This window comes from Sander lucioperca, chromosome 1 (genome assembly GCF_008315115.2).
Source record: "Sander lucioperca isolate FBNREF2018 chromosome 1, SLUC_FBN_1.2, whole genome shotgun sequence".
NCBI lineage: Eukaryota > Metazoa > Chordata > Actinopteri > Perciformes > Percidae > Sander > Sander lucioperca.
Genome location: NC_050173.1, coordinates 30,193,100 through 30,313,280, shown reverse-complemented (window position 1 = coordinate 30,313,280; position 120,181 = coordinate 30,193,100). Strand labels below are relative to the sequence as shown.

Genomic DNA, 120,181 nt, shown 5'->3' with positions numbered 1-120,181 from the left:
TATTTAAAGACGTTTGTGGTTTGAAGTCAGTTGGCAGGCGTTATTCTTTTCTGAAGTCAGTGACCCGCCCACATCAACTTGTTGTATTCCCTGGTGGTGTTTTTTGTACTACAAAGTCCACATAAGATGAGAAGCAGAAGTTATGATAATTGAGAAGTTGTAACTTGAAAAAAATCAATGATCAATGAGTTGAATTTCAAAATAGTTGCATTTTATGTTGATCATTAATCAATTAATCGTGTCAGCTCTACTACAATGTAATGGAATTTTTAAATGTTTTTGTTGCCTTGCATGCAGAATACGTTTTTAAATTTTTAAATTTTGTAGTATAACCAGTGTGGAGTGACCCACATGGATTTCCTTATCTCAGTGTAACATTTAAGCCTTCAATGCATGTTAGACAAACGATTCCTTTTTATTTATTTCTTTTAAACGGATTGGTTTGTATAGTTGCCCAGAGGAAAAAAATTGGAGGAAGCCCCACTGTTAAAGACCCACCCACACATATGCACACTCCCCCTTGGTGCTACCCACTGGCCATGTAAATTTAATAACATGGCCCAGAGCTGTCTGGGACACCTGGGGTTATCGCATTAGGCCAACAACCCGGAGCGGAGCTCGCAGCACTCTGGAACTAAAGGGCCAGTGTTCACCCATCAGCCCCACCCTTATCTGTTGTCGTCTCTGCCAACAGGGGCTCACTTCAGTGTAATCCCTCAGCGAATGAAGTCGCCCAGTCAAAGGGTGAAGGTCTGGTGTGGTTAAATCTAATTAGACTGGAATGCCCATCTCTTCACAGCCTTGTGGATGCCACCTCATGTCTGAAGAGGTTAGAGGAAGTGGAGGGATACCACCCCAACTAATTAAGAAGAACCTTAATGGAAGTTTTTTTTTGTTGGCTTATATGACATTGCTATGGACTACGATGAAGCTGTTTTTGTTTGTTGTTTTAGGTGCACCTCCGCCTTATCCTGGTCAGTGGGAAAACGCAAGACTTCACTTTCTCCCCAAACGACTCGGCCACAGACATCGCCAAGCATGTATTTGACAACTGGCCTGCAGGTACGTTTTTATAGGATTCAGTTTGCAGTATTGTTTTTAGTTTTATGTATTTCATAGATTGGATTTTTTTGCACTAAGTCCTTTGGATTCCGTCACAATCTTTGCTGACACATTTATTGTCAGTTTTTGCAAAAAAAATTATAATAATTATATATGATATTGATATAAAAATAATTAACTGGTTTGGGTTAATTGTTCCATTTCCTTTTGCTATGTCAGTTTTTTCTACTCAATGCCTGTAATGAAAACCTGTTTATATAAAGTCAAAATGAACACAGGCTAAATTTACCACACAATATTTACTTGTTACAGTTAAATTGGCATTGATGTACATATTTGCTAATAAGTAACAAGAAACTGTAGCACCAAGATCCCAAACTAATTTTAAGATCATTTAGAAACAATGCCATGATACAGTTGATTTAAGGTGAATTTTTAACAAAAATATTTCCTTAGTATATATCTTGGTCACACACTTATTTATGTTATGTGGTGTGTATATATATGTATATATGTGTGTGTGTGTGTATATGTGTATCAGTATTGGCCTCAAAGATCCAGTATCTGTTGGGCCATAGTAAGTGATGCACTTGTTTCGCTGCTCTCTGGCAGGATGGGAGGAGGAGAGGGTGAGCAGTCCCAGTATACTGCGCCTCATCTTCCAGGGACGCTTCCTTCATGGCAACGTTACCCTGGGAGGTAAGAGCACCTCTGAACAAGGACACCTTTATCTGTCTATCTTACTAAAAACACTCCAGGCAACCGAATGGTAGTATTGGGTCAGTTAGGTGTGTTTTATTCATGCTAAACAATAGAGCCACGGGTAAAATTATTAGTGCTGTCAGTTAAACGCCTTATTAACGCCGTTAAAATGCAAACCCATTTTAACGGCGTTAATAAGGCTTACATTTTTTTATCGCAAGATTAACGTTCTTTTTGGCCTACCAAACTTTGTAGTTTTTTTCACATGCTGTTGCAACTAGTAACGTTAGAAAAACTACAACACCACACCGGATCTAGCTAGACCGGAAACTAAACAACAGGCACGCTTCACACACTTGTTTGGGCTTGCGAGCCGGCCAAACAGAAGTAGGCTAACGTTACGTTTTGAGTGGACGGCGAGCACGAGACGCCGAAATGGATGCCAATAAGATTCTGAATGGAAAGTTTACTTTTAAAAAGTTGCCAAATGGTTCCATTGACAAGACCAAAGTGATCTGTGTGTTTTGTCATTGTGAACTGAGCTATCATCGTAGCACGTCCAGTCTGAAATACCACTTGATGGCCAAGCACACAGCTTATGCGAATTCTCCGCCCCCTCGTCAAAGCCAGGCGACAAAAGCACAAAGCAAGCTGATCCACTTTTCCATGTTGATAAAAGCATTAAAATGAGAAAAAATAATGGGACAAAAATAAATCAAGGGGCATTTAGAATAGATAAAAATGTGCGATTAATTGCGAGTTAACTATGACGTTAACGCGATTAATTGCGATTAAATATTTTAATCATTTGACAGCACTAAAAATAATACAATCAATAAATGGTCAAGAATTATAAAGTTGATTTCACATTTGATGAATACATGCAATGGTGCACTAACCTCAAACACTGTAGTATGGCCTAATTCAGTATCACAGATGCAGGAAATGAACAATCTGTTAATCTGTTGTCATAGTGACAGGTCAAGTAATTTCCTTTAACCACGATTGTTATTTGAAAACTACACATGACTCTTTGATCATATAATTAATATGGTTTTCCACCATAGCATCATACTATAAAATGTAGCTAATGAATCATGAGGTGTATTTCTTTGTTCAAAGCTCTGAAGCTGCCTCCGGGCCGAACAACCGTCATGCACTTGGTTGCCAGAGAGACTCTTCCAGAGCCCAACTCTCATGGTGAGGATCTTTGTCTCCTTTTTTAGTAGAATTGCTAGCAGAATTATCAGATTATAAAACTCCAGTGGCGTTAAAAAAGGTGACAGTTTTGAGAACAGAATTTCGCTTTACCGCGGGGCCTAAAAAAAAATTAAAGTCGTTAAACCCACTTTGTACAAGGTTACGTTACTGAAGCTCAATTAAACAGCAACATTTCAAGTAAACATGAGGTCAACCAGGGTCCTGCCTGTAGCCCCCACCGCTGCTACTAGCGTTAGCATTAGCATGCCTTATAAACGCAGGTGGAAAATCAACGTACATAAACAAGATTTAATGCTCTTCAGTGGCAGTAAATGCAACAAATGAGCCCACCGATAACTGCTGTTATAACAAGATATTTAGGACTGACAAACGGCCATGACAAACAGCAGGGCTACAGCTATTTACTGTACATCGCTCCATCGCTCCTCTGTTGCATTTTTTTAATATGCTGGGAGAGGGTTTTAGCAGGATTTAAGGGTGTTGTTAAAGTGCCCATATTATGAAAAAAATCACTTTTTCTGGGATTTGGGGTGTTATGTTGTCTCTGGTGCTTCCACACACATACAAACTTTGAAAAAAATCCACCCATGCTGTTTAGAGTGAGATACGGTTTCTGAATGTGTCCTGCCTTCAGTCTCTGGGTGAGCTGGTCAAAATCAGCACGGCTTGTGACATCACAAGCCGAAACAAGCAGGCTAACCGCAACCATTAGCTCGTAGCGTTAGCATGCTAACGCTAGCATGCTACCTCGTTCTCAATAGCAAAGCACTGCTACAACACACACAAGTTCACCATAATCTACAAAAGAACTACTTACATGTGCGCCCTCATTTAGAAGTCTCCCAGCTAATCCTGCCTTGTAACTGACTGAAGTTGTAGAAACAGGCTCTTTTACTGTCTATGGAGCTAGCTAGCTGACATGATCTACATCTGAGCTACTGCGCAGATAGTACAGAAGAAGAAGAAGAAAAGAGGTCTCACTCTGTAGCTAAAACAGAGACCAGGTGAAAAGAGGGTCTGCAGCAGTGAGAGAGAGCACTGCAGTACAACAAAAATATGGTGTTTTTTGAAAATTAAACCATGTAAACCTATTCTGGTACAACCTTAAAATACAATTATGAACCTGAAAATGAGCATAATATGGCTGCTTTAACCTTTTGAAGTGCAATGTGTCTGCCCAGGCGGTGCAGTTGATGATAAGTTGCTTGTTCAGGGGCCATTTTGTTTGACCTTTCACATACATCATGCAGTAGGCATTTATTGCTACTGCTGGTAACCTCAACCTCATCCCACGCAGAAAGTCTGTAGAGCGATACATGCTTTCTTCTAGTTTCAGCTGGTTGTTTTTATCTCACCTAATGTCTCTGCTGTTCTGTCTTTGTAGGTCAAAGGAACAGAGAGAAAACCACAGAGAGCAACTGCTGTCTCCTCTTGTAAAGCCACAAAAACAACTCCCAACCCCACATGCACACACACACACACACATACACATACACATATACACACAAATTACACAAACATAACACACATATAAACATACATACACCCTGTTCTCTCCTGCCTGTCATCCTATCAGCTGTGGATTTGGATTAAATCACAGGAAGTCAGGTTGGGGCTGTCACCTGCTTTGGTTGAACGCTTGTCCAATCTGAGGCTTTTTTTGTGCCAATATATTCACTTTTTGTTCCCAAAACTTTTACTGTGTCGCCAGAATTTGCTGTTATTCCTTTTTATTTGAAGATCATGACATTAAACGATACCCTATGCTCCCTCGCGGACCTGTTCGCTGCTGTACGAGTTTTAAAGAGCTGTCGTACATTGTGGAAAAGACCCGGGAAGTTTTTGCTCTTCGTGGACACAGAGTTGCTATAAAGGATGTGTGGGCTGTTACCCTTCCCTACTAGTCACTTGGATGTTTCCCCAGGTCTTACTGATAGGTGTTAACCATCTCATTGCACTTAACCAGTTTGTTAATTCAGAAATGTTTATCGTGTTTCATCATCATATTTTCCCAAATGCTTTTTTTTTTTTGGGGGGGGGGGGTCAGAGGAACGGACCTTAAATTCCCACGTGGTAGAAAATGCGCCATTCTCCTCATGAGATATTTCTCACTAACTGCACCGGTCGGTCTGCATCAGCACCTGTGATGTTTGTGCTATTACCCTACACGTTTGTTCCTGGAAATGGACCAATGGAGAAAAGACTTTTATTAGGAAGAGTAAACACCTGAGGGGACGTTCAGGTCCATGAGAAACGGGAACAAATTAGAGGCTTGTAAAAGATGGAGTTGGGGGATTCGGTGGGTTGCTTGTGTGCCATCAGGTGTCGTGTTCGCACCTCTGGCTTTGACTTTATTGACTAGGCTGTCGATGTTCCCTCAAAACGGGAGCCGACGCGGCGGGCCAGTTAAACGCAGACAGAAGAAGCGGTTGAAGAACGGGAGGGAGGAGTGTCGTCGGTGTGAGAGCACCCTCTACTGGACACTGAGAACGAGGCAGGGGGAGAGTTTCTCCCACTTTGGGAGGAGAAGAGGGAAAAGGTAAATGTTTGGTGGTGTTTCACCTCCTTTTCATTTGGATGCTGTCTTCACTTCTTGTTTGCCTTTTATTGTGGAATTCAGTAATATCATTAATATTGAAATTTAAATATATCGATTTTTATCTTGTGCATAGGTATTTGTTCCATTTTAGTGTGGATGAGTTTGTGTATGAGTGTGTCTGAGGGTGTGTGATGCACGTGGCATACTGTATGAGGACTAGTGAGGGTATGTGGTCTTAAAAAAAGGTGCCGCACTGGGAGTGTTGATGGGCTGCGGTTTCTTCAGAAACAGTCGGAAACCTTTTGATTCCTTCCATTGAGTGTCCTTTGGTTTGTGTTTTTGTCGATCAATGTCACTGCTGTGAAGTTTAGCTCAGTATGAATAAATGTAAAAACTAAAATGCAATGTGGTCTACATAAAAGCTTGTATTATAAATTAATAAATCTTTAAATAAGGCAACTTCTCTTGATTCCTTTTTACTTTTTCTCAAAAGGCAACTAAAAGACTGGCTACAATAAGTTTCATTATCGATCAATTTGTTAATCTTTTAGTCTTTAAAATGTCTGTGAAAGTGGACATTTTTCAGTATCCCCAGAGTCAAAGGTAACATTTTCAAATGCCTTTGTTCTCTTTGAACAACAGTACATTAAATACCTTTGGGTTTTGGACTGTCATAGAAGATTAAAAACAAGCAAACATTCACATTAATAAGACTGAGACTGTCACATTACAGCAAGTGGTCATATAATAGGGGGGGGGGGAGGGGGGGGGGGGGTGTATTTGTCATACTGTTTAACTTTAATGACCAAACCACATGTATTTTTATTTATATACCTCTAGGTGGCGGTGTCTCTCTTAAAGTCTAATGAGTCATGGGCTGATGGAAGTATACAACTTTTTAGTTTTGCCGTAGGCTACCTAATGCACTGAAATAAGTTAAAGTACCAATAAGTAACTAATTTGTTGATTTCTGTTTCAAAATGGGGCACTTGGTATTTATAATTTGAGTTTTTATTAAGCCGCCTCCCTGAAACGACTTTAGAAGCTGCACAAGCTTTAAGGAGTCAAAATATATTTGTGGACAGTTTACTGATACATGATGTGAAGTCAGTGGACTTCTGTTGTTTTAATTGGGTCATAACTTTCTGATTTTCGGCAGCTTTCTTCCTGTCTGCCTCAGGAATCTGCTCCTGACGTGTAGCTGCAAGAAGTCCAGGTTTCCAGTTGATACTGGCAGTGTACCTTAGGAAAAGTGCAGTCAACCCACATCTTTCTCAACATACTGTGATTCCAAAACCTGCTTTGTGTTAAAAGGACTTGTCATTCTACGTCTCTTCGCATTTTCCACTTGCTCTTATCCGAACTGCTTTTTTACCACCAGAAGGGGTTTGACAGAGTTCATTGGAAGGTCTAAACAGGAGCGTCCAGGGGACCACAGAGGAGGTGATCAGCAGTGTTTAAATGAGTCCAGGGAGGCAATCTGTTGAGATCTCTGCTACTTTAGTCCACCACATTCAGTGCTCCTGCAGGATGAATTGCTTTCTGCGGTCGACATGACTCAAAGCACGCGTGCAGCCAGTTTCTTGGGTGTGCTGCGGTGGGCTGCGGTCCAACCAATACTCACTGTCTGTCCCTGGAGAGCTGTCTGCACTCTCAGCTGCCTCCCTATAGTCCTGATATGGAGTGCTTAACTCCCACTTTGGCAGCAGTACGTCCCACAGTTTAAGAGTCCTGCTCAAGTAGAAGTATTGTGAGTACAAGAGTTAAACAGCACTTAAGATTGCTTGTGTTGAAAACAATTCAAAAGTATGATACAAAAGTAGCTCTTCTGAAGACTGATCTGAGGAGGGGTTAATTAGTTATCAATTGTTTACTTAAGTAAAAGTAATAATACACATTGTTAAAAGCCATAACTAGTAAAATTCTTTCATTTAACAAAAAAAAGTATCTGCTGCAAAATGTTACTTGATTATTCATATAAAGTCCTTTTTAAGAGTGTCATAAATTATTGTTAAATTGACCTGCATGAAAGTGCTTTACTTCTGTACTATAGGCTAAGTAAATATTTAGCAATACATAATATCTGAATTTAGCATGTAACCTGAGAAAGTTACAGTAGCTATTAATAAATGTAGCCTACTGGATTAACAAAAATACAATATTTCCTTCAATGTAGCCTATTACAAGGGGAGCGATGAAGTTCATGTGATTATGATCAAATGCTCCAGAACAGCTACTAAATGAACATTCAGGTAAGATAGTTTGATTATCAACTGCTGTTTCCTAGACCAAAAATGAACTTTGAAGCTCAAAGTTAAAGAATAGTTAATAGAATAACACGTTACTGCAAAGCTACAGCCAGCAGACTGCTGTTAGCTTAGCTTAGCATGATAACTGGAAGCAGAGGGAAACGGCTAGTCTGGGACACACCATTGAGAGCATGTTAATTTGTGGGCTTAAGAAGTGCTGGTATGCTTATTTGTGAACTTTAGACAGAGCCAGCCTAGCTGTTTCACCTGATTTCAGTCTTTATGCTAAGCTACGCTAATAGCCAGCGGCTGTAGCTTTATACAGTGTTTACCGTACAGACATGAGACGAGACTAATATCGATCTTCTCTTCTAATTCTCTGCAAGAAAGCAAATAGGTGTTTTTGATCAATAGAAACCAGTTAATGGATACAACGGTAGAAACAATCTGATTTGTAGTTAAGGAGCCAAACTTCCGTGTCATCTTTTAATTTAAAATCTTATTTTGTTGGTATATTCAAAGCTCCTCTGCTCTTGGGAGGTAAGAATAGACGATTAAAGAAATGTAAATGCCTGAGTCAACTGGGGGTTGTGATATGTTATTTTCTGTTCAGGATTTTATCTCTAAATCCTTTTTTCCCTTCACTGCTTCTGACCATTTCATATCTGCCAGTTCTTCCTATTAAAACAAGCTGTGAAAACACACACACACAAACACACACACAGTGCATTTCACTATCTTTATGGGGACCCGCCATTGACATAATGCATTCCCTAGCCCCTTACTACGGTGGCCCTGAAGTGCAAATCACCACAGCAATTAGAGAAACGCAACAACAAATCATAAAACACAACGGCAAATAGGAAAACACGACAGCAAATATGAAAACAAAACGGCAAATAAGAAAACACGACGGCAAATAGGAAAACACGACGGCAAATATGAAAACACGACGGCAAATAGGAAAACACGACGGCAAATAGGAAAACACGACGGCAAATATGAAAACACGACAGCAAATATGAAAAAACTTCAACAAATCACAAAACACAACGGCATTAACTTCTACCGGAAAAGGTAGGGCCTATCTAGTAGAGGACGGACCCTCCTGATTGGACAGTCTGTCTTTTGACAGGAAGGAGAGGTGAAAAAATAAAAGTGCCTCACTGTCTATGCTTTTAACAGACGGACTAGCCGTTTCTCATTTCAAAACACTGGACGAAATGGATGTGGAACTATGAACTGTGCTGTTGGTGAATCGGCGTCAGTCTGCTTGCAGGAGGAGAATATTCTGTCAGGAACTTTGCTCGCAACGTGCAAAGGTAGGTAACGTTACCGACACCGATAGGCTTTAATGTAAGCAATAGTCGTTTTGTCTTATTTATCCCATGTCAATAAATTAAAAACTCGTGGGAGTTCATGTTTGTACAGTAGTCATAACACTTACCGGTAAGGAGAATTGCAGTAGCTAACCGTTTACATTAGCTTGTAGTTTACTGCATGTATGCAACATTAGCTCATTGTCCAGTAGCTTCTAGCTTTCAGACAAATGCAGTGCAAAATATGATCAGCAACTACAAGATAAACGCTACCAGCTAATGAGGTACCACAGGCAGTATGATATGCATTAAACTGCAAGTGAGAAAGGGTAAATAGTACTGTAAACACACAAGCTACAACCAACATATGAAAAGTCATAATACCTCCATTGATAAACACCCACTAACACAGTAAAGGTAGGTGTAAGTGTGTTAAATGGTCAACAGTTGTCAGTTAAGACCATGATGAAGAAACTACACCACTACACAGTTACATGAAGTACCTTCATGTTTCAGTATGCTTAAATATACTTGTGATACAATTCTAATCTTACCAGGACAGGTTGGATAACTACTGGACTAACCTAATCTTACCAGGACAGGTTGGATAACTACTGGACTAACCTAATCTTTCTCCTTCTGTCTGCAGTCCGGAAGCAACACCATCATCGGGAGCTGAGTCTGATCGCCGCTTGAATATACTTGTGTACAGTATATAGTAATGTTTGAATAAATGTTATAATAAAGATACACGTTTCATTAATGTCTTTTTAGAGCTTGTATACCTAACTAGTTATTAAAACAGGTAGCATCTGAATATAATTACTCAGTTAGAAGTTTCCTATGTCCAGGTCATAATTTGATGGAAAAATAAACATTGAAAAACAGTTTATATTATATACACACCCAAAAACTTAAAAGACACAGACAAACTAGTTAATTTAATGCATTTATTTTTTGAATGGCAATCTCTAATATAGCAAATAATCTATTCAACATCTCTTTTTGGCCTCTGTCTCCCTGCTTGTCTTTTGCTTTCCCTCTCCTCCTCATCTCTCCCTTCTGGTGACGCTAGTGCAGCCACGACGCTGAAGTTGGCATCCGATTCGCAGCTTCTGATTTGGCAGTTAAGGGGAACTTAAAACTGTTTTTTTAACCTCTTACTGTATTGAATGAGTGTTAGTCATTAAGGTAAATTTATAATTATGTCTAAAACACACTTTTAGATTTGTGTCTTTATGAGAAAATAAGTTTTTTTTTCACATATAAACCACATTAGACTAGGTCTAGATCCACCTAGACTTGTCAAATCTGGACTACATTATCCCAGAGAGGCTAAGGAGTCTTAAAAACACAGTTTGGGATTTGTGAAAGCTTTATTCTATTTGTGAAAATGCCATAAAGGGAGATTTACTGTTTTTTGCATATGTAGACCACATTGGACCAAGTCCACATCCAAAACCACAATACCTAAACTTGTCAAAACTGGACAAGAATTAACTCACTCTCTCCATGTCATCATCATCATCATCATCTTCTTCCGCTTATCCGGTAACGGGTCGCGGGGGTAGCAGCTCCAGCAGGGGACCCCAAACTTCCCCTTCCCGAGCCACATTAACCAGCTCCGACTGGGGGATCCCGAGGTGTTCCCAGGCCAGGTTGGAGATATAATCCCTCCACCTAGTCCTGGGTCTTCCCCGAGGCCTCCTCCCAGCTGGACGTGCCTGGAAAACCTCCCTAGGGAGGCGCCCAGGGGGCATCCTTACCAGATGCCCGAACCACCTCAACTGGCTCCTTTCGACGCGAAGGAGCAGCGGCTCTACTCCGAGCTCCTCACGGATGACTGAGCTTCTCACCCTATCTCTAAGGGAGACGCCAGCCACCCTCCTGAGGAAACCCATTTCGGCCGCTTGTACCCTGGATCTCGTTCTTTCGGTCATGACCCAGCCTTCATGACCATAGGTGAGGGTAGGAACGAAAACTGACCGGTAGATTGAGAGCTTTGCCTTCTGGCTCAGCTCTCTTTTCGTCACAACGGTGCGATAAATTGAGTGTAATACCGCACCCGCTGCGCCGATTCTCCGACCAATCTCCCGCTCCATTGTTCCCTCACTCGCGAACAAGACTCCAAGGTACTTGAACTCCTTCACTTGGGGTAAAGACTCATTCCCTACCTGGAGAAGGCACTCCATCGGTTTCCTGCTGAGAACCATGGCCTCAGATTTAGAGGTGCTGATCCTCATCCCAGCCGCTTCACACTCGGCTGCGAACCGATCCAGTGAGTGCTGAAGGTCACAGGCCGACAATGCCATCAGGACCACATCATCTGCAAAAAGCAGCGATGAGATCCCCAGCTCACCAAACTGCAACCCCTCTCCACCCCGACTACGCCTCGATATCCTGTCCATAAATACTACAAACAGGATTGGTGACAAAGCGCAGCCCTGGCGGAGGCCAACTCTCACCTGAAACGAGTCCGACTTACTGCCGAGAACCCAGACACAGCTCTCGCTTTGGTCGTACAGAGATTGGATGGCCCTGAGAAGGGACCCCCTCACCCCATACTCCCGCAGCACCTCCCACAGTGTCTCCCGGGGGACCCGGTCATACGCCTTCTCCAGATCCACAAAGCACATGTAGACCGGTTGGGCATACTCCCAGGCTCCCTCCAGGATCCTTGCGAGAGTAAAGATCTGGTCCGTTGTTCCACGACCAGGACGGAATCCGCATTGTTCCTCTTCAACCTGAGGTTCGACTATCGACCGAACCCTCCTTTCCAGCACCTTGGAGAAGACTTTACCAGGGAGGCTGAGAAGTGTGATACCCCTGTAATTGGCACACACCCTCTGGTCCCCCTTTTTGAAAAGGGGAACCACCACCCCGGTCTGCCACTCCTTAGGCACCGTCCCCGACTTCCACGCAATGTTGAAGAGGCGTGTCAACCAAGACAACCCCTCCACACCCAGAGCTTTAAGCATTTCTGGACGGATCTCATCAATCCCTGGGGCTTTGCCACTGTGGAGTTGTTTAACTACCTCAGCAACTTCCACCAGGGAAATTGACGACAATCCCCCATCATCCTCCAGCTCTGCCTCTACCATAGAGGGCGTATTAGTCGGATTTAGGAGTTCCTCAAAGTGCTCCTTCCACCGCCCTATTACCTCCTCAGTTGAGGTCAGCAGCGTCCCATCCTTACTGTACACAGCTTGGATGGTTCCCCGCTTCCCCCTCCTGAGGTGGCGAACGGTTTTCCAGAAGCACCTTGGTGCCGACCGAAAGTCCTTCTCCATGTCTTCTCCGAACTTTTCCCACACCCGCTGCTTTGCCTCTTTCACGGCAGAGGCTGCAGCCCTTCGGGCCCTTCGGTACCTTGCAACTGCCTCCGGAGTCCCCTGGGATAACATATCCCAGAAAGACTCCTTCTTCAGTCGGACGGCTTCCCTGACCACCGGTGTCCACCACGGTGTTCGTGGGTTGCCGCCCCTTGAGGCACCTAAGACCCTAAGACCACAGCTCCCCGCCGCAGCTTCAGCAATGGAAACTTTGAACATTGTCCACTCGGGTTCAATGCCCCCAGCCTCCACAGGGATGCACGAAAAGCTCCGCCGGAGGTGTGAGTTGAAAGTCTGTCGGACAGGGGCCTCCTCCAGACGTTCCCAGTTCACCCGCACTACCCGTTTGGGTTTACCAGGTCTGTCCAGAGTCTTCCCCCACCCTCTGACCCAACTCACCACCAGATGGTGATCAGTTGACAGCTCTGCCCCTCTCTTCACCCGAGTGTCCAAAACATACGGCCTCAGATCAGATGAAACGATTATAAAATCGATCATTGACCTTTGGCCTAGGGTGCTCTGGTACCAAGTACACTTATGAGCATCCCTATGTTCGAACATGGTGTTCGTTATAGACAATCCATGACTAGCACAGAAGTCCAACAACAAACAACCACTCTGGTTTAGATCAGGGAGGCCGTTCCTCCCAATCACGCCTCTCCATGTGTCTCCATCATTGCCCACGTGCGCGTTGAAGTCCCCCAGCAGAACTATGGAGTCCCCTACTGGAGCCCCATACAGGACTCCATTCAAGGTCTCCAAGAAGGCTGAATACTCCGAGCTCTTGTTTGGTGCATACGCACAAACAACAGTCAGAGTTTTCCCCCCCACAACCCGCAGGCGTAGGGAGGCGACCCTCTCGTCCACCGGGGTAAACTCCAACGTAGCGGCGCTCAGCCGGGGGCTTGTGAGTATCCCCACACCCGCCCGGCGCCTCACACCCTGGGCAACTCCGGAGAAGAAAAGAGTCCAACCCCTATCCAGGAGTATGGTTCCAGAACCGAGACTGTGCGTAGAGGTAAGCCCCACCAGATCCAACTGGTAGCGCTCCACCTCCCGCACAAGTTCCGGTTCCTTCCCCCACAGAGAGGTGACGTTCCACGTCCCCAGAGCCAGCGTCTGCTGCCCGGGTCTGGTCCGTCGAGGCCCCTGACCTTCACTGCCACCCATGTGGCAGCGCACCCGACCCCAGCGGTTCCTCCCACAGGTGGTGGGCCCATGGGTTGGAGAGAGAGGTGCCACGTAGCTTTTTCGGGCTGTGCCCGGCCGGGCTCCGTGGCAAACCCGGCCACCAGGCGCTCGCTGACGGGCCCTCCATCTGGGCCTGGCTCCAGACGGGGGCCCCGGGCTTCCTCCGGGCAGGGTCACATCATCTCTACCTCGTTTTTTCATAGGGTTTTTGAACCATTCTTTGTCTGGCCCCTCACCTGAGACCACTTTGCCTTGGGAGACCCTACCAGGAGCACAAAGCTCCAGACAACACAGCCCTCAGGTTCATAGGGACACACAAACCTCTCCACCACGATAAGGTGATGGTTCCCGGAGAAGTCATTTACGGTGTCATTTATTATATCCATGAGCAGGTCTTCCCCTGTACTTGTGTAAACACGGTAACGCAAACTTGGTAATCTACAGTGGGCAATACAGCACCGTAAAGAAAAGACCTTTACGACAGCAGGTGTGGTGAAAATACTACCACTTTTGTCCAAAGTGGCCGCTAGAATTAACACAAACTGAAAGTTACATATAGCCACTTTGAGTCATAGAAAAAAATGTCTTCATGAATATAATGTGGAACTGCTGTGGACCTATCTCTAACAGCAACACATTTAGGATGTATTTGATCCTGTCAGAAGACACCATGGTGCACACTTTATCAGAGAGTGTGTCACAGCTGTCAAGGAAGTTTGACAGGTATTTCACAATCATGTCCAGCTGGGTTTCATCATCAAAGAAGATCGGGACCCAGCGTTCCCCAGAAGTGGGGTTGCTCCTCACCTGAGACAATGGCCTATGAAGTATGAATTAAAAAAAATCTTAATAAATACTCAGTCCTGCCTCTTTTTCTGAGGAAAGGTGCGAAAACAACACTTATGTTGAAGGAGAAGGATTTGAAGAGTAAATTAAACCACTGGCAAATCTATGACGATATTTGGATTGATTTCCAAAAGGTAAAAATAACTTTTTCTACTTTTCTTTTGAAGTGAGAAGGAAGACCTGCTCATGGATATAAGAAATGACATGGAGAGACGTGGACTTGTACGTTGAATGTCAATTAGCAAAGGCCATGCGGTGGCATTAAAATTAAAACAGTTTATTTAGCCTCTCTGGGATAATTTAGTCCTGATTTGACAAGTCTTAAGTATTGTGGTTTTGGATCTGGACCTGGTCCAATGTAGTCTATATGTGAAAAATACAGTAAAATCTCCCTTTATTGCATTTTCACATATAGAATAAAGCTTTCACAAATCTCAAACTGTGTTTTTAAGACTCCTTAGACTCTCTGGGATAATTTAGTCCTGATTTGACAAGTTTAGAAAAACGGTGAAATCTCCCTTTATTGTGTTCTCATAAAGACAATAAAGCTTTCACAAATCTAAAAGTGTGTTTTAGACATAATTAATAATTTACCTTAATGACTAACACTCATTCAATACAGTAAGAGGTTCAAAAAATCAGTCACTTAGCAATGTAAATTATGTTTCCCTGCTGAATCGGACAGTTTTAAGTTCCCCTTAAATTTCCCCTTAACTGCCGAATCGGAAGCTGCGAATCGGATGCCAACTTCAGCGTTGTAGTGCAGCCTCCATTTGTTCCTTAGTCCCTGTTAAAAGACAGCAAACACAAGAAAAAGATCTTTACCATTATAAATGCTATAATGGAATGTTATACTTGTTACATGGGAAACTACTCATACATTTTAGCTTTCATTTAACGTTGCTAGTGAAGGTGCAGCTTTACCTCCAATCCTGCAGCTACAACTGATAAACACACCAATTTCTAAATCTCTGCTAACATTACGCATATACAGTAACGGCTTACAAAAAGAGATGAAAATGCCACCGGACATTAAACTTTACGAACACAAATGGCATAAAAGACAGCAACACAGCTAGCTAGCTAACAGCCTAATGTTAAATGATAGGTTCAGTTAGCTTAACGTTAGCTCGGGTGTATCTACCTAATTATAATAGCAATTTGTACCAGCATTAATGCGTAACACTTGACATTGATGTAACACATTAACGGTGATAACAAATGTACGGCAAACACTAAATATACTTACATTTAAATGTTAATTGTGCCATCAGTGATGCCGCTCCAGCTCCCACTTAGGTCCGCCATTGTTGTTGTTTTTTTAACGAGCCGGCAAAGCCGCGCGCATAGGATTGTGGGTGATTTGGGAGCGCGAAAGACAGACAGTGCGTCTGTCCAATCAGGAGGGTCCGTCCACTGCTAGATAGGCCCTACCTTTTCCGGTAGAAGTTAATGCCGTTGTGTTTTGTGATTTATTGAAGTGTTTTCCTATTTGCTGTCGTGTTTTCATATTTGCTGTTGTGTTTTCATATTTGCTGTTGTGTTTTCATATTTGCTGTCGTGTTTTCATATTTGCTGTCGTGTTTTCATATTTGCCGTCGTGTTTTCCTATTTGCCGTCGTGTTTTCATATTTGCCGCCGTGTTTTCATATTTGCCGTCGTGTTTTCCTATTTGCCGTCGTGTTTTCATATTTGCCGTCGTGTTTTCCTATTTGCCGTCGTGTTTTCCTATTTGCTGTCGTGTTTTCATATTCGCTGCCGTGTTTTCATATTTGCCGTCGTGTTTTCCTATTTGCTGTCGTGTTTTCATATTCGCTGTCGTGTTTTCATATTTGCCGTCGCGTTTTTCTTATTGCTGTTGTGATTTGCACTTCAGGGCCACCGTACCTTACCCTAACCTTAACCATCACAACTAAATGCCTAACCTTAACCCTTACCCTCACCCTAACCATAACCTAATTCTAACCCTAATCCTAAAACCAAGTCTTAACCCTCAAACAGAATTTAAAGTTGTGGGGTCCAGCATTTTGGCCCCATAAAGCTGTCCAGACCCCACAAGTATACTGTATTCCCGGTGTCTGGACCCCACGAATATAGTTAAACAAGACCACACACACACACACACACACACACACACACACAAAAGCACATACAGTAGAAGGAGGAAAATCTTCTGATATCACTAAGTCTTGATTTGACATTTAAAATTACAGAAAAGAATTTAAATTAAAACTAAAAACAGAAAAGTTATTAGAAGAGTGTGAATGTGCGGTCATGACTCTGCATGTGTATTATCATGTGTGCATTCCTTTGAGTCTATTTGTCCACACAAGAGGTTCTCCGATGGCACGAAATGAAAGAGTTCAGTAGGCCAGTGTGAAAACATACAGACTCATGCAGGGGTTGAATTAACCCAGCAGGCTGTTAGCAAATGAGCAGCTTTCATGCTGACTCCAGAAGCTGCTGCTGTCTCTCTTCATCTCAGGACCTCCTTTCTGCTCCTAATTGGGAAAACGACACTTGTTTATGTGGTTCTTTGTTTCCAGATGAAGGGATCATTACCAGGACGTGGACTTTTGACCAGGTGTGTGTAGAGGAGGAGGACATGTTTCCAGCTTTAGTGTTTCCATAATCAAGCTGTAACAAAAGGACTGAGGGCGCGGCTAGTTAACCTCTCTTTATTTGACCGTTTATTTTACCAGATGGCTCCTCAGTTCCTTGTAATGTGCCACTGTCAAGAGCCTCAGCTTTGACAACAATATCAGCTCTGTGCACAAGACAGGGAGAGATGGAACAAAACATCCAGAGCTCAGTCTCAACATTACTGAGGATCAGAGGATGAAAAATTTAGGGTCAACAAAATGTACTGCTATCAGAGTCCTCTGTTGCTTTCTGTGAACCAGAAATGGCCAAACCCTATGGGTCATAAAGAATGAATAAGTTTTATTATATCACCACTGCAGCAACAGACTATTGTAGCTTCCAGCAACATTTCTGTAACCACAAGTTCAACACAGAGAGACTCAGTAAAAGCTTCTTTTTTTCAGGCCATCAGGATGGTGACCCTTTACATCTTGTCTAGCACATTGTCTGCAATCCTTTGCACTGCCATGCACATCACATATTTGCACTTGTGGCATATGTGCATTTTACTTATACATACTCATTAGTTCAGGTCTGGAATATTCCCTCTCCATATTGAAACAGGATGTTGGTTGGGTACTAGTGAGGAAGAAAGACTGTTATTTATATGAGCTTAATGAAATTGAAAATGAAGTTCATTTTGCTTTGTATTGTCCATATTATCATGATTTAAGATTGCAATTATTTAACAATGTTAAAGTAAAAGAGGTGATGCAGGATATAGATCTGTTAGTTTGGTTGTTCAAACATAAAACATTTTTATTTATTTTTTCTTTAGAGCAAGCGTGGGCTAAAAGGAAGACTGCTTTGTATCGATGATTCTCTGTCTGGAAGTGACATTCCCTGTTATTTTTATTTATTTATTTATTTTATTTTTTATTTTTTGTGTCTGTAGTTTTGTTTTATGTATGACATGTTTAGCTTTAGTTGGATTTATGTGTTACATTATTATGTTGTGGCTGCTGTAATATGTTTTATTTATTCTTTATTTTGTGCAAAGTAGAGTATGTTGTGTATTGGACCGGAAGCTGTTGAATTAATTACTGTTGTATTGGTGTCATGCAATTCCATGTGGGATGGGCCACTTAGTGGCATGACACGTAAATAAAAAATATCATCATCATACGTATTTTTTGTAATCCTTATTTTTCAAACTTTTAGCACACCATGTTGGATTTGATTTGACTACACATTTTACGTGTGTATGTGACAAATAAACCTTTAAATCCCTGAATATTATCTTTTAAACCTTTGGTTTCAAATGTCATTCACAAAGGAATGACATCTTGGGTTTGTTACCAAGGTGCAATCTTAACATATTTTTAAAGAAAACATTATTCAAAATAAATACTTGAAAGATGTTTTTCCTGTAAAGTACAATGTAAAACCATTCTCTCACCATGCATTTGCATTCTTGATTATCCTACACAACAAACAAATGAAAAAAATACTTAACATAAGTCTCATTTTATCCATGTGACAAACTGGCCCACTTCAATGTGCAAAATCTGAGAAAATTAGTAACATTTCTGTGTCCACAATCACAAACATAAATTCATGCTTATTTTTAATGCGCATTGCGCATCTCTTTATATTAACAATAGCAGCACTTTAATTTGTCGTAGAATTTATACATGAAAACAGGAACACATAACCATTTATGACTTGTGTTTACAGCTCCTGAGTGTAAAAATCACCTTTAGTTTACGGAACCAGGTAAACTGCAAAGAATAAACCAAAACTGCAGGTATACTTCCTGTTGCACAAATCTCCAAGTGAATTTTATGTCTCACTTACATAATAACCATGTGATATAATCTGGGTTTTGTAATTCCTAATATAATCTTTGCAAAGGTTGGAGAATAGTATTTTGTACCAATGAAATATTTATATTTACAGTAAATATACTGGGTATTTATATGTGCAAGGGTAGATAAACAACATATCAAATCATTACAGTGTACAGACAGGGACCAACAGGCTCAGCCTAAATGTCCTTTAGTGGTCAAACAATGTTTCTTATTCCCTCTAAAAACCCAAATTGGTTGTCTTCTTATTCCCTAACCCCTTGTTTTTTCCCCTGTATCTACACATTTGTCCAAGGATAGGTTCCCAGTGAGTAGTGTAATGATACTACTAATGTATGTACTAAGTACTTACACTGTAATTTGTGGGCTATTATCTAAAATGTTACAAAAAAATAATTATCAAAGTTAAAGCTCAACGTGAGCCCAAGAAAAAGGTGACAGCAATGATCAGCACATTGTAAAGTGCCAATAGTTCAATATGTGATAGTAAAACACAAATGGGTACTGTTACCTCTGTTTAGCCACATAGCTCACAGATGATGCATAAACATGATGCATAAACATTCACATATCTTTTCTTTTACAGTAACATTTCTCTGCGAAGTCTTGGCTCAGGAAACTGTGTTTTCATTGTTTGGTTAGTTGGCGCTGGCTTCTGACCAAAACTTTTCCTTCTTCTAGTTCACTTGAAATGAAAAGCACAAAATAAACTATGAAGGAAAACATGCTAAAGTAATTACACACAGAACTGAGGCCAGAATGTGGAGCGAATGTGATCCAGAAAAAGTCAGACTCACTCGTCACAAACGACACAGACCTGTTTTTGTTTGTGTATCCTTCCTGTGATGATGTCACAACTTGGATCTAAAACTTGATTTGTGCTTATAATAGCGATCCTTATATTTGATGTAATCAGTGTTTTTCTGTTGCTCGGCCCCGGGTTGTTTCCCCTTTAATGTTGATTAATGTAACTCTACCATCATTTATATTTTGGCAATCAGGAAAATTGATCTTTAACTGACTCCATTTGCTCTGTATTTATTACACGTGATCAGACCTTTCTTTTCATCCCTGTTTATGTTCAGGATGAAGGTTTGCGATTTATGTTCAGGTGTCTCCGATTTCTTCTGATTTCACGCTCCGACACCTGCTCTGATCGCTCTCCAGACATCATTAAAGTGAATAAATTTCCTGATCACCGGATCTAGTCGTTGAATTACTTCACGTGTTCACATTGTGTGTGATTATTGCTCAGTGACACCAGATGTTGACCCAGAGCTATGTGCTGTACTGTATGTCTGAGAAGAATGTAGACATGTTTTCTCCCTTCTGATTCCTCACTTTCAACATGCAATACTGTGTTTTTCTCTCTTAAAAGCACATGTAGACTAACATAGCTTCTATTTCTGCCATTGTATAGCATTGTGGCGTCATGCGGCATCATTCCAAACAACTGACACTATTTTCAAAGAGTTTTTAAGTGTTAAAATCCCTCTCCTCCACACTGCAAGCCATCAAGTGTTTGAAGCGGTTTCTACGGTGCAAATACTGCTGCTCCTTTCAAATTTATAGGTGTCCTTTATTGGACTTGTTGCTGTGTGTATGTTGTTCATTAAGACATCAAAATGCTTTACAGTTCATTGCTCTTTTACACTGGCTGTTGGAGCCAGAGTTGTAATTCCAGTTAGTGAGAGATCAGATGGAGGTCACCGCTGGCCTGTGGGGGTTGCAGCGCACCACAAGTCCACTGAGCCGCTCCGGACTACATTACAGCTTTTATCCTCACTAATGGGATCTCTTAGTGGGGAATCCCAAGGGTGATGGGGATTAAGATACCTGGCCTTGCTCCCACGTGCCATTTACCATGTGGGGCGCAGAAAATATGTTGCACATGCTGCTGCAGCAACCTTTACATCTCTAGCTACACAAAGAAACCACAGGAATCAGCATTTTGAGGATAATAAATGTGTGTTCGCACCCAGATTGTCAGAGATGTGTCTTTGTATTCAGCCGCTCCATGTACAATTGCAGCATTTCTGTCTCTCCACGCCTTGACCCAGTTGAATCTGACACCGTTTGCAACCCAACGAGAGAGTATCAGATGATGGAGAGCTGGCAGACGCTCAGGCCGCAGAGACAAAGCTGAATGTTAACTTTGTACCCTGCATGACTTGAATGACATTGTTGGATACGTTTTGGAGTTTCCCGGCGTTACAGCCAAAGTTAGAAGAAAGAGGACGGAGTGAGAAAAACCATAACTTGGAGGATGAATAAAGAATGAGGGTGGAATAAGTCCCACGTCTTTTTGTGAAGGCCTTACAAAGAGGAGTGGGGAAACTGGCTGAAAAATCTTTCATCAAGATATTATAACAGACAAGACAGTGTAGGGTCTTGTCTCTGTACTCTTGTCTGTCTTTCAACCCTTCATCATGCTCGGTGACTGCAGTGCTAAGGCAAGTGTCTGTCTGAGTCATTACTTGATGCCCCATCTGTCTATCACATGGCGTCTGGGCGACTCTTTAAAAGAAACACGGCTCAGTAACCACATGAAATCAACTCCTCCACCAACACCACCTCTCACACGTCTTGTTTGTGTCTTGTTTATTTCAATGTTCTTCATCAAGCTTTTTGATCACCTCTGTGATAATGACAACTTAAACAACCAGATGTAATAAACCATACTCTGACATGCACTTAGAATTGATTGCTATTTGTCACACTCCCCCTCCCCCCCTTTGTTTTGTGTTGAAATAGCGGTGATCTTTTCTGCAGCCCTGCTGGGGACTCCAGCAGCACCACCCGGCAGCAGCTCTGGTGCTGAGAGCAGCAACAAGGAAAGGTCAGGTGGAGTCCATTGTTATAGAGCTGTCAGGTGTCTGATTTATAGGCAGCAGGTTCACACAGTTTAACTCACTCACTGTTTCCATATTTTTGTTTTATATACAGGAAGAGAAAGATATGATTTAAATGGGAAAGAGCTTGCAGACTGTGTCCTGAACAGTGTGCAGTACTTTTGCTTCTGTTCCTGGTGCAAATGTTATCTGAGGACACTGCAGAGTACAAGTAGGGCAGAAAATATATCAGGAAATAGTGAAAAATGCCCCTCATAATTTCCTGAAGTCACATGTCTAGTTTTGTGCGACCAACAATCCAAACGCCAGAAATATTCAACATACAATAAAATAAAATAAAAGAGAAAATCAGAAATAATATTGAGCAAGGTACTTATGTCTCACACTGCTCCAGTGAAGCTTCTTATTACACTCTGGAGCTGTAACAGGCAGCTGTCAAGAGTGAACACTGTGAAACAGGAAGCTGGAGAAGACCACACATAATTGGCTTAGTTTTTACGAGGTGATTTTGTGCAAAATGCATTAAAGGACAGATCTGGTGCAAAATGAACCTAGGGGTTAATAACGTGTACCGAGTCGACCGTTCTCTGGGATTTGTTTTCATGCTAATTGAATGTAACTAGTTTTAGCGCAAACCGCTAATTAGCTTATAACGCTAGTCGTCGGGGCACGGGTAAAGTAAAAAGAAATCGCTATTTCTATACCAATAGTTTCTGCGGTTCCTGCCCCGACAACTTTAATGGTTGTGCAAATTCTTTGTGCAAAAAAGTAAAAAAAATCAATATATTAGGGGACCTAATGACAGGTTAAAACCTCTGAGGCTTTCATGTATCCTTGGGGTGTTTGTTGTGGGTGACTAGAGGGCATCTGGGACTTGGCGGATGAGTGGAGTTCCTTTGGTTCTGCAATGGAGTTGGTGAACCGGCGCTCTTTAAGCTGACAGTCATTCAACACCCTGCCAAGTCACAGGCTCATAATTCACCAATACCTTCTGGATAGATGGCCCCCGCATGAGAGGAGAGAGTGACAGCAACACATACTGTATGCAGGAAAGAATCTCGTAGAGAGACATAAAATGGCCTGCACAGGATGAAAAAAAGAGAGAAAATATACTAAATTAGAGGTACCCTGGATAGTTTTCTGCCTGTTGCACCTGTAACCACACCCAACAGTGATGTCACGGTGTGGTGACACCCTGGAGTGCAATTCCACATCACTGCAGCAAGGTGGGAAGTTAAACCACTTGAGTTCAGTAAAAACAAGATTTTCAGCTGGTTTGTTGTGGACACGTCGAATGAGTTTCCTTTCTCATTGAACATTTGCAATACCTTCTTGTGAATGTTTTCAAACCTGCTTTGTTCACACTATGGGGTACGGTTACATTCAATAGCATGATATATGTTTTTAAAGTTTTTCACAATATTCAAAATCACACAATACAGTCAAACTGACTAAATTAACTCAAAGTCTTTTTTCTGAAGCTTTCAATCATATTTTATGGGAACATTATACTACATTGCTGTGAACTATGTTCAATCAAGGTACTTTTTAATTATAATTTGCTTGGAATCATTTCAATTATTAATTTAATTGTTGTAACCGCAAAGGACACAAGTTCAGTGAATAGTACAGCTGTTTATGAATTGTGAGTAGATTATATAGATACTGCAGATACATCAAAAGATAGATAGACAGATAAAGAGCTTGACCTTATGTAAGTGTATGTCCCAGTGTAGTCATTGGGAGCAAGTCCTGGCTGAGTAATAGTGTTACTATTCTGCATCTAGATAAGAGTTGAACGTGAGGACACACAGCTGCCGCCCAGCCTTGTCTGTACTGAGATCAGACTGTGGCCACCTCAGCCGCCTCTCTCTCTTTCTCTTACAGACTGTTGTCACCGGTCCCACTGCCTGCACTGAGCTACCAGATGTTTGCGCTGCCTTGCAAAGGCTTCGGGGAAAAACAGGAACAATTGGTGCAATTGGAGCATTGTGTCTTAAAGCTGTAGGAGAAATGGTGCTAAAGTCATTCAACAGGTTGAAATTTTAAATCGGGGTTACACAATCATTACTTCCCTAACGTGTTATTAAGTGAGATAGGGGAAGACAGTGAAAGCATAATGTATTAAAAAAGTAGGCCTATAATCAATATTTGGTTAGTCAGGAAAAGTATGACAAGTGGAGACAACTGAGACATTTATGAACTGTTTTTATTGGTTTTGCTGGTACAGGACGTCTCTTTCAAAGTCTCCTCCAACTGAGTCCCTGGTGTCAGACACATTTGAGGTTTTTCTCCAAGTTTTCCTTGGCTCTGCATGGAGTGTTTTGGATTCTACTGCTTATTATAAACAGACATGCATTTGCAAAGCTTTTGTGATCATCCCAGATTCTCAGGCACTCATGTCCTCAGGGCTTTTTGTTCATCTGGCTACGGATAACCTTTAGATAAGTTTACAATTAAACAGTTGTCGCTGGAATGTTTTGTCATAGCCCTGAAGTCTTTTTGGAGCTGTAAATCTCTGTGCCATCTCCTGTCTGTTGAATTTATAGTCCCCAATCAGCTGTGGATTAAATGCTGGTCAAAAACAATAAGCTCCAGCTGAGCACAGAGCAGAGATGTGCCATGCTGGAATCCAATTATGAGCGTCTTTGCTTCATCAATCTGTCCGCAGCTGAAAAGAGAACCAGCCAGGGGGACAAAACCCTGAAACTGAGCTTGTGGCTTATCTGCATAGAGAGCATTATTCTCAGGAAAATTAGCTCCACAGCTTTCAGGGGTCTATTTTGGATACTGGGAGTGGGGGCTTGCTTTGTTTCTGTGTGATATGCGGTGTTTAAAGGATTAAACTATGGGTGTGAAGTTGCCATGAGCACTTGGACAGCTCTGTTCAAAGTGCACAGGGACAAGAAAAGGATGACCTTGTTATTCCCAGGCGAACAGGAAAAGGCTCCAGTAAAAAGTGCACGGCCAAACCTCAGTGAATTCCTGATGAAGGAAAGAATGCACCAAGTGAAGCCACGTTCTCTTCCTTCTCTCTCTCTCTCCCCTCTTAGATTTTTTTCTTTTAGAACCATGAAAACATCCCAGTGCAGTCTTTTGGCTTGCTCAGCTCTTAATTCACTTGCAGCTCTGGCAGAGAAAAAAGCCATGTAGTAGATATTTGAGGGAAAGAGGTAAGCAGTGAAAAAAAATCTTTAATTTCACTAAGGGAACTCATGCACTGATAATTTAAATCTTGTTAGGAACTTTAAATTGTTTGTTGGAGAGTGGCAGGGTGTGTGTGGGCTAAAAAGGACTTGTTTCTCTTTATTCACAGAAAGGATGTGTGGTGCCTTAAATAGTAATGCTGTGATGCTGTATGATGTTAAGTGTAGGATATGTCCGCTTAGCAAGCCTGACAGTGATTATGTACACTGCTGCTGCTGCTGTGTTTTGTTTGAGAGCGGTGTCACCAAATTAATATTGCATGTAAGTGTGAGGATTAGCAGCTGCAGATAACAGCAGAGTGAAGAGATCTGGCAGTCTCCCAGCTCTATTTATTAAAGCTGCATCTGGATCGTCTCCAGTTGCTTCATGCAGGATGAAAACCAAAAGTGCCTTAAATTATTAGATTAATTAAAGAAATAAAAGGACAGAATAATATAAGAAATTAAGAAATATACATATAAACCTAAATTAAATTACCCACCTAAATTGAAATCAGAATCATCTAAAAGAACCATTTTCCAGCCTGGTTATTACTCTCAATCATGAAAGGCTTTATTCCTTAAAGGTGCTTTTTGTTGTGTTTGGGGGCTTGAGTAAATGCACGCATGCAAACACACACACACACACACACACACACACACACACACACACACACACACACACACACACACACACCCCTCAGTTAACAGACCACATTGTGGCTGTTATCAAAGCTTCTTCGTTACCTAGCAACTGCGTTGTTCCTGTGGGCGAGCCCTAATGTGAGTTTGATAACATTCCGGAACATTCCAGAACATTCCACCTTCCACTCAGTTAATACATCCATGTCAGGACTTGGGTGCCCCCTCTCAGTCTGGATTTAGTGGATTGTAGAACTGTTTACTCTGATAGCCTACATGAGGCAAGAGAGTGCTAAGTCTTACATTTTTAACTGGGATATATTTAGGTGACTTTAGTCTGTTGGAGGAATGGTTATTTTAACCTCTTATTGGAAGAAACATCTGTGCAAAAAAGTTATTATTGAGGCAGGTAACAAGAGTACTAAAGCACTAATCAGTATTTTCAATATTAACAATGCAGGCGGCAAAAGAGCTCCAAAAACCCACTGTTTGCTACCTCCCCAGCAACAAATAGTGGACAGACAAAGTTAGCGACTAGCTGCTGAACAAACTAGCTATACAGCAGCTAGCAAGCTAAAAAAATCTATTTTCTCTCAGAAGTTGGTGTGGACCAAAAACAGAGCTAAAAGTAGAGAATATTGGACTTGCATTCTTCAGGTGGCCAGAAACAGTTTATCTGCCTTCCAGGCAGCGCTGCCTGGAAGGCACTAGGATTAGGCACTGGTTATGGTTAGGGTTTGGGTTAAGGTTAGGGTTAGGTGCCTTGAAAGGAGCAGTTTGGGGCAAAAAACACCATCGAGCCCAGAAACACGACTCCAAATGGATGCTAATGTTGCTCCGTAACAGCTGGATATGTAAAATTGCAGCTATTTGCTAACACTTTAGCCATAACAACCTTAAAGGTGACAACAGTTTCATGTGGTTTGTAGGTTGTTATGCTGCCCACAAAAGGCCCCAAAAATCAATTGCAGCTTTAAATTATATAATTTTAAATTAGCCCTCAAACATTGAAGATCTGCATATTTCACTCTGGGGACCAACTTATTGCTCAGTGATAGAATACACATAAGATTATATATTATGATCATTTAATAAGAATTAGCCCTTTTCCCCCTAAGATTGATCAACTACAGATTGGAGATACTTGTTAAAGATACCTTTACACCTGAAAGTTACTAACTGGGTTTGGGGTCACATAACTGATTACAGTTGTGATGAGGTGACAATTTAGGTTGTCATGGAATACTTTATATTCTTAAAGAAATGTATAAACTTGTAAAAGAATAGGTGAAATATGTTTGGAGTTTCCTGAGTGGGAGAAAATACACCAACATTTTAGTGCGATTAGACTCACATACTTAAAGGGTAAAATGGGACATGCAAGTGGGATGTAAAATGATATTTTCAGTAGAAAACTGATCAATGAATCTCAACTGTCTCTGTGCTCGAAGGAGAGATTCACACAGAAGAGTGTTAGTGGGAATGTTCGTTCTGAGGCTGTAAATATTTGGGTCTGTTTACAGAGTCCTTTACAGCAGATTTGTTTCTTCACTCAAATGACCTGAATGCTCTTTGTCTCCGTCTCTTTCACAGAAACGGCTTCAGGAAGTTTGATCCATCTCATGTAGTCAGATGATTTGCAGTTAAGCGCATTGTGTTTCTTTCAAAGCCTTGTTTGATAATTTCTCGATATTCAAACCATATTGGTCTGATGAAGGCTTTGCCTCGGCCTGCCGTTCTACTTGAGGCTCACACATTTTCCACAATGTATAACAGCTGCGTGCTCAAGACTCTCAAGACTCTTTCACTTCATTTGTCACTGTTGATCACAGAAGGAGAGACACTTCTGTATTATCTATAGTCTCACCAAGCAACTCACATCTCACAAGATGTCTAGCATTCCCTGAGTTCTTTTTCCCCTCTGGTTTCAGTTAAAATTACCCAAATATTCAACCCACGCTTGGGTCGTGCCTATCGTTCTTAAGGTTCTATCAAATGTTTTAGCACAGATCTTCTCATCATACTGGGAGGTTTATGTGGGAAGTATTTTTTCATGAGGAATTGGAAACATAAAATTGTGTTTGCTTTTGTTAATTCCCTTATTGCACAGCATTGTTTTCAGGATCAAGATGTGTTCAGGGTCATGATTAACGTAACAAGAATAATATTAGTGATAAAAAATAAAACTAAAAACAGAGTCAAAGATCGTAGGGTTTGGTTCTCATAAAACATTATACACCAGTTTATATCTATTTCGTACTATTTTTCGTCAACATCACTTAACTGAGAAACAATAGTTGGAAATGCTACATTTTCTTATTAATATAACATACATATATATATATGTGGCCAACATTCTTCTACAGATAATTGGCATTTCGACTAATTTGACAACAATCTGTGAAGTGACTTAATAGCGATAAGGGAATTTATTTTGCCCTTTTACGACCATAATTCCTGTTGTAACCATTATATCACTTGATTACGCCAACAGATGCCCTTCTCCTTTCCATATATCCACCCAGGCCAAAGAGATGTTTTAAGGTTGTTATGGGAGGCCGGAGGCTGGAGCGACTGAATACCTTTTGGGACGACTTCCAATCTCAGCAGCAGCCTCTCTCCTACACACTTCACTCTGTCCAGACTGGTTAAAGATATGAGGAGACACACTCTCAACCTCTTTCCTGATGGATTTCATCGCAGTTTGCATTCCTTAGTTCTGTTTTTGCTAACTGTGTTTTTCCTTTTTTTTCTTTTCCTCTTACAGCTCATGCAGCCAAACTGAAATGACATCATGCCGAGGGGAAGTTGGGCTGAATACGTACCCACAAGGCCCTGCAGGAGAACCAGAGAGCAACGGCGAGAGGGATTTCTGCTCAACAGGAGGATGAGATATTTATCAGGGAGGAAAATATAACGCCTGAAGTGCTGCAACAACACGGGGACTGAAAATATGGAAAATGTCCCCTCTGTTTTGACCTGATGATGAGGAGATATACAGTAGAGGACAGACAGATGGGATGGGGGGGCTTGGATGAAAAGGGACGAAAAGGGGTGAAGAAGCAATAAATATATCCAGATGGAAAAAAGGGGACATAACACTGAGTCTGGAGAGGAGAAAGGGGACATTCTTTGTGTTCACAGTCCCCCTCTTTAAAGAACTGCTCTCTAAAAAGGCTCCAGTTTCTGCGGTTCCTAAGTGACGAGAGGGTTTGGCCGAGTGTGGGTCAAGCAGGATTGTTATAAAAGGTTCACTCTACTGTTTTAAGGCTCAGATGGCTTGTTTGAATCTGACGCCAATTATCAGATTAGAGAGTCCAGAGAAAACCCTGTGATCCAGTTAATAAATCCCCATTTGCTTACAGAAACTGTCTTGGGGCCCTCACAGCATGTCAGCTGAATGGTCACACAAGTCTTGATCCCTCGGCCCACCATGATCTTCGTCTTTGTTCACCACCCTAATGTACAATGTATTTAACTCTAATTTGCACATAAGGAAGTATATATAAGGGATGAACTCTGTACTAAATGGTGTTTTTACAGGCTTTGACTTGTGCTCAGTGCCACAGCACCATTTCCATGGAAATTTAAGGTATGGCCTGCTCACACGAACCCAGTGTGAACTCATCTGGAATCCTCCAGGCTGAACAAGCTCAGCCCCGACAGATACCAGAAGTGACACATATTAGGGAATCCTGCACAAACACTGAATAATTATGAAGAAAGTAAAACATAAATACACATGCAGCTGGTAATTTGGTGGCTTTCTTTTTATTTGTTTTCCACTCTTCCCCACCGTACATTGACAGACTAATAACGCACTTCCCTGAAAAATGGTTAGATGTTAATGAACATGACAGTAGTTTCCCCAGAGGGGGGGAAGAGAGCAGGGTCTAGGAGGCATATTTTTTGTTTTCTTAAATGAATCATTTTGGAAAGTGTGAGAGTATGGGTCAGAGAAAGTGACAGAGAGTGTTGAGGATTGGGAGGGTCAGGGGTTTAGGAGGAAGGTCGCTTCAGGACCTCAGTGTTAAAGAGACTGACATGAAGAAGAGGAACTTCATCTAGAAGAAAAACTCCTCACTCTGTTAAATATATGAAGTGTTCAGTGTATTTCCAGAGTTGTTTTGTAAAGGGGTAATTTGTTTTTCCATCTTTCTACTTTTTTCAAAATAGTTTTTGATGACCACCAAAAGCAGTAGTGAACTTGAAGTATTCATCTGGTGTTTATACATGTGTAAGTGCCTTGCAGCACCTGTTCAAATCTCCCTTTTAGCTGCTCTGGGTTGGTGTCTTTATCTCATCTAAGATGCATGTTTAGATTTTTGGAGCATCAATACAATGAAAATATGTTAACATATGTAATTGAGTTAGTTAGGCCAGTTATCTTCAAGAATAAGACAGAAGAAGATTGCGTCCCATATAGTGCTTATGCTGTAGCCCAGAGGAGGTGAAAGTATCCAGTATTTCACAAGAAAAAGATAATAAGATGAAGAGAAAGAACAAGCCTCACAGAGCTGCTAGCATGGCTGTAGACTCTCTGTCTTCTGGGCTGCCGGATGCAAAAGTTTATACTTACTTCATTCAAGGAAAGCAGAGTTTTTAAAAGTAGTATCCATTTAATCCCAGCAAATATTTAAAAAATGGCTGTAAAAATGTTCTTTCACGCAGTAAAATCAAAGTCTTTGGCAAGCATGTGCTGTGTTCTCTGTGCAGTTCTAATAAATTACTTGTGCAAAAAGCTCTCATGTTTACATCTGGTCTGTTCACTGACCAGAAGGCCCGCTCAGTCAGACCTGACGCTACATAACCAAAGGGTGATCATTAAAGTGACCATCCCACCTGGTGTCCATGTATGAATGAGCACAATGTGTGACGTGGAGCTCATGGTCTGCAGTGCAGTGGGGAAAGAATGACACCATCAAACAGAGGCAGCAGTGTGTAGGAGTCACAGGGTCGATTCTCAGTCCGGGAATGTTCTTTCATCTGGAGTCAACGTGTTCTCCCTGCTTTCAATGCTGTGTCCTTCCAAATGCCAAAGACATGCAAGTCAGGCGAGTTTATAGTCTAAAATGTGACCAGTGAGTGTCTGTATTAGACCTGTCCAAAGTATTTATTTACACTTTTTCACCACCCAAAGCATGCTGGGAGCTTCAAGGCTCCAGCCCTATGTGGCCCATGACAGGAATAAGCAGTAAAGCCTGAACAATTGAATGAACATGTCAGACAAAACAAATGTTTTTCTGAAATGAAAGATATACGACCAACAGCTGCTTTTAACAGTTTGAAGGTAGGTTTTTCCTTTGAGCTGTCAAATATACTGCAGGTGACTCGTCTGAAAACTGAACCATGAATAAACCTTATAACACGTGTTAAACAAGGAACTGCTAATCTACCGTACGACAGACCGGAGACAGGTGGGACACTGGACCCAAAAGGCTTTTTTATCTTGACCAGACCTCTTACCGTACGCATCAATTTACACAGGTTGACAAATTGAGAAAAATGTACTGGAAACTTTCCATCATGTGTAAAAAACTTTGATACAGTTTCCCAAAATACAGGAATAGTTTGACTTTTTGAAAAATACAGTTATTTGCTTTCTTAATCAGAGAACGACTTATAATGTTTTACTGAGAATTTAGAGGAAAAAAGAAAAATAAATTGTGAAAGAAAGGATGCAACAGTTTTAGTGCATTAATAATGTATTTAATCAATATGTATCTTTTCTATTTTTTCCTCTACTAAAAATTAATAACATAGACTTTTTCAATTAAAGGAACCATTTTACATTTTGGGAAATATACTTATAATTTTGTTCTTGCTTAGAAATAGATAATTAGAATAAAACCACTCTCATGTTTTATACGCTAAATATGAAGCTACATCCAGTAGCTGGTTAGCTCAGCTTAGCATAAAGACTGGAAACAGGCAGAACCGCTAGACCGCATACCAGCACCTCTAAAACTCACTTGTTAACAGAGCTTATTTAGTTTTTTGTAATTCGTACAAAATGTAAGTGTAAAAACAACAATTTGTGGTTTTGCAAGAAGTTATGTGCGAAATATTTCTTGGCCAGATGCCATCACTTTAGTCCGGCACATTACTCCATGTAAAACTACAAATTGTGGTTTTTACACTTGGTTTTTGTACAGATTAAACATACAGGATATAATGTGCTAATTGGTGAGCTTTAGACTGGCTTATAGACTGATTTTGTTACAGTTGGATGGAACCAGGCTTGATGTTTTCCCTTGTTTCCATTCTTTATGCTAAGCTATAAGCTAACCGGTTGCTGATTGGCTCTAGCTACATATCCAGTGTATCAACAGTAGAGCGGTATAATGTTCTCATCTCACTCTCTGTAAAAAAATGCAAATAAGCATTTTCCTTCAATAAGGATCTTATGTCCTGTATAATTTTATAGTGCTGGAAACGAATATGAGCGGAAGGGAAAGAGAGAAACAGAAACCAAGTTGCTTAATGCCACACACACACACACACACTAACACACGCACACTAACACACGCACACTAACACACTAACACACACACACACACACTAACACACGCACACTAACACACGCACACGCACGCACACACACACACACACACACACACACACACACACACACACACATAAAGGAAACCTCTTGTGCTCACTCTCTGTAGCAGACAGGCAGTGATACCATCATCCCACACAGCGTGCTTACAAAGTTTCACATTCACACCTCTCTGGCCTTTTGCCTGCTACCTTTCTTCCCATCCACAATGATTCCCCTCCATATTTCTGAGGGAATATAGTTTACATCTAATCTGTCAGCACTACACTGTTCACGCTGCAGGAACAGCACTAGCTAAAGATTTCATTACAAAGGAGAAGAGGCAGGTTTGGTAGGTGTTCCCTCCGAGGTGACATTTGCTTCGAGGAGAACAGCGGCCGCATTGTGCCGACAGCCTGACTTGTGCCCTTGTTGGGAGATTCCTCAGCATTCCTGAAAGCACTGTCGCTGTGACTGGGAGCTCTGTTTCGGCACCCCTGAAGCTTACAACAAACCCCATGGGAGCGTCGGTGCATGGCTTCCTAAATTCCACACGCTCAGAGAGACCCTGAATGAGACATGAATGACCTCTTGGAGATCAAGGTCAGGCAGCAGAGGACGAGGTGAACGCTGCTGCCAACATGCCCCAACAGTCCTCTGCCTGCCAGCTGCCATCTCTGAGCATTCAGGAGTTGCTCTTCACTTCTTTTATCATTGCTTTTGGCACAGGTGATAATTAGAGCACAGTAATGCCAGAAACAAGACTTTTCTTGCTTGGGTGTACTGTAGGCTACCAATGAAAGTGCCAAATACCTGATTCACTGCATTGGATGTTAATGTTTAAACATTAAACTTATAATGTTGAAAAATAAAACGGTATATTGCCTTAAAACATGCAACAATATCACACTTTTGTATAAAAGCATCAGTTTTCTTGCAGCCTTGAATAAGCATATTACTGTAACTGAAAAGTCAGGTCAAAGTTCTTCAATGTAATAAAACTCAGTGACTGAACTTACAACCAAATCAGTCAGCAAATGTCTAGTCAAGCTGACAAGTGCTGAAATGATTTCCAATTATTCATTTAGTTGACTGACAACTTTAAAAACAAATTCAGTCATTTAGCTTTTAAAAAATACCAAATATTTGCTGATGTTGGCTTTAGAAACGCCAGTAATTGTTTGCTGCTCTTTGTTTAGATTATAAATGGAATACTTTGTTTTATTTTGCTGCTCAGTCAAAGTGAGACATCTCTTTGTTTAGTGCTTGTGAATGGTATTTGTCACTATGTTTGACAAAACTCTTGCAACTCTTTCCTGACAACTAATTGTGTTAATGCTGAGTTAGCATTCTTCCTACAGACATCATTCAAACTTTAGACCGTTCACAAAACCTTTAAATATTACAGTATGATTCCACTTTTCAATATCTTTTACAGTTTTTGTGTTAGCATTGTTTAACTTTAGTATGACATTTTTTGATGTACATACTTCATTTGTTGTCATATGGCTCAGTGGTTAGTACTGCTCCAAATAACACCAGCAAAAAGAAACTGCAGGTTCAATTCCCAGTGTGACTTTTTTCGATATACTATACAATGACATTTTTATGACTTTAATTCAACATACTAATCTATGACTGTTTTCAACACTCACTACTTGGAATCACAGTGGCTCAGTGGTTAACGTTGCTCCAAATAGCACCAGCAAGCAAGACCAGCAGACTCTGACCCAGGTTCAATTCCCATTTTTGCCTTCTTTTTTTACAATTACTTTTTTATGACTTTAATTCAACATACTATACCATGACTTCTTTATCACTTTTTTCGACATACTATACTATGACTATTGTTGACATACTATTCCATGACTTTCTTCGACCTACTTTACTGTGACGTTTTTCGACATACGTTTCTATGACTTTTTTTCCGATATTCTATACTATGACTTTTAAAATAATTTCTTATCAACATACCATACTATGCCTTTTTAATGTCTTTTTTCAACATACTAAGATATTACTGTTTTCAACATACTTTATTTGGTGTCACAGTGCCTCAGTGGTTAACACCGATCAAAATACCACTAGCAAGTAGGAACTGCAGGCTCTGACCCAGGTTTGATTCCCAGTATGACTTTTGTTGACATAGTATACCATGACTTGTTATGACATACTAGCCTATACTATGCCTTATTTATCACTTTATTCAACATACTATACTATGACTTTTTTCCCAATGTTCTATACTATGATTTTTTTTAACATACTATAGGCCTACTGTGACTTTTTTATCACTTTTTTCAACATACTTTTTTTGATATACTATATACATATACAATGACTTTTTTCGACATACTATACTATGACTTTTTTATCACTTATTTCGACATACCATACTATGACTTTTTTTTAGAATTTTTTTCGACATACCATACTATGACTTTTTTTTAGAATTTTTTTCGACATACCATACTATGACTTTTTTATTATTTTTTTTGACATACTGTACTTTGACTTGTATATGAATCTTTTTCGACAAACCTTTCGACTTTTCTTTCAAAAAAAACTTAAAACATTCCACTGATTTTGTCCACTTATTATTACACGTTATAAATGTAAAAATGTATATAATGTAAGAATAAACTGTAATTGGAGGCTGGTAGCTGAACAGTAACTAACTGCCCCCCCCCCAGCATGCAGGCGGAAGGCGGGGCGCTAGGACCGTGAGCAGGACGTGCAGGACGCTCCAGAGAGAGTAAACACTTCTTTCTTTTCAGACAAGATACTTTTATTTGTGCCTCTGTGTCTGAATGGGCAGGTTTCAGAAGGTCTGATGGTGCTGGGACATCCAGAGCGACTCGGCATCTGGTGCTTTATTCGTAAACGCTGTAAAAGAGCGAGCCAGAGTTTCCTTCTGGAGGACGAGCACGGAGGAACTACCTGCCTGTCACCGGAGAGGATGAGGGAAAACCAGGGAAATGATCGTCAGGGACTCGTTTGATGGTGAGGAAAACTTGGGATGTAAACACGGGCCCTCTATCTCTACTCAGGAGGTAATGTATTCGATGTATTTATTTAATTGAGAATTGTCAGAAGGTCCCATTTCCCTTGCCCTGTCTGTACTGGGATGCCTTAATGTCCAGTTTGGGACAGACCACCACTGTTGCATTTACAGGTCTTTCCATAAATTAAAGTCAGGATTTTACATCCTTATGCAGCCAGATGTAAGGTGATTATTCAACCCAAATGTTTGTGGGAAATAATGACCAAAGATTAAATAGGAGGACTGTATGTATAAGGTTTCAGATGGTTCAATACTATTCCTTGGTACCAAACATCCCTTCAACCATCTTCCCAGATAAAACTGAGGAGGGAACTGAACTTCATTTGACTCTGCTTCAAAAGTTATGTCAGACAATATTAGATCACATGTGCTGAACAGGGAACAGGGAGTCTTTAGGCTGTTTTTTAGGAGTGTTTTGGATACCTGACAGTGTTATTCTACTGAAAGAGTAGACTATGTATTTTCTTCTTTTATATGCAATATAACTGAAAGTATTTCTATGCACTACTTTACAGATGCACCATAATCTCCAAGCTCCACGTTACTGCAGCCGCCCAAAAATCAACACTCTTTAGTGTATGTTATCAGTTTTGCACATGGTTGTCTTCTGGATCATTTTCCTGTGGTTTCCATCAGACTGAGCCTCAGAAGGAGCTGTGGTTTATGGTTTAAAGCTTGAACATTTTGTCTTAAGAGTCAAAAAATGTGTTTCAACACTGAAACCAGCTCTGAAAACACAGGCTTTACATCCCAAAATCACTGACATCACATCTGTTTTACCACATCCTGGTGAACAGTGGTCACAAACATATCACTTTTATTGTTTTTAATAAGTTGTACTACAGGTTTATGTCAAATTACCACTTATTCACCAGCCAGTTTACCACTTAAGATCCTCTGGAACTGTCTGCCACAGCTGTCAAGTATCTGATACGTCAAAATGGAAGAAAGTTTGTACTTTCCCTGCTTACAGGAGCTCCTTTTTGTAACTGCCTTCTTAGTAGTGTTATAAGAAACCGCACATAGGTGTGTGGACAGGCCCCACCCTGCCCTTTGTTAAGAATAATGCTCTGTTTTCCCGCCGTGCCTCGACTTGTTTCTTTTCACTTTTACACACCTGCTCTTTTAATGCCGTGAGTGCCTCCAGGTCCACAGTCTTTAGAAGGGATCAAGTGTCTCCTAGTTGCTGCTAATCTGCCCTGAAAGCCCCACATACACTGTGAAGTAGTTAATGTTTGATGGAAAACAACTTCTTACCTCTGAGCCTTGACAAATATTTGATGGGAGGGTTTTTACTGTAACCTCCTAACCAACAATGCAGAATGTCTGTCTTGTGCATCATGTCTAGGAAACAACATCCTGATGCATTTTTTAAATGATGTCTGAAGTAATCACACACTGCATTTCTTTTCCTTTTAGTGTTGACTACTCCGCTTTGTTCTGGCTTCTCAGCTATGTTTGTGGCCACTTTGCTTCCTGTTAAATTGAGTTTTCAGTTGAATATTTTTTTCTTCCATTGGAATTTGTTTGCAACTTTTGTACCAAACAGACATTAAAATGCTTCCATCAGGCTGAAATCCTATTTGTCTGGTAACCTATGTTATAGAACAAGAGGTTCATTGTTGCCTAGCCACACCAGATGAAACTAAGGCGTGCGTTGCAACATTAGATTTTGCAAGCTGACCTCACAAATCACTGCTTGGATTTACAATCAACTGTTAAAGAGTTGAGATTTATGGGGGATTAGAGTTTGTGTGTTTGTAAGACTGCTTGTTTGGGAATGTTTTTCACAGCTGTAATCTTGCAGAAACAAACATGAATAAAATCATGCAATTTTAAAATAAGTTTGTAAGCTGTTTTTCTCACGTATGTGATTATTTTCTGTGTCGTTGCAGTGTTTTCTTTCAACATGATGACGCCACGCGTGAGCTCCCTCCTGCTGACTCACCTGCTCCTCCAGCTCCTCCTCCCTCTCACACTGTCCCTTTTGCACCCTCCTCACCCTCCGACTGTCCACGTCCCCACGCTCATTCCTCACGCACCGATGCCTCTTATCCGCTCTCGCTTCAGCGCTCAGACTCAGCTGGACTTTACCACTCACTGCAACTCCAGCTGCTTCCACAGAGGAGAGCAGGAGGCCCAGAAGGAGCAGCTCTCAGATAAACTGGCTTTTGAGACGCTGTATGCTGACGGCTCTCGCACTCTCACCACTGTAGATGTGGAGGGCGACGAGGAGTTTGAAGAAGATCACTTCACTCACCCTTCACCGAAGAGAGGACCAAGAGTGATGCCCAGGCACAAACGCGTGAGGCGGCAGATATATGGAGCAGATGGACGTTTTAACATCCAAGGTGACAACTTCCTGTTGGATTACCCTTTCTCCACAGCCGTGCGGATCTCCACTGGCTGCACCGGCGTTCTTGTATCTCAGCAGCACGTCCTCACAGCTGCCCACTGTGTTCATGATGGGAACGATTATGTCAAGGGGGCGCGAAAGCTCAGGGTGGGATTCCTGATTCCTCCATCCATCAACGGCACCAAAGTCGGCCTCACTTCTTCCAAGAAGCCTCTGGTCCGCTGGGTGAGAGTGAAACGTACTCGTGTACCAAAAGGCTGGATCCAGGGCCCTCAGGAGGTCAGCATGGACTTTGATTACGCTCTGCTGGAGTTGCGTTGGCCTCACCGCCGCCCCTTCATGCGCCTCTCTGTGGCCCCCTCCTCCGAAGACCTGGCAGGGAATCGCATCCACTTCTCTGGCTTTGACAGTGACAGATCCGGGGAGCTGGTATACAGGTTTTGTCCTGTGGAAGAAGAGTCCAGTGACCTGATATACCAGCACTGTGACGCCCGACCTGGAGCCAGCGGCTCTGGAGTGTATGGAAGAGTGTGGGACAACAGTTTAGAGCGCTGGGAAAGGAAGGTCATCGGCATTTTCTCTGGACACCAGTGGCTGGAGATAGATGGGGAGAACCGGGATTACAATGTGGCCGTGCGCATCACTCCACTGAAATTTGCTCAGATCTGTTACTGGGTGCATGGTAACCGACTAGACTGTGTCCAGGACTAAGAAGGACAAAAGGACAAAGAGGAGGTTTTTCAAGTATAGCATGACAATACAAGAAAGCACAAAAAATACAGGGTGAAATGTCTTATTTCCCCTAATGAAAGACGAGTGAAACAGAATTAAATCCATACAAAAAATAACACCCTTCAGTGAGTGATACAGCAGTAGAGCAGATCAATTAAATTATTTCTCTCCTGTGTTTAATTTGCTTCCTGTAACCTCTGGGCCTATAGTCTGCCTGTGAGATCATCATCACCACGGCATCTTTTAATATGTTTTTGCCCACAGTCAGATTAATAACACAGTCAGTGTTTCCACATTATCAACATAAGCCACTTTTTATAAGAGGGGAAAAACACTTTTCCTAGTGTGTAATGTGTCAGAAGCACCAGATTATTTTCCTACTGTGGATGAAAGCAATCTATAGACATTTTATCTTTACATCTTTATTTTGGGGAAATGGTTTAGTATTTCTTTAGGTCTTTAAAGATCATTTGGTTATTCCCTTTGATCTGCACATCTACATAATACACAGAATAAAAAACTGATTTTGGACACCACTGATGCTTCTTGACGTTTCAGCAGATAGTATGCTCTTCTCAGTGTGGACTGGAGAGACAGTGTTAATTTTATTTTTTTGAAAAATGCTTGATATATTTTAATAAACAGAGATTTATAACAGTGATTGGGTTAAGTGGTCTTGACTTTGAAGTTTCAGAAGTCGTGTTGGGATGACCTCCTGTGGCCAGAACAGGTACTGCAGCACCAATGGAACTGAACAGCAGGGATGTAGGCATGCTCGTTTGGTTTAAATTGAATTTAGAGCTGAATAGACCTTTTTCACAACAGACATGTTGACATGTCATAGTAGGAAAAGCACAGGTGTATTCAAAACCATTAATGATGGCTGCATTCCACTTAGGAGAGGCCCTGGTGTCGTGCATGCTGACTCATTGAAATAGCTTACTGGGACACTTGATGGAACTGAGCCATCGTTAAGGTTATCAGTTTCAGCTGTGCTTTTCCTACTATGACAAGTCAAAATGTCTGTTGTGAAAAAGGTCCATTAATTGATCAGCAGATTGGCAGAAAACCAATCTGCACAAGCCCATTGTTTCAAGAAAAAAATGAGTATTTGCGGGTTTTTTAATCTTCCATGATAGTAAACTGAATATCTGTGGGGTTTAGACTGTTCGTTGTACAAAACAAGTTGTTTGAATATTTCAGTTTGGGAGTTATGACATTGTTATTGTATGATAAAAATAGTCGTATGTTGCATCCCTAATTGAATTGGATAAGCTGATTCGTTATTACTTAATAATTTATGCAGTAAGGTCTGAGCAGCATCCTTATAACACTCTACAATGGGTGCCATCCACCACAACCATGAAGAGAATCTGCTATGTGATTACAAAAACCTGAAACTCAGGAATTTGAAACAGTAGGCCAACAGCTCGGTTTGTTTTTACAAAACGTGTATATATATATAAAAATAAAAAGTGTCAAAAGAGCAGAACAAGTCAGTAGTTTAGTGCTTTTTATTAGAGATAAGGAGACGATACAAAACATCCACCATTCAATATTCAGTCTAAACTCTTGACCGCTGGTCTTTCATATACACATCGCTCCCCATCAGACCTTCATAACACCAGAGATTTTAATTCAAGGAGATCCTGGTTTTAACAAGTACAAGGAATGTTGTCTGTTAACTACATAAAATGCCATGGTTTTCAGACCCAGAACTGGAAATAAAAAGGAATCACTCAAATTTTGTAATTTGCATGTTCAAAAAGAAAACAAATGGATAACCAAACAAAAACAATATATATTTAACCGTGTTTCCCCGCCAGAGAAGGTTTTGATACATCTTGTGAATTAGTTCATACTACAACTAGTCTCAACTACACACATTTACAGAACTTAACTAGAAGTTTGGCAAAAAAAAAAAAAGAAAAAAAGAAAAAGTAGTTGGAACGATTATTTGTCAGGATTCAATGGTTGGAAAACTAAGGCTATTTTCTGTCCCTTTCTCTGCAATCATACAAATGGAACCCGAAAGAAGAACAGAACCCTGTATTAAACATGAACAATATGTGTATTTTAGTTTTAACATCATCATCATCATCATCCTTCCTCGTAACTTAATGTTTTTCCTGTGTGTGTTTTGTTCATATTCTTTATGTTGCGTGAACTGGAATGACAGTCTGCATTAGTGGAATTTCTTTTTGTTTTTAAACTGTCACTTGACCCCAAACCCACCCACAATATCTCACCCCGAGAGTCCCGCAAATGATGCTGGTTCTGCTTTTGCCCTTCTCCAAACCACACTGGAATGAACACTAAACCCAACAGATGTGTCTGAAAGGCCTCGATTGAAGCCAGAGAGGAGGGGGGTGGGCGGGCAATATTTATATAGGGGCTCCTTCCAGGCTGACTACTGACGAGCCGCCGAGTTTTTCTGCCAGGGTGTGCCGATCTTTGAGGTCTTCCAAACCATTCACCTGCCACTCGTGCTTAATACCTGAAATAAAAACATGTTTAAAAAAACATGTCAGAATTACAATTTTGATTACATTTTCAGACCCCCCCAAAAAATAGGATCTCACTTTATATCACTTTTATTAAACCATCAAGTAAGCTTAAAAACAAAGACCATACACACACACACACAAAAATAATATACTGGTAAGTTTCCTGAATCCAACAAAACCAAAAACGATATACACACACTGCCATTTACCTTCAAACTTTCTCTTGATAGCATCTTTTGAGCTGGCATAGATCATCTTGCTCTTTAAGGGGGCACTTTCTGGAGCCCTGCAAGTGGGGGAGAAACATTATTAAAGCCAAATGTTATCTCAATGATGGTCATAAACCCTTTAATATCTCATCATGGCAGCCCTCACCAGAAGATAAAGACCAGGTCCTCCTTCTTTGTTTCTTTGGTCTCATAGGTGGCATCATACAGGGCGTAGCGGCAGTCATCTGGGGGCAGCATCTTCACAAAGTGCTGGTATGGGTCCTGGACGGTGGTTCCCAAGTCACCCAGCAGGATCTCTTTACCATCATCCAGAACAATGTTCTTGAGGTCCTTGCTCATGCAGAACAGAATGGCCTTCTTCCTCTTCCTCTTCTCATCCTCGTTCGCCTGAGCCTTACGCACCTTCATGTCGTTGAAGACCGCGATAACTTCATCTGTGACTTTCACACCGGAGGCCTGTAGAGAGAAAAATCCGTTAACCCAAGAGTTAAATGTATTTACAGTTTAACATGCCTCTGTTATTTCTGCAACTGTCCAGATTTTTTTTTTTTTTTAACTGATAATGATGCCACAGTAAAGGGTACAATTTTCCAGATTTTATTAGCACAGTATACCCCCGCAGAATAGTTATTTGACAGGCTAAACAAAGCTACCAGTTTATTAATGCAGGTTTCACAAAATAAAGTAAATATAATTGAATTCAATCATGTTTTACACATAAAGGAGAAAAATACATTGCTACAACGTCAAACGTACTAAAATCACTGAATTGATTTGGGAAAATATCATGACGTAAATATAACATGTTAATGGACACTAACACACAAGGTCCACATCAATAACCAGTTGATCCCTCAAGTCACTTTCTAAAAATAAAAAAAACGACAAACTCACTGCTTTCCGCTTTTCAAATGTGAACATGTACTGTGATATTAAACTAAATATATTTAGGTTTTGAAAGGCTGGTCGGACAAAACAAGGAGTTTGAATATCTCTACTTGGGCTCTGGGAAATTGCGATACATTGACCAAACAATTAACCTACAAAATAATTGGCAGACTAAAGTTTTTGTTTTAGACCTACTCCACAGTGATAGTTTTGCCTGAACGAGGCAACAGTCGCCATTGTGTTTAACAGGCCAGAAGTGTAGACTTCAGTACAGTAAATAGACATAAGGCTGAAGAAAGGCCTGAGAGGACAGCATGTGACTATCACACACAGCAGGAATGCTCCTTACCAGGATCACTGATAAGGAGGATTGAAATGCAAAAGGTGTGGCCGTGACAAGCATGCTAGCCATGGTGGAGAAGAGTTAAGTTGTGTAATGCAATCTGAAAATGACCTAATTGTCAGCACAGTTGGTCCAAATGAAATCAACCCTGATGATTCAGTCAGTACAGCCTTTTGATTCCATTTATTATGTATAAGGTCAGACTGTAAGAATACTGAAGAACAAATAAAATATGTGGCCAGTAGTGCATGTCCAAAGTCCATCTCGAACATGAACACTAAATAAGTCCGGCTGGACAGGTGTCTCAAGTTTCTGTGACCAGTAGATATAAAACATTACGCAAGTTCTTTCAGAAGGAGCAGCCATGTATCTCTACCATGAAGATGATCATGTGAGTGTGGTCAGGAATTAAGCATGTAAGGGCAGGGTTCAGTCCCAAACAATGGGGCTTTTGTAGAAATATAGAATACGAGTCACATCGCTGAGTCACAGCTGCTCCATAACTCACTCAATCAGATCTTCTGACTTTGTTTAGGGCACTCCATCACAGGAAAATGCAGCCTCAGGAGAAGAAAACTGCTATCTACCAGTGTCAATGGAAAAAAGACAATGAAAAGGAAATAATGGGGCAGGAAAGGCGGAAAAGGAACCCAACTGCAAAGCAGCAAAGGCAGGCACTGTATGTTTGCTCAGGGCGTAAAAGACATGTATGAGAGATAACAGTGAATTTTAGAGTAATAATTAACCAGCAAACAACCATACTCACTTTCTTAATCCCCATATATCAATAAAATAACTGTACTTTTTCATAACTGTAAGGAACATGGGAAAAATATCCAAGTCTCCAAAATACGTGCTGAGGTTTACAAATGTGCATAGGCCTACTCTTCGCATACAAGACATCACATGACACACGGCATTCTTCCTCCATGGTGACACTGAGAAATTATTATGATCATATGATTTGCACGTCTCATTTTTCTGTGCACAAACATGATCTGTTTCTACTTCTACCTTCCCACTGCCATGCGTTGGCATAGTTCTTCACATGTTTATATTCTGTTAATTTTTTATTCTAGCAGCAAGCTAATATCACCATGGTGATCACTAGGCTCTTGCCTTATCTAATCTTAACTAGGGAAACTTTTCTTTACAGAAGTCAAGGTTCAAGTCACTCAATATAAATGTACTCACAATCCAAGTCTTGGATTCCTTGTTACACACAGAAACAGTTAAGATTACAGGCCTCATAGGAGTCAATTTCACTAGCAAACAGCAGGTCTGATAGATTTATAATGAAACTTAAAAAATAAAACACTGCCAAGGGAAAGTGTGCAGCAGGCCCTCTTATTAATGCTGTATAACAAATATAATATAAAATGTATTATATGATACTATACATTTTACGATTCATGTTGCACAAAAAATAAATGTTTGACTATGTATGTATGTATGTATGTATGTATGTATGAATGAATGAATGAATAAATAAGTCAATTATTCCCTGTTGGTAGAGAAGTTGAATGGCGTGACGGGCGTGCAGTGTGTATAAACGGTTGTACAAATTAGATGCGCAACTAAAAGATGCGCAGTACCGACCATGGCAATCCAGAGGCAGCGGCCCGTTAGCTTCAGCTAGTGGATCCAACACTGCAAAACTGGCGTTACAAAATGGTGACAATTCCGGTAGCTAAATATTTACTACATCCCAATAGATGTACATGGCAAAATTCCCACAAGGAAAATGGCAGTAAACAAAATTGCAGATCCGTTCACGTTATAATACAGCACCAAACAAAATGGTCTTTGCACCAAATTCAGGGTGGGGCCATGAATGCAGCACACGCACGTGTGTGCGCTAGCTTGCTATATAAGGCAAAGCTCTGCTCAAACACGGACTGTTCGTTTGTCAATTCAACATTTAGTGGCAGCGCAACTCGGCTATAAAACTATAAATTGTCCATGAAGTATCACTGTGGGCGAATTGTGACCCGATTTTGAGCACGTAACGTTAGACAACCAGCGTCTATAATACTACTAGCAAGGGAGCCGTGTACAGACAAAGAACAAAAAAATCACAGCAAGCGCCATACTGGGTGTCATGTTCTGCCTGTGCTAACGTAACGTTAGCTAGTCCAGCTAACAATACCGTTAGCTAGGTTAGCCCCGAGGCTGCTGCTGCACCTGTCAGCGCTGCTGTTATTATGTAGCTATAAGCATCGACGTGCAGAGGATAAATAACGGAAACATGACGCAGTGAAAACACCGTTAACAGCGTCATGACAGCGGTGTGCATGTTAACACAGACAATGGCTTCTTGTCGGCGAAACACGGCGAGATGAACGAAATGGCGCCAGTTGTTTGGGAGTGTCAGTCGTTTTTCTGGTCTATTATCAAGATCTAGCTAACTAGTAAAAACTACAGCACGGCAAATTCCTCCCCGCTGTATGAAAGCTTTGTTGGCTGTCCAGTTGTCGTTAGCCCCGGTGCTAGCAGCGGCTCCTGCGGCACAGAGCCGGCTTGCTACGTTTGATGCTAAAACGAACGATCATCTATAAAATAAACACAAATTGACCACAAACCTCCCCATATCTTCAGATTGGGTCTATATTCGGCTGTTAAACCAGCGAGAATACATAAAAACGATGTTAAACCTACCATGGCTGAAGCTCTGAATGGGTCAGCGTCTGAGTACAAATTGAATGGACTGTGATGATGAATTGTGGGTCTCGCTCACACACTGGATACACAACGTGAACGCGCCCATAAGCGCGCCCCTGACTCGAGCAAGGTGCACGAGCAGGAGCGCATGTCTATTAAACATGACTGTCCGGCAGTTGTACTTGCTGCTTGTGTTAACCATTGACTTGTGTGTTTTATCACTTGTAATAACACAGAGTTATGCAAATCTAATCCAATTATTAAACAGCTTCAGTTCAATATTGTATATGCACAAATTAAACAGGTAATACAACAAAACAATAACATCTCCCCAGGTAGGCCTACACTTTAACATTGTATTGACTAGGCCTACTGTTATTAAACGTGACACTAATTGGCAACCATTTGAGGGAAACAATATTTTACGTCTTACCTCTAGTATTTTTTTTTATATTTATATCTCGCTTTCCCTGTGATATTTTACGAATATTTGTATTTCGTTTGGCGGTGACGGCCAGCCATGGTGAGCAGATCAAACGTACCAAATGGGTGGCGAAGAGCATTATGGGAATGTGTGTTTTGTAGTATTTGAATAAACCTACAAATCCCTAATATATCCGATGTACACAATTATGAAAGGATCAAATAGTGCTCAATTAGTGCTTTTATTACAATTCAGTTACGACGAAGATTATGATTAAAGCCGTTGGTGGTCGACCACACCTTTCAAGCTTTTAATGCAGCTATACCTTAATTGATTTGTTTCGTATTGTAACCTATTTAAAAAACAAACATGAATGTAACACGTATTATGACTACCACTGTAATTCCAGAATTCAATACGTGCTATTAATTTTACACCAATGGCGTGAGGAGAGATTAATAAGTAAAGCTATTGTGTTGCTGTTACCGACATTCAACTGGCAGCCAGGCGCAAAGCGGTTTTCAGGATGGGAGGAAATTCTCCGTCATCCATCCCCTCCTCTCTTCCCTCCCCTCCGTGCGGTTTTTGTTGGACTCACTTCCAAATATGGAAGCGAACGGTGAGCGTCGGCGGTCAGTGCACGCGCCTCGCTCACAGCACGAAGAGGGTCGGGCCGCGACGCTGATCACCATATAAGGAAACAAGGGACACGAAATTTCGCTGTAGCAGATTTTTGTACACGGCATCGCGTTGAAGGGGAGAGAGAAAGACACACAGAGAGGGTCAGTGTGAGGATGAGAGGCAGCGGCAGTGGGAAGCGAGGGGCGGAAGATGAGGGACGGTAATGATGACACATCAAGCAGGGAGCTTAATACCCAACACAAACGCTATAATAACACAACTGAGGTCAATCCATACTGAGGCAGAGCTGTTCTTTTGTTGTGGGACATGTGGGTTATAGCTTAAGGGCGCTGTGGTTGTAAACACAAAGCCTGTAAAATATGACCCATATTAATTATGTGGCCAAAAAACCCCACTAATTCAGTCATAGGTTGCCAATATTGTCAATAGCTTCATAGCTTCTACATTTACAAAATATCTTTCCATCTTAGCTGACAGAATATAAGACGTTGTGGTGTTATCTTATTGTCTTTAGCTGTTTGTTTATACTGCACATATACAGTAGTTTCACACATCATACTGTACATAAATTAGATTCAACTTTATTATCATTGCAGAGTAAAAGTACTGAGACAACGAAATGCAATTTAGCATCTAACCAGGAGTGCAAAAAGCAGTAGAGTGCAGAGTAATATATAATACATAGAATAAACATCAATGGGTATGTATGGATATGCTAAGATATATACAGTATAAACATGTGCATATAGTTACAGTAGGCAGTATCACATTACATACTGTGTAATGGTTAGATTACTGGACATAGCTACATTTACTCACACTGTCATAATACATGTTGTATATTGTTTAAATTGTATATATCATAGTTATATCACATCATACCATTCATATTACATATTAGTTTATTGTTAATTTTGTACAATCATTCATATTTATAATATCTATAAGCACTATGCTACTGTTTACACTATCTGGTTAGATGCTAAACTGCATTTTGTTGAGTCGAATTTACTCTGCAAGGACAATGAAATTTAATCTGAGTCAAATATTCGAATGCAAACTTGCAGAAACTGCACAATTACATGAAATAAAACATTCTAAATGAAATAAAAGCCTGACATAAGTAGCAATTTTGTAAAATATGAGTGAAATCAGAAACAACTTGGTTTTGATCACTGCTTTGCCACATAGAAAGTGTTTCTAATAGTGAACCTGCTGGTGGATCTGTGTGGTAGACCTCAAAAGATCCTATATCCTCTTATTTTTTTCATCTCTGGTGCCACTTTTTTTTTTTCTTTTTCTTTCTTTATTTATTTATTTTTTTAAATAAAAACAGTTAAAGGAATGTATTGGAAAGGCACATTAACAGTTTTAAGCTTTGTTTATTTTTTTGAAAACAGCATTTCTCAAGTCAAGGCCACCTTACCCCCACAAGAGATGATTACATTAGCCGTAGCTACAATATTGCATGCATTTATTCACCTTGGAATGAACTGTGTGCAAAAAGCACTAAAGAGGAGGGGGAGTGCAATAGAAAGTGCTTGTAAAACATCTTGAACAAACATCGAATGTGCAAAATGATGGTCAAAAATCATGGATTGAGAAAGTCTCATCCTCCATTATTTTCACTTTTCTTTTTTGGCCTTGTATTCTTACAATTTATACCTACAGTATCATGAAAACCCTGTGAAATGAAAGCACTGTTTATCAGCTTTTTGTGTGTCCACTCTGTCCTGTGCTCAAACAGGAAATATATGGCTAGATGTTGAAATACAAAATGCAAAAACACTACAGACTAGATTATCCTATTTTTGTTCTCAGGCCACACAATCTTACGGCATTTTAAAAGGCCTATTTTACAATACTGAATTCTTGCCATTCCACTTCTCCAATCCAATGTTTCTGACAGAATTGGCCTCTCATATTCAGAGATGTAAGGCAAAGTTGCAAATAATCAGAGTCCTTTAATCCAATGCCTGATTAATTCTGAGTTAGCCTGAGAAGCCCTGCTTGGCCCCACAAAGGAAAACTAAAACCTTATACATCCACTGAGTAGTCAACTCTTTTAATTCCCTGTATGACTAATTTTGGAAAAATACAGCTGATGGCTGCAGGTAAACAAGGACTAAGAAACAGGTCCAAGTGTATTATTTTTCCTTTTCTCTAATATGGTTTTTATTATGTTATGCAACCATTAAGTGCAATTCATTTGAAGGAAAGCTCTGACACAAGCACACAATGGTTTCAAGCTAGATTGATAGTCACATATAGTGATTATTTTAAAACTTTAACTGAAATAGTTGAAATATCCATTTTAGCTGCAGCCAGGTCACCAATGTGAACAATACATCACACTGATGTATCACAGTGTTTACTTACAGTGGAGCTGATAGCACAGGCTACGAGTAGTCGCTAAAAGAATTATATCAGGAATTAGTTTCTGAGGTGCAAACATGACTACACGTTAAGAATGTTTGACAACTACCAAATATGATCATAATCTATCCAAGTGCTGCAGTCTTCTGAATATTGAGATGTGTACAAACAGCCACTCAGTCCCATTTTCTACAGGTTTCTACTGCTTATTGTGTTTTCTCTCTGTCTGTTTTAACACCCTGCTTATTTATTCCATGCATTTTTAACACTTGCAATGTTTGAGTGGCATAGTGTTTTCTCACTGAGTACAAGGTCAAAGTATAATTCAAATATTTAAAGCTAACTCTTTGGCTGACTGGTCGCTAGTTTTATTATCTTGTGCGTTGAACAGCTTTAAGTATTCCAATAGTGTCTTATCTTTGGATTTGGAAAATGTTGCAGAATATAAATTCCTATATATAATTTCACTAGAAGAGTCTAGTATCAAAATCTACAAAGTATAACGTGCTTCCACCAAAGAATAAATGGCAAAGCACTTGAAACAAATGCGATTCAACTGAACTCCCATTACATGCAGCTTCCAAAATCTACTGTGCTATATAGAAAGTGCATATCCTCTACTCCTTTCAAAGTAGTGACAGTTCACCCTTCTAGAATAATAGTTTATATCAAATATAAAGCAAATCTACAAAAATAATGGAATTTCTTCTTTTATTCTGCTATGTAAAGCAACTTTGACCTAGAAAAGTGCTGTATAAATTTGATGTATTATATTGTTTTTAAGGCCACAAAGTAAAAAAATATAGCCACAAAGAAATATGTATAAATGTATAAGCTTTAAAGCCAGCACTTTTTAGGGTAATGAGATATACTGCAAAAGCTCTGTTTGAAAATCCCCGACTACACCAGTTTGAACAATATACAGTTTAAAGGTAAACATCGACTTGTCTATTAAGACCAATTGTAAACTTGTAAAATGATGGCAGTGTCAATTCAAGACAAAGTGTCAATAAGAGGGATTTGGATGGTTTAACTCCCTGCTATTGCCACCAGTGAATCCAGTCACCTTTATATAAGCCTGGACTTATAATAGGCAGAGTAATGTGCATAATAAAGATGCTGGTGAATTGGCATTGTGTTTGTACCCTGTGCCGATGTGGTTGAGCTGCGTGTTTGTTCCAATGGGTTGCATGATAAGGCTTTAGTGCTGAATGTGTGCTTGTGTTGTGTGCTGGTAGCATTGCATTGAGATTATGAAGGTCCAGAGGTCCTCTAACTGGATTTCTTCAGGCTACTGGTGCCTGTACCTCTCGACTTGTTCAACACCACGGTGGCCTGAGAAAAAAAGAGGGGAAAAAAGGGAAAACAATGAATGTGATGGCATACTGTGTCAAGTGTTTCTTGCAACAGTCACTGACTTCCAGTTTTTGTTGTGGCTGAAACCTCTCAGCCTCACCCATCATATGTTTAACCCTGTTTGGAAGAGTGGAGTCGATCAATTCAAACCACTTCAGGTTTTGTGTAAGTAAGAGTTAGAACTTGAGAATCGACTCTCAAACGGCCTCCGAGGGCTTTTCAACTCTCACCATTGTTTCATTTTCTATTTGTGCTCTCTTAATGTTTGATCCAGCTTATACTTAAGTTGTGTCTGTTATCTAATTACATTAACATTTTTATCTTGACATGTTGCATGTTTTGTCCTCTTCTACTTGTATATTGTATACTTGTATTTTTATATTGTTACTTGTAACGTTCTTTCTTTTGTTACCTGCCTAGGGACTAAGGATGTAAATTAGCATTCTGGCTAACTCCGGCATGTTTACATCTTGTATTTTATACTGATGTTCATTAACGTGCTTTGTCCCTATGAAATAAATAAATAAATAAATGTCTACATATGATTTTTTTTAAAATCTCTTGTAAAAGGGGATGCAATAGTTTAAGTCACAGTGAAATGAATTTCCGCGTGCAACAGAATATGTGGTTGGGGTTAAGTTACTTGAGGGATTTGAATTATTAAACATTAACATGTGATTGGATCAGTCAACAAGGGTGTGGCTTAGAGAAAACGGCTGCTCGATGTGGACCTGTACAGGACTCTTGGCCTTGACCAAAGACTGTATAAAATATGAACGTAGTCTCCCTGACGTCACCCATAGGTTTTGGAAGAGCCAAAATGAAGCTCAAAGTGGACAGCAGTCTAAGCTCTCCTTCTGTGACGGCAGCCCACCTGTCACTCAACGCATGATATTAATTATGCAGAACTTTAAGCCTTAATATAATTTAACCACATTCTGTGTTTTCACAGGTGTAAAAGCTCAAATCCAAACATACACCTCCTGCTGTACTATTGCTCTGCTAGTTACCCACACAAGCTGTGGTTTTATACGATGGGCAGGGTAAGTTTGTCGCCCCAAATCACAAGTTAATTAAGTTCAAGATGAGTCATCAAAAATATTTTTACATTTTGCAGGAAGAGAAAGGAGATGGACTTTGATATAAAACTTTCTTTAAGAACCCACAGATAATTATCATCCAACTCTGCAGATACATTTTTCGCCTCTATTAGCCCATTGTTTTTTATACACATTTACTGTGTATGGTTTAGTCTCACCACTCTTATTGACATTGTTTCAAGAAGCAAACAAGCTCTGATAAACCCACTGTATGCTGTACTGTATGTATCCTTTTCAGCACCAAGAAGCAGACAAATAAAGTTAGCAAATAGCTGGTGAACGTTGTCAAGCATCTAGCAGGCTGACTCTAATGTGATGATAAGTATGCTACCCAGTACACTCCAACAAAAGTGCTTGTCAGATGATCAAACAGTTTCTGATACCCCCCACCCCTTCCCTTGTGTTTCTCAAGTTGTTACATGTTTCAAGTTGTGACCATAATTTTTTATTTTTTTATTTATTATATCCAGTTTGTGTCATACAGTACATGCCTCTATAAACTTGCACCAAAATGTAACTTTTTATTTACATATTAAATTATTTATGTTGTTTTAGTTACCATTTTTTTTGGCAGGTGAGTCAAAAGATAGATTACTACTAATTTCTCTTACTGTGGGATTGCTGGATGCCATTTTTTCTCTTCCTAACATCAATTGCTCCCTATAGTAACTTTTATGGGTATATGCATTAAGAAAAGGCTATAATGACCTAACTAAAAGCTCTGAAAGCCATACAGACAAATCAGCCTGCGTATTCTTACCTGCTCTAGGACGACACCTGCAGCCTGGTCGATAGCTCCCCCTACAGTCCGGTACCGACCAGAGTAGCGGATGAAGGCCCACGTCAGCATCGACATCATAACCACACCCAGTGTACAGTCACACACCAAGGCGAAGGTAGCCAGGCCAACGAAGAGCAACACACCTGACAGCACGTAGAGGAGGCACACCAGGACAAACAGCACTGCAGGTGTCCGGAAGGCACTGAAGAGATTTTTTGACTTTTACAGCAAAGAGAAAAACAGATGATTTATAAATAATATCACTGGCATACACAGCAATGCATGCAATAATAATATACTACAGTCAGAATCATTTTAAGTGGGAATTAACAACTTCAATGTTTTACTAACTCTACACAATTGGAGAATATACCAAGTGCCTTTTTGTAAGATTCAGATGTTTATTTCAATGTCAAACAGGCATAAAGGTTATATCATGTTTATGTAGTAGTCTCTTACCGCATTGTGCTTGCTGAGGGAATGCCACATTTCCTCCAGCTCCTTTTCCAGCTGTGCTTGGTAACGGTGACAGAACTCTTGTCCGCCCATCTTCTTGGTCGAAGAGAAGTTGTGAAGAGCCTCTCGGCTGTAGAAGTGGTGCTTTTCCTCCAGAGAGTCAGGAGCCACGTAGGGCAAGTCTCCCCCACACACCTTCGAGAGGAAAACAAAAACAAAAGAGATGTAAGAAAGAACATTTGCAGTCAGAATTAAATGAAAATACCACTCTTATGGTGTTTCCATGTCCCACAATGATGGACACACAGAGTGAAAAGGGGGAACACTGTATTTCACATGTAAGTGAACCCACCTTCTCCATGTTCTTGTGATACTGATCTTTGGCTGTTGCCACGGCTGCCAGGTTATTGGCCTCTGCTGTAGCCTGGCGAGAAAAACAGGTATATGTTTAATGTATTGGAGTGAAAAACTAAATGATCCATGCCCCTAGTTAACAGTAAAACATTGTGGCTTATTTAAATTTATGTTAATCCTGCACATACCATGAGCATAGTCTTTGGCTGTGGCAAGTCTTCTCCCTGGTAAATCTTGATGTAAGCCTGGTAAACCAAAAATTCCAATATTAGATATAAAAAAAACTTTTGGATTTAACAAGAAAACTCAGATGAAGATGGTACCTTGAAGAACTCAAGCAGGCCCCGGCAAGTGACTTTGTTTCCATTTATTTCTTTCTCAGCCAGACGATTGGGATGCAGCAGTTTGGGGATCAGGCTCTTCAGCTCCTCTTTGAACTCCGGGGCAACCACTGACAAAATAAATATACCAAAACTCAGGACAGCACTCAGTATATTAGGCATTCTGCTAAATACTAACCTTAAACACAGTAGAATAGTGTGGAAAATAGGAGATCTTACCATTAAGTTGTCCCTTAAAAACGGGGCTGGTGGCAACCTTCAACCCAGGGTGAGGTAACAAGAAGCAGGAAATGCTGGTGAAGCATGAATGGATGTGATCCCTCACTGTTTGCAGCTCCTCATGTTGGGACTCGTTCACCTTTAAAAATCAATAGTAAGGTGAATTCCTAAAGTCAGTATTTAAGATCAGCCAAGTGTATTTATTATTTTCTGCCAAATCAACAAGACAGAAATTGTTACCTGTAACCGTTTATCCAGGAATTTATTGCCTCCTTTAAAACCGTAGTCATATTCATAGGGGAAGCTCCAGTCTCTGATTAGGAACATCAAAGACTGTAGGAGGAAATTTAATATGGTGTTGAATGAAAGATAATACATTTTTATTAATCACAACAAAGAGCAGCAACATCAGCAACAAATGCATCACATATTGTGGTTTCTCTTACCTGGAAGGGCTTCAGAAAGATCTCATCCATGGCAAGACGACCATACTCCGTGAACAGCTGTGAGGAGGACCAATATGCAAAGTTACGGAGATGCAAAAATCTGGAGAGCACCTCATGTTAAGAAGCGGTATAACTGACAGACCCTTTTGTCAGATGCAGAAAGGCTTCTTTTAAACACCTTTATATTTCATATCCTGTGTCTTAAAAATTCTTCACTAATCACATCAAAGCAGGTGTTTTGCAACACTAATGTAAACAGACCTGTAGCTGCTGCAGATCGTCCTCTTGTATGTTCTGTGACAGATTGTAGATCTAAGAAAGAGAAACTATGTAAGTGTACATTACAAGAATAATGAGAAACTAGAACTGCAAGCAGTTATGACGGGGCCCAAGCCACCCATGCCAGTCGCCCCCGACGCCCCGGGGAGCGCGCGAAAGTGGAACCTGAAGCCGGGCGGCGGGGAGGCAAACGTTGCTAAATATCGAGAGGCGCGAGCCGCGACGTCTGCGGTACGTCGCCGTTGCAAACGTAGCGTTTAACAGTTCACCTCCACGCATATACAGACTACCTTTAACAATTGTCTACAATAAACAAACTTCTTAATCCCCCTGACCACAGGAGACAGCAGAGAGAAATGAGAGAGTGACCGAGAGGGTGGAGGGGGGAGGCAGGTGTGGTGGTTGAAGGAGCAGGGGAGGTGGTCAAGTTGTTGCAAATGGTGTCATAGGCGCCGATTTATGTTTTCCTCCGTGGGTGCTTCGTGGGAAATTAAGATGACACCAACATAACCATTCACACTATAACAGACTCTCCACTTAGCACCAACTGCAATGTTTAATTGCACGGTATCGGCGCCTATGAATGGTGTTGATTTTGGATTGAAAAAGTGAGAGAAAAGAGTTGCATTTGTCCACTGTGAAGGTTTACCAACTTTGTCAAGTGGGTTAAGAAGTTTGTTTATTGTAAAAAACCAGGGGAGCACAAAAAAAAAAAAAAAAAAATGTAACGGTAGGAGGTAAACATCAATAAATATTGAGAAGTGTGAGCTGCAAGGTCTGTGGTACATTCCCATTGCAAATATCCCATTAACATTGAGTAAAAGGGCCAAAACTCGTCTACGTTTATTATAGCGCCCCCTAATGGCCGATCTTCGCCAAATTTGGTACAGAGCCTCAGAGCGGCATGCCGAACAACGATCTCAAGTTCTTTGCTGATAACATTTAATTTGGCTGAGATATGATATGATATGTGTGTGGTAACTAGCTATGAAAATTTGTTTGGTCTTCAAATGCGCATACTTTAACTTTAACGTAGCAAAATTCCTTGAGTAACTTTTGGTCACGTCCATCTGGAAATGCTACGTACCAGGTTTCGTGGTGATCCGTCGCATGGCCTAGGACGAGTTCGAAAAGGTTGGTTTTGCTCATTGCGCGATATTGCAAAAAAACTTTTGAGCGGAAATGGGCGTGGCCTATATCATGTGATTCAGCTTGATTCAAGGAAGACGTGGATATAAGAATTTCTAATGTGCGATGTATAATGTGGGAGTTAAAAGCAAAAAAACATAGCGCCACCTAGTGGTCCACATGTGTAATGTTTGGTAGGTGTGGTCCATGACCCATTGTCTATCTACCCTGTAAATTTAAAGTTGTTCACGTTAGTGTAAGTGGTAAATTTAGACATGGGTCCCATAGGTCACGCCCACTTTGACCCCTCAGAACCCCACACTAGGGTTGGCCTCAGGAGTGTCCCTAGATGGTACCCATCAAATTTTGTAAAAATCAGATTAGCGGTTCATGAGATATAAACCTTTTGTACTTGTAGCGCCCCCTAGTGGCCAATTTTTGTAAAACCGGTGGGTGACCTTCAGAGGTTCATGCTAAACAAGCATCTAAAGTTTGGGGTTGATGGCATTTATTTTGGCCGAGATATGCCAAAGTTGGTGTTTTCAAAATTAGCTACACAAATTTGTTTGTGCGTAATATGCGCAATTTTTATCCTATCAAAATTATTTTTATTAACTTTTTGTCCGGCCCATCTGGAGATGCTACCTGCCAAATTTCGTGCCGATCGGTCGCACGGTCTAGGAGGAGTTCGAAAAAGTAGGTTTTTGATAAATCGCGATTTTTTACGCATAAAAGTTTAGGTGGAAATGGGCGTGGCCTATATCACGTGATTCAGTTGGATACAGGGAACGCGTGGATGTATGTTTTTTTAATGTACGGTGTACGGTGTGGGAGTTATAGGGCCAATCGCGTTTTTTCTGCTATACCTAGTGGTGGAAGTGGGTCTATTTTTGCGCCTGAGGTCCTTGCGGAGTTCTGAACCATTCCTGAAAATGCCAACCCCCCACCATGTACGGTTTAAGCTGTAGTCGGAGTTTTAGGCGGAGAAGAATAATGACTATGATGATTAATCAGTAGAAAAACAATAGGGTTCTACAGCCCTGCTGTGCGAACGGCATAGCTTTGCTATTGCCCGTTCTTGCAGACTTTGGGTTGGACCCCTAATTACTAAATAATCCGTGATAATCAGAGATCAGCCACCTGTATTGAGCTGGTCATGGTGCTGAGGGCAAAGATGGTGGCACAGTCCTTCACGGTGGACTGGTTATCAAAGGCACCCTGAGTATCCATCAACACTACTGCCACCTACAGGAGACAAAACGCAGCACATGACATGAACCCAGGGTGTGAGACAAAAGCAACATAAAACTCCATAACACATGAAATTATCTGCATTGATGTAAGATGTTGAGTAAATTACAGGACAAATTATGGCCTTGTGTAGAGGTAAAGGTATATTGCTCCATTCACCGCACACTAATCTGTAGCATAAGAGCTCTTTTTGGAGTAACACTGTCTAACATGCAGGGCTACAACAAACAATGGTTTTCTCTAAATTATAATAATATATCAATATTATAACTATATTTTTATATTAATTTATTTAAAGTTTAGTGTAAAATGCTTGTTGCAATTTCCCGGAACCCAAGGTGACATCTTCAGATAGCTTGTTTTATTCAAACAACAAAACAGAGGAAAAAAAGCAAATAATCACAATTTAAGAAGTTGGAAGCAGAAAATGTTAAACATATTTGCTTGATTAATGTCTTACACAATGAATTGATTATGAAAATAGTTGTTGATATCTGTAGATCGACTATCCAATTAATCTTTTCTGCACAACACATAAAAATCAGACTAACAAATCAGAAAGTGTAGTTACACAGATGAATGGTGAACGGGTCAAAAAAGGAGAATATGGGACGAATTTTGAGGAAACAAAAATCTGATAATGACACAAGTAGAAGACCTTTCATATATATTATTTGACATAATTATCTAACTTAGTTCTAAATACTAGGTTCCTTGATTTTACTGTGGTTTTTCATTTACATGTAAACATCCGACAACACACATACGGTACATAAATAAACAAATATATTAAGCATGTACCTCTGTTCCATCACTCTTTTTGATGAGGAAAACTTCACTCCACAGCTGGATGCCTGTTGTCTCTGGTTCTGAACCCCCTCTCCAAGAAAATCCAGTCAGCGGCTCATCATCCTCACCCAGCCAGTTTTCATCATCCTGCAGAAATACAAATAACACTAGATCAGTCAGGGGCAGGCTGGGGCTTCTCTGTCAAACTCTGTGCTTATTCAAAAAAATGAAACATGCCTCATCATGTAGGTCCAATTATCCTGAAGAATATAACAGCAGCTGCAGACATTTTACCCTGAACTGTTAATAGAAACTCCAGCTATTCTGCATAATCTACACACAATCTAAACAGTCAATCTTTCCCATACATTGATATATTTATGGCGGCCCGCCACAATATCAACATATTGATTTTCTATTTTTTTAATATTTAAAATGGGTAAATTTTGATTTAATTTTAAATACGTTCATTCTGATTCCCCTCAAACCCCTCAACAGTGACAGATATTAAATTTAAAACTGAAAATAAGTTTGAAAAAAAAAAAAAAAAGACTTAAATGAAGAAAAGAATCAGAAGATTGGCATTGAAAATCAGAATGCTAAAAATATAAAAATAAAATCTTTATTTTCATAACTTTTTTCAGTGCCAATCCCAACACCTTAGTCAGGTCATAATTATCTCCCCAGTTAGCTATTCATTTAACTGCACTGGTTAACGACAGAAACATTAAATTGTAGCGCTTGGCCTGATGGTGGGACTGCAGCAAAGGTAATGGAGTTACTAAAATCAATGACATTTATCAATGAGCAGAGCAAATGTTATGCCAAGCATGAGGTAGGTTTACAAGATATGTACAAAAAAAAAAACAGACTGAACTCATTAAAATAGGTAATGACTAAATTCTGAAATATTCCAAAACTAGTTAGTTCACATGTTCAAGCAGGGATGGGTGTTAACGTGACATTCAACCACAGACTATAAGTGATTTTGCAAGTTATCACACCTTCAACACAGGTGGAGGAACTACCCGTAATACTAAACTAGCAGTATTAATAGCACTCATTAGTTAACATGAGAATATTTCAGCATCAAATAAGTCCCCTTGACTGGTCATGACCTCTACGTACAGTAGACAGATATGAGGAGTAAGATATAATAATTATTATTATTAATAACTTTTATTTATATAGCGCCTTTCAAGAAATCCAAGGACACTTCACAGTGTGGCTGAGCTAAAGGAGGTTGTAGGCTGTGGTAAACAGGTTTCAGAATTTTTTTTTTAAATATGTCCAGGGATGTAGAATTTTGGATATCTGCAGGGAGGCTGTTCTAGAGGGATGGGGCTGCAACACTAAAGGCTCTGTCTCCGAAGGTACAGAGTCTGGTGTGGGGAATGGAGAGGGGGCCAGGGTCTGAGGACCGCAGGTTTCGGTGTGGGGTGTATGGATGGAGTACCACACCAAGGTTGCGGACCTCAGAGGATGGGCAGATGGCGCACCCATCAACATCCAGGACGAGATCTCCAAGCACAGAGCCTTGAGGCACGTCTGGTTGACCGGAGCTGGATCAGAACGGGAGGTGCTAATGGTGACAAATTGCTTGCCTGTGTGAGAGGTAAGAGTGAAACCAGGAGAGAGCTGTGCCAATGATACCAAGGTGATGGGCTAGGCGGTTGAGGAAAATGGTATGGGAGATTGTGTCAAAGGCTGCGGAGAGGTCGAGGAGAATGAGTATGCTGATGTGTCCAGAGTCAGCAGTGGTGAGTAGATCATTTGTGATTTTGATGAGGGCGGCCTCTGTACTATGATACGGTCTGAATCCTGACTGAAGGGGTTCATAGAGCTCATGGCTGGACATATGCTGATGGACTTGGGTGGCAACTGCTTTTTCCAGGATTTTACTTAGGAACGGAAGGCTGGAGATTGGCCGGTAGTTGTTTGCATCCTCTGGATCCGAACCTGGCTTCTTGAGGATAGGGGTGACTGAGGCAGTTTTAAAGTAGGTGGGTACTACACCAGATTCCAAGGAGCAGTTGATGACATCCACCATGATGGAATGTCTAGAATAGTGCGACACTGAAAGATCATGTTACTGTGCGACTCACCTTTCTGTACATGTAGCGGAGCATGAAATCAAGCAGGAAGCTCTTGCCCTTTCTGAAGGCTCCTGCCACCGACAGCACGACCACGTGTTTGTCTCGGACCTCAGGAGCCAGTAGAACCCGAGTCAAAGCCTCGGTGTCCAAAGCAAAGGAGTGTTCCTCCTTACACACTGTGACGATCTGTACTGGGCCTGGTTTAGTCCCCATCATGGTACTGGTCCCTGTGAACATCACAGACACAAACATCAGGTTGATATTAGTACTGGAATAATCCTAGAGCAGCAATTTACCGTTTTTGTTTATTTTTTTACTTATTTTTCGATTTCTTTGATAGATTGTGTAGTCTATAAATTGTCACAAAAACAAACTTCCCCAAATAAATATTATTTGACAATGGTGCATAGAAAAAGGAGCAAAATACATTTGATAAAGTACTACTACTACTACTACTACTACTACTAATAATAATAATAATAATAATAATAAGTAATAATACATCTTTGAAATTTTTTCTGACAATCATCAAACATTTGCTGGTTATAGTTTCGATAATGTGATGTAGAAGTGCTGTAGAAGAACTTGTGTGGCTGGTCACATGCAGCAAGACATTGTTTAGGCTCTAGTTAAACTTGTAATGGACATTTCACAATAGAGTTATTGTCTGTCCATAATCCAGAGCAGAAATCATTCAAAATAAATTGATCACAAGAAAACTAATGGAAAAATAACATTCATTAATAATGGCAATAACCATTAGTTGTAGGCCTAAAGGGCAAATTCCTTAAAGGTCTCTCTGCTGAGCCATGAAAGTGACTTTCTTTCCAGTGTCACTAAAACATGAGATTTGGATGATAATTCCACCCAAAGCTGTTTACTCAAATACCATTTCTCCTGTGCCTACTGAAAATCAGACAAGCACTGATCTTTCCATTAGACACAATATTTAGCTTTGTGTGAAGCCAACTGTGGGATGCTCTTATGGGTGTCATGCTGCTTGCCTCCAGCTAGTGGATTCACCATGCTGTCCAATACTCCACTCCACTGTTCATTTTAGCTGCCTGAATGAACTTCATTGTTGTTGCTCTTTGAGGAGGACGTCCTTTCTCCCATGATGACAAAGGACAGGGAGGTGCTTCCATAACAGGGTATCTGCGGTTAGAATACCCAAATCTCGCTCTCTCCTTTCAACAAAAACCCAACACCTCTAAAAGGTGTGGCACTCAGCAGCACATGCTAGGCATTTCTATGCAGTGACTGTATTGCAATGTAGAATTCAAGTCTGCAGATATGGGACAAAACCATATTTTGTAATCTGCCTGCACTTTGTTATGAGAAAGTACCGCATGGTACAAGCTAAATGTACAGTACCTTCTCTATAATTTACGTTGCTTGATCTTAGCAACTGCCACTTAACGTTAACAGCGATGTTGGCTACGCTGGCAGTACTTGTACCTGTGTGGCTAAGCTAAACAAATCTCTATCGTTAATCTCTAGCTATACGAGACGCTCAAAGATAGCTAGCTAACTAACTAACGTTAGCTAAAGCTAATAACTATTGACAGACTATTTTACTAGTCAACGGCTGAACGTTAGCTAATTGCCTGTACGTCCGAGTGTACTCAAACAAAAACAGTAAAAAGCTAACGCGTATCCGTTGTTAGCTGTCAAAGAAAACGAGTTTTAGAAAACTAACGTTGCAGCAATCTTTGGCTGCTGTTTCACAGTGTAATGTTACCTTTGGTGTCTTCAAACAGCTTCAACACAATCTCAAGACCCGAGAAACGACTAAAGTGTGACTTTTTACACTGGCATGAAAACAACTACGAGAACTTCTTTTCCTCCACGAAACTCACACACTTCCGTCTTCAGCCTGCGCAACGTCGTCTGGGAAATGTAGTTTTGGTGTGGTTTCCTTGCTTGTACTTTAGTCTGTCTACGAACTACGCTACCCAGTGCCTGCTCTGCCTCACAGCTATGGGAAATGTAGTTTTTAATGTGAAGTTACGAATACGGAACTCCCTGTAATTGGAACACAGAAGTTTGCTGTTTTGCATGTACACAAATCATAATTCATGTAAAATATTTCCATGGATGAAAAATACATTGTAGCCTAGCAACATGTTTTTTTTTTTTTTGATGGAGGACATAACATATAAATATCTAGCAGACTGATGGGTCCAGAGGCTGTAATTGTTACGCCCTCTAATAGTTTAACTTGTTCATATAAACAACAACACTGGATACATGATGAAAATACCCAAATATATCCTATAACAATTTGTTTGGTAACAAACGGCAATGCATCCTAAACGAAACTGAACATAAAAAACAGGTAATTTAATTCACAAGAACGGCAGGACAGATATTATTTGTTAGATTTCAAAATCTAAATTTTTTGGAAATACATAACATTTACAAACAGAAATTCAGTGTACCCTGAAATGTAAAGTGGTTTAAATGGCAGTGAGTTCATTTTGCATTTTAACTCAAAATTCCAATCAAACTATTCCTGATTGAAGACAATTTAGCTTAGCTTACAAGATCATATATCTAGGTTTTAAAATTCACAAAAAATGTGAAGACATTCAGTAACATGAAATCATGTACATAAAATCAATTCTAGCAAACATTATCTGGAGAATGACAATGGGTGTAAAGAAATTAATTAAGAAATAAAATCAAAAGTACTTATATTGTTGTAATTGAGTAGTGCTTTCCCACTTTTTGAGCGCAATCTACATTTGCAACTACATCATAAATTAAGTATTTTTTATTTAAGTATTATACTCAACTACTTTTAGAAAGGCAGCATTTTCAGAATAGGTTACAGTAACAGGGGTAAGATATTCGTCTTAGGTTTGTTTGTAATTTGTTTTCTTCATAAAGTATACCTCCATGAAAACCTTCTCATAAAGAAAAGATGGTCGCCACTTTAAAGAATTGGAGAAGAAATGTTTGTTAAAACCTATTCATATTGAAATGGTAATAGTGTGGATGTGAGTCAAGAGCTACTTTTGTACTTTTCTTGTGCAGGTTTCAACGCTATATTAATCTTAACTTATTAACTTTTTAACTAACCCTAACTTGGGAAACATCTTAACCAAGAAACATACTTCTACTTGAGTTGGAAACACTTTTTCCACCCCTGAGAATGAACTCAATGTGTTAAAAAACCACAGTGGAAAACCTAAAAACCTGTAATGAAGATCATACTCTATTAATACTTTCCTCTCAGTTTTGAAATCTCAGAGAATAATTTTGTCCACATTTTTCAATTCAACATTACACTCTTAAGTCTTTGTCCTGGTTGTAATTATATGTATTGTATGGTACAGTGATAAAATCAGCTCCTGCATTGAAAGTGCCTGAACACATATTAAGTAATGTGATCCATTGTCTGTTAGTCCATCAAAATGTTGATCTATATTTTTACCTAACTACAAAACAAGCCTTAGGGCAGTGTCAACGTCTCAGGGAGAAGCAGCCGATATGCCAAACATCATCACTCCATCCATTATCACTTAAGGCTTTAAAACATAAATCCCCATTTATGTTGCTTTGTTGGAGTATTTGCTTACAAAGAATTGAAGCATTGCATCAGTTGTGATTGTTAAACAGGATATAACATTAATATCCGCCACCTGCCAGGTCCAGCAGTGACCCAGCAGCCTCCTGGGCCTCGGCATCGAGCTGAAGGATCTCCACAGTCTCCAGGTCCAACTCTGTGTCACCCGGCAGGACCAGGTACTGGTACTGGTGAGACTGGTAATAGTGTAACTCAATGTACCCGCTGTCTGACAGGGGGTCCTTCTCCATCTCCTCGCTGACCTCCCCCTGGTGGTATTCAACTGACTCCATGGTGACAAGCTCCTCGTGATCCGGGGTCAAAGGGCACGGTGGGTTTTCAGAGAAAGTTGGGTTATCGGTGGTCAGGATTTGGGGTGAGGGCGTGGAGAGGAGGAGGGTGTGAGAGAGAGGATCTGCATGAGAGAAAAACAATACATCAAGCAGAATATGAGTCAAAAAGTAATACATTAATATTAATAACTTGTTTTCAATCAGGCTGGTCGAACAACCAGTAGTCAGATTCTTTAGTGAGCACGTGGGCCCATATAGCGCATAGGCTCGGAAATAAAACGAGGGGACATAAAGGAGACTAAGCTAGGCTATTGCTGAGTTGCCAAGGTAATAGAAGGTTGTTGCCATGACAACAGAACACAAACACAGGAACAATGTTGCATGTTGAGAAAGCTGCAGACAGGGAGAAAAGCTGCAGATAATAAACGTGTCACAGAGGGCTGTTACTTCATTGATGAAATATTGCAGAATAAAAATATGTGTCAAATATGTAAGTTCCTGTGCTATTTAAGTGACATGAGCCTGCTGTGAGTCTCCCCTTATCACTAACCTGACATTTCCATAGAGTCGCACACTGCAGGCACCCCAAATTCAGCTCCTTCCAACCTGCACACAATATGGCAAGATAGTTAAGACTACATACATGTAGGTTTTATATGTTTGTTTAAAGTATACCTCAGTACAAGTGTGTGTCATTAAAATGGGAAATTATTGAACACACAAATAATATTTTTACTTCACTGGTTAGAAAGCAATGTCACTAAAGTAATATTTTGTTTTCTGTCTGATTATTTTTCTTCCAACCAACCAATTAACCAACAAACCAACCAACGTATCTCTAAAAAAACAGAAAATAGTGAAAGATGCCCATTTCAATTTACAAAAGCCCAATTCTTCTCACATTTGAGAAGTTTGGTGCTAGTTTGGCATTTTTCTTGGATAAGTGACTACACCGATTATTCAAATTGCCAATAATTTTTTTGCCAACTAATCGTTTCACCACTAATATTTAGTATTGACTTTTTGTCTATTATCAAACTCATCTAAAGAGTCAGTCAACAGAAAATGTATAACTCTTTAGTGATCAAATAAATACAGTATACCTAACAATTTATGGAGTTAATGTTGTATATAAAAGTTTAACTCATAATGAAAAGAATTTGTTGCAGCCTTGTTGCACAAACTGTGATTATACTCACAATGCAGGCTTGTTTAACAGATTGATATTGGTGCTGTGATAACTGTGGGTCTTCCTCAGCACCTCGAGGAGCACCGGTCGATACTCGGGACACACACACCACAGAGATCCCTTCCCCACTGACTGAAACAAACATGCAAAAACACTTGAAACATTTCAGTGGCCCATGTAACTCTGACACAGTAGACCATATAACCTCAGAAAACATGTGGAGTACATCATTTCCCTGTAGGGCAGTTTAGTTGCTGACTCGACTACTGAATCCAGAGTGTTGCTCAAGGACATTTCAGTGACATGGATTAAACATCTGTCCTATAATTTAAGCACAATCTCTTTACTCATTACATGACCTAGTTGCTCTAAATGTGGTAAACATAAGTCATGTCCCCACCTGGCTCTTGTCCCTCTGAATGCGACGAAAGCTCTTGCTCAGGGACAAGTTGTGTCTAACAGAGTTCCTCCAGCCTCCAGAAGCTGTTCTGTAGTAGGGGAAATTGTTCACAATCCAAACATAGATGTCCTTCACTGGAAGCCTCCTGTCAGGTGAGTCTTCTATTGCCATGAAAATCAGACTACTGAAGGAGTACGGTGGCTTGGACGAGGCAGGAGGAAGAAGTTGGGTAGGTGCGGTGGACTCTAGCTGAGGCAGTGGTGTCATTTTGGGAAGGGGCTGCAGTGGTAGGAGGTTGCCCCTCTGATGCAGCCAGTTGAGGCAGGTCAGGTCATCCTGGTCAGTTATATTCGACGGGCTGAGGCACTGTATGTTTTGTCCCTCGAAACACTGAGATGCTGTGCAGTGTGAAAGAGGTGAGGAAGAGTTATTAGACTCTGCTGTTGCTGGAGAAAGTGAGGTAGGAGATGGGGGGAATGAAATAGGTGAAAGTGGGAGTGAAACACGGCCATTTGAGCAGGTTTGTTGCGGCGAGGAGGAGAAAGGCAGGGACCCTCCAAAAGTGGTAGGACATGGTGACGAGGGTGGCAGTGTATGAGAGCTATTCTCCATTTCTCTCCCAGGAGGAAACTTCCAGGGTCATACAGCTGTACCACGGCTGGAAGACATGACAGAAATCAATTAAAGTTACTGCTGAAAGGAATGATTCATGCAAATCAGGATTAAAAGTTGCCTAACTGCTGCACATGTCCATACTGTACACATATTTGTGTGTACCAATACCCCTTACTGTTTATTCTATTACTTTGTACATTACTTTGCACTTTATTGCTTTTTGCACTTCTGTTAGAGGCTACTCTACATTTCTCAGGACCTGTTAGGTGTAATGACGATAAAGTTGAATCTCATCTAATTCAATCTAAAAGTTGTCAATTTGCACTCAAGACTGAAATCAAGTCGAGTCAGTTTTATTTATATAGTCCATAATCACATAGCTACGTAGCCAAGGTTTTAGACTAAAATAGTTGGAAAATGCGGGATAAAGTTAAAGTATTTCAGTTAAATGTTAGCTAGCCGTTCCCCTCTGATGAGCATCCCCTAACCACCAAACGTACAAAGTCCAAAATGTTAGGCACAGTAACGTTACCATCTCCCGTTTTAATACACACAAAACGTGCCCAGTGGACAGGTGCAGGTCTATTAGAAAGTCATTGTTACTCGCAGAAGGTGCAATCGATTAATTGCGTTAAACAAACTAACAGTAGACTTATTGCGTGTAACAATCAAATTTATAACGCTCTAAAAGTTTGTATGTGATGCCGCATGGCTCTGCAACGCAGTTCAGGATGCAAATGGCGGAACAATATAAAGTTTCATTAAGCCAAGAAAGCCGCCTTTTCCGCTCACAGGTGATGTTAGCTAGTGCTTCAAAATGCATATTAACTAGTTACTCACCAAATTACCAAAACGATAATCCTGGCAGAATTCAGAGTTCATTAAATGTCCAAAACACGTCGTTCAAAAGTTAAAGGTGAAATTCTGGTGTTCAAAACTAGACTCGGAGTCGGACACCTTTCCCTCCGTGTTCTGTTACCGTCTGAGGTCTCCATGGAAACGAAAAGGACGCTTTGCATTGTGCGCGTTCCAAGGCGCGTTCCCGCAAAGACAGTCTCACACCAACCAACAGAGGGGAGACAGTATCCAAATCCATCAAGACAGTAAAGTAAAAATAGCAATACCCTACCGAAATGTAAAATACCTCATTAGGTATTAAGTTACTAAATTTGCCAGTAGTGAAAGAAGTATTCAGATTTTAGCACGACCAGTGTAAAAATAGTGTTACAAGTAAATGTCCTGCCTTTAAAACTGTAAACGAGTATCAGCAAAATGTCCTTTAAATGACAACTTGTCGTGGCCGGGTTGGTTCAGTGGGTAGAACAGGCGCACATATACTGAGAGGTTTATGCCTCGACACAGAGGTCCAAGGTTCGAATCCGACCTGTGACAATTTCCTGCTTTGTCTTCCCCCTTTCTCACCTAGCTGTCCTATCAAATAAAGGCTGAAAAGCCCAAAAAATAATCTTAAATTTATATATCAAATTGTCATAGAGCAGCTTAATGGCTGCTTTTGTCACATAATATATCATATTATTTGATTATTATTACTAATGCAATAACTAAGCAGCATTTATTGTTGTAGCAGGTCGAGCTGAGACCAACTCTAACTTTTTTACTCTAGCTGTTGGGTGGTTTAAACAATAAAAAGGCAGATTTTACAATTTTTTTTTTTTTTTTTAGAAATGTAGTGAAGTTAAGGTATTAAGTAGCATAAAAGGGAAATACAAGTAACTTAAAGTGATACTGAAGTTTAGTACTTGAGTTAATGAACTTGGTTAATTTCCACTATTGCAAATAGCTTACTGAACAATGCCAGCTCTACTAATGCATGTTTGCATGTAACACCTTATAATGCACTTATGACTTTATAATTACATACAATGGATGACACTTTCTGTAAAAATAACAATATCTCTCTGAAATGTAATAAACATAAATTCCCACAAAATGAAAATTCTAATGCAACATGCCAGTACATCAAAATTGTGCATAAGCACAGTAATTCTAAGTTTATTCATTTAAGTTACTTTCCCCCTTTGAGAACAACTGTAAACTTTGCAACACTTATGTCAATGTCATAGACCGTTGGCTAAATACTGAGCTCTGGCACCATCTTTAGAAATTAAATCATATTAACTGACATAAATCAGCATTATTCAGAAGGGGAAAAAATCAGATACAACAAATAATAAAAAATGTCTCAAACTGTTTAAATTGAATACACAAAGCTAAATATATTTATTTTTTTTCTACAAAAAATTCAAACATTGTCATGCTCTTTCGAATGTAGATAAATAAAATCCAAGACTCACAAGAGAAAGGGGGATAATGCAGCAACATTACCATACCAGAAAAAAATTGTACTTGAATCATGTGTGTATGTGCGTTTTATGTCTGTGTGGTATTTATATTGTCTGTATGTCCGGTGTAAATATTGTAGAGCAACTTGAACTGAATCTGAGTTATGATTAAACAAGCCCTTGTGTTCAAAGTTAGATGGCCAAAATAAGCATTTGCCAGTGTCACTGTACACTAATGGTGAAAAAACAACTTCCAGTGAGACATTTTCTGTGTCACACTTTGAAACCATTTCATTTTTAACATGTCCATCTGACAAGTTCAACACTGTCTTCATATGTTTTGAGTTTACTGACAAAAAAGCGTATAAAGGCAGGTGTATAAACACTCAACCAAACGTTTGGGTCATACACACTTGGACTTCAGGTTATTTAATGCCTCACGGTCACCTGACCAAGTGAGAGGTTAACCAATATATAATGATTGGCTGAAACACTGCAGTAGCCACAGTTATATAAAGGCGGAATTGAGGTTTGGCACTTGATCCCGTTACCATGGAGTCAGGGGAGAGAGAGGGAAGGATCTTCATTTTCAGAGATCGAACCTGAGAAGAAAGAAACATCTTTAAACCTGCAATATCACGCTAACATAAAGTAGGTTTTTCAGTAGAATATTATAGCATACATAAAGTAGTAACTACATGTACTATATTACATGTATTAATGCAGTACATTATGCTAGATAATGCAGAAAGTTGATGTATTTTGTTGTTTCACTAGACATCTATCCTAAACCTGAGGATTTGTGTGGATTAGCTGTCCTCTTTTCTTTGTGTATTCTGCATATTTGTTTCTTCAGTCTTCTCTTTTTAAACACAGAGAGAAAGAACAATTGAGATGGAAAAAACAGCATCAAATATGTAAATATCTGACCTACTCTGAACATAATTAATTATAATTACAATTTATTTGGTTTTCTGTTCAATGACTCGAAATACTTACAATGAAGAACATAAGGGCACAAGAGGACCAGGCAAGAGCCACATAATACCCATCACTGCCAAACAGTAAACCACACAACACTGTGAAGATCATCCTAAAGGAGAAGCATAAAAAATATATTTATAATGTTCTTCAATATGAATTAATGCAGTCAACAAGGACCTTGTAACATTTAAAAATGCCTTCCACTGAGCTGAATCAGAATAAATGTTGATTTAACAGCTAATTGGTTTAGTTATAATACAAGTTTAAAGGTGCTCTAAGCGATGTCACGCATTTTTTAGGCTACAACATTTTTTGTCCCATACAGCAAACATCTCCTCACTATCAGCTGCCTGTCCCCTGAACACACTGTAAAAAAACGCTGTCTCTGTAGACAGCCCAGGCTCCACAAACGCCAACAAAAACAAACAGCGGCAACCTGCACCACCAAACATAACAAACAGTGTTCCAGCGTTCTAACAAGTGACAAGATGGGGTGGGGGTTTGGGGGTTAGTGCGCAGAAGCACAGAAGGGAGGGGGAGGGGACGGGATGAGGAGGAGGGAGGGGCGAGCTAGCCTCAGTTTTGTTTGACAATACTTCGAACATCAACAAGAAGTAACGTCACCCAACATCGCTTAGAGCACCTTTAAGCTTTGGTCTCAAACTAATCCTCACAATGATTGGCTTTGTCAGTAAAATAGAATTATATTCATCTTAAGTACCATGACATTTACCCAACATATTTGTAGCCACTGTAGGCAATGAGATCAAAGGTTGAGAGGTCGCTGTGGACTGTCAGCAGGTACAAACTCAACAACATAACCAAGACCTCGATGATGACCCACACGAGGGCGGTGCTGGCACACAGTCCAAGAACCTCTGGACTGAACCTTTACACAAAGACAATACACACTCCTCATTAACTTAACTGATTCGAAAAAATATTTAATGCGAGTCATAAAGTAAATTTAGATAAGGAAGAATAGCTCACCGTTTTTGAATGCCGAGGGCCATTCCAGCAAGTAAAATGTAGGTAATGAAAGCCATTGCTTAAAGACAAAAAGTACACTTAATACATTATACAGGCATCACAAAATGCTCTGCTATTGATAATTTTGTATTTATAGAAAACGTACTCGGTATGTAAAGATCCGGTGCATTCACATCCTGTCTTGGAGTCAGTGGAGTGTCCCTATGGTAACGTACTTCCCAATCCTACCAAGAACACACAAGTACAGTATGAATCACCCTGCAGAGTCTAATAGTGTTATATGCAAATTATGCATTTTTTTCCACCTGAAATGTCTACTACTTAGCTTACATGATCAAAAAATTGGTTTAGACAATCACTATATTAAAAAAGTTAATTTACATGTGATAAGATTAGAGCTCAATGATAAATTAGGAGTATCAGTAGTAGTAGATTTAATTAAGAATGAAGTAATTCTGAGTAAAATATTGCACTTAACACAAAATAACATGCTGTGGGAAAAGTACATTAGGACAGGTGCCTCTTTAGTTTGCCGTTTTGTGACCCTGGTTTTGTAAGGCGAGTTTGCACTCTGTACAGTTCGTACATCATCAGAACACAGAATGTTTGGAGTGCTGACATAATTTACAATCTCAATAAGTTGTGTACTAAGTGTATACAGTGTGTTTTTATAACCGCACTGGCAATCACAGCATTCAGATGTTCATAAATAAAGCTGAAGGGGTGATTAAGTGGCTGATTATCTTGTTTGCACGGTTAAAATGTGATAAGTTGGTGAAAATATGACACTATCAAGAAAACTAGAGAAAGCTATCAAGCAGGTTATGCACACTATTAAAATGTTTTGTGTCGTCCTGTACGTGGATGTAGGACAAAGTCTGATTGAATGAATGGCTCTGATTACCTGATGTGTGTAAGGGAACATGAGGATCATAAGTTTCTTCAATACATATCTAGTGTCGACGGCAAAGAAGTATTTCAGCTTGTTCACAGACATGAATCTGCTGATCTGAAAGGCAAAGGAAGGGCAAACATTAAATTAACAGATGAAGAGTGCCAAAGTTAATAAATACAGTTGAGTCATAGTCATTTTAAAAGGGGACATATTTCAGTATTCAGTTTCCTACTTGTGTTTTGTGTTTCAAATGTTAACATGCTTTAATGTTCAAAAAACACATTATTTTCCTCATACTGTCTTTGTCTAAAACGCTCCGTTTAAGCACCTGTCTCTTTAAACCCCCCTCCTGTAAAGCCCAGTCTGCTCTGATTGGTCAGCGTTTCCGGGTCTTCTGCAATTAAGCACTTGGAGTTTCTGCACCGTCATTGCTAGAAGGGGGGCACGGGGTCGGGGTTTCCATTGGATCAAAGTACTGTCACGTGGTTGCCTGTTAATGCCAATTTCCCAGCCCTTGTCACATGACCAATTAATGTTTCCATAATGACTATCCAAAATTCTGATATAATGGAACCAGCACTGGAATTGTGGCAGACTGAGCTTGTAGAAAATGTGTATGGTATTCGGATATACAAATTTTTTTTTTAATGAAAAAAAGTGAAATTAATAATGATTGTGTTGTTTTATTTAGCAGAATAACATTGTGTTGTTTTATGCTATCAGTTTTTTATGTTCTATCAGACTATAACTACTCGAGAGTCTGCTCTTGAGACTTTCGGGACAATTAGGGCAGGATTCGGGATTCGGTACAACTGCTTGGATTTCGGGACTGTCCCAAATTTTTCGGGACGTCTGGTCACTGTGTGTGTCTTTCAATGTCAATGAAAGAACACATCCGTGTGTTTCTCTAGCTTGAAAAACTTCAAATAATGAACTTCTTAAAAGTCAATTTCTGGGACAAAAATTATATTAAAATGGCATAAAAAAACTTGCATGGGGCGCCCGGATAGCTCAGTTGGTAGAGTGGGCGCCCATATATAGAGGTTTACTCCTTGATGCAGCAGGCCCGGGTTCGACTCCGACCTGCGGCCCTTTGCTGCATGTCATTCCCCCCTCTCTCTTCCCTTTGATGTCTTCAGCTGTCCTGTCAAATAAAGGCCTAAAAATGCCCAAAAAATAATCTTTAAAAAAAAAAAAAAAGTTGAAGGAAAACGTTTGATTTTTCACAGTAAAGAAAATTGCTGTATATTACATTACTCTGTACTCCTGTTTAGAACTATTATCTTATCACATTAAGGGCCAGTCTGTGTCTAGATCTGTATGCCTGGTCAAACTTCAAAACCTGGTAAAAGTGTGTATGGGTCCGTCAGCTTGTGATTGAATCACACAAGACACATTTTTGTGGGAGGTTTAAAGTGTAATGGACAATTCTGCTTCCAACCTGTAGGGGGACAGAAGTGGGAAAAGTTCTCTAGTGTTGCTTTAAAGTCATGCCAATTTCCCAATCTAGGCCTTGACCTTTTTTATACGCTACTGGGTTAACACCCCATCCCTACATACAGTAGCAGATCATATCTGAAGGAACCCCATACATATCATGACCTTTCTTTACCTCTTTGTTCACCATATCCTTTCCTTGGTTGGCTAATGAGGAGCCATACATCATTGCAGCGTTGGCCATTGGGTCAGCAAACAGATCAGGTCCAGCACCTCCTTGCATGTTATTTGAGGGTCCTGCCATATTGTACCCAGGAGTGTAGTATCCTTGACTGTTCATTGCTGGTGCTGCAGAGCTGGTGTCATCAAACAGGACAGAATCTGCTGTGGGGGGAGCTGCACGAGCTCTCGGTTTAGCTGTGGAAAAGATGGACACAATGGAGTAAATAGAGGGCATTTGAATTTATATTAAACTGACTTTGTTGATATTTCATGGAGTTACAAGCTTATTATCCACATTATCAAATATAAACATACACTGAAATCCACCCAAATTGTTTAATCACTTAAGACATTCCAACCATATCAGGTCTTTCCCCAAGTAAGAGAGAAACAATACTCTTTGATGACCAAGATAACATGAGGACATTGTTAAAGGGATAGTTCTGATCTTTTGAAGTTGGGTTGTATGAGGTACTTATCCATAGTCAGTATATTACTGTGGACAAAGCCAGGTGCAAAAGCGTATTTTAACCGCCTAAAAAAAAAATCAATATCCGTTAAAGTGTACGCTATATTTATAATATTTTCACCACTTTACCTTGACGTCAGACAGCCCTTTCCTTTCCACTGAAGTCTCCCTCTGCAAGTTATTCTTTTGTATACTCCGGTTCATAAATGTGTCATCGTGTCCATAGTGAACTGCATTTCGTTGTTGCTATCATAATCATTCATTTTTTTATTATCTTGTATTTATCTCTTCTATAAACCGCTGAAAGTCTGATCCAAACAGCTGATCTACAGCTGCGTTCAACTTCATGGACAGTTTGGAGGCTGTAGTTTGTGGTGCTGTAGTGTTAAATTGTATTGTCTTAATGTTTACAGTAAAATCTTAATCGTGCTGTTTGTTTACATGTGTACAAACTTAAATCTGTACATTGTAGTCAAACATTTATGTTAACCTTGTTTTTAGCCATAAGTCTATTTCTGTGTAGGTACTTTGAGAGCAACAAAAAGCTGCAGTCACATTCCTTGTACTGTAAGTGTTCACATGGTTCACACTTACTTGGCCATTAAAGCTGATTCTCTATCTATATCTATCAAATCACTGACTGGTGTCGCTAATATTTTGTCCACCCCATTTATATCAACTAGGGTAAACATAACCCAAATGCAAGTAAGATTTATTCAAGTACTGGTATATAAGACTGCATTAGTTTCACTAATAAACTGGGATATTTTAGTGTAACGTTAGTTAGATCACCAGTCTTGACAGCAGTGTGCTAAGCTCTGTGTGTCTAGCTCTAGTAAGAAAATAGGAAGTAGAAAAACTATGGGCGGATATTTTGCAAAGTTTTACAGAAAGAATAAGTGATGGCAAAACACGGTGATTAATTTTTCCACTTACTTGCTCGGTACCCCTGATGTGGCAAGTCCATTATGACGTTCGCTGACGTTAGCTTAAAATAAAAACATTGACACGTTAACTAACGTTACGTTTTATTTTATTGAACGCTTAACGTTAGTCAGTTAAGGTTACATTGATTTATATTTGGTCAGATAGCTAGCTGATTAAAACACTGTGGTGTTATACCACAGCTTACATTGATAGCATTAAATTAGGTAACGTTACATGACATCAGTAAGAGGCTAGCTTGCAACACTCTTTATGCTATCTAACCTACGTATAAACGTATTATAAAACGTTTACCACTGCTGCTAACGTTACCAGTTAATGCTAGCTACCTAGCTAGACTCGCGAGCTAAGTTAATAACATCATATTTTAAAGTACCACTCGGTGCAGCCGCAGCGGTGATAAACACATATTCAACATTGGCATTTCAAATGTCCACGCAGTTTGTCTGCTGGATAATGTTCTGATCATGAAGTAGCTAAATAACAGGCAGAAGAGCACTTACCTGCACAGCTAGCTACGTGGCTACCAGACTGGCCCGGCTGATCCCACCCATGATCCACTGCGGTTGGTTGACTTCAGTGTGCCTGCGTGGCAGAAAACGATGTTAGTACACAAACCATAAACGTACACAGTGTAGGCTACTAGCTAATGCACAGAGCGAAGTGTGTAAATCATGTGTAAATCTTACTTCCCTTACTGTTTCCTATCGATGCTTAACAGTCTGTTGGGATAGCTACATTTTAACTTCAAGGAGCCACGAACTTAATACACTTGAGCAGGAAAAAAAAACAGACGTAACAGGAGCATGAACATTTATGACACAATTTACCTATTTTTTTCATAATAAGACCACCTACGCCATTTTTATCATTACAGGTGTTGGGTTTTAAAACGTTAAAACAATGTTAATATTTGATACCAATGTACTTTTATGTTTTGAGGTATTCACAGCTTGCAAGCTACAGAGTGTTGCGTTGATTAGGTAATGTCTGTCATTTAGCATAAAGGTAGAAGCTCCTTGTCCCCATCTCAAATGTTCCCCACACAAGGAGACCTATCGTTTAAACAGCTTTGAGAGCCACATCCTGCTGTCACAGACTAGATTAGAACAAGAGAAATGCATATCTCTGTAAATTTGAATAGAATTGGCACTACCATGATAAAGACCCTGTCTTGACCTGGAGTAAACCTGACAATTCAGAAGAAGGACCTTTTCTTGTGAAAACATCTGACCAATAAGGAGAGATGTCATTTGAGGAACCATCCTCAACTTCTAGGGAATATATGGTGAATACTGAGAAAGATTCGAGACTGATTGATGTGACTCCGGAAGGGAGATGCATGTTTCAGTCCACTGGCAGTGTAACATTTGCTTTTTGTCATGTCATTTTCATCATTCTGTTTTATTAAATCTTTTGTTTAATCTTCATTTGACCAAGCCTCTCCTCCTTCTTCAGAGATTTAACGAACACATCTTAGAAATGTTTAACACAGGTTAATGGATGAAGTCAAGATAGATTTAAAAAAAAGTAAAAAAAAAAAAAAAATACAAATAACAAAAAAAATCAAGTAGCCTACATTTAAAGTGTTTAAAGTTTTGTGTTTTATTTTTCACTCCACTACATTTTACATATTGTACTTTATGTGTATTTATTTACTCTGTTCACATTTTCAAATTCCCCACTCGCCCCATCCTGGGCGGTCCTCTTCCTTCAAGCTTGGGTCCTCTACCAGAGGCCTGGGAGACTGGGAGAAGTCTGCGCAGTATCTAAGCTGTTCCTAGGACTGCGCTCTTCTGGACAGAGATCTCAAATGTTGTTGCTGGAGCCACTTTCCCAGTTTGTGGGTTACAGCCGATACAGTGCTCCGATTACCACTGGAACCACTATTGCCTTCACTTACCACATCTTCTAGCTCCTCTCTAAGCCCTTGGTATTTTTCAAGCTTCTCATGTTTCTTCTTCTTGATGTTGCTGTCGCTTGGGATTGCTACATCTATCATACTACCTTCTTCTGCTGTTGTAGATGTTCCTCTACACTATGCCAGCCACTTGGTTATAGCGTTCCAGGTGTGCCATACCTGACTGCATTTTACACCCCGCTGTTATGTGCTGGACTGTCTCAGGGGCATCTTTACACAGCCTGCACCTTGGGTCCTGTCTGGTATGGTAGACAGGACCCCGGCCTCTATTGATCTTGTGCTCAGAGCTTGTTCTTGTGCTGCCATGATTAGTGCCTCTGTGCTATCTTTCAGACCAGCCTTTTCCAGCCACTGGTATGATTTCTTGATATCAGCCACTTCTTCTATCTGTCGTTGGTACATGCCCTGCAGGGGCTTGTCCTTCCATGTTTCCTCCTCCCCCCTGCCTCCTCATCACCAGATTTCTGCTGCCTGAGATATTCACTAGCAGGTTATCACTTGGGGCCATCTTCCTGATGTAGGCTACTCCTGGATCTTTGTTGTTTCATCCTGGATAGTGGCTCTGACGCTCCTCCTACTAGTCCTCAGCCACCCTCCTTCCGCCTGGTGTATAGTCTTAGGGTGTTGCACTGCTGGACTTGGGGTGAAAACCGCATTGTGAGGAGCTTTCTTGTCTTGATATCAGTGGCTTCTATTAACCTTTGGCCAGGTCATTATACCAGCTGGGTATCTAATGACTGGCTATTTTTAAATACATTTTATATATATATATAATATATTTAAAAAAAACATGAGTATATAAAACTTAACCTAAAACTGATAAACAGTATATAATGCAGTTACAATGAGCTCCATCTGGATACTGCTACTTTCACTTTTACTTAACATTTGGTTGCTAATACTTCAATAGTTTTACTTACTATATTGATGTATTATACTTTTAAGGATTTGCACTTTTACCACCTCTACTGTAATCGACAGTGCTTCAGAATGAGTACTTTTACTTCTATTACCTGAGTACATTTTACTGCTAATGCATCTACTTTAAAGATGTTAACGCCAAGCTGACACAAATGTATATATTATATAATATTTCCCACACCATTTACAGTATTTGGATTATAGTAATTTAATATTATTTCAATTTAATTAAATTGAAGTCATCATTAATTAATAGTATTACTGGTAGACTTGACATACATACAGTATATGAACATTACCTTAATCAACCATGAGCTACACGATCAGAACTGTCTTTGTACAGGCATGTGCAAAACCACACAGTACAATCACATTAAGATAATCTTAAGCATGAATTGACAATGTGTGAATTTCAACACCCACTAAACCAAATATATTTAAGTGTGTATGTGGCATGAGGATGCTGTTATGCTCTGTGAAGCACATTAAGTGGGATGAATGCGTGGGTGGGTGTGGGGGAGTTTTTTTATGGTGAGTAACTGGTAATGGAATCTAAACTTCCTTTATCCCCTCTAGAAAATTGTAAACTTTTGTGGGGAAAAATGTGGCGTTAAACAAAAAATAACAACTTACTCACACCCTCACTTGAGAATATACATAAACTTTAAAACTTAAACTTAAACTTAAAATAGAAATGTATTCACCAAAATGGTCTCTGATGAGCAGACATTTCCTTATCAAATAAGACATGAAAGAAACAGCTGGTAGATGAATGACGGTGTATTCAGGGGAAGGTGGCCAACATGTCGGGACATGTCACAATTATAGACATTTCAAGTGTGGCATCATTGCATTCCTGAAGCTTTAGTCATCTGGCACTCACCTTTACCCCATTTTCCCTTCATATGTAACCATCAACCACATAAAAAAAAAAAACTGCGTGTGTGTCCTTATTATCACAGGGTGTAGTATTGTTGAAATCTGAAATATGAGAAATGGGCCACAGGTGTATATATAGGCTTTGTTAAATGTCATGCCTCTGGCAGTTTCCGTTTTTGTTAATTGTCTCTATTCTCATTCATAAGTTATGAAGAGACAGAAGGCCATAATTGAATGTCTTAATTTCTATGTAGATGAGGATCATTAATCTGCACAATTTTTTTCTCTTTTTCCTCCCCAAAAAGGACTACAAACTGGGTTTAACTTCAGTGAATTTTTGACAATGAACAACTGACAATCCTTATTCCTATGAGAAGAATTAGCAGTAATGTGAGACAGTGGTGCATCAACAGCTAGGAGAAATCATCCCTTGCCGGGAACTCTGTCCTTAGGGACTGCAAGGTCAGCAGCTGTTGTGACTGACTAAGCTTACCAAATCTATAACATGCAGTTTTTGAATCTTTACTAGGTGCTATATTGTGCTTGCGAGTAAAAAACAGTCGTTGAAACGGATGGTGGTATAATTGAGCAGCTTTGTGGCGATGCACTGACTCATCTCCACAGGCATGCATGCACATTGATGTGGTTTGTAAAGTGAGAGTGACTGCCAAAAACCTCAACAGAATTAGGCAAATGCACCCAGCTTTACCCACACTTTAAAATCTATTTCATAACTGATCCTGTAGCTCATATGCAACCTTGAAATTCATGTCTGTTTTTCTTGTTATAAGAGTAACTCTCAGTCCTGACAGCTATGGGGAAAAATAGGTGGAAATGGTTTACTTTTGTTATGTAAAAGTATTTATACTTTTGGAAGTATATTTGTAAGTCCACAATTTCCTGTTAACATATTAGTATGGTTTACTTTTAATGAATTAATTAATTACTGAATACAAATATTTTCATCATTTCAAGGTATTTGTGGTTCTAAGTTAACTTAACTTGAAATTGATAAAGTTAATTAGCCTAACATTAAGTTAATGATAAAAGATTAATTAGTTTAATTAACCCCTGATGTTTTACATTTAAATTTAATTTCAGTAATTTCACTTTGACATTCACTTTGTTTATTATTTAAGTAGTATAGGCCTACTTAAATCACAAACAAACAACAAACAAACAGTACAAAATCACAAACAAACTCCGTGGTGGTTTACATTGCTCTCAATGACATGACAATGACTTAAACAGAAATAAACAAGAAGAACAAAGCTGAACAGGTAAAATTAACAGGACTGTTTTGTAAGCCTACACAAGTATGTGAAAAAATAGGTATAGCCTAAATAAATATAAAAAAACGCCACCAATGGCCAACAAGAATAAAATAATAAATTAAACGTCTAAGTCAAGTGTTCTGTAAATTGTAATATGTATCTGCTACAAAATCCTACATCTGCTTTTATTTTGTAATTTCATAAAGTGAAATAGTGATAAACTTGTTAAAACGAGTCAAGTATTATTCTATTCATTTTGCTTGTTGGAATTGTAATGATCACATCAAATAAAAAAAGAAGGTATATTTACGGTAAAGTACAATTTATGTAACCATACTTTTTTGCTTTTTACTTTGCCCAAGTAGATTTTTACTTATATTATGCAAGTGACTGTACTTCCATCGGAGTAGGAAATTGTAGTAGTAGTTTCTGTGTGAGGAATCCCCATACCGTGTGCTACTCTGAGGAGGAAACTCTCACCATATATGGTCAATGACGTCACTACGCATGGTTTGATCCGTGCGAGGTTCCAGACAACACTATTTCCCGTAAATACAGAGGGGCGTGGTGAACCTATAGTGCCGCTTTAAGAATTTACAACCTCACAATCATTCCCAGACTTTGGCTTTTAAATGTATGACTACGGACGATAGAATGTACTGAAAGTCGTTTTCGGAAGTTTTAAGGCGATTTGAAAAAAAGCGAGGCGATATTTTGTTTCTTGTTCCCCCTGAAGACATATTCGTTTGGACTCGACCGATTTGACCGATTTACCGCAATAAGGTGGGTTTACCCAGAGTTTGAATTGACACGCGAGATTCATCTGAAAGTAGCCTACCTTCGTGGGACCTGAAGACTTTTTACTGTAGCCTCCGCTGGATTCATTCAATCTTCTTTTCATTTAAACAGAAAGGATGTATCGAAACTTTGGGAGTCAAGGGAGAGACAATCCGGCGTACACAGGCAGCGTCTCTGGGTCAAACCCCCAGGGAAGCACCAGCACTTCAACCACAGAGCAGGAGCAGGTTGGTACTCTCATTAAACTAAGCTACAGGTTATCCCAGGCAGTTTGGGGTAAAATCGGTCAAACAGAATGTAAACTAAACTGTAAAAGTTTTAAAAAGTTGTGAATTTCCAGCTTCAATAAAGTAGTACACCTGTAATACTGTTAATGTCACATTATGTGTAATTTTTGTGTAGTTATACAAGTTATTATACTGTATGTAATTATTCAAACTCAACATATATTAACAAACATGATAATCTTCATCATTAGTTATGTTCAGTTTTATTTTAATGAATTTGAACTAGACCTCAGAAACCATGCCTTTGTTATTGATCCCATTACAGTAGCCTACTTCCACTAACTTTATCCACATTTTTCTTTTTAATCTATTCTTCCAGAAGTTTACAATGGCTGGCAGCAGTCAGTTTGTACCAAGCCTCAATGCCATCACAACCAACCAGGACCTCCAGTGGTTGGTCCAGCCCTCCCTCATGCATCCATCGGGCCCTTCACAATCTCCAGTACCTCCCTACCCAAACCTCTCAGGGGCACGGCCTCTGGGTCCACCACCTTCCCATTTTCTCAGACCAGGGGTCATAAGAGCAGCTGCAAACACTAATGCTTCAACAAGGCGCAGGAACGATGAACATGTAAGAAAGTAGTCCTTAAATAACAGAGTCTGAAACTTGATGAACATATATACTGTACACTGGTATTCTGATATAGACACGGATAATTGTGGATTTCTTGCGTTTCTGCTGTTTGAAAAGTGAGAGTTGTCAACCTGAGAGAAGATAGAAAAGCTCTCTTGGGAGTCATATTTTCCCTAGAGGGGATGCAGATAGTGAGATGTGGACAGTAGCTCAATCATTCCTGTGTAACTAGTGTGTAATATCCTGTAATACTCTCTGTGTCAAGACTTACAGTACACGTCAGATGAATCCATTTAGATATAGGGTAAGATAAAGAGATTTAATTTAATACATTATTTAAATAAGTTTAAAAAAAAAAGGAAAATTTGCTCTTCAGAGACAAACACACTGTTTATGTTCTTTGATGGTGAGTCGATGTTGACTCAGTGAAATGATCTGCTTTTTGTTAGAAGAGCAATATTACATGTCAAAACAAGATATCATAGATGTTAAGTGACCCAGTTCAACAGAACTTTAACCTTAAGAACCATCATGTTTGTCACCACTACAGTGTTGTTTTTTGGTTTCGCCATTGGCGCACCTTGGCACACATCCCTGTTGCAGTTTTGTTCTTGAAGTTGTAATTTCATGGTACAGGAAGTAGACTGGTCATGTGACTCACAGGGGCAAGTCATGTTCTGTGACTCACACCTGAGTCACTGCTGAGGGTCTGAGCGTGACTCATCACCCTGAAAGGGCGGGAAATATTGGATCAACGGCAGTTATTCAGTAGGGCGCTGGACGAAGTCAGAGTTAGGGTGTTACAAAGGTACAAAAGCAGACATTTCAAAATCATTCAGCCGCCATTACTGTGATGACTCAGTGCACACACATGGTGGTAGTATTTCTCATTTGTCATGTAGTCTGTGGTGGACTCCCAACATGTCACCCCATACGTTTGATAGTTTGAGTTTGTTGCCCAAAGCAAGAAAGTTTCATAATCTAACTAGCAAGACATTAAATGGGGTTTAGAGTTTTGACTCACTGTGTCAGGTTAACCTATTTTATGTATTGTAATCTTTATTATTCTCTCTCTCATCAAAGTTATCTCAGGAGGAGATGGAGAGACGTAGAGTAAGAAGGGAGCGGAATAAACTGGCAGCAGCAAAATGTCGCAATCGCCGCCGGGAGCTGACAGACACACTGCAAAATGTGAGTGAACATTGTACATTTGTCATAACATTAATACTTAAAATATGTATGAATTAACATATGTCTGTCTTTCTCTGCTTTCCCCTGGTGTAGGAGACTGACCAGCTGGAGGATGAAAAGTCCAATTTACAGAAGGAAATAGCGGAATTACAAAAGGAGAAAGAAAAGCTTGAGCTGGTCTTGGAGGCTCACCGTCCCATTTGTAAAATAGAGGAATCAGATTCGGATTCAGACACAAATCCATCAAATTCCTCTTTGGGAGGAATTAAACTGGAGCCACAGGACTTCAGCAGACCTGGACCCTCAACCAAACTACCAAGAAAGATGGAGAAGCCTAAACCAAAGATAACCATCCCCACCAACCCTGTGAAATCGACTGGATCTACTGTTGCCACTGAATCAGAGTCTCTCCACACCCCAGTTCTCACATCCTTCACAGCTGGTATGGTTTTCACCTACCCCTCTGCTTCTTTAGACACCAGCGCCTCCATCACGTCCCATGCTACAACACATCAGGGAAACATCAACCAGTCTCAAGCCCCAGAGCCCTGTGGGATAGCTCATCGCCGCAGCAGCAGCAGTGGAGACCAATCGGATCACTCCCTGCACTCCCCAACCATCCTCACTCTGTGATTGACGGCCATGTCATCCTGGCAAAACACTAATGCTCATTTCATCATGTGTGATCAAAAGAATCTGTGGGAAACATGAAAGAAATGAAGATGATGATAACCATTTCAAAAGGAGCTGCGTGCATCTGCTTCATTTCTTCTCTTTAGAAAGTTGATTCTTTACTTAGATAATATGCAAATTAGTGGCACTATAAGGATATGAATGTTACACTCTTTCTAGTATTGATATAATATAAAGTTTTTATATTCCTCATTTTAAAACCTATCAAGTAGAATGAGTATGTTTGAGGTTTATTATGAAAACATTGCATGCAGAATTATAGAATTCTACAAGCTTTCTAGAAATAACTGATAACTCCATCAAATAATATATTTATACCGATAATTCAGTATATTTCATTTAATGACTTTGTTACATTGTCATGTTATGTAACACTTTATAAACGTCCTCACCAAGGGAAATAGAGTACTTATAAATAAAGTGTCTTTATTTTTTATGAATATTTTAAGAATCCTAATATTGTCTATGGAAATTATTGACCACTAAGGCTGGGCCGTAGGAGTTAATATAGATTATATCATCACATATTTATTTTTAAGAGTGTAATATATTTCTGTTAACGTTTTTATTGTCTCTGACAAAAAAAATGTTTTTGTGGGCAGTACCTTACTTTGATCTTTTGTCAAAGCTGTACTACTTCACAGACAATAAAGAGCAAAGGTTCATAACAATGTGAAATTTGTCATGGTGTAATATTATTCTTATTCTTAATAAAAACAAACAACAGGAGGATATGATTAGACTTAAATGCATCTTAAAAACAACACATTAATCAGATTCAATTGAGCATAAATCATTTAAAAAATGTTTGTGAACACTGAGACACCAGAATAACCCAAACTGAAACATAAATACTGTAGGACTGACTTATTTTTTTTTGCGTTTAATCGACTAAAAATTAAGCTAAATATTTTTTGGTTGCAGGTTCTTCAATGTGAGGAATTGCCTTTGTTTTTTATATAATTGTAAACTGAATATCTTTGTGTTTTGGACTGATGGTTGGGGGAAAAACAGCAATTTGAAGACATAACATCTGACCCTGGCAAATTACAATGGCTATGAAAGATTTTATACATAAAACGACTAATGAAGAAAATAACTTATAATGAAAATAATCAACCCTTTTAGTGTCAATTAGTCAAAGGGTTGGATGGCTGCAATATATACTGACACACTCTTATGACTGCTCTATACCCCTCAACTGTGAACACTGTGTTACTGTTACTCCATTTACCAAAAATGAAGCAAATCTCTTGCTAATACATACATGGCTCAGAGGGCATTAGATTGCTCCGCTAAAATGGGGTTAGAGAGAGAAATAGAGATGAATGAGAGTCAGATTGAGAGCTCGAGAGCATGAGGGAGAAGAAAATCAGTATGTATGCTGCTGTCAAAGGCTGTCTGTGCATCACTAAGTGGCTAAAAGCATTACTGCTCTCTTCAGCTCTCCAGACAGTGCAAATAGGGATCCAAAAATAAAACTGATGAACATCCATAAAGTCAGTCTGTGTGACATGACGGGAGCATCAATCAAGCGCAGTTGGTTCAGACACGAAGGTCAAAACAAGTGCAGAAATCAATCCTTCATTCTGCATCATGTAAATGTGTAAATGTTCATTTCTGCAAAGTCAAACACGCAAAGAAAGGTCAGAACAGCAGCACAAAGTGTCATACCCACTGTATTTAAAGCTCTTCAATGCACTACGAGCATAGCCCACCAATAAACAGCCAACAACAAAATAAGTCTTTTCTAATCCATGTGCATTATCTATGATTTAAACTGAAATCGGTTAGTAATGCTAGTTAATACAGATAAATCAAGATAAAGAAGGGTCAAAGTTAAGATTATCCCTAATGTTACGGGGTAAATACAAAGCATGAGTTACAGAAGACAAAGGTGACGGTTGCCAACTTAAACAAACTCTGTGATATGCTAATTGAACATCAACAACAATGTAATAAAAAATGTAATAGAAGGGAATTTAAACAGCTTGGTTTAAAAAGAACAGAAATCATTCAAACTTGTAGACCTTCCAGTTTGATACAAAGAGTTTCCAGTTGGATTTTTAAAAAAAGTGACAAAACTTGTTTAGTTCAGCTCTGAGTGAGGTCCAAGGACATCTATCATGTCTGATCCAAAACCTTAACACGTGTGCTGGCTCTGCCCCGGCTCTCGCACATGTACATTATGCGCAGCAGCCCCACCTACAGTAAACCTGAATGGCCTTCACATCAGACTAGTTAACAGGCCTGTACAAATTGTGACAATCATCATGCACATATGGCACTCCAATCCTGTCCTGAGGAAGAGAGTGCATAAAATATTACACATTATTGGGCATCTAGCAAAAGCAAATACCAAATAGTTTCATTTTTTTCTTTTATCACAACTCATCTACTTCAGTGCTATTGGAATTCAGTGGACTAAATATGGCTCAAAACTGGATTGAAATGAATCTTTAGATCTGTGATTTAAAGATCCATGGTAGCACTGTCCAGTGCAATAGAAAAAAGGCTTCTACCAGTGTAGGCTAGTCCAGTGCATGAGATAAATTTATATATGTGACCCACCTTTTTGGTCCCATTTCTTTCTTTTTTTTCAACAACAGACCACTGAAAAAAGAGAATTCCCCAAAACAGAGGAGTCATTAGAAAAAGCACTGTAAAATGTAGATACATTTTCATCTAGCAAACATCTATTAAATGTCTTTGTAAAGTCCTGAAAATGTCTATAGAGGCGGATTCTTTGTCAAGTCAAAACCTAGTGACACACATCTTTGCAGCATTCAGAAAGCCCTAATGCTTTGCACCAAACTGATTTGTCTGACAAAGCTTCTGTGTCTCAGTTCTGTCAAACACATCACACCTAGTCTACAGAGTCCTTATTTGAATCGGAGAAGCCCTGACTGCTGACATAAACCTGCCATCAGTCATCAGGTGAGCACACCAGGTGGAGCTGGTCTGGGCTTCCCACGCTGCCTGTGCTGGAGCTTCCGTCCCCCAGGTCCCGGGCCACCATGCAGGGCAGGTTGAGCTCGGTGGACCCTCCGGGGCTGGAGTCACTCCTGCTGACACACTCCTCCTCCAGGACCAGGCACAGCTCCTTCAGGTCCAAATTCTCCTTCACCAGCCCGTCCTGCATGCGCTCCAGGTCGGCGAGCTTTTTCAAGTAACCGCCCAGGTCCTCCCGCATCACTTTAGCTGCATGATGCCCAAACAGCTGCCATTCCCTGGCCAGCTTCTTCACTTTGAGTCGGTCGTCGTCCAGGAAGCAGCACAGGTCCCGCAGCTCCCCGTTTTCCTCCTGCAGGCGCTGGTTGATGACTTTCAGTTCCCTGATTTCAAGGAGGTGTCCCTGCAGCTGTTTATTTACCTCTTTTATCAGCCGTCCTCGCTGGATGAGAGCTGAGATTTTCTCCGACTCCTCTTTACGCAGCCGGCTCACCAGCTCCTCTTTGGAGCACGCCAGCAAATCCTCGTCAGACATCTTTGACAGCTCTCTATTTACTATCTCACCTTCGCTGCCCATTTTCTATTAAACACCTAGCCTACACCTAGAGGGTACCTGAGAATCTATTAAAAGCGCTGAGATGTAGCTGGATGCTTCAATGCTCAACACAGAGTCATCACATCCTCTTCCTCTGCATACAGTGTTTTCCAGATGTCATGTAGCCTATGCAATCACCGGAGGCCAAATCATTGCATAAACATGTGATTTCTTTATTTTGATGGCTTTCTTTAGATGGACTTGAGTCCTAATTTGTGCTGAACCCAGTGTCTGTTCTCCGTGGAAGACGCCTTAATGAGGTCGTGTATGAAAATGCAGCGCAAACCTCCATTAATGTCAATCTGTTATCCTCTCAACAGCAGGCTGTGTTCTCCAAAGGCCTCCAGGAATATAACTGTCCTTATTTTACCTCCTCTCGCAGTATTTTGAAGGCAACATCAGCCCCTTGGACTCTTCTGTAGCCTACTGTATGTACAAAGGCCCGGTCGATCCACGGAGGCTTAATCCAGCAGCCTCGGATACACACCCAGCAGATGTTGAGATTTTACGTCGCTGGCATCGTCTCGTCAGGCTGTGCTCCGATCGCCTCGGCTGAATGAACACCGTTCCCCGTTAGCTGGAGGATGAGTCCGTACGATGCAGCAGCTTTTTACAAACGATTCATTCTTTAGATAAAAAAAACAAACAAAATAAATCAAAATCCAATCTCGCCCTTTATCCGTTCAAAATAAGTGCATCATCTCTGCTCATCCACTGGGGCTGGACTGTTACCACAACAATGTCCGCCTCCGCCACTTTCACGGCTGTGACTCCGCTGAGCAGCGAGCTGCGTGTCAAGTTGGAGAATTACCGAAAGTCAGTCTTTGCAGCCTTCAAAATAAAATCATTGACTCGTTAAATTTTAATGAAAGAAGTGACAGTAGCCTATTGTATTTAACTACAATGTAGATTTGTTACTTTACGCAGTGTTTACTTTTATTGATGGTGTCTTCCTCGGGTTTCAGTGCAATCATGTTCCTCAACAACATTGGTTTTATTTTGGGTGATTTTTCACTTTTTATGATGACTGCTGGCTTGACACTTCGGTTTGACAGTAATCAGACATAGTCTATTTGTGGTTTCCTCTGAGGTTTACAGTGGCTATTCACATACCATACTTATGGCATGATAGTAAATGGCAACATAGAATCGACCAGCTCAGTGATCCAGCAACTGACTCTGGCCATCTCAGCTACATTATGAAAAACATTAAGATGTGAGGGTGAAAATCTGCTCCATGTGCTCTCTCAGTGAGGAACATGTGCGCCCCCACTGGGATTCAAAAACATACTTTTACCTTTATCATGCTATGAAACCGAAACAACATGGATAAGTACAATCCAAACAGGGAACGTGTAGGAAAGGCCTGTGTGGAGCCACTTCCCCTGGGGGTGGCGGTGGGGGTGGGGGGTTCTGTTCATTTGAATGGCCTTATCCTCAAAACTGAAGACATGACCAGATCTTTGCTATCGCCAAGCATTTGCAAAACACGAAAGATGTCTAAATAGGCTCTACGTGCTTGGAGTTCACTACAAAGAAAGATGTACAGTACAATGCAGTTATCATGAGTGACTCCTGGTTGTAGGCCTACTCCTTTCTTTTCAATGAACACTGGCGGGTGTGACTGCAGGCTTTTTTTCCATGGGTTTATGCTGAGGCATTCAGCCACATCCTTCCGCTCTCTGTCCCACCTCCATTGTTTCATTGAGGCCATAACAATGTAGGGTGTTAACCGTGCAAGGGGGAGCTGGGAATGGAATCAGGGTGTCATGTGGGGTTAGAAATGAGAGTATTGATGTGCAGCGAGAGATCCGACAAAAAGACATGTTTTCCCTTATGTTGTGATTTTGAAGGACACATGCAGAAACACAGAAAGGGAGGGCGAGTTGAGGGATTTGCAGGGATTTATTAAGATTAATCGCCGGAGGAAAAGAGAGCAGAGTGTGTAGCCTACACGCAGCTAAAGCACGAGGGCCTGGTGCTCACACAGCGGCCTATTTCTGATCCGACAACATTTTAAAATAACTAGAGCAAAAATGTGAGGGCAAAGATCAACAACGGGCTAGGCTGACAAATGCGTTGCGTCTTAGTGATCTCCTTGCATCGCACCGTCCGTCACTTAAGGGTATAGGCCTATTCAGCTGGCAAGATGTGACTCTGCCAATAGGGTCAAATCGGTAACGACCTATACAACCTCACAATCATTCCCAGATTAGATCCATATATACGTTCAGAGTAGGCCCCAATAAAACAACCATGTAGTCTAGCCCTATCAATTCAGCAACTATGATGAAACTGGTTAACATTCTTTCGATAGCCTAGGCCCTACTAATGGAGTTCTGACAAATTACTGTATTATTAATACATTATCCCTAATTAAAATCAATTTCATTTCATTGATAGTAACCTACAAAACGCAGTCCATTAGGCCTAATGCTTTTATTGATTGATGTTCTGTTAAATGTTTCAACAATTTGGTCTGCACAGTATTCACTGGTCAGAAAAAAACCTTCTCGTAACATAGTAGCATAATCAATACATATTATTATTTATAATTTATGGGCGTTATTAGTCCCTGTGCCACATTTTACCCATAAAGGAGAGACATCTGCTTTGGCTCTACTGTGCCTGAAGCAGCAACAGTCGAACGAAGAATAGTTGCGATAATAGAACGTTGGAACGTTCAGTGTTGTAGCGAATAAGGCGTCAAAAGCGGAAAAGTAACGCAGATAAATAATGTTGAAGAAGCTCTGACAGGGGAGGTAGCCTACTGGAAGTGGACAGTGGATGCTAGAGCAAAGATGACTCTACCACTATGATAGTTTCAAAATAAAAGCATCATTTCTACAAATAGATTACTTGACAAAAAAATCTTACATTTTGTGGGAAACACATAATCCCACAAAAATCATTATGCATTCTGAGAAATAGGCTATGTGATAATACAAAAGAATTAAAATGTGTGCACGGATGCAGGTTTTGGTTTACACACACTGCGTCTTTTATTGGTAGGCTACTGCACAATAAATACTGCGTGTGAGAGCACTTGCTCTGGTCTGCACTTCAACAATATATGCACATTTATTATAAAACCTATGACAGCATGTTGTCAAACGTTAATGAACATTACAACAGTAAACACTGAATAACACAAGTTCAATATAGCCAGAGGTAGGCTACACATATTATGAAAATAATAAAACAGACAAAGTATAAGACGAAATATTGAACATTAGCCATCTGCTAATCAAAACAATATTTAATTTATTAATTCTTTTTTTACAGTCTATGCTGCTTCTGTGACGTAACAAACCGGAAGTTAGAGTAGCATGACTGCTGTTGTTGACACTGAGCATCCATAGCAATACAGTAATGCTAACATTTGGTAGATGTTCGTGTTTTAAACCACGTGCGCTAATTTCCTGATTTTGCCGTCTTGATAATTTGGTCTTAATTTACCGTTTTGTTGTCTGGTTGTCAGTTTCGTCTCCGCTGAAGCTGCTAACTTTGCGACGTAGCTAGCTAGCATAATAGGCTAGCCTTTAATAGAGGTAACGTTAACGTCAGTTGGCTAATTAGGACGCCATGGAAAGTTCATCCAATAGGATTTAACAGTATATTTGCATTTCAGTTTTTATTGTAGCTTGGTGCTTGAAACTGGTTGGGACAACACTCAAAACAAGGTATAATCAGGGTATAATGTGTGTGTTGGTACTTAAAATGGCGTTGAGGTAACCTGACAGCTGATTGTTATTGGCTACTTAAGATAAACAAACGTTAAACAACTCCTGACACACTTGCTTTTACTTCTTTGCTTCCACGCAGATGGCAGTGGAGCTGGATGTGTTCGTGGGTAACACCACTATCATGGATGAGGAGGTTTACCAGCTCTGGTTGGATGGATACACAGGTATGAGTCACACCACATATTTATGGATCTCTGGGTCACAATGTACTCCAGGAGACATACTGATGAGTATGGGTGCTTTTATTGAGTCCTGGTTTGTTGGAGTTATCTTACAAAGATCCACACAGTGTTGGTTTTACTGGAGTTTGGTTAAAACACCATACAAAAAAAGCAGTTGGGGTCAGGACCACCCAAGGGATCACAAAATAAATCTGAGGGGTCGTACAGTAAGATGATTAAAACATTGTAAATAAAGAAGAGCAAATATTGCTGCCACACAGTGTTACGTTTCTTTTTTTACTGACTTTCGTTGTGTGTGACAGAATTGGAAAACACATAATGCAACCTAAAATGAGCTGCACACATATTTGGCATTCTCGTCCACATCTTGCACATAATGATGGAGTGGCAATTCAGTGCTGCTGTATTTTCACACCTAGCCTCGCATTGCCAGACCTTTCTCCACAGCACTGCGGAGGAAGGTCTGTCCCTTCCACCCAACATTCCTGGATAGAAGAAAAACGTGCTGTGGTTTACTGGCATTTCTTTAAACCACTCACAATTGTCTTGGGCGGGGCTAAGCTCTGGACGCAGCGAGTGTGGCTCTTTAAAATGGTCTCAGGAAGGAACTTGTTTAGATGAAATATTTGCACCCTGCAAAGAAAACGCCACATACAATATTAAATGAAGTTAACTGTTCACACAGTAACGTGAGCTATGGATAGCTGGATGGTTAAATGTAATTTGCTCTTACCAGTGGATTGCCGTGTGTATTTTGTCCATAGGACATCCTCACCAATCGGTCCCAAAATGTCCTAGTTAGAGAGTAAATGCCGTAAACACATTCTTTGTAAATCTTTACAACCATTCCCTGAACGAGCCAAGCAGGCCTGCCTTGGTGCACGATCCAAATTTTCCTTGAATCTTGCCATTTTCAGCCTGTAACATTGCTGAGAGGTTCCAGCTAATGCTGCTCGATCCGATCAGAGTTTAAAGTTAACTCAAGGAAAGTTAAACTTCCGGTGGCACCGGAACTATCCCGTAAATGAACCATCGTCGATATAGACTAAGTCACACCTAACCAGTAGCTTTATTAGTACGTGTTGTTACACATAACTACAGCCATGGTTGGATCACCTAGCATGTCTGATTTATCTGACAGTGAACGATGCAGTGAAGGTGCGAATGGAAGGAGGAGTGATGGAGGAGTGTGAGGCGAGTGCAGATGTTCTGCTGAGTGACACCATGGACCAGTACAGGACCTTCCAGATGTGTGAGCGTCTGCTGCACAGTCCATCCAAACTAGCCAACCAGCTACTGTTCCAGATCCCACCTAATCGACAAGCCATGCTCATAGAGAGGTGCAGTAATGATGCTCTCATTAATTCTCCTTCAATTATCTGACGTGTTTCCAGTGTCTGATGGGAAGGTATATTACACATCTCATTGTTTTTCTATCTTTGGAATATGCCCCTTCCTTGAAACATGTTATTCTCCTGTCAAGGCAGCTATTACCATGGCATGTATTTGTTATTAAACACCACTACTTATTTTTGTTTCCTGGCATAGTAAATGAGAATATATTATACTTACAAGTTTCCTCTTTTGTCTTCTTGTTTAGATACTATGCCTTTGATGATGCATTTGTCCGTGAGGTCCTGGGAAAGAAACTGTCCAAAGGAACCAAGAAAGACTTGGACGATATCGGTGCCAAGACAGGTGTGACACTGAAGAGCTGCAGACGACAGGTAAGAGCATTCTGAACACCATGACTGTTCATCTAGTTTTTAAATGGTCTGGGCTCACTATGTATCAGAGGAGTCTGCAGCAGTTTTAAAAGTTAATTTTAGTTGTGAAACCACCATGATTTGTTCCTGGTCCTAATCTGACTTTCAGTTTTGTACTGGCTATTGTATGCGACGCCTTGATTGACTAACTAACTTTATTGTAGTTGCTTTATATTTGTTTTGAGTTTCAGTGACAAGCTGAATTTCTGGCACTTTTAACATTTTATATTAACATCTGTTATTGTCTAATATATTTTTTGTGCTGGTTTTATACAAGACGTGTTGTTGTAACTTTAGTAAGTCTCCTGCATTGTGTGTTTAATTTCAGTTTGACAACTTCAAACGTGTTTTTAAAGTTGTGGAAGAGCTGAAGGGACCCCTGGTGGAGAACATACGTCACCACTTTCTTCTTTCTGACAAGCTTGCAAGGTAATCTGTGTGAAGAGCAGAGTACAATATTTATTTTCCAAAGCATTGGTATTGCTTCAGTTGTGTTATGTTGTAGTTTTTACGATGAATTACTACATGGGTTTGTATTTTGTTTAACTCGTTTTTTTGTCAGCTCCAATAATGCGTCTTCTGCTTATTTCAGGGATTATGCTGCCATTGTTTTTTTTGCCAACCATCGCTTTGAGACGGGGAAAAGAAAGCTGCAATATCTCACATTCCAGGACTTTGCTTTCTGTGCTGGGCAGCTTATCAGCAACTGGACCGTTGGGGCTGTTGGTGAGCCATTTGTCTTGTTTCCTTTGGCCGTTTGCTGCCATTTTTATCTGAGATGTTAGGGACATGTATATCATTTAAATCAGCTATGTGACATATATATCTCTAATCTTGAACTATCTTATTGTGTCTTAGTTTGAGGCTTACAGATAGATAAAACATTAGTGGTAAATCCAAGAACAACAAAAACAGAAAAAATGACAAAATATACAAAGGGCTTAAAATACATTTCTCACATAAGAACAAAATGTATGCTGTTGATGTTGGTTATTATACAATAAGGGACATTTGGAGCATTGCCTCCTTCAGTGAGGCCCACTGACCACCAGAGGTCCTTCAGGTTTTGCAGATCCTCATTAGAATGAAGATGAAGTCAACTTTGTAAGTTACCAATTAGTAAAGTTAACATTTTTAATTGGGTTAGGCAGAGTCGGATAATAATAAGCAAGGATAATAGTTCAGGACATCCTTTGAACGGATTTGACAGTGTCTGACTCGAGTTTGCTTTGTAGATAACATGGTGGAAGACATGGACGTGGATCTCGATAAAGAGTTTTTACAAGAGCTGAAAGAACTGAAGGTTTTAATCACTGACAAAGATCTGCTGGATCAACACAAAAGGTAACAGAAGCACACATTTTTGCTAATTACTGAACTTTTTACTAGTCTTTAATTACAATTTAATCCACACTCTCTTATTGACAATTTCTCTTTTTCCTTTCCCTCATCTCTGTTCAGTCTAGTCTGTACAGCACTCAGAGGAAAGACTAAAGCTTTTAATGAGATGGAGGCTAATTTCAAGGTGATACACCCTCAAAATATCCGAAATGTAAAATGTCACCAACTTCTACAATGAAAGTAATATAATTCTTTTCTTCTTCTTGTAGAATCTTTCCAGAGGCCTTGTGAACATTGCTGCAAAGTTAACCAACACAAAAGATGTCAGAGATTTCTTCATTGATCTTGTAGAGAAGGTGTGTACTTCTACACAATGTAGTTTCTATGTTTTCCAGGTGTTTTAAGCAAAGAAATCATTCAACCTATTTTTCTGAGGCTAGTTTTAAAGTCAGCCTTTGAGACGGTGTGATGTAACCTCTCCTCCCCTCCTTTTTATCCCCCAGTTTATTGAGCCGTGTCGTTCAGACCGATGGACAGCTGCAGACATGAGACTCTACCTCACTCACTACAACAACTCTGCACACATACTTGACACATTCAAGTGAGTTAATGTGTTTTTATTTTGTGAAGCTTTTCAAGTAGAGTGTTATCAATTCCCAAGGGGGCAACCCATACTAAAAAAACAGTCAGGATTTTGTAGGTCTATTTGAGAAAACTAACCAATAGACTGAATATTATATACATTTTGGCAGTCATTAAAGCAGCTCAAGCATAAAGTTGTATGTTAAAATCCTCTCTAATATTGCCGTCTCTGTTCTACCAGTGGGGGTCACCCTATCTCGCCCCTGATTTCTTAAACTGTAGTTACCTTGTTTCTCATGCAAACACTCTGGAATGTAGTTAAGGGTTTACACAGCCCTGCACCACTACATGCTTAACAAAGAGATATTCATAAAAAGATAGACCCCCCCCCCCCCCCATTACACTGAGTGGACAAAGTTTGCCTCATTTAATCTCTTCACCCAGATTTCACAATTACAGTTTGTCATGAATCTTACAGTACCTCTTGCTCCATTTACTTATAGTTTGCTCTCTTTCTGTCTCTCTGTTTTCTGCCCCTCAGACATCAGGCTGTGTGGGACAGATATATGGTCGTCATCAAAAGCTGTATCTTCAAAATGTATCACGACTGAAGCATTTTTTTTGCGGCTCGCCCCTCATTTCTCCCCACTCTTCCCTTGGTTTGTTTTCTGGCTGTTCCCCCCCCGAAGCCGTTATCTTAACCCTTCATTTTGTGCTTCCTCTGTTTCGTTTAGTCAGCGGTGATGAAAATTCTGCCTTTTAAGGCCCATTATTGCTTTCAGCCTCCCTGTTTGCACCCATTGTCCCTGCAGTGTCTGTACATTTGGTTTGTAAATAAAATTAACATATTTACATCAAAATGTCATTCTGTTTTATGTTATGGTTTTATCTGCTGTGTTATATGGAAGAATCATTAACCCATTTCAGGGACAAGATTTACTGATCTTGTGATTGTTGGATGGAGATAAAAGACAAAGAGAGAGAGAGAGACACAAATCATGTGCAAAAGTGAAGATGGCAGACCTGTAAAGCCCCGCTTCATCACTCTAAACTGTATTAGTGTTTTAAATTTTAAATACAACCAGCAGATTACATGCGTCATGGATTGAGACCTCTGCCCATGTCTGTGTGTGGTCATGGGAGTAAGGCACCAGCCAGGGGGGCACAGTTGGTCCAGCTCGGGGGTTGTCAGTGTGACTTTTAACAACATTCCCCGTAAAGACAGCTGCCATCTCTACCACCACCCAGAAAGATGGGACAGATAAACAATCTCAGGGGAAGTACAGATATTTAAACCGAAGATTTACTTAGAAAAATCGGGAGAAAAAAAACGAGATTTGCTCCCATATTGTTAAGAATAGAATACTTGCAAACTCTAAGAATATAAAGATTAGTATGTCAATAAATGAAATATTCGGTTGTAAACTTTAATACATGCAATCATTCTGTTATGGGTGTTACATTTCTCAAAGTATCTAGGAATGATGCCTGCAATTATAGTAAGACGCTTTTATTTTGTTGGAAATACAAGTTGACTTTCAGTTGAGTCAGACTTAAACTAATAACAACTAATGTGGGTTAAGCAACTTAACAGACTGCTAATTTTGCAAGAAAAATACTGCGGAAAAATGATTGTGCAATAATGGATTAATCATGTACAAACAGCGCAGCAAAGTTGGTCAAGAATAATGATAGTATTTATATTTTCTCTATTTCATCCCAGAAAAAATACAGTCTATTCTGAGAAATAAGTTAACAGATTTTTTCCGAATAGGTCTCCACTCTCTCTCTCTTCCACTCTCTAATTTTTGTCCACATTCCATTAACTTCTCTCTCCCCGGCTATAAATATCCTGCATGTCAGATTGGACGAGAGCGAGGGCTTTAGTTGCTTTATGGAAAAAAGAAAAAAAGTAAAAGATAGGGGAGGTAAGTATAGATAGATGGGGGGTAAATGGGAAAAGGGAGGGAGGAAAGGGTGGGAGAGCTTGGGGCTTTTGCGGGGATTTACTTTAAATGAAACCAGGTGTGTTGTGGGACCAGCAAAGGGGTGGGGGCATGTGTGTGAATCTGTGAGTTGTTGTTCTTCCTGCGATTTGGATGGATTTGGAATTTTGGTATTTGGGCCGCAGACGAGGAATTTGCATCCTGGGGGGTCAGGGAGAGGGGGTTTGGGGAGTGACGGATGGCAGTGCAGGGGGCCAGAAGGGTGGGGGGGGGTAAGAATGGGCTGTCCCTCTCTCCTCTCTCTCTCCCCTCTCCGTCTCTTGCTCGCTCTCCCTCCCTTTGCATGTGTTCAGCTGCTCCAGCTGTCGGTCTCCCCACTCACTCTCTCAGGGTCATACAGGCAGGAGTTTAAGGGACCACTTCTGTACGCCAACTCAGCCGGGACGACTGCAGCCAACAGAAGGACACAGCGGTCAGAGGGAGAGGACCTATCCAAAAAGATAAATCTGTGAGTTTCCCTGCGTTTCTATAATGTCTGACATCCATGTTAGAAGAGATTTGTGTTAAAAAAAACAATGGTAAATGACTTATCATGTTTGCAAGAGTTTTAAGAAGTAGTATCGGAGGTGAGATGTACCGCTTACCCACTTTTCTGGTACAGGCCATACACGTCACAATCGCACCACTGCTCTGCTCTACTCTCTGCTCTCCCAGCTACACTTTGCTTCTAAACAGAGCCAAGATAATGTGGCTGACAGTCTGTGTAGTTTGCTTCTTGCTCCTATTACAGTCTCAGTGTTTCAGAGACTGTAATAAGAGGATAGACGGAAAGAGAGGTAATGAGTCACAGATCATGTTTTATTGTACAGTGTGTTGCAAAAATTCTTCCACCTCATCCCTCTTGTACAACATTTAAAGTCAGTGTCACAATCTCGGTTTAGTCACTCGAGGGGTAAAACTACGTACAGCAAGAAAATTTGGGTGAATTTCTGAGAGAAAGCAGCAGCTTCTATTGAACAAGAAGAAGAAACAGGTGGCAGCTAAATAAATATACACACAAAACACTTTGGATAACATCACAGAGTGTAGGATGCTGCCCTATTACTATTTGACAGTGTATTTTATAACTGTTTATACAGTATACTCCTATTAGCCAACATGTGACAGCCCAACGTCACTGTAATGACTCAGGTCGGATTATAAAGGCAACATGAAGGAAGCACTGTTCTCATGAGAGCAACCCATCATCTCGTGCCACATTTTATGCTTACACTAATACATCACAGCCCTTTAACACCCTTTACACAGGGAGACAACAGTATCACCACTGGGAAAACAGAACCGCCCCAGAGGGATTTATTACAGTTACAGTGTGCAAATTTCTCCCACAGGCCACTATTCATCACTGACTGTAGTGTTTCCCAGAATAAGAGTTAGGCTGTGTGTGTGTGTGTGTGTGTGTGTGTGTGTGTGTGTGTGTGTCATAGTGACCCCCTAGTTGTGGATTTGCAGGTTCACTGACACAGTGGCAACAGAGCGCAGCTTGAGTCCTCTGGGCCACCATGTTCTCAGGCTGCTCCACGCACAACCAAGCAGAACAACACAAAGTTAGCTGTGTATACACTACAACACATGATGACCATCCTGCAGTTTACACTGTGTGTGTGTGTGTGTGTGTGGTCCAACTGTGTGTTTTTCCTGGTCCCTATGTGGTCACTTTTATAACCCCCCTGACATCTTGCTTGTTAAATTGTGCTGACTGTTGTAAATGTAGAAATGGGTCAGCCTGCTGTTACTGAGGCCAAGGCGAGCCCCAAATGATAATTATGTTGGAGGTATTGTTGATACACAACAGGTGTCAGAGCAGTAATATTTGGAGGTTTCTACTATGGCTACAACTCACGATTATTATTATTGATTGATCTGACTGATCTGTCTATTTTCTCTATTAATCATATTGTATGGTTAATGTCAAAATAGTACAAAATGCCAATTACAAGTTCCCAGAGTCCAAGGTGATGTCTTAAAATGTGTTGTTTTGTCAAACCAGAAGTCCAAAACACAAAGATATTTCATTTGCTATCATATTGAACAAGAAAAATGAGCAAACCCTTATATTTGTGAAGCTGGAACCAACAAACGTTTAGCATTTTTGATTGAAAAATGACAAAAACAATGAATCAAAATAGTTGCTGATTATTTTTATAGTGATGTGGTATCACAGTCAACCTGTTCGTCTCTCATCAGTCAAAACCAAGACGATGATTTCTGCACTTGGGTCACATTCTCTGACATCCTCCTACATAGCGAGGAGAGATGAGAGGTTAGGGGAGCAGTGGCTGGAGGTTTGGCACCAGAAATCCTCTTATGTGAACCATGGGGGGTTTCCCAGAACCTGATACTCTGGGAACCACTGCCACGGCAGGGCATCCTATCTGGGAACTGGCGCCCACATCCTTTCCACGGGCATTCCAGAGGTCCACCGCCACTTAATTTCCAGCGGAATCAGGGCAACACCCATGCATCCCTGCTACCCACTCTTAGTAGCCAGTGAGTGACTGGACCCCAGACTGATGGTCAGTTTGTTTTGGGTGGATGTGGGTCACATTCTTGCTGGTTGTAAGTGTCCGCTGGGCCAATTCAGAGAGGTCACGTATTGTGGCTGTCTGATTGCATGGTGGTATGTGTTATTGTCAGTGCTTACAGGGTGAGGGGCATGTTTTGCTGCTTTTCACCACGTAAAGGCCACGAATGGCCTGTGATGTCATCCATCAAGTATTTGAGGGTGTCCACGTCACCCTGCGGCCTTCTGTTTGTCTCAAAATGAAATACAACAATAAGCACTGCCTGCAAATGTGGCCTCTGGAGTTTACATTAGAGTGTGTGTTTCTGCACGTAGACAGGCAGTGATTATAACTTTCCTGTCATATATTTTAACTGGAGTTCACTGACTTTGCAAACAGCACTTGCTCAGAATTTCTTTCATTCCTTCAATTGGCCTGTTTTTTTCTACTTTTTTGGTCTGCGGGAGCTGGAAAAGGTGATTTGTTTATGTTTAGAGTCAGCTTAAACACTTACAGCTTCTCTCCAGGAACATTAACTGAAGGGTGGCTGTGTCTCTGCTGGGAGAAGAGCCCAGTCCATCAGAATATTTAGAATACTCAGCAAACATAATACACTACGAATTTGCCTTAAAAATACACACTGTATATAACGTTGTAATAATGTACTCAGTTCCTTTACACACAGTGTAAACTCCATTGCAAGTACGCCCTGCATTCAAAATTCTACTTGAGTAAAAGAACTTTATGTATTACCAGCAAAATGAACTTATAGTATCTAAAGCGAAAGTACACATGCCTAATGGACACTTTCAATATGAGGTCCTGAAAGATTACGAGCACAAAATTATATTTCTGTAATAATAAAGTTATTATCTTGTCAAAGAAGATGAAAAAATACTAAACTTTAGGGGCTCTTCTGTTAGTTTTGTTGCAGGACAAGTTACAACTTTATCACGTGTTGTATGTAAAATCAAAGTAGCCTAACTACTAACTTGGGTTCTCAGATAAACGTAGTGGAGTAAAGACTACAATATTTCTGTTAAATCAGGGTTGTCTGTGCATCTTCCAGCAGCGTTCAGCTGAACCAGGTGCATCTCAGCTCAAGGACAGCAAACCTCCAAGTGAAAAGAAGGGACTGAAGAATACTGATTGATTTGCAGCCTTTCATTGTGCAAACAGACTCAAATTTCACACACTGTCTTCATCAGATAAAAAAAAATGTTTTCCCCTAAGCTAACTACCGGTTAGCATGCTAGTTGGGGTTAAACATGCTGTTTGTTGTTTGGCCTAGTTGGTGGCTGTTAGCTAAGCACAGTGTTAACATGCTAGTTAGCTTAGCAGGCCAGTTAGTTTAACAGGTTGTTTGGTTTATTTGGAGGCTCAATAGGTATTTTGTTCCTTTATTTGCTAAGGCAGGTCAAGGGACATAATTCAAGCAAAGTTTCTCGAACCCGAGTAGCTGCTAAGTAGTGGCTACCTGTCAGACTGGTGGTTGGACTACTAAGCGGGCCATGACATTCAGATGAAGTTGCCTATCAATCCAGTTGGGGTCTAGTAATGGGTCAAAACATCACTTAGCAGGCATACTGGTGTTCCATAAGAAGGCTCCCCCAACTTTTGCCACATTTTAAGGTGTATTGATAACTCTCTGAAATGTAGTGGAGTAGATAGTCCCTAAAATTAAGTAGCACTTGAGTACTTAGTTACTGTCCACCACTGACAAAGACAGATGCCCTTTTACATTGCAAAGACAACACAGTATCTACAGAGAAGATTATTAATTAAATTGAAGTTTATCTCACAGAGGGAAGCAGCTGAGCAGGAGATGCTGTTGTAAAATATGCAACAAATAGCCAGAATTTACAGTATGTGCTCCACTGACGCTGCTCTGATACACAGTGAACTGAACCTCTGGAGGCAGCGCTCGGCAAGACTGTCATTCCAGTGAGTTGTAGTCTGCCAGTCTGCAGACACAGTGTGCCTTCTGTAAGCAGCTAATATTAAAGTATTTCTGTGATGTTGACTTTTTTATTTTCAGCTGAAGGATAGAGTATGTCACAATGTTTATGTTTTAACCTGGCAGAGTGATTCATTCCATTTATTCCTGCTGCGATCAACGGGGAACTGTTTGGTTGACAAACAGTGAACCAAGTCCGAGGCGCTGTTTGTGTTCTGACTGACTACTTAAAAACTGTCTCCAGTGCTTTTTGCTTTGAGTTGATATATCCATTTCAGCTGTGGGAGCAGATCAAAACTTTTTGTGATTTCTGAGTTTCTAATGCTGCTTTTTTCTTCTTTCCCTCTGAAATACAGATACCACCGCTTGGCTGCCTCTCTCATCTTTAAAGCAGTGCTACCTGTGTGGCAGTGTGTGTGTGTGGCAGTGTGTGTGTGTGCATGTTTTATGTGCATTAGTATGCAGGGTGCTTGTGTGTCAATCTTGTGCGTGTGCATATGTGTGTCTGTGCTCCTCCACAGTGCTATTTCACAGCCACCTACAGAAAGTGACATCTACACGGTAAGGATGGACAAATCTCTCTGCCTGCTTCTCTTTTCCTCTTTTACTCCTTTTTCTTTCTTTCCATCTTCCTCTCTTCAATTATATGTCACACATTTTTTTGTGTTGAAATGTTGACCTCAAATCCTCTTCTCTCTTTGCTTCATTTCTTATTTCCTCATCTTCTTCCACAGCAGCTTCCCTTTCCAACATTTTATAGTAGACGTAGCTGGGGGTAATTTTAGCTTTAATTTCATGTTTCTTCAGACCTCACTTTTTCTTTCCATGCAGCTCACAGCAACGTATTTCTTTCCAGACTGATAATGACCCTTTTTCTAAACAGTGGCCTTAAAATCTTCGTTTTTGAAGTGACATTTGGCTTAAGGAAAATAGTTTATAAACATCTTTTTAGCCAAGCACTCCTACACGAAAACACATCTATACTCTGCTTCTTTTTAAAAGTCCCACTACTGGGGGTTTATTGTGTATTATTAATACATTATGCAACTACTTGGCTCAGAGGGCCTGTTGACATCTTTCTTTTCATAATTTTCTTACACTCTCTTTCTCTCTCTGGTGCTTTTTGTAGGAATGCACAGATGGGTATCATTGGGACCATCAGACTGAGCACTGCAAAGGTAAAGCACTCTTTTTCCTGCATTTATTCCATTTCACCACCTAATTCTTATGTACAGTAACAGGTGTGATCATCCTGTTGCTCTTCATGCTCTGTCCTGTCCATTTCATTTGTTCCTAACAAGTTTGGTTAGTGCCTAAAGTCTTGTCTCTGTGTCTCCCATCAGACATAAACGAGTGTGAGACTATTCCAGATGCCTGCAAAGGGGAAATGAAGTGCTTCAACCACTATGGAGGTTACCTGTGCCTTCCCCGCTCTGCGTCAGTCATCCCGGCCCCAGAGCCCCCCATCACGCCCACCGAAACCAACCCCTGCCCTCTGGGCTACGAGCCGCAGGGAGACACCTGTGTGGGTGGGTGTCTGGTTTGTAGGTCTTGGGGTTTAAGGTGGACAGGTGGCCACAGGATGAGTGATCATTAAGCATGCTTGTGTGTGTGTGTGTGTGTGTGTGTGTGTGTGTGTGTGTGTGTGTGTGTGATTGTGTAAGTTTATTGTCGGTGGCCACAGATTGCGAGGGACAGGTGGCCGTAGCAGGTGTTGGGACTGGAGGCTGCATGTTGGTGCAAATTGTGTGGGTGTGAGTGAATATGAGTCAATGGGGTGCAGACAGACAGCGTAGGAATTTGGAAGATTTCACACAAGGACAGCTGCTGTGTTTTAAGAATCAGACTTGCAGCTAAAACCTATTTGTGCTGGAGGACAGCGAGGTGTTCATCTGAGACAGCAAACATGATTCAACATGATATGATATTCTCAGCTGTCGGGTGCAAATGAGGGGAACAGAGTCACCATCGTCTGCTCTTCAACAGTCACACTGTGTCTTTCAGTCATGATGAATGATGCTGTGTTTGCTCACAATAACAATGATAATGTAATAGTAATCATATTTTTTTTCAATGTGTGTTTCATATCACTGACAAACACAGATATCAATGAGTGTGAGCGAGAAGAACATGACTGCCAGCCCAGCCAGGAGTGTATCAACACAGTGGGTGCCTTCACCTGTCAGTGTCCTGATGGTTACCGCAAGGTTGGCACAGAGTGCATTGGTGAGATAATCTGAATTTATCCTTTAACTAGTGTAGCTAAGCAGGCTTAAATATAGCAATTACATGTCTTTTTGCTACATGGCCTAGGGGAAATATTAAATAATAATAATAATAAAAAACTGTAGGAATGTGAATATCCCTCTTCTGACTCTATTTCTCTCTCTCAGATATCGATGAGTGCAGGTACAGGTACTGCCAACATCGCTGTGTTAATGTCCCCGGGTCCTTCTCCTGTCAGTGTGAACCTGGTTTCCAGCTGGCAGGAAACAACCGATCTTGCATCGGTGAGTGACGCCGTCTGCAACTGATTATAAGACTCAACATTTACAGCCAATGTCTCAGGCAAAAGGTCTTCACATCTTACTGATAACCCTCAATCAATTTTGATCCTACATCTTACTCAGGCATTGTCACAAATGACAAAAATTAAAGCCTTTGAAAATATGGTTTAAAATAATAAAGGGCAACTCCACCGATATTGCACATCAAAGTCTGTTTACAGGTCTTGGGGAGTGCTGCTGCATATTTGAAACATGTAGTATGAAGCCTTTTGTGGCTCAAAGGGGGCTGTGTGAAGTCTGATGAATTGCCTTAAGTGAGTTGGTGCTGGGTGAGGCTGAAGACTACAAGTTTGAAAATTAAACAAAAATCTGGGGGTGGGGAGACCTCTGTAGTCCGCTCCTCATCTCTGCCTCATCAATGGACTATATTAGCTGCTGCCACTAGCATAATACAACGAGATGTCAGTGGTTGAGTTGCATTATTTGTAATGTAGGCGTCAAGTTTTGGCAAGGAAGAAGAATGTGTGAAAAAAGACGATATAGCTTCTGCATCGATTTTGATCTTTTAAAGAAACCTGTCCATCTCAAGTCTGACAATGTTACAGCAGTGCAATGTTAATTTAGTGGAGTACTCTTTTAAGCATTTCTCTTTTACATTGCATGTCCATGACTACATAGTTAGCAGTTAAAGTTCAAGGAAAAAATGATCGTCATCAATTGTGGAATGATCACATTTGATGACAGTGACAGTGGCAATGCTAACAACAATCCCACAACTGTCATTCTAACTGGTTCACAGACTGTACAGTGCATTACCTTTTTCCAACAGAACCTGTCTCTCTTTACACCAGTGAGAAAAACAGCAGACAGAAATCTATTGTGTGAAAGAAAACAAAACAGTTTAATGTGTTAATTTTGGACCCCATCTCTCACAGAAACAAGCTGATTGAGAAAATATGTTTTCAGGGCCTTTAATATATTTGGAGCTATCATTCTGATTTCTGCCTTAAGTTTCGAGTTTCTCTAAACGTTTTTGGGATGTGTGTGCTCTTTGACTGTCGTACAGGATTTAAGGTTATCTATAAAATCTACCTTTCCTCCCTTCAGATGTGAATGAATGTGATATGGGTGCCCCTTGCTCTCAGAGGTGTTACAACACGTACGGCACCTTCCTTTGTCGCTGTGACCAGGGCTATGAACTGGGGCCTGATGGCTTTGCTTGTAACGGTAAGATACCCACTCTGTCTGTAAAGACGGATTAGTATCAGTGATAGTACAAACTTCCCAGTTTCAGTGATGCCATTCCGCTCTGTTTTCTGTCTCCGTTCCACCTTTAATTGCGAACAATGAATAAAACCTGAACTTTTAACTTGACAGACATTGATGAGTGCAGCTATTCCAGTTACCTGTGCCAGTACCAGTGTGTCAACGAACCAGGGAAGTTCTCCTGTGTGTGCCCAGAGGGATACCAGCTGCAAGGCACCAGACTATGCCAGGGTAAGCACACCCGCCTCCATTACCTCCTTCCTCCTAACACCTTCCTCTCTGTGCTTTCACAGTCACAAATGCTGCACTGAGTCAATACTTATTCATTCTTTGACAGCGGCTCTATTCTTGTCCTGTTCCTTGTTCAAATCAAACATCAGCAGCTGTTTTTCTTCTGCAGATATAAATGAATGTGAAACAGGTGAACATCAGTGTACCGACACACAGACCTGCGTGAATATCCACGGACGATACCAGTGTGTGGACTCAAACCGGTGCCAAGAGCCTTATGTACAGGTGTCTGAGAAGTGAGTGACACCTCATGAAAGCTGTGTGTGAAACACTCACACACCTTTTCCCAATTACTAAAATATGTGCTGGCCATCAGCTCAGAATATAATCAGCCCCTGTATAGCGTATGGCTCAAACTGCAAGATTACACCAATTACTTTTTCCACATATGAGTCCAACTCACAACCTTTTCTTCTGAACATGGTCCAGTGCAATAAGAAAACCATTACACTGTTACAAGTGTTGGATTGGTAACAGGTGTGGGTCACTTCTAACATATCCCAGATGATTTGGAAGTATAAAATGGATTTCAGAAAAACATGAGGGAAAAAATGGCTACTGTTCAATATTTGTTTAGATTTTAGGACTTAACTTTCAATCATATTACTCCCTCTGCTGGCTGATATAAGAACTACTGTCAATAATTTCTGCACCAAATATTACTACAATTTGCTGTTATTGTACTTAAAGTGGATTTACTTCTCTGTGTATGTGTCCAGTCGCTGTGTGTGTCCTGTCAACAAGCCCGTCTGTCGAGATCTGCCTTTCTCCATCGTCCACCGCTACATGAGCATCACCTCGGAGCGCTCTGTACCCTCCGACATCTTCCAGATTCAGGCCACCAGCGTCTCTCCGGGGGCATACAACACCTTCCGCATCCGCTCTGGAGACGAAAATGGAGACTTCTACATCAGGGTTAGAACTGTTACAGAGCATGATTGACATTTGTGGATAGTATTCAAAACTTTTATTTAACTAAAAGTAGTAATACTACTACAGTGTAGAAATATTCCAGCATTCCAAATCTTACTTAAGTAAAAGTATTAGCATAAAAATATACCTAAAGTATACTATATTAACTATAATTATTGATGCAATAATGTGTACACCACTTTAATGTTGCAGCTTGTAAATGTGGAGCTCATTTCAACTACTTTACTAACCTATAATAATATATCCTAATTTATTAGCTGATTTATATTATATATTATTAATCAAAATCCACAAAGTAACTAGTAACTTTAGTTGTCAAATAAAAGTAATGGAAAAAATGGTTTTCCTTCTGAGATCAAGTGGAGAAATATAAAGTAGCATAAACTGAAAATCTTAGCTTAGTTACATTTTATCACTGATGATTGATGGTTGTTTGGAGTTTAAAGTGCAGTGACTGTAAGAAAAAGTTCTAGTTTTGGGTTTGATGGATATATCGGACTGACTTTTTATTAAACGTAGGACATTTTTCAGGTAGTGTTATCCTGACTTTAAACGTCGCCCACCACATTTAATTCATTCATATCAGTGCACCTTAACAAGCTAATTCCTAAAAAAGAGGGCCAAATATACTTACATTTTCTGTTCCCCCTGAATAAATGTGTTTAGGTCAGACTACCAAAGAAGCGGGTTAGTGTCAAAGGACTTTTATTGTCACAAGATGCTGTAGATGCTGTAGTTCAAAAGTGTTTTACAATGTAGACCTAAAATAATGTTGTTTACTACCATTCATAGCTCAGCCACACTGATAGGTTTAAAATTTAGAAACTAACCTCTCTGTTGCATCTTCTCACAGTCAAAGTGGGCAATGATTTTCTAAACATAATACATTTTCTTTCTTTTTTATAATCATGAGGCTCACAGGATATAGTCAGAATTTGTCCTTTATCTTAAAACATAAATTTAAACAGAAAGCCCCTTGACTAAGTATTTAGACCTCTTCTCAGGATTGTGCGTACATACTGTTTGATTAACATTTCCTTCACTGTCCTGTATCACCTGTTTGGGTGGGACAATTCATACCGTCAAACAAAGAGTTCAACATTTTGGGAAATACACTTATTTGCGAGAATTAGATGAGAAAATCTTTTCATTTAACTCTGGGCAAGAAATTGTTATTATTTGTTATGTCTTCATGTGAAAAGAATGTAGAAATGTGTGCAGTTATATATTTTTTGTCTTCTCTAGCAAATCAATAATATCAGCGCCATGCTGGTGTTGGCCCGTGCTGTGTCGGGGCCCAGAGAGTACACGTTGGACCTGGAGATGGTGTCAGTTAACCCTCTGCTCAGCTACCAGGGCAACTACCAGACCAGCTCTGCCCTCAGACTCTCCATCTACGTCGGGCCGTACACCTTTTAAAGTAGGAGAAGAAGAAGAAGAGTGGAGGGACACAGAGAAAGAGGGAGAGAGCAACACAGATGCAAAAAAGGAAAATAAAGCTGTAAAACAAAAGTGGTCGATGCAGTTCAACCAGTCACTGTGATGTTACTCTTTAGCTTTTTGTATTTCCAAAGAAAGCCATACTTTTCTGTCAGCCATCTGCAATCAGTACAGTATACAAATACATCATAGCAGTACTGTCTCACAGATACATACAAGCCTTAAAATAATTAGCCTAGTTACAGTTGTTCTCTTGGGTTTAATGTGTCAGTTTCCTTGGATATCATGTTTACTGTCATTTTTTATTTATCACCTATCTGACAGCATCATTCTGTGGTCAACGTGTAAAAAAAGGGATTTTCTTTTCTTCACATCTGTTCAGGGGGATTACAAATCTGTGTGACATGTTTTCCATCTGCCTTCAGGTGGAGTGATTCACGCCCAGTGGCAGTAGATTAATCTGTTTTCACAAGTTTACATCCTTATCTTCGGTTCTGCTCTGTTTTGTCACTTTATTCTTGTCATCCCTGTTTCCTGTTGACAGACGTGATTCAGTAACCACTACGATCAAACCTTAGCAATCCCACGCTCCTCCTTCACCCTCCACTGTTCATTCCTATGTTCAAGCTCTTCATCACTGCCTTTTGTAGGTTTGTCACATTGCTGATTGTGTTGTTTTTTTTTGTCTAAGGTTTAAACCCAAATAAAACAGTATACCTTTTCCTCTGTGTCACAGTGAAAGTTATTACAATGTCATTCTTATTTTTAAGTTAAGTATTAAGTATTTTTATTCTCATTCTCCAATGTGAGGATTTGCTGCTTTTCTCAGTTTGTTATTGTTATAAACTGAAGATATTTGGGTTTTAAAAAGTTGATCAAGAAAATGAAAATTTGGATCGTGCCTCACCATCGTTAAAGAGCAACACACAGATGCTTCCCTGAGCTCGTCTACAGGACAATCCAGGACTATGAGACAGTCCAAAACGGGGACTGTATGCCGCCATTCTGAGCTCTCTGATAGGCGACACCATTATCTAGCCCTGACCTAATGTACCTTAAAGCGGCCTTTAAATCAAACTTCCACCACCAAATTAAAGAGCAGATACTCTGCAATGTGACCCTGCCTATCCAGGCCCCTGCTTTATATCCAGGCCCGGATTTAGGCATAGGCATTCTAGGCACCTGCCTAGGGCCCATTTGCGACTAAGGGGCCCAGTAAGTGTATGTAAATAAATGTAAATTTCCAATCTAACACTTCATCTAAACTTGTATATTTTAACATGTGTATATTGTCATATTGTTCAATAAAAAGTACAGTAAAGTAAAAACTCCAGTTGTGGAGTTTCTGTTTCTGTCGAATCCTAAATTGCAGCTTGGAATCTCTTATAAGCTACACAGCAAATCAGTAAAATACAAAGACAGGAAGATCACGGCCCCATTTAGATTTCTTTCTTCTTCTCTAATAATCTAAAATGTTTCATTGCTGTGCCAGAAAGAAGCAGAGGAAAATCTTGTATCAACGTCCTAACATCCTGAAATTAGAGAGGAAAGGCAAAATGGCTGCAGTTTAAATTAAACAAGACTGTTGCTCTGCAGCCTTCTGTTCTATTTCTACTGTCACAGCTTTTCACTTGTGTGTTAACTGATTCTCCTGACCCACAAAAAAACTAAGGAAAGGAAAAAGAGAGAGAGAGGGAGAAAAAGAGAAAGGGGAAAGCCCTTATTTCACAGTCCAATGCTGTTTGCTCCGCCCAATCCTACACACAAACACACACCTCCCATCTGTCCTCACTGGGGGGTGATGACTCACACACACAGCCCTGTTGTGTAATCAGAGCAAAAGGCGTTCAGCCACAAGGGGGCAGCAGACCACACAGATCCCCCACAGCAGCAGTCCAGGAATAGCAACAACCTAAGGAGAGTGTTGGTTTTATAACCTAATTGACTAGTGAGCCTACATTTTCTCCAGTTCTCCATGAACTCATACACCTGTGGGAGGAAAAAGTGAAAGCAACTTTGTCTACTTTTCACAAATAATGTCCAATACAGCAACTACAGCATACAAATACATAAAAATACAAAAACCTGACTGAAACAGGATGACACTGTCATTGAAGGATTACTCGATGGGCCTACCAGCCACAGGCCCAGGGGCCCAATGGGTCAGCGGGCCATGAAGAGAAAATAACCTCAAAGAGACTCCAAACAACCACAAAGACACTCAAAATAACCGCAAAGAGATGCACACACAACCAAAAAGATGCAAAATGACCACAAAGGCATTTAAAATAACCACAAAAAGATGCTAAATGACCACAAAGAGATGAAAAATGACTGAAAACAGATGCAAAGCGACTAAAAATAGACACAAAATGACTAAAGATCTACGCAAAACTACTAAATGTAGATGCAAGACAACCAGAAAGAGACACAAACGTTTGACGTCATTTTGTGTTGTTTTCAGTCTGGGTGTGTTGTTAGTATAAAGGAGGGGTGGGGGGCATTTTTCATGGCTGTGCTCAGGTGTGCATTATCTCAAAATCTGTCCATGGACACCGATTAGCACAGTGGACACACTGGGAGAGTGAGAGAGAGAGAGAGAGAGAGAGAGAGAGAGAGAGAGAGAGAGAGAGAGAGAGAGAGAGAGAGAGAGAGAGTGTGTGTGTGTGTGTGTGTGTGTGTGTGTGTGTGTGTGTGTATATGTGTGTGTGTGTGTGTGTGTGCGTGCATGCGTGTGTGTGTGCAGTAATGTAATTGGAGGATTCAAATAAAGTATTTAAAGTGTGCATTGGTGCTGTAGGTCTGTGTTTGTGTTTGTGCCTTTGTGTGTGTGTGTGTGTGTGTGTGTGTGTGTGTGTGGGGGTGTTTACATAGGAGAGCATGTGTTTGAGAGTGGCATTGCCCACACAGACGGGTGGGAGGAGTGTTAGGGGTGGCAGAGGGGAGTGCTGGAGCGCCTGGGCCTCTTTTTTGGCACCTTTGCTGGAGTATGATCTAATTTCTGGGCAAGCCGTGCCCTGTGGGGGATGGCGTGGGACCGGAAGCGTAGAAACGAAGGCCCATGCGGGGCCAGAGTGCACCAACCATTCCAGTACGATGGAACAAACATGGTAGACAGAAAAGACACCTTTCAATGTTATATAAATTCTGTTTCTGTCCCTCAGTTTGAGACATGCTGCCATGAAGGAGGAGCAATCTGTTCCCCAGGTCTAATGCTTTGATCTTCTCCTATTGCATTACACAAAGCTCTCAATGCCTACCTCCTCCACTATACCACAATACAGGTATTATATTTATGAATGAAAGAGCGAGGTGGAGTGTCATTTCCCTCCACCCACAGCCCCAAAACACTGAGATTAGTTCATTAACCAAAAGAAGGGGCAGTGAAATCTGTACAACATCAAAAACACACTGCACAATACATACTGTAAGGGCTAGGTGAGTAGGGAGTGTAAATTAGTGAGGGCAAGAGGCAGGAAATGGCTCTCTCTTCTGGATATTTGCATATACAGATATATGGAGAGAGGGTGATCAGAGGGGGAGGACAATTACACAATACTACGTAAACATCAAGGACTAATTTAAACAAAACAAGACACTACTGGCTTTTACAGACACATTATTAAATTAAAAAAATGTGTTGCAAATAATGTTTCAAACTATGTTTTTCCATAGATAAGTTAGGAATTTAGAAAAACTGTTAGGTAGAAATAGAGGAGAGTATACATTAATCTCGGTATGTAAACTATTAGTAGACTCCAACTTCTCTCTCTATAAGAAAATGAAAACACTGCACTTTTTATTAAAAATGAAAATAAAAACACAAAATTTGGATTGCAAATTGGTGTGAGGTTGGTCTTGAGTATTTATTGTTCCAATGAGCAATAAACTACCACCTACAACAGACTGAATGCACAGAACACACCTCCACCAACCTGAGAGTCAAAAAAGAGTAATGGACATCTCTGCCTCTTCACATAGTAGCAGTAAGAAAATAAATTTGACCAAAAACAACAATTTCAGGATCACCGTGTCTGTGACAAATTACTGTAACAATTTCCACTTTTATATAATTCATTGTATTAATAAAAACAGTTTAAAATCAGTTGAAATATTTGTGCAATACAACAGGTTGGTGTTGAAGGGGTACTTGAGCTCATCGGAGAATGGTAAACCAATAGGAGAATCTTATTGTTTTACATCTTAATTACCACTGCGAAAAACCTACAGTATAAGGCTACTCTACAGTATAACCTACATCTTGTGATGCAAGAACTATTTAACCGTCTACAGCCATGCTAGCAGATCTGTGAGGCTGTAGACACAGTGGTGCTTTGAGCTAAATGCTAACAACAGCATGCTCACAGTGACAATGCTAACATGCTGATGCTACGCAGGTACAATGTTTACCATGTTCACCATCTTAGTTTAGCATGTTAGCATGCTAACACTTGCTAATTAGCAGTGGTCAAAGAAGTACTCAGTTCCTTTACTTAAGTAAAAGTACTAATACATTGATATAAACATACCTAATTACAAGTAAAAACCCTGAATTCAAAATGTTATATTAGCTAAGTAATATTAGCTAAATGTACTTACAGTATCAAAAGAAAAAGTAGGCTACTTATTATGCAGAATGGCTCCTTTCAAAGAGTTATATTTGTACAGTATTTCCTTCTGATGTGTAGTGAGGTAGAAGTATAAAGCAAAATAATACTCAAGTTGTGCTTGAGTAAATGTACTTAGTTACTTTCCACCACTGCTTATTAGCACTAAACACAAAGTACAGCTGAGGCTGATGGGAATGTAATTAGTTTAGCAAGTATTTGGCCACAAACTGAAGTATTGGACATGCATTGGATGATGGTGCTATATTAAAAGTCATAGAATCACCAAAATGATTAGGCTTATCCTCTGGGGACCATGACTGTGTGCACAAAATGCCAATCCATCCAAGAGTTGCTGAGATATTTCAGTCAGGACCAAAAAAAAACAAAAAACAAACCGACACCAGCAAAGCTACAAAAATGTCATTTAAATATACTTGGACTCAAATGTTTAACAGTATAATTTTTTTTCCAAACCTAATGATTTTCGATTTTTTTTTTTTTATTTAGAAATAAATCCTGTGGGATTTTCTTATTATTATTTGAACATTTGTCAGATCAGAACCAGACCTCCACATATCACACAGGAGCTTACATGTGATATGCTCTATAAATTCCCTGCCTGTAATCAAACAGGAGTAATTTCTTGTTATTGCTCTGTAAAATAATTAGCTTATCAGTCTGGTCCAAATAAAGGTTCAATAGCTGGGCATGTTCATTACCTCGGGTCAGTGTAATCTCTTATGAACACACTGGGAATTTAGTGCAGCGAGCAGGAAATTGGGTCAGTGATTAACAACAATGTAATTAAAGATATGACTGTGCAGGTGTCTGAGAGGATGACAGAATGCACTCTGCAAACAAAGACACAGAGGCTCCGAAAAGCATCTTTATGTAACTTTGCCATTCAAACAAACAAACTTTAACAAACTTAAACTGTATGGATTACATGAGAGCCTTATATATATATATATATATATATATATATATATATATATATATATACATATAGACCTTACCTAACCCATGCCTACTTTACCTTTAATTTTTTTACTCATTGCGTAAATGTGGTTACCAAGAAACGACAATGTGTTGCTATGGGTGTGTGGGTGTATAGCGGCAAAAGGGACCTATGCTGAAAAGACATTCAGCCCTGAGAAAAATAACAGAAATTAAAAAGTGAATGGTATGTGAACGGCAGGAAGCAGAAGCTGGAGAGGATCACAAAAACACAAACGTTTTTGGGCTGTGACTTTCATCTGAAGAGAAGACTGTGGTGAAAGAAATATTCTGATCCTTTACTTAAGTATCAATACAACAATGTTAAAATACATAACCTTGTTTTATCAGCATGATACTTCATGACTTTATTGATTTCATGAGAATTGCTTATTAACCCTCCGAAGTATGAGCATGTTTTATTATCAATAACACAACTTTATATCATGTGGAGAAATAAGTTTCATGGTTTAATTTCTCACATCATTTTATTGTCTTTGTGTGTATACATAGTGAAACAATGTTTTTTCACAACCTACAAGTGTTCTATAATAATATTTTGAGTAATGAACATTAAAGATATGTACATTTTTAGGGTTCCTGGCAGCTTTATTCTTTGTTCAATTGACATTGAGATGCTAGACTTAAAGCTGAGTTTGTACTGATGCACTTGTGACAGTTTAAAAGGTGCTAAACAAAGACAAAAATGAATGCATGGAAAGTTAAAATCAGCCTTGACTCCAGAGGGTTAAACATGATTTGGGATTGATGTTTCAGAAAAAGTTTCTGGACTCAGAGACCCCAGCTGTAAAATATGGTTAAATACAATAGATATGTATATGCTTTATATCTGTGTATCTTCTTGTCTCCTTTTCTATAACATTACAACTCCCAAGTCTATTAGAATTTATTTTTTTGGAGTTTCATAACTTTTGTTAAACGTTTGCTTAAAAGAGGTCTAACACAGAGTTGTATTGACTCTGAACATAACTAATGTGACTATGTACATTAACTGTACTTGTGAATGACTTTTTGGCAAACAAAGGGAATATGTCAATATAACTTTTAAAACTTGAAATATTTTCCTAATTGATGTAATAACAATACTTTATGGTAATTTCTATATTTTGTACCGTTGATCAAATGTACAAGTTCAGTTTGTGGCAAAAGGAAGGGTTACCACTTCAATACTTTACATGCATTTTAAAAAAAAGGATGATTTTGCAATTATTATTATATAGTTATCTTTTCCCAAGTATTATCAGCATATTATACCAATGTATAAATATCAAAAGTAAAAATATTTGTTAAGCAGCCGAATGGCCCATGTCAGAGTTATATTCTAATATAACATTATATTACTGATGTATAAACATCTGGTTAAGGTTGAGCTAATTGGAACAACTTTATATTCTGTCAGGCGGTTAAATCTGTAACAGTGCATTACATTTTATAACTTGATGTCTGTAAAATCCTAATCTGCAAAGTAACTTTTTGATGAACGTAGTGGTGTAAACAGTACAATATTTCCTTTTGAAATGCAGTGTAGGATTATATATAGTAGCAGAAATACTAGTAATTCAAAACGGTGCTTCAGAGAGTTAACAAGTAAATGGACTCCTCATATCTGCCCAATAACTTTTTTACAACCTCTCCTAAAATGGATAAAACCTTGCTTTCCAGTAAAAACCCAACAGACCTCTAATACCCGCAACAATCCGGCTTCTCAACAGGCAATTAAGAGACCAGAATATTACAATATTTCCAAACCTGCTTTTTACAAGCATTTCTAATTTAGTGTTGTATTAACAAACCAATGTGATGATAATAGCCAATAACAGGCTACTTTTAAAAGGTTGGAAAAAAGACTTGTCTAAAACCTGTTACGTGTTTTCCAGCTTGTTGACACCATACAGGTCTTGTTTGTGCTTTAATGTATTTTTGGAGCGCTATAGATAGAGAGCAGGCCTCAATGGGAAGAAATAAACAAGCCACAGCTGACAAGTAATTGACCCCATCCATTCATGAATCAGCCCAGAATGAATGAATCAGTAAATGACATACATACATAGAAGGGGAGGAAAAAACAAAAATGTAAGCTGTAATGATAGTTATGTGAGGAGTATTAAAACGCGGGTCAGTAGAGATGTGTTTTGGGTGAGGACATCGAGGGAAAAGAGGACAAATGAGCCAAGTCTAAGAAAAGAACAAGGTACAAATATGGTTTATTGGCTGATGTGAAGCTCATTCAGCACATCTGTCCCTTCCTCACTCTCATCAGCCCACTCTCTGCTTTTGTTATGCAACACCTCACTCTATCTGCTCATCTTGAACATATGTCTAGATGATACACGTTTAAATTCAGCTAACACCAAAATGTAAAATGCAGATATCAGGTCTTTTGTTCTTTAGTCTTTGATCTGTTCTTGACCTTTTGTCTGAAATCGAGGCTGAGAGTCAATTGAGGGGCGCAAGACGCACACAAAGAGAAACAGGGAGAGAAAAGGTAGAGAGGGAGTCTCAATGAAAGATCTGCTGCTAGGTCTCTCATGATGTAACACATCTACATCACGTCACCATGGCAACCCCGCATCAGCCCCAACTTACCGTGGGAAGAAAGAGTCAGTGTCTGTGCTGGTATGTTACAGTAAACAAATTGTATATAAACATGTATAATTATTAATATTAGATGTTAAATAAATACTTGCTAAAATAGTTTTTCGTAAATGTATTCTAATACGGATCTAATCTGTGAGCACAGACACATGTTCAATCTCATGCAGTATCGTAAAGCCTCTTGTGGCAGACTCTGTCCTCAACAGAAATATCTTGGCTATTTACAGAGTTATTGTCCCTATGTTCTCCTGCGAGTCTAAGTATAATCAGAGGGACCTTGGGGAGACATAACTCTGAACACAACTAAAGAGCCCTAGTGAAAAACTTCTCCCCCCTGTTCTATGCCCTGGCTGCTAAAAATAAACTGGATATTGAAAGGCGAAGAGAAAAGGTACAAGGCTAGTGGCTCACAAAGCCATATCCAGAGAAGGAGGCAGGGAGTGATGGATATAGGTGGGAGGTGAGGAGCAGGAGTGTGGGCGGAGATATGTGTGGGTGTTTGTATGTTTTATATTCACAGGTTGCGTCTGTCTGTTGACAGATCTGACAGGAGTGACATGTAGTCAGAAGGAGCTGGTGTGTGAACTGAGCAGCAGATAACATATACGCTCAAATACTGCAAAGATATTGTAGGCATTATGATTACACATATGTGAAATGGACTGAATCATTACATCCACAGCCTTATTTCACAGTTACTGCCATTCAAACGTTATTTTCCGAGTCTAGAAACACAATTTAAGGCCTGAACTAATGAATCTTACATTTTCCACAACACATATCCTGTTCTTGGGTCATGAGGTGGCTAGAGCCTGTCCTGCATTGGGTAAGAGGTAGGATTCACCTTGAGCAGTGGTTCCAACCTGGGGAGGTCGACACCCTCACAACTGGTCACAAGTTAATTTGAGAGGTCGCAAAGTGATTAAAAGGAAACCAGAAGAAAATGCTTGTTGTAATGGTTTTCTTAAGTTTTAAGACTTCTTTGGGCCTCTAAGAAATCCTACTTTGGTGGTTGCAAGTAGATATTTCTTTGTTGTAACGGGTCACTATTCAAAAAGACTGGCAATCACCACTGACCTAGAGTTACAAATTCACCTGACCCAGGTGTGTCCAGAGTGTGGGAGAAGCACCCACAGGGCCACTTGCTGTTTAGGCATACATTTTTAAAAGGTTCTCAGTCCCAAACAGATCCTGTCATAATAATTTTGATCTCCCTCAAGACATAAAAGCTGGGGGATCACGGAAGCCTAGAGGTCTAAGAAGTGTAGCATGTAACCGTAACTGGATCTTTGTTGCATGTTGTCCCTTCCTTTCTATTTCCCCATCATTTCCTGTACCACTTCACTGTACTTGGTTGTATTAATAGTTATTTGATCAGATTTCCCCCTGGATACTTGTAGCCATTTGATGAACTGATGTAATGATGTAAAAAATGCAAAAAAACAACAAATATTTCATACACAAAAAGCAGTATATACAGGGGTCCTGGTGACTTGCATACTATCATAACAACTAAAAGTATTACTGGTTTAGATCCAGTCTAGGATCTTCTTTTTCTCGCTATGTTTAGTGTTGGTGTCTGCTTCTTTACTATCAAATAAAAGCAAAATGCTAACAAAAGGCAGCATGTACACCCAAAAGTACAGTACATCTTTTCCTTTCACTGTCAATGCAGCAGACTGTATGGTAATATGAATTCATTCCCATCGAGGTTTAGCTTCTACATTTGTACAAAAACTAAGACAATGCTAGAATTGTCTATTGAAATCTCCTTTTTTAAATGTATCTATTTGTTAACATTGTTACATGGGAGCAACAGATGTAATGCACAGTATATGAGACATATAGCAGCAACAAATGTACAGTCCCCAAACTCTGATCAGCCTTTCAAATTCAGGTTAAACAACTACGAAACAGATTTGTGTATGTATTCACACATAGATGCACGAGTATGAATATGTAAGCATAATGCAGTATTGAGCAGTACATGTACTGTATGTGATAATCAATCTCCTTCTATGATTCAGATAACACACACTAAAGTCCATCTTTCTGTTCCCCTCTACCTCTTTGTGTCCCTACATTTCTATCTCTTAACACTCCTATTTACTCCAGATCCTCTCTCTCTCTTTCGCTCCCGCTTCGATGCAGGAGTGGGAGGTGTTGCTAGGCGACAGATTAGCTCCTTCCTTTCAAGAAGCAAAGCACAGACCTTGACTCTCTGGGTGTAAAAATAAACAGAAAAAAGAAAAGATCGTCTTATAGGAAAAAGGACAAGTATCTTTCACCTTTGGCTTAAAATCCATTCTTTTTTGTTTACCCTGGAAGTATTCCCCATCTCCTACCACACTTCACCCTGAAGTGGTCCAGAAATAATTCACTTTTTTCTAAACCCATTAACATTTGAGATAAACACAATCTATCCCTCATTGTCAGTAAAGTGTTGACATTTTATCTGTAATAATACTCTTATAAGTCATACAAAGATGGAGCTGCTGCAGAGAATGATGATCTATCCTCTCTGTTCCCTGTGATGTGATGACTAAGGTTGTGGAGGAACATGCTGCTCGTCCCTCATCCGCAGTTTCAATCTATGCCAACGGCCGAAGCTGTGAAAGTCACACCTGTTGGCGACTGTACGAGTGTGTGTGTGTGTGTGTGTGTGTGTGTGTGTACAGAATGAGCCAGAACACTCCTGCGCTTTGTACATCTGCTCAGTGTGTGTGTGTGTGTGTGTGTGTGTGTGTGTGTGTGTGTGAGAGTGTGTGTGTGTGTGTGTGTGTGTGTGTGTGAGATGGAAGTGTTGGTGAGTGTGTAATCGTGTGAATAATTGAGTAAATGAGTGAGTGAGGAGGCCTGTGAGAGATTGAATGAGTGAGACTGAGCAAGATAATATGTGAGTGAGTGAAGGTGAGTGAATGAGAAAGCAAGTTAAACACAGGGAAGAAGTAAGTGAGCATAATAGAATATCAGAGTGAATTAAAGCGGGTGTAGTCAGTTTTCTGGAAAAGGCAAAAAAAAAACACCATCATTTGAAAATATAGTCCTCCTCCTGCAGCTCTCCTCTCTGCCCAAAGCCTCTCCCACCAGACGTGCTTGGGAATATGTACGCGTTTTATACAGTGACCTATACGAGTACTAGTCATCCATTTCAATCATCCTGATTGTGATCCTGATGCCATTGTACTGTCCTGTTGTCTTTGCTTGTGGGCCTGTAAAGCCCTTTGAGATGACATGCTGTGATTTGAAGGCTCTAGCTTGCTACATAAATATGAACTTAGCAACATTTTCTCTCCATCTCTGAAACGCTTTGCCGATATTGAAGCGTGTTTTATTGTGTTTATTGTTAGACGCTCTTTAGACACTCTCTCTTTGAAAAGTCCGTCTACCATTGTTGGGTAGCTTTGCAGTTGTTGCAAGTGCTGCAATAGCAACTTTTTCTGCAGGATTTTCTGCCATTGAATCAGGCTTTCACCATCTGAAGGCATGTGTACAAATGCATCTGCATTTGTAGAACAGCCAATAGGAACACCCTCTGAAATAACCTGTGATTGGCCAAAGCCCCCAGTCACGGGCTAGATATTCTAAAGCCTGAAAACAGAGCCAAGAGGAGGTGTAGAGGTCTAGTTTTCTTTCAGACCACTTGAGTTACAATATGCTGAAAGATAATTATAAAGTTTTTGCCCAATATCACAAAAGAACTGTCTACCACAGTTTTAATGTGACTAAAAGACTGAATGTATGGATAACAGAGAAAGTGAGTTATGTTGAGGGTGAGCAAGGTAATATGTGAGGGAGTGAGTGAAGATGCAAGTGAGTAAAAAAGTGAATATGTGGATAACAGAGAAAGTGAGTGATTGTGTGAGAAATCAAGTAAATGAGTGAGTGAGTTAGTGACAAATCTAATTGAATGGATCAAGGTATGAGTGAATGAGCAAATGAATCAGTCTGAGTGAGTTAGTGAATAAGTAAATGGCAGAGTGAATGTGTGGATAGGAGAGAAAATGTGTGAATGTGCGAGAAATCTGAGTGAATGAGTGACCAAGTGTTGTTGTCAGTGAGTGAAAGAATAAATGTGAGCATTATGGAGTAAGAAAGTGAATCTGAGTGAATAAGTGACATTCCCATCAGCTTCAGTTGTACTCTGTGTTAATTGCTGATAGCAAATGTTAGTATACTAACACATTAAAAGATGTTGAACATGGTAAACATATCTGCCAAATATCAGCATGCTAACATTGCGATTGTGAGCATGTTAGCAAAGCACAGCGGTACCTGAGTACAGTCTCACTGAGCTGTTAGCATCTTGTTCATCCATTACTGACCGTTAGCTCGTCAGGCTAATGCAACGCATTAATTAATCTCTGTCTGTCTGAACGTTTATAATAAATTACATTTGAAAACAACCAAACCTAACCCAGACAGCCATTCAAAATGTACCAGACATGTCCCTGTGAATGAGTGACTGAGTAAAAGAGTTATTGAGTGTAAAAATGTATGACTCACTGAGCGGAAAAATTACTGAGTGAGTGAATGAGTGAGTGCTCGGCTTAATGTGCCAGGATGAATAATTGTGCTAAAGAGGGTTATAAGACTAAATGAGCCTTCACATGAATACTGAGACAAACAGGAGTTTCAGGCACAAAGACAGCCAACTAATTGGATTCATTTGAGTCCATTTGCTGTCAGGGAGACGAGGCACTCATCCTTCCGACCCCTCGCTCTTCACCCATCCGCCTCTCCACAGCCATGTTCTTCTCTGCCACCCACCTATGATACCAACACAACCCTGTCTCATAATGACAGGGATTATCATGACAACTGCAACAATGGCAGCGCTTGAGACAAGAGAGTGTGTGGGACACCAGGACAGCCTAAGTACCTACGAGACTGCTGGACGGAAAAAACAAAAACAACTTTGAGTGTTTTTGTTCTGGAAGCTCCTGCATAGGCTACAGATGTGTGCTATTTTTGCCCAGAGAAAGTCTGCCAGCGCCATTAAAAAAAAGGCAATCTTTGAAAACACATCTTGAAGAACGTGATGTGTGCTTAGTTAAAAATCCAGTGAAAATGAGATTCACATGTGCCGCAGCAGACTCATAGTCGTGCTCTATTCAAACAACTTTACCCTAAAACCCGTTGATCTGCTTGAAAATGCTCATATTACTTCGAGTGAAGAGGATTTGTGTTGCTGTGTTATAATGAATCACTGTGTATACACTGGGTTTTATATGGTATGGAAATTATTAAATAACTTATAGTTTTATGTATTTGTGGAACTTTCAAATTTGGCCATTTTACATAATTGTCTTCAAGAGATTAGTGCCTGCAGTGAAATCATAATCAACAACATTGAAATTATGCCCTAAATCGGACAACTGAAATTTTACAGCAGTACTTTAGGTTCCCTGGCTTCTAGATGAAAAATCAGGGGATCATCAAAGTTATTACAATTCATCCTGAGGAAGACATGTTTATCTGTTCCACATTTCACAGTAAACCATCCAATAGTTGTTGATATATTTCACTCAAACCCATAAATGTCAACGTCATGGTGGTGCTACAGGAAAAGTCAGATGATCTCCAAAGTCATTACGATGCTTCCCCTGGGAACCATGGGATGTCTGTGCAAAATGTTGTGCCAGCTGATTGAGTAGTTGTTGAGATATTTCAGTCTGGACTAAGGTGGTGGAACGACATTGATCCACGCTGCTAGCATGGCTAAAAAATATTGCCAAACTATGTCCTTTCTTATGTTGCTAACAGCTCAAACAAATCCTCCATTATTTTATCTTCTCATGTCTTGAGTATTGTAATGCACTATATTTTTGTTTAGACCAAGAAGCTGTAGCATGTCTGTTAACAATTAATTCAAATTAGCTGCACGGTTATGAACAGAGACTCCACAGCGTCCTGGGCACTCCAAATTGGTTTGTATCAGTGTGTTGCTGATCCCATACAGGTCCAGATCTAGACCTCTCAGGTCATCAGTGTGTCGTATTTAATAGTAACTGTGAAGCACTTTGGTTACCAACAAGAATGAAGAAAGAATAAATAACCCGCCCCCTTCATCATCCAGAGCATCTCAT

At 40.1% G+C, this 120,181-nt stretch overlaps 10 protein-coding genes and 1 long non-coding RNA gene across 17 annotated transcripts in view; 6 read left to right on the top strand and 5 right to left on the bottom strand.

Moving 5' to 3' along the window:
- The window catches only part of ubl3b (ubiquitin-like 3b), a 9,170-nt gene extending 3,191 nt beyond the window's left edge, over positions 1–5,979 (top strand). For both annotated transcript variants that reach the window (XM_031303351.2, XM_036001924.1), the window contains exons 3-6: positions 954–1,062; positions 1,675–1,761; positions 2,887–2,964; positions 4,370–5,979. In XM_031303351.2, the coding sequence (XP_031159211.1) occupies positions 954–1,062; positions 1,675–1,761; positions 2,887–2,964; positions 4,370–4,422 (327 nt within the window). In that variant the 3' untranslated portion in view covers positions 4,423–5,979. The remainder of the gene's footprint in view (positions 1–953; positions 1,063–1,674; positions 1,762–2,886; positions 2,965–4,369) is intronic.
- A 28,855-nt stretch (positions 5,980–34,834) lies between these two features.
- On the top strand, positions 34,835–38,945 carry LOC116052617 (serine protease 23). 3 transcript variants are annotated; one of them, XM_031303424.2, is made up of 2 exons: positions 34,835–35,135; positions 37,092–38,945. In XM_031303424.2, exons 1-2 carry the CDS (start codon positions 35,111–35,113, stop codon positions 38,261–38,263), a joined length of 1,197 nt encoding a protein of 398 aa, XP_031159284.1. In that variant the 5' UTR covers positions 34,835–35,110; the 3' UTR covers positions 38,264–38,945. The 3 variants fall into 3 exon arrangements, with proteins under 3 accessions (XP_031159284.1, XP_031159286.1, XP_031159285.1); XM_031303426.2 differs by having other exon boundaries at positions 34,836–35,182; XM_031303425.2 differs by having other exon boundaries at positions 34,837–35,185.
- Positions 38,946–39,780: 835 nt separating this feature from the next.
- On the bottom strand, positions 39,781–45,118 carry cfl1 (cofilin 1). 2 transcript variants are annotated; one of them, XM_031303364.2, is made up of 4 exons: positions 44,911–45,118; positions 41,167–41,477; positions 41,001–41,077; positions 39,781–40,781 (listed from the first exon to the last, which is right to left on the bottom strand). In XM_031303364.2, exons 1-4 carry the CDS (start codon positions 44,911–44,913, stop codon positions 40,669–40,671), a joined length of 504 nt encoding a protein of 167 aa, XP_031159224.1. In that variant the 5' UTR covers positions 44,914–45,118; the 3' UTR covers positions 39,781–40,668. The 2 variants fall into 2 exon arrangements, with proteins under 2 accessions (XP_031159224.1, XP_035857807.1); XM_036001914.1 differs by lacking the exon at positions 44,911–45,118 and adding an exon at positions 43,852–43,872.
- A 2,203-nt stretch (positions 45,119–47,321) lies between these two features.
- LOC118495228 lies at positions 47,322–49,702 on the top strand. The gene is made up of 2 exons (XR_004897548.1): positions 47,322–48,123; positions 48,200–49,702. It is a non-coding gene; the product is annotated as an uncharacterized LOC118495228 (long non-coding RNA).
- On the bottom strand, positions 49,272–60,903 carry atl3 (atlastin 3). 2 transcript variants are annotated; one of them, XM_031303329.2, is made up of 14 exons: positions 60,693–60,903; positions 58,961–59,185; positions 56,868–57,002; positions 55,956–56,060; positions 53,670–53,720; positions 53,409–53,465; positions 53,203–53,295; positions 52,963–53,101; positions 52,726–52,853; positions 52,591–52,647; positions 52,401–52,472; positions 52,052–52,243; positions 51,572–51,811; positions 49,272–49,690 (listed from the first exon to the last, which is right to left on the bottom strand). In XM_031303329.2, the coding sequence occupies exons 2-14, from the start codon at positions 59,165–59,167 to the stop codon at positions 49,628–49,630; spliced, it is 1,539 nt and encodes a 512-aa protein (XP_031159189.1). In that variant the 5' UTR covers positions 59,168–59,185; positions 60,693–60,903; the 3' UTR covers positions 49,272–49,627. The 2 variants fall into 2 exon arrangements, with proteins under 2 accessions (XP_031159189.1, XP_031159188.1); XM_031303328.2 differs by having other exon boundaries at positions 58,961–59,178; positions 60,693–60,847.
- A 370-nt stretch (positions 60,904–61,273) lies between these two features.
- si:ch211-145o7.3 (forkhead box protein N2) lies at positions 61,274–66,308 on the bottom strand. 2 transcript variants are annotated; one of them, XM_036001898.1, is made up of 5 exons: positions 65,868–66,308; positions 64,405–65,062; positions 64,015–64,136; positions 63,366–63,421; positions 61,274–62,937 (listed from the first exon to the last, which is right to left on the bottom strand). In XM_036001898.1, exons 2-5 carry the CDS (start codon positions 65,014–65,016, stop codon positions 62,585–62,587), a joined length of 1,143 nt encoding a protein of 380 aa, XP_035857791.1. In that variant the 5' UTR covers positions 65,017–65,062; positions 65,868–66,308; the 3' UTR covers positions 61,274–62,584. The 2 variants fall into 2 exon arrangements, with proteins under 2 accessions (XP_035857791.1, XP_031159355.1); XM_031303495.2 differs by having other exon boundaries at positions 65,860–66,307.
- A 687-nt stretch (positions 66,309–66,995) lies between these two features.
- Positions 66,996–73,867, bottom strand: yif1a (Yip1 interacting factor homolog A (S. cerevisiae)). The gene is made up of 9 exons (XM_031303422.2): positions 73,768–73,867; positions 73,256–73,307; positions 71,804–72,045; positions 70,201–70,305; positions 69,442–69,520; positions 69,297–69,354; positions 69,040–69,195; positions 68,322–68,415; positions 66,996–67,924 (listed from the first exon to the last, which is right to left on the bottom strand). Exons 2-9 carry the CDS (start codon positions 73,284–73,286, stop codon positions 67,766–67,768), a joined length of 924 nt encoding a protein of 307 aa, XP_031159282.1. The 5' UTR covers positions 73,287–73,307; positions 73,768–73,867; the 3' UTR covers positions 66,996–67,765.
- A 4,951-nt stretch (positions 73,868–78,818) lies between these two features.
- Positions 78,819–82,480, top strand: fosl1a (FOS like 1, AP-1 transcription factor subunit a). Its single transcript, XM_031303367.2, has 5 exons — positions 78,819–79,042; positions 79,169–79,284; positions 79,664–79,915; positions 81,002–81,109; positions 81,203–82,480. The coding sequence occupies exons 2-5, from the start codon at positions 79,174–79,176 to the stop codon at positions 81,740–81,742; spliced, it is 1,011 nt and encodes a 336-aa protein (XP_031159227.1). The 5' UTR covers positions 78,819–79,042; positions 79,169–79,173; the 3' UTR covers positions 81,743–82,480.
- A 983-nt stretch (positions 82,481–83,463) lies between these two features.
- Positions 83,464–86,142, bottom strand: ccdc85b (coiled-coil domain containing 85B). Its single transcript, XM_031303370.2, has one exon. It carries the CDS (start codon positions 85,329–85,331, stop codon positions 84,729–84,731), a length of 603 nt encoding a protein of 200 aa, XP_031159230.1. The 5' UTR covers positions 85,332–86,142; the 3' UTR covers positions 83,464–84,728.
- A 2,514-nt stretch (positions 86,143–88,656) lies between these two features.
- On the top strand, positions 88,657–93,826 carry fibpa (fibroblast growth factor (acidic) intracellular binding protein a). The gene is made up of 11 exons (XM_031303349.2): positions 88,657–89,032; positions 89,175–89,259; positions 90,419–90,617; positions 90,878–91,004; positions 91,372–91,472; positions 91,636–91,769; positions 92,279–92,387; positions 92,505–92,568; positions 92,654–92,740; positions 92,888–92,985; positions 93,508–93,826. The coding sequence occupies exons 2-11, from the start codon at positions 89,175–89,177 to the stop codon at positions 93,575–93,577; spliced, it is 1,074 nt and encodes a 357-aa protein (XP_031159209.1). The 5' UTR covers positions 88,657–89,032; the 3' UTR covers positions 93,578–93,826.
- A 1,408-nt stretch (positions 93,827–95,234) lies between these two features.
- efemp2a (EGF containing fibulin extracellular matrix protein 2a) lies at positions 95,235–106,593 on the top strand. The gene is made up of 11 exons (XM_031303348.1): positions 95,235–95,420; positions 99,790–99,994; positions 100,563–100,611; positions 100,777–100,962; positions 101,537–101,659; positions 101,827–101,943; positions 103,048–103,167; positions 103,318–103,437; positions 103,607–103,733; positions 104,217–104,412; positions 105,676–106,593. Exons 2-11 carry the CDS (start codon positions 99,881–99,883, stop codon positions 105,847–105,849), a joined length of 1,326 nt encoding a protein of 441 aa, XP_031159208.1. The 5' UTR covers positions 95,235–95,420; positions 99,790–99,880; the 3' UTR covers positions 105,850–106,593.
- Positions 106,594–120,181: the final 13,588 nt, after the last annotated feature.

Coding starts and splice junctions, on each gene's coding strand:
- si:ch211-145o7.3 (XM_036001898.1), bottom strand. CDS start 65,016: ATGGAGAATAGCTCTCATACACTGCCACCCTCGTCACCATGTCCTACC. Junction 64,137..64,404: donor TTCAGAGGGACAAGAGCCAG/GTGGGGACATGA, acceptor TGTTTGTTTCAG/TCAGTGGGGAAGGGATCTCT. Junction 62,938..63,365: donor CGACTCTATGGAAATGTCAG/GTTAGTGATAAG, acceptor TCTCTCATGCAG/ATCCTCTCTCTCACACCCTC.
- atl3 (XM_031303329.2), bottom strand. CDS start 59,167: ATGATGGGGACTAAACCAGGCCCAGTACAGATCGTCACAGTGTGTAAG. Junction 57,003..58,960: donor TCCGCTACATGTACAGAAAG/GTGAGTCGCACA, acceptor GTATTTCTGCAG/GATGATGAAAACTGGCTGGG. Junction 56,061..56,867: donor AAAAGAGTGATGGAACAGAG/GTACATGCTTAA, acceptor TGTCTCCTGTAG/GTGGCAGTAGTGTTGATGGA.
- yif1a (XM_031303422.2), bottom strand. CDS start 73,286: ATGGACTTGCCACATCAGGGGTACCGAGCAA. Junction 69,355..69,441: donor ACCGGATCTTTACATACCGA/GTACGTTTTCTA, acceptor TTTGTCTTTAAG/CAATGGCTTTCATTACCTAC. Junction 68,416..69,039: donor AGTGGCTACAAATATGTTGG/GTAAATGTCATG, acceptor CTTCTCCTTTAG/GATGATCTTCACAGTGTTGT.
- efemp2a (XM_031303348.1), top strand. CDS start 99,881: ATGTGCATTAGTATGCAGGGTGCTTGTGTGTCAATCTTGTGCGTGTGC. Junction 101,660..101,826: donor GGTTGGCACAGAGTGCATTG/GTGAGATAATCT, acceptor TCTCTCTCTCAG/ATATCGATGAGTGCAGGTAC. Junction 103,438..103,606: donor AGGCACCAGACTATGCCAGG/GTAAGCACACCC, acceptor TTTCTTCTGCAG/ATATAAATGAATGTGAAACA.
- fibpa (XM_031303349.2), top strand. CDS start 89,175: ATGGCAGTGGAGCTGGATGTGTTCGTGGGTAACACCACTATCATGGAT. Junction 92,388..92,504: donor CTGCTGGATCAACACAAAAG/GTAACAGAAGCA, acceptor ATCTCTGTTCAG/TCTAGTCTGTACAGCACTCA. Junction 92,986..93,507: donor CACATACTTGACACATTCAA/GTGAGTTAATGT, acceptor TCTGCCCCTCAG/ACATCAGGCTGTGTGGGACA.
- ccdc85b (XM_031303370.2), bottom strand. CDS start 85,331: ATGGGCAGCGAAGGTGAGATAGTAAATAGAGAGCTGTCAAAGATGTCT.
- LOC116052617 (XM_031303424.2), top strand. CDS start 35,111: ATGATCGTCAGGGACTCGTTTGATG. Junction 35,136..37,091: donor CGTCAGGGACTCGTTTGATG/GTGAGGAAAACT, acceptor GTGTCGTTGCAG/TGTTTTCTTTCAACATGATG.
- fosl1a (XM_031303367.2), top strand. CDS start 79,174: ATGTATCGAAACTTTGGGAGTCAAGGGAGAGACAATCCGGCGTACACA. Junction 79,285..79,663: donor CAACCACAGAGCAGGAGCAG/GTTGGTACTCTC, acceptor CTATTCTTCCAG/AAGTTTACAATGGCTGGCAG. Junction 81,110..81,202: donor TGACAGACACACTGCAAAAT/GTGAGTGAACAT, acceptor CCCCTGGTGTAG/GAGACTGACCAGCTGGAGGA.
- cfl1 (XM_031303364.2), bottom strand. Junction 41,078..41,166: donor GACCTGGTCTTTATCTTCTG/GTGAGGGCTGCC, acceptor CCCCACTTGCAG/GGCTCCAGAAAGTGCCCCCT. Junction 40,782..41,000: donor TATCAAGAGAAAGTTTGAAG/GTAAATGGCAGT, acceptor TTTTTATTTCAG/GTATTAAGCACGAGTGGCAG.